Raw genomic sequence first — 144,179 nt, forward strand, 5'->3', positions numbered from 1 at the left:
TTAATCAGTTAACTGTCCAAAACTCAAAGAATTAATCCTGCAAGATTATTTAATTGAGCCTTTAGAGGAAAAATATATAGGGGTCACCACAAGCATACAGCCATTGCATTTCTGCTTTTTCCACCATTTGACTTTTGAGAGGTCATTTTTCTAGTCGTATTATGTATCATCTGAACACATAATTCTTTCCTAATGTGTTTCCTTAGGGCGCATATATATATTACATACACATACACAAGAGGAGACAAACTAGGAAAGAATTATGCGTTGGAATATTGCTGCCAGTCTAATATTAAGCCCACATAACCAAGGAAAAGCAGCCTTCAGTGAGCATTTAACTCCATCCTCGCTCCTTGTTGTTCTCTGCTAAGTGACATAGCAGATGTGCAAACGCAATTAACCACACTCGCATCTACACGGGTGAGCTAAGGACAGCAGTTCGTGTTTTTGCTGGCTTTGGGTGACAACGGGAACCCACAAACTTACCACCTTCCTTGGGGAGGTGGGGCGAGTTTTCATCTGAACACCCCCCCCCCAAAAAATGTAGATGCACACGTGGGGGGGGGGTGCGAGGAGGAGAGAGAGGAGAGGTCGTCACGTGAACAGCCAGCTTTCCCTTGATGACCCTCAGGATCCCGTGTTGGTCCTCCTCAGGATCGATCCAGTCCACGGCCGGCTTGCTCGCGATCTCCCAACTCCGTTTTCAGGAGAACCAAGCCGCTAGGTGACCTCTTGTGTTGGAGAAGCTGGTCGTAAACATTCATAGAAAAGGCGGGTGTGTGTGTGTGTGTGTGTGTTTAGGCTGAGCGATAGAAGTGGTCTCCACTAGAAAGAATTTGGCCAGGAGAGACGGATCGAGGTTTCGTAACATTGTGGAAGTTCCCGGAAAAACAAAAAAAACAACAAAACCGTACACATGCTCCGCGATCCGCCGCCCTCCTCTCCCTTCAGAAGAGTGCCCAGCTCGGCGAGAGTGGCCCGGCGACGCAACTCCCTGAGCGGAGGGAGAAGGAAAGTCGCCAGTGGCTCATGGCTGGCACCTTGCAGGGGAATCGAGGAGATGCAATCCCGCCTGCCTGCGTTAATTAGATAGTCGAATTAGCCGGCTCGAGCCCGGGTGCCATTTAGTCGTGGCTGAAGTTGTGCACGTGCTGCGTTTGCCCTGCATGGGTTCCTTTCAAAAGAAACAGAAACGATCTCCCAGCAAGGAGACTCTCTCAATGTTGGGTAAGGAGGGGGGGGGGGCAGCTTATCAAACTGGAACGCATCCAGTGCCGGATTTAAATATAAGCTAAAGAAGCTATAGCTTAGGGCCCCCCCAAAAAATTAAAGGAAAAAAAACACCTGGATGTACATTTCCAAAATATAAGATAAAAAACAAAACTTACATATTTTGTTATGTGCAAATGGCTTTAGATACCTGTTAGGTCCATAAATTACCATATAGCTCATATATTCAACACAAAAAAACCAGTGACAATTTGTTGTTGACAAAGGACAGCTGGACATATAAAGGGCCCCATTACCTTCAGCATCTTTAGGGCCTCATCAAACCTAAATCCGGCCCTGAACTCATCGTATCAATACAGTCTCTCGAGATATTATGTAAAACGCCGCACCGTTCAGGTCTTTCTCTCTCTCCCCCCCCCCATCCCCTTGGTGTTTGCAGCATAATTTTGTCCGCTCCTCTCCAGCTCCCGACGCGAAAAGCCGAAAGCGAGATCTCTCCTCTTCTTATTTTGAAAGGCGTTGGCAAAAGTTGTGTTCGAGCCGTTCCGTCGGAAGGGTTCTCTCTCTCTCTCTCTCTCTCTCTCTCCTCAGATCAAATTACAGAGTTCAAAGCAGTCAGCAATGATCTTCTTCGCGAGAGTTACCGAAGTCTGCTGCGTTTCCTGCCCTCCACCTGCCTCCTCAAGTCGCTAAAAAGTTTCCTTCGGTGGGGTTGACTGAGGTTCAGTTGCTCAATCAGCCTACATTTTTCGATCCCTTGTTAAACTTTCAGAGAGGAGCAGGAAAAGTACACAGGGGGGTTGTGGTGTGAGGGTGAAATGCGGTAGTAGTTGCTCTACATAGGGAGAACCGGGTTGCCTGAGGCGAGAGAGCGCCTTCTGCGATATATGGGGTTTCTCAGAACTGCTGCCCGGGACATCCTTGGGACTCGCTGGGGGGCCAGGCGGCTTCGGCGGGCCGCTGCCTGAGAGGACCCGGGGCTGTAGCGCCGGGCGGGAACTGGGTGCGTGGTGGGACTATGGCTTCCCCTCCCTCGATCTATCGGCCTCTTATTTATTTTCCCGGAGGGAGGATGGGAACTCGAGACTTCGGACTCCCCTCAGGGCAGTTTGATTGTGGATGAGCGGGAGGCGCTATTTACATACGGGCGGGGAGAAGCGGCCCAATGAGAAAGCGCCATGGGGACCGCTCTCCCAGACGGGCAAGCGCCAGGGCCAGTAGGCAGGAGGAGGAGGGGCTTCGCGGAGGGGACTCGCGGCCAACGCCGGTAGCTCATGTCATTCCCGGTCGGATAACGCAGCGGCAGCGGTAGAAGCAGCAGCAGAAGCTGGCGGCAGCGGCGGTGGCGAGGGCAGGTACCCGCGGCGTTGGCTGGCGCGCTTTTTTCGCTCCCTCGGAGGGAAGGAAGGGGCGCTGCTCTTGGGTTGGCGGGACCTCCAGCCCGGTCTCCCTCCGCTCAAGGGGCCGCCTCAGCCTCTCTCTCGGCCCCCGGCCCCTTCGGAGAGGCCCCTTTCGCCCTCCTTCCTGAGGGGAAATCTTCCGGGCAGCCCAGGCACTGGCTGCCACCATGGCGCGCCTCGCACACCCTCTCCCCGCAACCCCGTCACAACAGGCGCCGGCCGCTCACTTCCCCCGTAGGATCCTAGCCCTGTTTGTTCTTCTCCCCGCCACGACTTCCCCAGCCAGGCGTTGCCTCGGGAGACTTGGAAATCGAATTTCTCTCACTCGCCGCCGTTCTATCCCACCTCTTCTCTGGAAGACAACCCCCCCCCCCCAAAAAAACAGCCCCATTCTTACTAAAAGGGGGGGGGGAAGGAGGGGAGGAACAATGGCAGATGCTGCGTGTGTATTTTGGGGTCGGGAGGTGGAGGGGGCGATGGAAATAATGAAAGAAGTGGGAGCAGGGCGAGGGTGAAGACGCTTCTCGCCCCCAACACCACCACCACCACCACCACCGAGCAATCACTTCTTCGGATGCTGATGACAAGACACCTGGCATTTCCAACCCGGGTTTAGAGAGTGTTTTTTAAAAAATAAATACAAACGCTGCTGCCTCAGTCATTGCAGTGGAGCAGAACTGCGGAGAGAAAGTAGTGATGTTGTTATTAGCTCCCCCCCCCCCCGTTAGTGTCTCCTCTTCATTATGTAAGGAGGAGGTGGAGATGGAGTTGGGGGGAAGGAATTTAAGCTCTCATGTTACTTCCCTTTTTTCATACTATCGGAGACTTGGGTGATGGCTGATTTGGAGCTAGGCAACTGGACCTACTTAAAGATTTGAGAAAAGACCTTTGGAAGAAAAGCACCCTTTTGCTAAAGTGGTATGTTGGAAGTTTTGAGATAGAATCATAGAGTTGGAAGAGACTACAAGGGCCATCGAGTCCAACCCCCTGCCAAGAACTGATGTCTGGGTGTATTTTGTTGTTTCATGGGCTCCTGACTTCTTTGTTTTTGAGCTATAAGTGTAACTCAGAATAAATGAGCAGGGTTCTGTCTTTGGGAAATTGAGAATGAAAAGTTGACAAAGTTTATTTATTCCAAACAGCAGTATCTGTCCAAAGCTGCAATATATCATTTATTAGAGGGGCATTTCCCACTTGTATTTAAAAATGTTTATTTTTTAAACTTTTTGTCTAATCTTGCCTTTCGAAGCTTCGTGTAGATTCATCTCCAAAATGGTACAAAGGCTCCTTATATAGTGGAGGTAGAAACACCATCATATTCCCAACATTGTATACTTTACCAAAACAGTATTTGGAGTCTCCATAGAAATGCCCTAATGCATAAAAAGAGGGAGCCCTTAATCCACTAGAAAGTTTTAATGTCAAAATCCCATTGAAATTTCTAGCAAGAGGAAAACACTGTAGTATATGAGAGAGAGAGAGAGTACATTAGTCCTATTAAGGAGTTCCTAATCATTTTAGCCGGCCTGTGCAAGAGAACCACGCCAAAAATGGTTTCTGAAAAGGAAGAACAAACCTGTGGATTATTATTATTATTACAGTCAATATATGTGTGTATAATTTACTTTTCTGCCCCAAAGCCCCCAAAGTGGTAAACAACATGTTAAAACAAAATATTTAATAAAAGTACAATAAAATGAAATAATAAAGTCAACAAACAAAGCAATATACAACCGCAAAATCATGACATAGGAGGGCCATAGAGCATTTGCAAGCCAGAGGATTAAAGGATCCTCTTTCCAATCCTATAACACACATTTAGGTGGACAAAAGCCTGTACAAATTGTTAGAAATACTAAAATAAATTTACCCCTACTAGAAGAATTAAGGTTGCTCTCAACACTATTGTAATCCAGGCTGGATTATATTGGTCACAAATGGCAAAATGCTAAAAGTAAACTTCAGTAGCTAGTTTATTGCATTTATTTTTTATTTGATGAACATACTACTAATAAATAGGCACATGTATTGATAACAAGGGATTGTAAAAACTATGAAAGGTAAAACTGAAAGGCTATGTAATTTATCTTCTGATCTAAACATACAAGAATAAACTTCTGATTTGAATCCTTAGAAACATGTTTCATAGTGCCTTTCAAAGAGCAACATAAATTATTTTCAAAAAAAAGTATTCTAACGTCATGGATCCTTAGCATGCTAATTGATTGAGTTATTTTTGTGTGATCCATCATTTTACATTTTCACTTTATTCATGCTCCTTTTAGGAAGATGGAATTTAATGTAAAGTTTAACAGACATTTTGAGTTTAAAAAATTCATTATATAACCTCTTTCTGAGAAAAAGTGAAGATAGCCATGAGCCGTGTCTCATAGGAAAATTCTAAAATCTGTATTAGGGCAATGCCTTTATTAGGCCAAGGAAATTTCACAAAATAATGGTAAACAAGGCAATCTGTTGGAGAAATCTGTTTTTGGCTGTTTTAGCCATGGAATCTGCATATGGTCATGGTGTTAAGATGAAATTGCGGAGGAGGTAGCAGACATTCAAATGAGAGTATTTAGCTGCTATGCTGGCATCAGGTTGTACCGTGGCCTTCCAGGAACAAGAATAATAAAAATGGCTGATTCCCAACCTCTGAAAATACAAGAACTATTATTACCCAGGTCTACCCATCCTTAGGTTAAACATATTGGTAGGTAGAAAACAACTACCTGTTGACAGTGGTCAGATGTGCATCCTTCAGGAACCAATACTAAGTGAAGGATAAGAGCATGCATTTCAGTGTTTAAATTGCCAGGAATTTTTCTGTAGAATACAAAAGTATACTAGTTGTACTTTATGAAGAGTACTCGTTTCTATGCAGTTTGTTGTCAGTAACCTCTAAGTCAAAATATACTTGTGTCTAGAATTGGGGGATGGGGTGGGGGAGGAGATAAAGGCAGATTGGTGGCCAGGAGTTATGGATGAAAATCAATTCATCGTGGAATGATAAAGCACCTTTCCCCTTCACAGCTTCTGTGCTCTCAAGAGTGCCTTACAAAGTATAAGGGGACTCGAAAGAACTAAAGTTATTGTAAACTTGTTTTGTGGAAACTTCTCTGAGTGCTTTTTTATTCTAGCATAAGTGAGATGGAACAACTAATTCATTCATCTGTTTTGTTAGCAACCCAGTTGTTATTTTATTTGTTCCAGTCATATACCGTTTAATGGCTGAACCGTCTGAGTCACTATGGAGACACAGTTTATAGGATTGATTATGATTAAGAAATATGCAAGATGTATACAAGGCTGCAGCAACTGGTTTTATGCGAAGGCCTGGGATTTGGCTTACAACGAGTACATGTTCTTATACGTGGGTAGGCAAACTAAGGCCTGGGGGCCGGATCCGGCCCAATTGCCTTCTAAATCCGGCCCGCGGACGGTCCAGGGATCTGCATGTTTTTACACGAGTAGAATGTGTGCTTTTATTTAAAATGCATCTCTGGGCCCTTGATGCATTGTGGTTCTTCTAGGGAGGATCTCAGTAGGTCATCTTAGCTGGAATGAAAGAGAAACCAATGGAGCTGAGTGCTGCAGTTTTGAAGTAGTGAAAACTCAGAACTGTTGACCAGATTATTGTTTTTGGTATAGATAAAGGAGGCCCATTGCGTTAGGTAGACTGAAAACAATCTTGTGCATTTAACTGAAATTGTAAATATTGTACTTTCAGTGCTGTGCTGGTAAGAAACAGTTCCTTGGGCTCAGAAGGGGCAATAGGTGTGCCTCACTCTTGGTCTCCTACGCAACCATCTGATGCCTGTTTTTGATGGTTGGACTTAGCTCCCTGTTTGCCTAGGGGCAACTGCCACTACCTTGATACCTTGAGAGCCAGTGTGGTGTAGTGGTTAAGAGCGATAATTAAGACTTGTAATCTGGGGAACCAAGTTCGCGTCTCCGCTCCTCCACATGCAGCTGCTGGGTGACCTTGGGCTAGTCACATTTCTCTGAAGTCTCTCAGCCCCACTCACCTCACAGAGTGTTTGTTGTGGGGGAGGAAGGGAAAGGAGACTCCTTTGGAGCTGCTTTGAGACTCCTTCAGGTAGTGATAAAGTGGGGTATCAAATCCAAACTCTTCTTCTTCTTGATAAGTGCTCCTGTGGCCATCTGGTTCAGCCTAGGATTGTTCACAGCATTCCTCCAATATCAACCCTCTTTGCTTCTCTCCTACTCTTGTGCATTGAGTTTCCCTCTCTTCTGGGAAAGTTTTGATCCTTTCAATCTAGTTCTGCACAAATATATTTTAACTGAAATAATTTAGATTTATTTTCATATAAATCTGTTTAGAAACTAGACATAAGTAATCCATATTTTAAGTGTTGGCCAAGGAACAATACATTAAAAAAATAGAGCATCCTGTGGCACTTGAAGGCTAACAATTGTATTACAGTATAAGGTTTTGTGCAGCCGAACCACTTCATCAAACGCATGAAGTATAATCCTTCCTTGTTTGTCCGGCCCATAAAAGCTTATACCATACTACATTTGTTAGTGGTCAGGGTGCCATAAGACTCAGTGTCTTGCGGTAAAAACAAACATGGCCACCTTTATGTAATTAGATAATTATATATTTAACAAAAAAAGAGCTGTATTTGAAACATGACTTTCCTTTGGCCTTTTTGCTTTGAATCTGTTCTGAGGGCAACTCTGGAAATTTCCGTTCACCCCCATTCCTAAATATTTTGTGCTGGTGGCTCAGAATTAAAGTACTGTATTTCATCTTTGTACAGAGCTGGTGCTTTAAAATGTTATTCTGTTTCCTTAAACGTTATGAATGCATCCAATTATTTTGCAGAGCAATCCTATACAGTACTCATTGTATGTTAGAAGTGGAGATACGCCACTGCTATGCTAGCAGAAGAGCCACCATATCCAAGGTACGTTTAGCTGGGGGACACACACACAAGGATGCCATTAAAATGTTGGACATGCCAATAGTGCGGCCTTTATGTTCTTTGCAATCAGCATTTTGAAATACAGCACCAAAGGGGAGGAAGGAGAGCCCACACAACACAGTACCCACATAGCTTTGGCAGGGGACCTGCAGAGAGCACACATAGCTCTTGCTCAGGATCCACCCAGGGAGGGAAATACATTTTTTACAAGCAGCCAAAGGGAGGGTTGGTGTAAAGTTGCATTGTTGAAGGGGCTATAGTTGAAGAGGCTATAGTTGTGGAGTGAATTGTTGCATCCACAGCATACATTTAAGGCACATGCTCCCCCCAATCCTGGGAACGGTAGTTTGACTCTTACAGAGTTACAGTTCCCAGCATCCTTAACAAACTACTGTTTCAAGGATTCTTTGGGGGAAGCCACGTGCTATAAATGTATGGTGTGAACATGACCAGGGAATATAGGGTTCAGTGGTACCTCGGGTTACATACGCTTCAGGTTACATACACTTCAGGTTACAGACTCTGCTAACCCAGAAATAGTACCTCGGGTTAATAACTTTGCTTCAGGATGAGAACAGAAATCGTGCTCTGGCGGCGCGGTAGCAGTGGGAGGCCCCATTAGCTGAAGTGATGCTTCAGGTAAAGAACAGTTTCAGGTTAAGAACAGACCTCCGGAACGAATTAAGTTCTTAACCCGAAGGTACCACTGTATAGCATAATTGTGCTTCTTCCCTGTGCCATCCTTGCCTCACCCATAAGTCCATCCTATTCACGTGTTCTGTCAGCGTATCTGTTGTGGATGCTATAGTTGACACCAGTCCTGTGGATATAACTGGCCCCTGCTTGTCCTGTGTTAAAGAATACCTTACAATTTGTGCACCCTGAGGATGCAGACAGGCTCCTTGGAGAGGTGAGAGCCACCACTTGTGTATGGAATCCTTGCCCTCCATTCCACCTAAATATTAGGAAACTGTTTTGGTGCTAGACCAGTGTCTGGTGTCAGTGATGGACTGGATGAGGGTGAACAAATTGAAACTTAATCTAGACAAGACAGAACTTGTTCCTGGTTAGTTAAAAGGCACTTGTGCTGGATAGGGATTCATCCCTCCTGCCCCCCACCTGAAAACGTAGGTTTGCAGTTTGAGTATACTGCTGGATTCATCCCTGAACCTAGAACACCCAGGTTTGGGCGGTGGCCAGGAGTGCACAATTAAATTATTATTTTTATCTGTCATTGTGGAAACATATCTAGTGTTTGGCAAACATAGCTGGGATGCTGCCAAATTCTTTTGCACCTCAGCTGGTAAATCTTGAGCATGACTGCGCCCTGAAATGTTTTTCCTGACCCAACTGAAAGGATGTTTCTATTGAATCAAAATTGAAGCACTGTAATACAATTAGAATGCATGAGAATTATTGAGATTGGGAATGGTGAAATTGCAAGGATTCTTGCATTTCTTATTTTAAGAAGAAAGTTTCATTTTACTGTATTGAAAACTAATAAAATATTTTTGAGGGGAAGTGAGTTTCTACCTCATTACAGTTGAGAAAGTAATGGAAACATGGGTGAGTATATACTTCAGTAAAAACCTGACATGATTAAATAGATTATTTTTCTTAAAAAAAGAACTTTTAAAAGCCAGTAATAGCTTTAGGTGCTTTAGATGCTTAACTAATGGCAGCATCCAAATTCCGGTGTTTCTGTTCACTCCATCTGGTTAGAGTGAAAGAGCTGGGGTCCACTGTTTTTGGCAGCAGGTCTGCTCTTTTTGATCATGTATTCCTGTCTCACACTGTTGGGTGTGAATGGTTAGTTTTCACTGCAAAAATTACATCTTAAAAAACCCACAATATATACTCACACCTTTATGGGTATATGTGCACATAAGTAGCAAAGGGGCCTGATGGGAAAGGTTTGAAACTTGTATATAATCAAAATGAGAGGGAAAAGTCTTGATAGGAGAAGGCAGTCTAATGTTGTCAAGCTTCACAGATATATAGTTAAAAGGTACCAAAATAAGATTTAAAATGGCTAGAAAAAGAGTCTCAAAATTTTAGTGTAATTCTATGAGTTGTGGGAACTTCCCTTTTTTGTGGATAAATAAGTGAGGACAACAAATTTATAAAAGGAAGATACAGATTATAACCATAGCATTCAGGCAGGCATTTACTGTGATGTTAAAGGGCTTACTATTTTTTTTTTTCAACCAGTCAATATGCAATAAATTTATCTTATTTCAAGGTAGCATTTTTTCAAATCTTGAAAGCACAGTATCTTGTATAGCAGAGAATACGGTACTGTTGTTTTTCTATCTAACACAGCTATTGCAGTGAATCATAGTATCATACAATTGTAGAGTTGAAATGAACCCTGAGGGTCATCTAGTCCAACCTCCTGCTATGCAGGAATCGCAACTAGATCATGTTGCCACTCGAATATCATGGACATCTATTGGATACACCCTCCCATCAGTTGTCAAGAAAATAAACAACTACCTGAGAGGCAGCCCTGTTCAGGGAAGTTTTTAATGTTTCATGTATTTATCGTGATTTTAATATTCTGTTGGGAGCTGCCCAGAGTAAACCCAGCCAGATGGGCTGGGTATATTATTATTATTATTATTATTATTATTATTATTATTATTACACGGAAGCAGATTCTGTTACCAGATTCCAGAGCAGAATTCTACGTGGAATAGAATTCAGTTGCAACTTCAGCTGCTTCCTGTGACATGAGCTGCTGAAAAGTAGTCTATTCAAGCTTCCTAAAATGTAATAATGGATTTACTTGTGGCAATATAGAATTAAAAGTACAGTAATATAAAATGGCTATGTGCCAATTGTGCAATGTGGTAATATGTATTTTTTAAAAGATATACCAGCATATCTAGGGGCTCCTTCAGACTAGTGGTCTTCTGTAGGTGTATTCTGCAACATGCCATTGATGCAATAATAATGCATTAGTGTTGGGTTGTTGTTTTTTACTAAACCATCCACATCCTGCCTGGTCCTAAGATGCATATGGCACTGGGTTGTTGCCACCTGTAGGGGCACTATTGTGCTATAGTCAATCAAAACAGGACCAAAAAAACCCCACACAGAATATTTGTGGTATAAAAAGTTACGGAAATTCAGCAGAAAGCTACGGGACATGCACTGATTGGAAGCAAAGCGGTATGTCCACCCAAAAACTTCTGTAGGCATAAATGGTATTGAAAATGAGATAATTGCCTTGATATGAACACAAATCATAATGGATGCAGAATAAAATGATTTAAAAATGAAAATGAAAGGCTACATAGAGGGCCCACAGGCTAAGACCTATTGAACACAGAAAGCCTTACTGTGAACTCTCTTCTCTCTTCTCTTAGCACCCTCAGAGACCGACTAGGACTGCATTTTAATTGTACTGTTTGTGTGCTGTGCAGCTGTGTTGAAAGATATTCCAGAAAGCAATACTAGTGGCTGCTTCATACTTCTGCAGTTATTTTCTTCAGAAGTTCCTTGTTTGGTGTAGTATCATCTTTCTGTTAAAACTAACTTTTCTTGGTATGGGTTAAATTGGTAGATGGCTTGAGGTGTAGTATTATTTTAACGGTATGTCTATGTTTTTGTTTAATAATAATAATAATAAAAATAAATTTTATTTATATCCCGCCCTCCCCAGCCGGGCTCAGGGCGGCTAACAACAATAAAACAGTACAAAAGTACAGCACAAACAACACTCTAAAATAATTCATTATAAAATTAATTAATTCAAGCCACTGGCTTTAATATACTATTACATGTCTTAAGCTTTTAGGATACACAACATATGCATTTGAATCAATAAAAATATAAAGCACAATTGGGGAAAATGATATTGGTGAAAGTCCAAAGTATACAGGCCCTTTGCTGTTGATGCACAGGAGAACTTTGGAAGTGACTAGTTGCCTTAGATTTCCCCCAGAAAAATAAAGAAAATCTGCTTTCTAGCTATCATTTGGATTTCATCAACAGTAGGGAAACTGTTTTTATAAATGGCATTTAAAAAACCCCACATACGGTTGAGCTTCTAAGCAACATTTCTTCAAGGCTTCAACTCTGAGAGTCGTTATAAATCCCTGAAAACATGGTTAACAAAACAGTCAGAAATCAAATGGTATTGCTGAAGATAAAAAACACTATGTTAAAAAAAAGTGAATTTTAATGACAGGGTCTTAGGTGAGTCATTAAGGGGTGGTGAGACTGTTGCATTTACAGTTAGTATTGATATAGGTCCTACTGGTCTACTTTGTTCCTTTGATTAGAAGTGATAGGTTATTTGTAATATCACACAGCTCAGTGTGCATATAAAGGTGGATCAATATCTTTTAATAGACTATTGTTTAATCTATGCTTTAGTTTTCTAAGGGAGTTTATCTGAATCCACCAGCAGATCATGGAATGCTTGTGAATGGATTGCTAGGTTGCCAGTGTTGGGAACAAGGCAGTATAGAAGGAATCAGATGAGTTTCTTATTGGGAATCGTTTTTAAATACTAGAGGCCTGTAGCACAAGATTTGGCTAAGAAGTTACAGTCAACACGTGTAATCTGCAATTTTGTTGTCTCCCAGCTCATAGTCCCCCACCTTCTACCATTTCATATGCATATTGAAGCCTCCACTGTTAAACTAACTCCTTTTTAGTGAGAGATTTGTGAGTAGACAAAGAATGCTCTGAGCAACAACGGCAGGAATTGTGATTTCCTTTTCCACAGCAACTGAGCCTATACATTTATTTACTTAAAAGTAGGTATCATTGACTTAAATGAAATTTAGTAAGACTAGGCTTCTTTGAAATCAGTGATAATTGTTTCCTAGTAAAAATGTATAAACCTGAGCTATAAGTAGGTAGGGTGTGTGTGTGTGACATCTGGTGGCTACCCTGGGTACAGGGAAAAGCAGTGGTTCCTTTGCTCTGGAGAGGGAGAGTTAGGATAGCTCCCTAAATAAATAACACTTTACTCATAATTTATGCATCTGCATTAGAATGGTAGCTATACTCACACCATATAGGCAGGGATTCAGAGACCTTTGAATACCCACACAGTGCTTTTGCATATGTGGCACTTTTGTGCATTTGTTTAGGGTGGTTCTCCTATTGTGCTGCTCTGAAGGATCTCCCAGTATTTCAGGGTAGCATCTTTAGAGAAATGTGGAAAAGTCCCTCTGTGTGTCCTGCATAGTGTATGTGGCATTTTGTATTTTTATTTGCATTGTTCTCGGTGGGACTTGCTTCCGCATAAACAAACGCACACTGTTGGCCCTCCTGGGTGAACTAGTGTTCCTATTTCACGCCCTCTGTCTAAACTTGGCTCTGCAATTTGCTTAGTTATCAAATTGTGAATATTTATAACTTTGCATGTTAACCAGCTAGAATCATTTGTTTGCCATCTTATGGGAATACAACTAGTTCTGGAGATTCATTCAACAAGCACGATAAATGATTTTACCTGGCAAGCATGCATACAAACAAATCCATGTTTTTCTCCACTCCTTTGATACATTGTTGGTCCTAGGAATGAGAGGAAAAGTTCAGCAGTATTGTAATTATATTAATTGGCCCAGTCAACAAATGAATATATTCAGCTGTTTCAGCTTCCTAAGACTGAATGAAAAACAGAAATACTGGATTTTGAGAAGTTGTTTATTGATTCCACCCATTCTCTTTTGTTCAGCAACATGGAGCTTGTGGTTGCAATCATTTACATTTATTGTACATTTATTTCAAACCAAGCACCACTGAACACAGCAGAACTTGCTGCTGAGCATAGGATTCTCCTGTAAGGAATGCAGTTACAATAGAAGATAATAATGCTAATGACTGTGGAGATGAGAGGGAAGATAATGATCTGGTTTCAACTTGAATGAGATCAATCTGATGTTGGTTTAAAAGTGGGGTTTCAGTACAAATTGGAGAGGAAACATTATTATATGGCTTGATTCTATGAATATTTTCTTGGAGGTAATTATTACAGAAGAAAATCTGACTCACTTCCACAAAAATATACATAAGATTGTAGTCATAGAATGTCAGATCCTAATTAATGCAGAAACTTACAGTTCTAGGTCAAATCAGTCTTTTAGTGTGTAATAAAGAATGCTATCAGTATGATTAATTGTTTTCATATGAAACAATCTCCCTCCTTGCCTGCCATGTTACTTAAATGAATAATTGATACACAATCTCATTGTTGCATTCATGTTGAGAAATGTTGATTAAAACATAACTGGATTGGTCCATTAAAGCAACCCGATAGTGTTTGTTTTGTATTCCATAGGTTTTTGAACAATTGATACTGCCACTTGGGGGAGCTAGGACAGTTTAAAATTCCAAATTGTTTCTGAATCCCATTAAGCTTGATGAGAAAACAAGGAAAACTTGGGGGGGGGGAGCCATGTATTATTAAACATTTGTAGCAGTTTACAGCACCAAATATAATGTTCAAACTTGTAAAAATCTGGAAGTACAGATTGCTGTTGGCTAATTTTATTTTATGAAGGGGAAGCCCAGCTTCCGTAAAAATCTTGTTCAGAGAAGAGAGCAAGCAGCAAGCAGGTAAACTCTGCAATATTGTTACAAGAATAGTGTAGACCATTGTTAGGAAACGTTCCAAGAATAGGGTGGGTAAAGCCTTCCTTCTCCCCCTAAATTTCCATATCATAAATTAAAGTGTTTGCAACATACTGTACAGTGGAACCTCAGTTTTTGAACATGACCTATTCCAGAAGTCCGTTTGACTTCCGAAACATTTGAAAACCGAAAATCAAAGGGCTGTCAGCAAAGTGAATAGTGAAAATGGAAAAATGCACCATGGAAGCTGTTTGACTTCCAAGGCACGTTCGAAAACGGAAGCATTCACTTCTGGGTTTTTGGCGTTCGGCTTTCAAAACATTCAGCAGCTGAGACGTTTGAAAACCGAAGTTGCACTGTAGATAATATTACTGAACATACACAATTAATATATATAATTAAATACATGATTAGTAGATTTAATATATTTATTAAACAGATCAGAGCCATTCTTTTTTGAAAAGAATTGACCAGAAAGATCTGAAAACAATGAGGCTACTGGGCAGGAAAGAGAAGGGAGAGGGAGAAAGCAAGGGAATTCTTATTGTTATTCTATCTTTTGCACTCATAAGCAGAAGGGCTGAAGTCTGGGAAAATATAAACTATTCCCACCCTCTATTCTTTTTGCATGAAATGCACATCCTAACCTGCAGTTGTTGGAGTGGATATGGAATTATGGAAAACTCAGATTGCTAAAATGCAAATAAAATGGTGTCATCTAATAAGGACATCCTTAGGTGTTCATTCATATATCACATTTCCATGAATTGATCCAGATGCTGGGCCAGATCCCCAAATCCTCCATTCTCTGCAGGTCAACTTTGATTGGTCATAATGACATCTGGTGATTGAACTTTTACAGAGGGCAAAGGGGATTGCTGTAACTGCCCATCAACTGATGGGCTGCTATGATAACCACCTCTGAAGGGATGTTGCCATCCCCAGGACCGGTTTGGAGAGTTCATCTTCAACAGGGCTTGTACATTAGCACAAAACAGTTTGCATTAAAACTGCTTGCTAAAATGGGGAGGGGAGCTTCATATTAGCAAGCATTTTGCATGTGGCCATCAGGCAGTTGGTTTTCTCTGCTGCAGCTGCACCATCCAAGTCAACAGAGTGATTGACTAGGCCATATTACAAGCAACTTCAAGAGAACTGAAACAAGACCCTTCCTCTTCAAAGGTTCTGAACCCAGCACTCTGATACCATAGCATCTTTAGACCCGGTCCTCCAGATGCCCCTGTCATTCATTTAAAATATCACAATATTTCCATTTCCACCCTCTTTTAACTTTCCCTACTGTGCTATAATGCTAAAGGGCTCATGCTTAGGCTGGCTGCCCAAGCACTTTTTGCTGTATAGTATAGCAAAGGAAGGAGTATTTTGTAGAGTGGAAAAAATAATATCATTTTCTTTCCTCTCTCCTGCAGCTTCTTCACAGAGTGCAGGGAGATGAATTTTTAGCCTCATAAAGCACCTAATCCTAATCTCTCAACGTACTGTAGGCTCTGGAAACCACTGAAAATAGGTCGTTTTTGTGCCACTTCTGGGGGTTTTAAATTTTCTTTTAGTTTACTCATTTATATCCCCCCTCCTCACATTTCTGAGTGGTCCTATTTCACTGGCAAACTGATATGTACTGGACTACACAAGTACAGTAACTGGTCAAATAATAATTCACACCTACCAAAATATTTTGATCACAAAATTGTAAGTCAGCCCGCTGTATTCTTTATACACACTTAGTCATGCCTTCAGAATTGTGTAAGCCAGTCACCAAAGTCATGACTTGGTTCACCATCTGATTTCAAAATGGCACCCGGTACCCAATGGTCAATGAAGAACCCAGTCTTGTGAACCCTCCTGAGTTTGGTGATATCTGCCAAAAAATAGGTGAAGTCACACCATAATGATGTCTTAGTCCACCATCTTGATTCAAAGGGGCACCCAGTGTCCCAGTAGTGCCAGAATGTGCTGCCCCCACCTCTGGGACCCTTGTACCAAGTTTGGCAATAATGTCTCAAGATACGGCTGATCTGAAGCAAAAAACAGGCAAAGTCATACCAATGTCATATTTTGGTCCTCTATCTTGATTCAAAATGGCGGCCAGTGTCCCAACATCAATGAAAACTGCCATCCCACCTTGAGAATTCTCATGCCAAATTTGATGACAATATCTTGAGAGCTGACAATCTATAGACAGACAGACAATCCATTTCCCAAAATATATACCGTATTTTTCGCTCTATAAGACACACCAGACCACAAGACGCACCTAGTTTTTGGAGGAGGAAAACAAGAAAAAAATATTCTGAATCTCAGAAGCCAGAACAGCAAGAGGTATCGCTGCGCAGTGAAAGCAGCAATCCCTCTTGTTGTTCTGGCTTCTGGGATAGCTGTGCAGCCTGCATTCGCTCCATAACACACACACACACATTTCCCCTTACTTTTTAGGAGGGAAAAAGTGAGTCTTATAGAGCAAAAAATACGGTAATAGATCATATATTAAGAGTGGAGGTTCCCCCTGAAGCTGCCCTCCACCAGCTGTTTTTCTCATGACGTGGATGATGGTAACTATAGTGTAACAACATATTGAGGTCCATGGGTTAGCCATCACTATCTAGAGTTTATGCAGAAAGCAGGAGGCTGATGTTATAGTGGTTTGGTTGTTCATGTAGTACCTGCTAACTGTGGTGTTTGTGGATTCTGGTTGTGTGATAGTTGCAGGGAAGGGGGGAAGAATATTGTGGCATCCTGCTTACAGCAGAAACTGTCCACTTGTAAGAGTGTATACAAAAAGGGAGGAGCAACCCCCAATTTACTTTTCCAGTGGGTGAATGGTCCTTTATAGAAGCATATGAAAACCTCTAATAATGAAAATGATTGATTGGCGAGACCCAAGTTTTATTTCAAGACAATCTGTCATCCCTAACATCCAGATTCTGCTAATGGGTTTTGGCCTGTTGTTCTCCCTACTTCATCAATTTGTTGGGAAAATTGTTTCCTGTTGGTTATAAGCTGTAAAAATTAGCTTCATGCAGCTACATAACTCATGTATAGAACTATAGAAGGGGGCTGATTGCTCATTTGTTTTGTTCTCCCACTTTGTTACAGATGATCCCTAAACTTAATATGCCTGTATATTCTTTAAATCAATTTTGAAAACCTCTATAAAGTCTGTGACCCAACATCTGGAGGCCAGTCCACATTTAAAGTGTAGTTATAGACAAACAGTATTAACTGAAAATGAAATAATATACTGCTTAACTGAGGTGCACTAAGGAACTTTGGAAAAATCAAAACCTGCCCTACTAGAGAAGGTAGTATTTGAGAGAGTGTGAACAACTACCATGTCTGATTATTAACCAGGACACACAAATGCCAAAGCATCATATGTTATTGACCCAGAAAGAATTCTGTACCTTTTAGAGTTCTCTTTTTTAACCCAGATAAAGAAAAATGCATTTAGAAAGTGCTAAAGAGGAGAATTCTGTCATTTTTCTTCTTGCATATCTGTTGTTTCACAAATACAGCCAGCACATTAGCACAAGTAACTGAAAATATTGGCTCTCATTTAACAGTTTCCTCTCTCCAGATTGAGATGGCTGGTAATCAGTATACTGTAGCAAAACAAAGCACCCATCTGTGCTAATGTTCTTACAATTCAGAAAATATGCATTCATGACTAAACAGATTTTTGCAAGTCAGTCATACAAATTATTGAGCCTTTTCTTTTTCTAGAAAAAAAAATCCACCTAAGAATGTTATATATGCAACAGGAAGTCACAGACTTAGAATATTTTCTACATTATTCTATAATTTACTTTGATATTCAGCACCAATAATCCAAACATGCTTAGGACCTAATATCAAACAGGTGATGAGGAAGAGAAAAAATAGGAGAAAGTGGTGGCAGAAAAAGAGAAGAATGGCATTAAGAATGAGAAAAGAAGTCGGCTCACCCACCCTTGGTTCTGGTTCCAAGACCCTCACCAGAAAATAGTTTTTCCAGCCCTGTTGTAAACTTTGCCAAATAATATATTGTATCTTAAAAAGCAGAGACATCACCTTGCCAACAAAGGTCTGTATAGTTAAAGCTATGGTTTTCCCAGTAGTGATGTACGGAAGTGAGAGCTGGACCATAAAGAAGGCTGATCACCAAAGAATTGATGCTTTTGAATTATGGTGCTGGAGGAGACTCTTGAGAGTCCCATGGACTGCAAGAAGATCAAACCTATCCATTCTGAAGGAAATCAGCCCTCAGTGCTCACTGGAAGGACAGATTCTGAAGCTGAGGCTCCAATACTTTGGTCACCTCATGAGAAGAGAAGACTCCCTGGAAAAGACCCTGATGCTGGGAAAGATGGAGGGCACAAGGAGAAGGGGACAACAGAGGACGAGATGGTTGGACAGTGTTCTCGAAACTACAAGCATGAATTTGACCAAACTGCAGGAGGCAGTGGAAGACAGGAGTGCCTGGCGTGCTCTGGTCCATGCGGTCACGAAGAGTCGGACACGACTAAACAACAACAACAACACTTTCAAAATACACCTACCACCCTGCCCCTGGCATCTAAGAACCATGATGGGTAGCCATGAGATGCAGAGTATTCTTGGTGGTTATAGTCCGATTACAGAACTTTCTCCCCATCTGAGAGCTTAGCTGAGTATAGCGATAATATAGGGACATGCAAGTTTTTTTATTTTCATACTGCACCATCTGCTAACCTGCTGAACCCTTTCTACCATTTGCAATGAAGAATTAATCAAGACTCCTTTCATTAAGACAACCTGGGAATACCTAACTTCCTGATGTATGAATTTGTAGCAAATAAACTCATTCATTAACTTTAACACTTGGCACTGTGTACACATTTTGACATGCATGAAAATTATATCTGTGCAAGAAAATCTCATATGTGAGGCTGTCATCATAACTACTATTGCTCAGATACACTTGTTTCCATAAAACCATATTTTATTTTTGTATTTGTATTTTTGCACAAGGCACTCTGGATTCATGCTGCCCCTGGATTTATACTGCAGGGGAACCAAATGGGGTTTAATCTATTGACATCCTGAGATTTACCTATTTGGAGAGCATAATCCTGGCTCTAACAAAGATGCTTGCTATTACAAAATACACACCTTAAGCTTATCTCACTGGAACAAAAATAACATTAAGTAATATTGTGCTCTTCATGGCTGCCATTATTTTTTCCTGCAAGCTCAGCTGTGGTGTTCTGAAAAGAAAAATCTTTATTACTCTATTACCACATTAGTCAGTTATTTTGATACCTGACTCACTACCAAAGAAGGCACATTGTGTTCTTCCTGGAACCACTTCAAAATTAGAAACACACTAAAACAGCTCCAAACATCAATCCAAGGCATTCAAAGATCCTAATATTGAGTTTCTGGCCTTAAATTTTTAACATTTTAAATTGTGAAATCAGTTAAAAACATTTGTGGTTGCAGTTCCCAAATATATGTGTGTGTACACGCATGTGCACACACTTAAGTTTATTGTTTAAGTACGTTATAGCATTGCACTTTTTACATTTTGAGGTGGCTTATGATCAGCATTAAAAAACCAACAACTAGCTTCTTCTAAAAAACTATCTTATAGTTCATGTGTTATTCAGAATGTCAGGAAATATCTTGAAAAGAGTCACAATTAAATAAAGCTTTAACACATCAACATTCACTGGTAAAGTACAGTGGATTGTAATGAGCCTCAGTCTAGATAGAGGGAGTATAGATTTTAAAAAAATAAAAAATTCTGTACTCTTTCAAGCTTGTGTTAACTGTTGCTCAGAAACATATATGACAGAGCTAAAAGACAGTTTATAATAAATATAGTTCTATGTGCTGTCCATTCTTTCAGAATGCCTTTTCTTTCAGGTTGTATGTAATGCCTTTTGAACTGATGAATTTTCCTTCTGGCTATATTTTCAAAGGAAAGTTTCACAGTCATAATTACTTGAATGTCTGCTCTGTGTAAAATACTGCTTCCTAATTCTGTGTCATGCATTTCCTGATTACTTTGCTAGGAAACAGATTTTTAAAACTTAAGGTTGTGTCCTACAATCTTTATAAAGTTGTGTCCCTAAGCTTACTAACTCTTTTGTTATATCTAATGAGGTATCTACAGTAGGTTAGTTTGTTATATCTATTCAGCTCCTAAACCTGCTTCATCACCTTCCCACTAGCTTGGTTTATGGATGTCCAAATCTATGTCTGCACTGGCTATAGATTAGGGATTCTAACAGCACTCCAAAACTAGGCAGCAGGGCTGCAGAAAACCTGATCAAAGCCAACCAATTAATACTTCTGTTCCACGGATGAGGAACATGGAGGCTGAGAGAAAAGCTGTTGATTTTAGGCTATGGCAGACTAGGTGGTTTTTTTGCTTACTATTCTTATTATACTGGGAGTCACAAACATTTCTGATCTACCACAGATCATCCATACATCTACTAGTAGATTCTGATCTACCTTCTGCCTGTCTTCCTTGTAGGAGCTGTGTCCAGTTGAGAGTGTCCAGAGACATATACACTCTTAACCACACATGTCTGTTGAAGAATGCAAATACTGTATTTTAAGTTTGCGTGCTGAAGTTTGGTGGTGGTAGGGTGGAGAAGAATGGAAACAGTCTGGTTTGGTGTAATTCCAGTTGGTTGGCCATTTTGGTACAAACTGTGCTGTTACCATTAAACAATGAGTAGTTCAGAGCATAAGGTTTAGTTTTCTTATTGAGAAGAGCTAGTCTTGAGGTATAATACTAACCCTCTGATGTTGATGGCTGAAGGGGTTAATGTGTGTAGGCCTGAGACTAGTAGAGAAAATCACTGCTGGGGATGCTCTGCCACAGCAGATACGAAGGTATTGTCCATGGTTGCACCACCAGTAGTAGCTAACAGCCTCAAAATGGGGCATGTTATGGCAGGCATGGAGTGCTGGAGGCTTTCAATCCATGGGATTCCCCAAGGGACCCAATCCTTTGGCTACTCAGCTGTACCAGTCAGGTGAAAACCCACCATCACCTTTTGTGCTGGCAGGCGTGGGCAGTATGGGGTTAGAGCTACCACCTTGTTGTTCTTGGTTAGGAATTTGGATTGCTCAGACTCTCTTAAGAAATATTAAGTGGTATTTGACAATACATTGAAAAGTCATTTGGTATAGTGACAGAGTATGTGGTTGACTACGGTAATAAGAAGACTAGGCCTACTTATTGTGTTTATTACGTTTTATATCCTGCCTTTCCTTCAAGGAGCTCAAGGTAGCATACATGGTTCACTCCCATTTTGTCATCACAGCAACCCTGTGAGGTAGGTTAGGTTGAGAGAGCATAACTGGGCCAACTTCTTCTCACATATTCCATGTACAATGGAGAATATCTAAAACACAGATTAATGAATTTGATTGATTCATGTGTGTTATAATCTCCTACTTCATGAGTATTTGCCTCTGAATTATTCTGTTAGAATGTCCAGGGATTCCAATAAGGAGTTAAGTTTTATTACTCTATTTATACTGGCTCAGCTTTTATTATTTACAATGCTGACATAATAAATACCAGACTTTAAGGGTTTTTGGAACCCAAGTAGGACAGGTTATCATTCTTCGTTCATTGTTTCTATCTGTGTGTGTTTCTAAAGGTTGTGTCTGTGAAATGAGACCATGACAACTGATGAGGCTACAAAGAAGGAAGGAGATGTCCAGAAAGCAACTCTTGTTGAACAAGGCGAGGATATCACACCAAACAAAGACAGAGGAGTTCTGAAGGTGAGGCTTTGAAGAAGCTAATTAAATGTTCCTTTCTAGCTCCTGGACAAACACCAGTATCTTACTGTTCCCATTACAGCAATGCAGAGATTCTTATTCTGCTGTGAAAATATCCGCTTAACATAATACAATAAAACAAAAATTCTCAGTGTGTGATAAATCCATTGAATGGTGTAATTGGAGCAAATAATAAGTGCTTTACATTTATTTTGCAATTACCTCACCTTCATTTCATTTTATTTTATTCGTCACTTGACCCATTCCAAAGGCTTGTGAACAGAGGGGGAAAGAAAATCACAATATGTTAAAAATGTTTTTGAAAACCTTATGTAAGGAACAGTAGATTTGAAAGACCAGATCATAAAGGACTTCCAAAGCTTATCTCAAAGTCAAAAGAAACCTGGAGTCAAGGAGAAGGAATACAGATTAGGACCAACACCCATCCCTCTTTTAGGGGCCTTGGGCAATTAGGAAATAGTCTTATGAAGTGCCACTGATGTATCCCTCCCCACCACTGTAACAATTAGTTAATAATATTTGTCAGGTTCTGCCAGTTTTAAAACTCCATCTCTATTTTACCTTATTCTTGGCTATCAAAAACTGGTTGAAAATCTTAAGATACTCAGACTGGGTTTCCTGGAAAATTAAGTTTGGGGGCAGCCCTTGGAGGTCTAGATTGGCACCTGAATGGTAAATGTAAAAGGATGAGGAGGAGCTAGATGATTGGACATATTAAATGTTACAACTAAAAGGCTTGTCCTTAAGGAATCACAACCTACCTTACCTAGCCTGGAGTGGGTAAAGCTCTTTACCTCATTCTGCTATATGTGGTAGACTAGGCATCATCATATGATGAACAGAGATTTGGGTGTATAATGAAACTCTTCTAGATCTACTTTGTGTGGCCTTCTGTAATGTGTGCCACTGTCTACTGCGATTTTGTTTATCTTTATTGGCTCTCATATGGCTGATTGACCAACATATAATAACAGCTTTTGGTTGTATGAATCAACCCTGTATTTCTGGGTTAGAAAACAATGAAAACCAATAGATTGAGGTTCATCAAATACAACTGTGAATGGATTGAAAGTAGTATAATTTCTAGGAAGCGATCCATATACAATTCCTCATTTGCAATCTAGTGATAGATTTTCAGATATCCCTCATTCCCCGCATATGGATGTAGAGCGCAAATTTACAAATCAGTGTACTGAACTAACACGAAAAACTCTCTGGAATAGAGAGTATCTGAAGAAGTGTGCATGCACACGAAAGCTCATACCTAGAACTAACTTAGTTGGTCTTTAAGGTGCTACTGGAAGGAATTTTTTGTTTTGTCTCTGGAATAGGTTAGCTGATGCACATGAGCTCTTATTTCTGGTATCAATTTCTTTTTTCATATCTTCATTCTAGATTGTGAAGAGGCCAGGGAATAAGGATGAGTCTCCCATGATTGGAGATAAGGTTTATGTCCACTACAAAGGAAAGCTGGCCAATGGGAAAAAGTTTGATTCCAGCCGTGACAGGAATGAGCCATTTATCTTCAGCCTGGGCAAAGGTAAAGAATGGAAAAGGTGGAGAAAGGTAAAGAGAGCCTTAGGGATATAAAATGGGTTCTTGCCAATTAAATTACAGTTGGTTTATAATCCTGTTTTCAGAAAGACTGTGTGACTGAGAGCAAGCAGGGAAAGAGCTGAGTATTGGAAGATGTCTTGTTTTGCTATTACTTTTCAAACCTAATCACAGAGCAACAAAGGAAAAGAATCTCGTTGTTCAGCCTGCCATCTCAATGGCAGAAACCTGTGTGATCATATGAAGCTGCCTTCATTCTTCATATGAAGAGGTCATTAGCAGCACCTCTCCTAAGTCTCAGGCAACAGTCTTCTTTGGCACCTGCTACCAGAAAGGGCACCTCTAAATGTACTCATCAGTCCTACTATAGTTAATCCAAATAACTAGGAATCTGTTTAGTGGCAGAAAGAAAATAATAGATTAAAAGAGTGTAGTTACTACTCATTAAATTATAACTCTAGGGCTCTAGAGCAGTGGTTCCCAATTAGCTAAGTGGGCCCCTGTTTTTCAAAAGCCAAACTATGGACCCCCTTACTTCTGAAAAAATTGATAATGTATCTCTATGGTAGTATTTTTTATGTGAATGGTGCCACGGACCTCCTGGGTGGGTTACATGGACACCCTAGGATCCGCAGACCACTGCTCTAGGACAATCCTTTTTGATCATTAACAGAATGTTCACTTTTTGTTTCCCTTTACTGTTCTCTGGACACAGTCGCATTGAGAGTGTTGACATCTTTCTATTTCCTTTGATTTGTCAGAATGTAGTAAAACAAAGTATGTGTTAATCAGCACACAGTCGTTGTTAGTCTGTAGCATCAACAGCATGTTAAGGATTGTGGCATCTTAAAAACTAACATAGAATCACAGAATTGTAGAGTTGGGTGGTACCCCAAGGGTCATCTAGTCCAACTCCCTGCAATGCAGGAAAGAGATTTATTAGGGCAAATGTTTTCATGAAGTAGCACTAATAATTCACAAACCCTTTAGAGTCTTATGATTATTATTTAGAGGTTTTAAACTCCCAAGTTTGTCTTCTATACCTAAATTCAAACAAGAATGAGCATATTAATTGGCAGTTACTGTAAACTGGAAGAAATGCAAAAAAAAATTATTACGGGAGGAGTTGCCCCCTGAGAGTGTGCTCTACTCCTCAGCTGCAGTGTGTTCCACTGAGAGACATTTTCTATAATTATGCCCAGCTTTGTAGAATCCTTGCCTAACTGGTATATGAAATATTGAAGCTGAGAATCTTTCATCAGAAATGAGATAATTGCTTTCTGGCAAGCATTTAATGGTTTCCAAAAAGTATTGGTTTGCTTTACTTGCCTCTTTGCTTTTGCTTTTATAAGTTTTGTTATGCTTTTGGAGTTCTTTAGAATAAATGGATTACCAAAAATTAATAGCTACAGCTCCATAGACCCAGCAAGCTGTTCTTATGATATTTGTTCATATGGCCATGTTGGGAATTAACATGTGCTCCATGTTAATTGCTTTCCATTGGGATACGTTGATTTTTCTTTTGTCCCCAGCCTTGCTCTAGTTCTTAAATGATAGGTGCCTTGGCCAGAGATGGGAAACATTGAGGCCTGGGAGCCATATATAGCCTTCCAGCCCTCTCTGGACTCTGCCCAGGTCACACCCCACCCCAGACCCTACTTTATACTCTCCTTGAAAGTGTCCTTGAAATCTGATCATGCTTCTTGCTTGCCTGATTGGAAGGTAGAGAGGTGTGTAAGTGTGTGTAGAAACTAGCTTACCTTGCAAAGGTAAAATTCTCATTTGCTTTGGTCTTGCCCACTTTTGCCTCTGGCCCCACCTACCACTCCCATGTGCACCCTGGAAAGTTGCCTAGATGGCACCACAGCCCATGAGCTGAAAAATCTTCTCCACACATGCTTTCAATCATAAACTTTAAATGTGGTTTAAAAGTGAACATGCAGCCTGCTACTGCACAGTGTGAAAATCACAGCTATTTCACTCCTTCACCAGTCCTTCTGTAATGCCAAGGGCTAAACTGAACCCAAGCTTGATAATCTCTCTCTCTCTCTCTCTGAACAAACCTTGAACCTGGGTTCAGACATAATGCTAAGCACTCAGCAGCCATGGCAGGAGCAGAGAGGTGCAAAGCAGTCAGTTTTTGCACTGGGAATCAGCATGATGTGTGCTCACCTTTAAATCATAACCAAGGTTAAAAGTGACAAGTGAAGGCTGCTAGTGCTAAATGATGGTTTAACATTCCTTGTGTGATATTCTGGTTTGTTTTCAGATAACAGTGTACGTAAACAAAAATAATCTTCAACTTACTCGAGCAATTATCTGATGCAGAAGCAATAGAGACACACAGTTTAGTATCATGGATTTTGCATAACAGTTCGATTATTTGACTACTACACTGTACATGTCTAAATGATCACAAATTGTAAATGGTTTTTTAAAAAATGTGTCTGTGTCTTGCTTTGGTAAGCTTACTAACTGAAACTTTTTAATTGAAATTTCTTGTTATTAGGCCAGGTTATTAAGGCATGGGATATTGGGGTTGCCACCATGAAAAGGGGGGAGATCTGCCACTTGTTGTGTAAACCAGAATATGCATATGGTTCTGCTGGCAGTGTCCCAAAGATCCCCTCAAATGCAACACTCTTCTTTGAGGTAAGTGTATCTTTATTTGCTTATTTTATTTTGACTAAGTACATTGTTACCTAGTGAGTGTAATTTGCCAGTACAGAAATAGCAGATGTGCAGCACAATGTTTTATAGGCAGAAGTGAAGCAAACTAGCAATGACCATGAATCCATCCACTAAACTCCACGGTGTTGGGAGAGGCCCTGAATTAACTAGATAGGATATTGTCATGGGAATCTTCCGGTAAAGGCTAAAATGCAGTTGGGGACCACTTTGATTGATAGCCCAGGAAAAATACGTATACTTTTTTTTGGATCTAAATAAAGTGGGGTGCCACTGTTAATTCTGATAAGGCTAATCATCAGTCCATTGAAGGTGAAACTAAATTCAGGCAACTCTTCACCTCTTTCCCAGTAATCTCTCTGCCTCCCTATTTCTGCCCACCAGAATTGGAAGAGTTGGCAAGGATGCAGACAGAGGGGCTATAGCACACATTATGTGGAAACATGTTGAACCCCAATATCAACCAACCTACCTGTATTTGTTCTTTCAAAGAAAAACAGCTTCCAAGGGACACAAAACAAAAGGGAAGGGTACTTAATTATTTTGGTGCTTGCTGTTTCTCTACTTGAGCCCAGACATTTTGGACCCCATGGGGAGAAAAGCTGTTTAGGAGAGAATTTTAAGCTATGATTTGGAGGACAAGAATTGTGTTCTCTTTTTGCCTACTCAGAATCATCCCCTCCTGTCCCAAAATGGTGTGTGTGTATTTTTGAAGTTAATATTGTGGCCCTATTAGCTTTTTTGTGTGATATATAGCTAGCCCCAAAGCTTAGGGCTTGTGCAAACATTTTAAGGCACAATGCAAGCATTTTCACTCTTCTACCCTCTAACTACCCTACTCTTACTGCGGTAATGCTTGCTGTTCAAATGTAACAGCGGGGAGAACCTTGCTGACTGGAGAAAATCCTATGCTGTCACTGTTTTATAATGGGATATGCAGTTTGGAGAGTGAGTAGGCATAGGCTTCAAATGTTGGAAAATCAGCTTGGGGTAGAAAATGCAGATTTGAGGGAGAGTATTTGTTATCCAATTTTGTAACTCTTTAAAATTTTGTGGACATCATGATGGAATGGGAGGAGTTGTGATTCATGAATAAATTCATTAGCATTATGCAGTAGGGGCACATTAAGGCTCTGCAGGCTGTGGCAGAAGGTGAACAGAGGTAGACATTCTGGGTCAGCCTGACTCTCTGTTCTTAACATATGCGGTAATGACAAAGACTGGGTAAGCACTGAGTACTTTTTACTTTTTAGCCAGTGCTGGCTTGCCACTGTTCTCCACCTCATAGGAACTTAGTTTCTAAGAAGGAACCATCCTTCACTGCTTTTCCCAGCTCCTTCTTTCTTTCCAGAATACTACTAATAATAATACAGTGGTACCTCAGGTTAAGAACTTAATTCATTCTGGAGGTCCGTTCTTAACCTGAAACTGTTCTTAACCTGAGGTACCACTTTAGCTAATGGGGCTTCCCGCTGCCACTGCGCCGCCGGAGCACAATTTCTGTTCTCATCCTGAAGCAAAGTTTTTAACCCGAGGGTTAGCGGAGTCTGTAACCTGAATTGTCTATAACCTGAAGCATCTGTAACCTGAGGTACCACTGTAATTACTTTTCAAATACAGGTGGTAAAGATTCCTGAAAAAAGTGAACCCCACACAACTGTTTCCAAAAACCGTTTCCATTTCTCTGTATTTTGAAGCCAGAAAGTTGCATAGTAGCAAAGACAGAAAGCAGACATATGGGAGTTCAGTTGCCCACAGCAGGAGTCCTTGCCCCCACTCCTCCACAGCATTTGCCTTCCAATAATTATTTCCAAATTAACATATATATCCATATAAATGAACATATGCAACATTTTTGCCAATTGGTACCCTCTTGGTTTGCGCCCTGGATATTTGAGCACCTAGCAACCCTCCAGGGGGAGCAGCACAGTGATTTGCTCATATGCCTGCTGTGCCTGCAAGCTCTTAGTCACCTCAGAGTCATTGGAATACAGCCATACCTCGGGTTGAGAATGCTGCAGGTTGCGCGTTTTTGGGTTACGGATGTGCCAAACCCAGAAGTACTGGAACGAGTTACTTCTGGGTTTCGGTGCTTGCACATGTGCAGAAGCACTAAATTGCACTTTGCACATGCGCAGAAGTGTTGAATCACGTCACACGCATGCGCAGACACGGCGCTGCGAGTTGCGAATGTGCCTCCCATACAGATCATGTTCGCAACCCGAGGTCCCACTGTATATACAAACAAAACATCAAAACTGTGTCTTATAATTCTTTATAGAATGCAGTGTAGTAGACAGATTGCACCCTAAATCTGGGGGAAAGTTGTTTCCAGATTTCTACAATTTATGACTTTTTCTAGTGAGGCCTTATGCAGATAAGGTAGCATTTGCTATATTGTGGGACTTCACTAGCTTGCTTCTCTTTCTCGTTGTTTTGTCAAACTCTTTGTAGATTGGGCATATTTTGATCCCCACTCATTGGTTCTAAGAGCCGTAGTGCAGGGCTGGATTCACATGAGAACTCTGCTTGCAGTTGATGATTTTTTGTTGCTTATGGTAAATCTGTGTGATAAGGAGATGGCTATCCATGAGAAATATGGGAGCAGATGCTACGAATGGAGTGAATAATTCATATAGGCCTTTTGTCATGTGTAGGGTGGTAGTGGAAGCAGCTGACTAGAAGGATGGCCCATGTGAGTTAGCCCATAGATCCAGTGTTTGTGTGTGTTCCAACCCTTGTGGATTATCACACATTTGAAGTTTGGTCTTATTGTTGTTACATTATTTTCAGATTGAGCTGCTAGATTTCAAGGGAGAGGATTTATTTGAGAATGGAGGAATCATCCGCAGAATCAAACAGAAAGGTGAAGGATACTCCAATCCCAACGAAGGAGCTGCTGTACAAAGTGAGTGTTGGTTTGCATGCAGGACTGCAAGGATGTTCATGTCAGTTGTTTGGAGCATTTGAAATCTAGGGGTACTTTGCTATCTCTGTTCATTACCAGCTCTTATTCATAGAGACAGAAATATGTGAACCAACTGCCCTGGCAAACATCAGCTCCAAAACCTGTCCTTCCAACCTAATAATAATAATAGTAATAATAATAATACTTAGCTTTGTTTAGAGGATTCAAGTGTAATGTTTACAACAACCCTGTAAAGAAAATCAGTATTATTATTCCACTATACTGCAGATGAGCTGAGGCTGAGAGAGAGTAGCTTGTCAAAGGAGGCCTAATGAATCAAACCAGAGATTTTCTGATTTCACTGCTCAGTTGCTTAGCCACTGTGCTGAACCACCTTTCAACCATTAGTTTTTACTCCTGATCTCATGTGCCCAGATTCGTACAGCTACATTTCCCCATGTCACCCTATTTTCTAATATCTTCTTCTCAATTTTGCCTATTCCTTTTTTACCCTCCGCCAGGTACATTCTTGAAACCTGACCCTTTTCATCTTTCTCAGCTTAGTTATCAGCTTGAAGTAGCCACTTACTTCATGGGGTTCATCCCCTGATTCTTCAGAATTCCATGTTTCTTCTGTTCATGTCACAGCTGAAATTCAGTACAGATCAGAATGTGCACCTGCTTGCTGATGACCACGAAATGTTTCTTTTAAGGCTCTGACCTATTTAACAAAGACCCATCTAGGACTTTAAGCACTTTCAGTTACTTTCATCTGCCGGGGAACTGGCAGCTTCAGACAATTTGATTAACTCCATAGTTTTGCACACCCCATATTCTTGCAGGCTTTGATGAACATCTAATCTACCAAATATATGTTCCACATGAAGCTTCATTTTTCTCTCAGTTTACAAAAGCAATGGGGGTGTTGTTGTTTGAGAACGGTTCTTGTTTGAAAAGCTGAGTATTAACACTCAATAGGCTTTGAAAAACAGTTGTGTTTTTTCCAGTAGCACCTTAAAGACCAACTAAGTCAGTTCTTGGTATGAGCTTTCGTGTGCATGCACACTTCTTCAGATACACTGGCAGTGTATCTGAAGAAGTGTGCATGCACACGAAAGCTCATACCAAGAACTGACTTAGTTGGTCTTTAAGGTGCTACTGGAAGGAATTTGTTTTGTTTTGACTATGGCAGACCAACACGGCTACCTATCTGTAGTTGTGTTTTTGTTTTAGAATCTGTAACAAAGACCTTTCCTCTTCTGCTATCCAGTTCCTGCTTTCAGTTTAGAACACACCGGTTCTTTTTTCTTGGTAAATCCAACTGAATAAGCACCAGGACTACTGGGTTCTGAGGGTGTAGCCCAGGGGTAGGGAACCTGTGGCCCATCAAATGTCGCTGAACTACGGATCTTGTCATCCCTAATGACTGGCCATGCTAGCTGGGAGTAATGGAGTCCAACAACATCTGAAGAGCCACAGGTTCCTCACCCATGCCTTAATGGAAAATATTATAAAGTGAGGGCAGTTAGCTGCTGAGGGAAGGATTTGCTGGTAGGTCACCTGAGTTCTGAGTCATAGTAATCCTTTTTCTGTCATAAGGACCCCTGTGGTAATGACTGCAAACCATCCTTAAATTCTACAGCTGTAAATTTTTGGCTGCAGGATTTCTAACTGATAAACAGAAGAAAGCTGGAAGGTATAAAAACGGATAATCCAGGCTTTAGTGTCCTCATTTACAGTGTTCAGATCTTGAAGTTCAGTAGTAGGGCACATGCTAGGCAAGCAGAAGGCCTCGGGTTCAGTCCCTGGTATCTGCCGGTAGGGCTAGGAAAGCTCCTTCCTGAAACCTTGGAGAGCGGCTATCAATCATTGTCAGCAGCACAGAACTATATAAACCAGCAATCTTACCTGGAATAAGACAGCTTGCTGTTCTGGATGCATAATTGTAATGATAGTGCTTTGGGACACACCATACAGCATCCTTTATCAATCTCAAAACCATGCTTTGTATATGATTATGATTGCAATCTCACATAGGTTTTTCTTCTGAACTCATGTAAGGCATGTAGTGGCAGGCACATTTGTGATAGGTATCTAAAACCAGGTAGCATATTGTCAGTTTTATGTTGCCTCTGAATCTTTTCTATCCTTTGGGAATAAGGCTACCTATTCTTCCTCCCTCCCCACTTGGCTAAATCCCGGATGATTGAGGTTTACAGGAAATAGCTGTTGAAGTCTGTGGTTTATTTCAAGTTTAAAAACATGTCCAAAGGGGTTGTTGCAGGAACAGTAGGGTACTTTAGTGGAGTCTTCCAAGAAGCTTCTTTCTAGCAAGCTGGAAGTTCCCAAAGGCTCTCCCTCCCTTCCTCTTGGTTGGAACATTTGTGCCAGACCACAACTCCCACATGAGAAAAACAAACCAACGAAACTTCATTGGTAAGCTGCAGACACCTTTTTTAAGGTTGCTATTTGTATACTAATGAAGTACGTTTTACAGTTTATTATGCAACGAGTAATTTATCTGCCTAAGTAATACTTGCTTGTTGACACGGAATAAGAAAAGTTTTTGTAGTATGATCCGACGTGTGTGTACTCAAGTCCCACTGAGTTAGATTAGACTTCCTTGCAATAAAGTATGCCTACAGCAAAAGGCTTTTCAATTAGGATTTCAACTCCCAATGAGAATTCTGAGTAGTCATGTTCAGAACTGAACTGTAAATTTATTAGCAATTTGTTCTTTTCCTGATTAGTTTATTAATTCAGAAGTGTTTTCAGTATCATAGATTTAGTTGTGTGGTTCACGAAAATAACATGACTCTTAAACTAAAGCAGAGATATTAATTTAATGATTAAATTTATTCCCATTGAACAGCTGCTTTGTGAGAATCATGAAAATAAAGCCATCTGCAGCAGTCTTCAGAATACATGAAGTGTAACCCAGGGGAAATTGGGCACGTTAAGGGACAGTGATACCAAGTGCCCACCTTCCTGCCCCCAGTTGGTCCCCATATTGTCAGTAAAGCAGAAGTAGAGATGGGATGTTTTGAAGAAACTAAATTTATGTTTGCTACCTCTGTTTCTTGTTCTAGTAGATAAATGCCTCTGGATTGAGAGCCGCATTTCAGACTCATTGTCAGCTACTGTGAAGTGGAAATGTGCTGATAATTTGACTTGAATAGAGCAGGTTGGCAGAAAACCAGAAGAGTAGTTATGATTGCATTTAGAAGCCAAGCAGGTGGTAAAACCTCGGCAACTGTGCTTTAACTGATAGTGTTTCTGCTCAGTTTTAGTAAAACCCAATATTAACTTGGGAGCTGATACAAAGATTCCTGGCAATTATATTACTGCTATAATTAGAATGGGAGAATAGAATAGAATGCATGGAGCAGAACTGAAGCCTTTGAGCTGGATTTTTGTAGACAGTGTTATTAGCTTGACTGATGGGGCATAATTCACATCTCTGCTTCCTAAAACACAGGCTGCAGTTGAATATTTGCATTCCAAGTTGTGTTACAGCCCCTCTGCTGTTTTAATCAGAGTACAAATTGCTGTCAGTGCACAGAGTTCATGTGCCAGCCACATTCAGAACACAGTGTTCTGTGCTCTTCAAAACAAAATTGCTCTAGGCACTGAGAGAACAATAAGTTAGCTCAGCAGCTGAAGTGATGTTCCCTGGTCTGGCTAGAGTTTCTGACTGTGTAATCCAAGTGTAATTCTATCCAAATGATCTGCTTTAGGCAGCACTTAAGTAACTTTGATAATCAAGTTGTGGAGTTTTTCTGATATCATGTTTATACAATTCATATGAAATCACTTCCTCTAATAGTGAATGGGGGTTGTCCAAAGTGCCTATCAACTTGGAAGCAAAAGAAAAGCACCCTAAAATAAGGGACATGTTTCTGTACAGTTAGGGGGTTTCCTGGGTATGCAGAAGTATAAAAGTTTGCAAATCTAAACCCTCCAAAAATGGCTTAGTGAGGACTTTCGAGAACTGAGGACATAGAGATAGCAAAGTTCACACCGAATGAATCCCAAATACAGGAACTCAGGTTTTTTGCTGCTACTTTTTGCGCAGTGTATGATTGAGAGCAACTGAGAGAAAGAATATTAGTACAGTGTGTCAGTTAGGGATAATAGGGGTGGGAGGAGTTGAGGACAGGTTGAGAACCGTTGAGACATAGACCATGATCAGGCACATTGATCTCAGTGCAATAAATCATGATTTATTTGGGCGAAAATGAGCTGTGTGCCATGTGTTCCCTCCTTACTCTTTCCCTTGTGCACCCAGCTTTCACAAAGATTTCTTCCATTTCTTAAACTGAAATGATTTCCTGTATCATCAGCTGGGTAATGGTAGTTTAACAAACTCTGGAAGGAGCTTATTTGGCTGAAGACTGTTACTTTTGAACCCAGCCACAGATTTGACGATGTTGGTTGAAAAACAAAGGGAAACCTAGGAGGAGTTGATTGCATGGCTCTTTTCCACCCAATCACATCACCCATCTAAACTGAGCATCAGTTTGAGGAGGCCAAAGACTCCCATGTTGCTGGTGTAATTGGAATCCTTCCAAACACTCCCCAGCGACTTACCATAGGGAGCATACTTACACACTGCTGGGCAATATACTATATGTGAAAGAGTCATAAAAGAAGTCCTTAATCTCCAGAAATGCTCTTTTATAATGTTTAGTATTTATAAATCAGTTTTGCATTTTATAATTATATAATATTATATATCAGTTATATATTATATTATACTATAATGTATCATATGTTTATTACGGTATATTATTTTGGCTCAGTGACAGAACACATGTTTTACATGTGAAAGGTTCAGTGTTGGCATCCCCAGGATAGGGACAGGTGCATGCAGAGTTTGTCTGAGGCAGCTTAGCCTTCTGAAGTCTTGGGCAAGTGTACCTAGTTGCCCCCTACCCTCTGCATGCGCCTGAGTAGGGCTGCATTGAATTGCAGGGGGTTGGACTAGATGACCCTTTGGATCCCTTCCAACTCCACAATTCTATGATTCTATGGCTGGGAAAGACTCCTATCTGAAACCCCAGAGAGCTATTGCCATTCACCGTAGGTAATTGCTTCAAGAGCAGGGTCTCTTCAGTAGAAAGCAGGACAGAACTGAAGAGATTGCTACATAGGGAGAAAGTGAGGGATATACTTCTGTGCATGTCACTAGGACTGAGGTGAAGTTCACCCTTCAGAAATACCTGATATGATTTGTCTTTGTTCATGTGAATGAAGCTTATGATGGATGGTTGCAATACTGTTGCATTATGCCCTGCTGAGTTCTGGCATCTAGTTATCTTTTTGTTTCTGCGTGGTGTTCATGCTTGATGATCAGCAGACATCTAGAAATCTTGATGTTTGCTTTCTATGCAAATGGTGGTCAAGGGAGAGGGTTGTTCTGGTTTCTTTTTATTATTATTTACACGAGAAACTTATTTTTTGGTTGAACATACAGTGCTGGCTTAGGGGCGAGAAGGCCAAAGGTTTAGAAGCATTAGGCAAAGAGGTGGAAGTGTGCCAGGATTGAAATTGTTTCTTCACAGCCTGTGTTCTTTGATTTGCTGCTCTCCAGTAGAAACCTGAGTAGATAATACAGTTCCTGTAGCCCTGTGTGTGATGAATGACTAACCATCTACAACTTAATGAAATATTGCTCTAAATTCAGAGACTGGCCTGCTGTTCACAGGGCTGGTTTTCCAGCTATTATGAATGTTCTGGAAAGAGGCACTAACAGTGCTGATCTCTCAGCTGCCTGCCCTCCGACTTATTCAGTGCACCAAGTACAATGTGAGCATTCCATTCCAAGTACAGTTGAAAGGATGAACCTTGTTGTTCCTTGCTTTCTGGAGAAACTACAGAGATCTCTAGCTATCAGAAACACATAGCTATGTGAACCCTGACCATCAGCTGATTCACAGGGCTTTCATAGGTCCATGCATGAGACTTTACAGATGCCACCAATAAGCTCATGGTGGTGCCTGCAAACCTTCTTTAACTCAGCCATGTCTTTACCTGCCATCTTATATGGCATCTAGGGATAGGTTATCTCTGTTTCTCATTTTTCCAATCTTACATTCAGTTCTCCAGGTTTCTGTAATTATATTTTGAGATCAGCAGTTTCCTCTTTTAAGAAGAATAAAAGTTGGTATCTAGTGCAGCTTAGGTAATGATGTGAGTCTTCCATTCAAACTTTACCTATGTCACAAACTAACTAAATGGCTTTAGGAAAGCTGCTATCTCTATAACTGATATTATGAAAACTGGGCTGAGCTTCTGAAGCACTAACATATTTATGTGTAAGCATAGGAGATCATACCCATATGTACGTAACTTATACCAATAACTATTGGACAAAAATTATGGAGGGAAGTGTTCTGCAGCCCATATATAGGCAAAAGTGTCATTGACTTTTTAGAGAACTTTGACTTAAGTATGATTTTGAAAATGACTTATTTGAACAGAATTCCAGTGAAACAGCCCTGTGAGAAAAGGGAAACATGTTCAGGAAAATTCAGTTTCATTGATTTTCTCATTTTCTTTTTTGGTGGGGTTGCAGGAGCAGGAGGGAGAAGCAGGATGATGGTGAACCAATCATTCACCTTAAGAAACCAGGGTGCAAGGCCAGCAGTAACTGTTGAATAGCATTCCAGTGGGATCCCCCTCTGTTTCTGATTATATATTTTCAGAACATGAAGAGGGATGTGTGTGTTCATTTGCTGCAACAGACTAAGAGTCTTGTGGCACCTTAAAGATGAAGATGAAGAGTCTTGTGGCATAAACTTTCATGAAGTACTATCCCAAACTGGCTGGTATATATACACATTGTGGTTTGCTCCCCCCCCCCCCAATTTCATTCCCCTCTGCTGGTTTAGGAGAACACTTCATGCACCTGATGAAGTGGGCTCTGGGCTACGAACACCTATGCTGCAATAAATTTGTTCATCTTTAAGATGTGCCACAGAACTGTTTGTTGCATATCTTTCAAGTCAGTTCTTTTAATATCTGAGAGTGAATGTGTTATTTTACCTTGTTGTGTTCTAGCACTAAGTATCAAGTAGTTTTCCTTTAAAGAAAACTTTGTAGCTCTTATTGCATGTGGCTAGCAGATACAGCTATAACAATATTTGCACACTTTGCAATAATCAATCTTAGATTTACAAGTCAGCATGTCAAAACTCAATATCTGGATCCAGCAGAGCTGCTTAGAAACCAGGAAGCAGACTAACCATTATGTGTTACTTTGTCCTTGTTCCAGAAAGGCACAGTTAGTCCTTATGGGAACATAGTGTTTTTTACAGCACTTGTTCTTTCTTTCTTTCTTTCTTTCTTTCTTTCTTTCTTTCTTTCTTTCTTTCTTTCTTTCTTTCTTGGAGGCACTTATATATGCAAACAGATGTTCAGTCAGAATGTCCACATAGCTTTGTTAATCCAGGTAATATTTCTATTGTGCAGGTGTATTACTGTAATTTTACTATTTGACTTCGCACCACAATCTGGCCCAGTCACAAACAGGAAGTATAAAGATTTACAAATGGATTGCTGCACAGGGTCACAGAGGAAATTTTCCCTGCCAGCACTGGCGGAGGAAGAGGAGTGCGGGGGGGAGCGCACCGCCCCCGGCAGCGCGATCCTGGTAGGGTGCCATTGCAGCTCCCCCCCCCCCGCACACTGGGTGCCATGCCCCTGCAGGTGGCGTGGCATGCCCCTGCGGGCGGTGGCCCACGCCCCCGGGACACGTGCCAGCCCTGCCCCCGCCTGCTCTCCACACCGTGGTACCGGAGCATGAAGCTCCGCCAGTGCCATGCAGGTGCCCTTGTATAGCATTTTTATGCTGGAGCAGAGTGCCAGTAGCTTTTGCAACACTGTGTCCCAGTTTAAATACAAAAACACCAGTTGCAAGCTCAGTACTACATCAGGAGCCTACTGGCCAGTGCTAGGAGCTGTGATGTCTATGCAATGGCTCTGAAAACTGGGCCACAACATGACTAAACTAATTTATTTGTAGAAAAACTTTTACTAGACTCTGAAAACTTCAAAGACTATAGAAATCATCTGAAGTATTCAACTCTGTTGGCTAGAGGTTTCATTTTAGAAATGCATTTATATATTGATGTTTAATACATCACAGCAGTTTACAACAATATAAAGACATAAAACCAAACAATAAAATCAATGGAACAGAATAGAAAAATATTCAGCAGGCATTTAAAAGATGGCACAGAAGTCTCCTGGTGAATTTCTATTGCAGAGAGTCATGGGCAATGTGGCTTTGGGGTTTATTTTGGGGCCCAAATGCTGACAAAAATGTGTTTTAGCCATGAAATGCTTTAATGCCTGTCAAAATATTTGCAGTCAAACAGTGCTTCACAGTGCATTGTTGTTTTCTTTCTCATACAGTCCATCTGAAAGGATTCTGTGATGGCAGGATGTTTGATTGCAGAGATGTAGCATTCACGGTTGGAGAAGGAGAAGACCATGACATTCCCATTGGAATTGACAAAGCTCTGGAGAAGATGCAAAGGGGAGAAAATTGTATCCTACATATTGGAGCACAGTAAGAAACTTGAGATTTCTCCCGTCTCTCTCAATATTTTCAGTAGTTGGTGTGATAAAGCAGAGATGTGGAGCCACCCTCTGAATACAGGTGTTGCTGCAGCTTATCGAGCTGGTGCTTGAGCAGGGCAGCTGTGAGGTTGATGCTGTATGGATGTACTGACAGAGCCAATATTGTGCTCCTGTCAATGTTTTTACACAGCCACAACATCACCACCACCACACAGCTCTGTCCTGGTCCCATTCAGGTAAGCTGTAGCAGTGCTGGTTTTGGGAGGGCAACTCCACAGCTCTGCCTCACCATACTGACCACTACTGTCTGTCTCTTGCACATGCACACACTACATAGCTTCTACAGCATTCAGCTCTAATGTAAGCAAAGATGCATTTAGACATTATTTTTCCACAGGTTCTGTGGCTGTGGCTCCAGTGAGCCAGAGTGTTTTGATTGCTGGATATTGAACACACACAGTTACCCACAATGCAGAGCAGTCCTGTACAGTGGTGCCTCGCAAGACGAAATTAATCCGTTCCGCGAGTCTCTTCGTCTTGCGGTTTTTTCGTCTTGCAAAGCACGGCTATTACCGGCTTAGCGGTTTAGCGCGTTTAGCGGTTTAGCGGCTTAGCGGCTATTAGTGGCTTAGCGGCTTAGAAAAAGGGGAGGGGAGGGAAAAAACTCGCAAGAACTCGCAAGACGTTTCGTCTTGCGAAGCAAGCCCATAGGGAAATTCGTCTTGCGAAGCACCTCAAAAGACGGAAAACTCTTTCGTCTAGCGAGTTTTTCTTCTTGCGAGGCATTCGTCTTGCGGGGCACCACTGTAGTTTTTAAAAAATAAAATACTGCTGTTTGATCAGCTTTCCTTCAAAGTAAGGTTACCAGATTTTTTTCAATGAATCCGGGGACACTTTTCAACTTTAATGGATTTTGTATGGGGACTGATTTATAAATCCGGGGACTGTCCCCGGGAAATGGGGATGTCTGGTAACCTTATCTCAAAGCAGCTTCAATCTGAAAGGAAAACTTTACAGTTACCGTAAGCTCTGGTGTGTACATTTGAGTCAGCTATTGCACATGTGTAGACAATAGCTTTGTGAATAGGAGTTGCGGGATATAGGCAAGAAACCAAACAGGTAAAGTGCAATGGGTGGCGACATCACTGTCCCCTCTCAGGTATATACAACAACATACAAATGCAAATTGAAATGCAAGGGAGAAAATTACCTTGCTGTGCTTTAAGCTACTAACACATGCATATTCTGTGTTAACCTTTGTCGCAAATGAGGCGATTAAAATATGTTAAAGCAAACCAATTGTGCATGTAAAGTGTTTTTGTTAAATGATTTTCTATCGTAATACAGCTCTTGCAATTAATAGTGCCAGAACTACATTCTATTGCTAGCTAATAGTAGGAATCTTACATATGTCCTCTGAGGTATTATCTCTCTTAAAAAAATAAAGTAACATAATTCACATCTGGCAGATTTTAAGGGTTGGAGTAGAAAGAATTTAGGCAATAATTCCAAATATTATTATCTATTTACCCTTCTAAAGTTTAGTGTGATTATTGAAGATCCTAAGACATTTGTGAAAAATCTCATTACTGAAAAATAAATGCATGTTCCATTGAAGAAGGTATTAAAATTGAGTAGGAAGCAAGGTATATAATAGTATCTAATCTGAATACAAAGGAAGTAATGATAAGCCTAGTATAGTGTGTACAAGCTGTGTGTGTTGCCACAGATGAGTTACTTGGCCACTGGTTTCCTAGGCAACATCTGTTTTGTTTCCAGGGGCCGATGTGTAGCTACCCACTGTTATCTCCACGTGAGCGCAAATATTCAGAATGCTGAATTAAGTGCCTCATCCTATGCTGTTTTTGTTTAGTATTTTGTTTCCATGCTTTGTTTTAGATATGGATTTGGTGAAGCAGGGAAGCTTAAATTTGGCATAGGGCCAAATGCTGAACTTGTGTATGAAGTTACACTGAAAAGCTTTGAAAAGGTGAGAATGGGATTTTTTTTTGCAATTGTAAACAGCTATAATACACACACACACACACACACACGGCTGACATTTACCTACAATATCTCTTCTGCAATGAAAACATTTAGGATGTCCTGTTCTCTCTCCCCCTCCCTGCCCCTGCATGTTTGTGACAAAGCTTGGTAAGGCAGATACGTCAACTAAGGTCACAGTGTTCTTGTGAGTGTGTTTGTTTTATTGTTTTGGGTGGGGTCCAATACTTGTTCTGGGCTTGTTCCTTTTGTACTTCTTTTTTTTCCCTGGGCTGCAGACAAAAAAAATCATGTCCTGCCAAACAGCACTAAGAGGAGGGCAGGGCAGAATTGCCAAACAGGCTGTGCCCTCTTTGGGGTGCTGGAGAATGTACCCATCTCTGTACAGTATAGTAAAGGAACACGATGTACATAAGGTGGAGCTGTGCTTTTATAGTCTATACTGGGGAATGTTTGCAGGAGGAAGGCGTTGGTTTCTTCTCCACGCTTTCTACTCTTGAAAGATTTGTAGAGGTTTCTCACACTTTCATGACTTTTTCATCCTATCACACTTCCCAAGACAGTGTGATTTTTAGCAGAGCTATAATCATTTGTAAAGTGGGTCCCCAAGTTTAGGGCAGCATCCGCAGAATGCTATCTTCATTGAAGTGTCAGCCAGTACCTTTAATCTGGATTTCTCCTTACTGGGAAAAATCTGATAAATATATTATTATGCATCTGCAGTCATTGCTGGTGTGGAACCTGTTAAGTGCTTTTTGGGTGGGGGAATAATTTGGCACATGTGTGGTGATATTTCAGTGGGTAGCTTCCATTGCCACACTTCTGCTACCAGTTGCTCCCCACATGGAGGAGATTTGCACAAGCCTTGTAATAATCAAAACAAATGTGTAGTGCTGCTTAATGCTCTGAATGGAGGTGGGGAAATGTGTGTGCCAATCTTTCTTTGAATTAAGATGGTACCTCTCTCTTTGCCTTCTCCAACTAACATTCAATTTAAATGTAAAGCACCTGAGGATCTGTTCATGTTGCTGAGATGGAGAGGGGAATCTAGTCAGTCCTGAGTGTCATCTCACTATTTTTCCAATCCCCTCCAAGAGTCTCTTACAGCTGTAGGTAGAAGCCCTGCTGCACATAGCTATTGAAGATGATGGGTGGTGGGGAGGGGAAGGGAGGGGGGAAACAGCAGGAAGAGGCAAGCAGGAAGCCCCCCTCACCACTTCTTACTTCACCCACCATCACACTCTGATCCTGCACAAGACACTCTTCATTGAACACTCATCCTGGTTTGTAGGGAGGTTAGATGACATTGACTATTTATTGAGTATTCATTCTGATTTGTTTGTGAGGAGGATAGATGATGTCACATCAAACAAGAGTAATCACACACTTTCCAGTGCATGTTCCTGTCGCTTTTGGAGGGTTTGTTGTACAAGAGCTCCAAAACAAACTTATTTTTCTGGAATGTGATTGAATCCCACCTGAAAATAACAAGTCTGGAAGCATCATTACAGAGGTTTGGGAAAATGGCAAGAAGAGGTTCAGGAGACTCACCTTTGAGGTGAAGTTGCTCATTAGTTGGAGAAGAGTGGGAAAGAGGAATTACCTTAATTTATAGAAAACTTGGCACATGCCCTCCACACATTCAGAGCACTAAACATGCCTGGTTTGTTTCTATTATTACAGATACTGTGCAATTTTGCTAAATCAGAATTGTGCAAAACTAAAACTTTTTTTTAAGAGTAAAACAGTTGCTGTTTAATCCTGTAAACTTGCTGGGGAAAAGAAAGAGATTGAGAGGAGGGACAAAAAAACTCACCCAGCATATTTTCTACCGATCTCTGCCCAGTGGTCTGCATGACAAGCAGCAAAATAGCAATGAATATAGTGAGTGAAGCCCTCACATGCCAAATGTGTGTGAAGAATAAATGGATTGGAACAACCCATTTGCAAGACATAGCCTTAATTTCAGTGCCTTAAATATTTAGTTACTCTGAAACTTGCTCTTAATTTCTAAAGCCAGATGTAGCTTACCTAGTATCCTCTATAGCTTGATGGTAGAGCATGTGCTTTCTGTGCAGAAGACCCCAGATTCAATCCCCAACTGGGAGAGACTCCTGTTGGAATCCGGAGAGCCACTGCCTGTCAGTGTTGGTAATACTGAGTTAAATGGACACAATGACCTGACCCAGCATAAGGCAGCTTCCTGGGTTACCCTTTGTGTATAATACCCTCTGTTCCTTCCTACCCACTGATCCCATTGCTAACACTACTGCATTATGTGAAATAATATGTTCAAATAATGTCAAAGTTGGAAATAGTGAGATTCTGTGAAGTTTACCATGTCTCGGGGTCTGAAGACAATTTCTAAGAAAGAAGCAGGGTTTGTTGTCCTTATAATTACCTAATTATTGCTATACATGTTTGCTTTCAGGCCAAAGAATCCTGGGAGATGGACACCAAAGAGAAATTAGAGCAGGCTGGCATCGTCAAAGAGAAAGGGACTGTGTACTTCAAGGTCTGTGTCAACATGTCTAGAAATAGTAGCATCAATAATTGGAATTTCTTCTGATAAATGCCCTGTAGTTTAATTGCCAATGATGACATTTTCGGAAGCACTGTGACTCTCAAGCAACCCTAATGATGCCTCTTTTCCACCTCAGCTTCTTATTCCAAAGGTGGAATTGCCTGTAAGCTGGACTGACGCTGGGAGTGGAGATGGCATGAAATATATTGGCGGTGGTTTGGAGGGTTTCTGAAATATTCTTTCTAGGCACATGGTAGTCTTGGCAGAATGTGACAGCACCCAGACTATATGACACTACTGCTTGCCAATACTCTCCTGACTTCCACACTTTCGGTTCCCATTGAAACTGTTCCCATCTAGCCCTTTTGTATTGCTTCCTTCTTCTCATTCTGTTGCTGTTGAAATTATAACAAATTTCATAGTCAAATATATTTCACATTCATTACCATTCATAATCTGATCTTCTTTACCCCATGCTAGGAAGGCAAGTACCTACAGGCAATGATTCAATATGGGAAGATTGTATCCTGGTTAGAAATGGAATATGGCTTATCAGAAAGGGAATCTAAAGCTTCAGAATCGTTGTTGTTGGCAGCCTTCCTCAACCTCGCCATGTGCAACTTGAAGTTGCGGGAGTATACGAAAGCTATTGAGTATTGCAATAAGGTAAAGAGACATTTGGCCATGTGTGGTTTGGGAGGCCATTGGTGGTGGGTGGTGGTCATATCCTGCCCTATATCTCTTTCAAACAACCTTTGACCCTGATTCTTTTAACATATTAGAGACAGATGCCAAATTATCTTTTAAAAAGCTTGAAAAGGCAACAAACTACTATCTGATAGATTTAGAAATAGACCTTACTTTATAAATACTCCTGTGCTGATGGATTGTTGTGGCCATTGCCTGCAGAATACAACAGTTTTGTGGCATCTTGGAAGCAAAGTGCAAATATATGCAAAGAGTTAAGTTTAACAAATCCATTAGATGTTCAGTCCCTGTACTGTACCGTTTACACTGAGAGGAATGATTCCTCATTATGGCTGTGATTCTATACCCACTTACCTGAGAGCAAGCTACATTGAACTCGGTGACATTTATTTGTTTGTTTATTGACATTTGTAAAAAAAAAAAAAATGAGTGAAAGAAAGCACAAAGCAAAGGCAAATAAAAATGTAAAAAAAAGACAGGACATGTATAGGATTTCACTGTGAATATTCTGACTTCTCTACGATTTGTTCATGATCATTACAGGAGTAGGGCTGTCCTTTCTAGAATGTCCCTTTTGACTACAGAGAACACGAGTAGTAAACTGAGTTGGGAAGAACTGCATATGATCCTTAATGTATGATTCTTTAACTGAACACAATGCAGGCAACAACCATTTTGCGCATGTTCAAAGCATGCACGACCATGCACACATGCATCTCTGCAAACCCGGAAGTGGCAGGGAAAGCGGGTGGGGTGAACTTATATGCACCCCGACGTAGCATGCAATGACCCAGAACACAACCCCTGCACAAATTGGGGGTTGCTATTGCAAGAACTTTCTTAGGCAACACCTTCAGGTGTACATGTAATACATGAACTATGACAGCATCTCGAGGCAAATTTTTAGGGGTGCCATGAAACAGGGGCCTTTTCAGTTTTAATGTCAGTCACATAATAGCTACAATTTCCATAAGTTTATTCTTTAATACTGTCGTGTTGTTACAGCAGGGTTTATCTGCATTGCATACTGTTTTCCATCAGTTAAGCATGCATAGATATTATTTTAGAACGGACCACATTCTGGGTTTGGCTAGAAGTCTGCAGAATGGAACTGCTATTATGTGCTTTAGGTCTCTGAATGCAGCACACAGCTAGAATGAAGTGTTAAAAAATGAGCCAGAACATTTAAATTAGTAAAATAATTATACAAACTTAAGGCATGTGCTTACGGGTACAACTATAAATATCTGGGGTTTGTGAGTCATCATCTAAACATTGCCTGTAAGCTCTCTTTTGGGCCTCTGTTTGGAAGCTTTAAGCATAATATCCGTTTGCATTTAGTCACTGTATCATATTACTCTTTTTTGAATGTTCTATTTGTAGTTGAAGATGACTTGTCATCTACAACATACACATTTCCAACTAGTTTTGGAGACAAATCCATTTTGTAGATCAGTGGAGAGATTTCCACCATTTTAGTGCCAGGATGTTTGAGAAAATTACCTTGTTGGGTTTAAAATTCTATGCTTGATTCAATAATCAGTTACTGATGTAAAAATAAGAGCTTCAATAACTGAGGCACCATAGAAACATCTGATAAAAACATCTGGCATCTGGATTTGGATTTTTGATTAAGAAGTTCAAATGCCAAAAATTCAGGGTATGCAGCAGATATATAGTACGTGAGGTTTAATTGTTACTTCACTATTTTAAAAAAAAACAGCTTTTGTTACTAAAGTCAATAAATAAGCTGTATGTCTAGAAACTCAGCTTTGTCATTTTGATATGTCTAGTGTGGCTCCCAAGATTATTATGTAGAAGCACTTCAGCATGCGTTGACCATTTCCCCTGCCCCTTCCGCAGCTCTGCCCCCCACATGGTATGCCATTCTGCTGCAGGTTTTATTAGGGATGAAGTGCTGTATGTGGTGGTGGAGTAATTCTCTCTCCCCCACACTCACATGTGCACATAGAAATGCATCCTGTGCATGCACAGTAATCTTTGGATGACACCAGTTGGTCATATAAGAGACATTAAAATAAAAGGATATGCTTTGTACTGCTTGCATTTTAAGGGTTAAAGTCATTTTTCTAGAATATTACCTATTCCTGTGTCAGTGACTCATGTCCTTGCTCTTGAGCACTTAAAAGCCCTCTTTTTCATTGGACTTGGCAGAATCAGGCTTTTCTAGAAAACCATGTGACTGGGGAAAAAATGTTCCTCTTTTATTTTCCATAAATGGAAGTTGAGAATCTAGGTTATCCTGCCTCTATAAGGCAGTCCTGGTCACAGCTGTATGATTCTATATGCGGTTGTTGTTGTTTTTCTAATGTTGTCAACCTTAATTAAAACAAAAGCTGTAATAACACCTCAGCACAGGACTTTATGTCCAGCATACATACTCAGTTTTTTTTTAAAAAAATAATAATTATTTTTTGAAGTTGTGTTTTCTACAGATCAGTTTCATTTGTTCTGAGACATTAGTGTTGTGTGCACTGTTGGGTTGGAAAGAAAAGAGGAGGAGGGTGCATGGGGTGGGCAATGCTTCTATTCTTCTACTTAGTGTATGTGTGGGATTTTGTGTCAGTGTCACTTGTGTGGGTTCTCTTTCTATTCGCTTGTTGTATTTCCTTGGTGGTGAAAGAGGTTGGGGTGGCCTAGAGTGTGCGGTTGGTTGTCTTGGGTTGGCTGTAGTGAGGTTTGTTTATGTGTGTGAGGGGGGTGGGTTTTTTGGGTCAGGTTAGCCATGTTGAGCAGACATACTCAGTTGACACATTTTCTTTCTGTCCCACATCCTCTTCTTGAGTCCCGTTTTCCTCATTCTTGTTGTCTCTGTCTGTGGAATCATTTTAGCTATGTTAAATGTGTGGGTGTGTGTTTGCAGGCATTAGCACTGGACCAGCTCAACGAAAAGGGCTTGTACAGAAGAGGAGAAGCACGACTACTCATGAATGAATTTGAATTGGCAAAGTGTGACTTTGAGAGAGTGCTAGAAGTGAATCCACAAAACAAGGCAGCCAGGTCACAAATCACTGTGTGTCAGAAGAAGACAAAGGAGCACAATGAACGTGACCGAAAAATATATGCCAACATGTTCAAGAAATTCGCAGAGAGAGATGCAAAGGTTTGCACCATGCCAATATGGCCTCCTTCCAACCTCTGTCCAACTTTAACCATGCCAAAATACTGAGGGGGTGTGGTATATAATTATACAGAAATATTAACAATGCATTGGGTGGCATTCCACAAAGCTTTCTTGGCGTAGACCCAGTGAAATTAATGGACCTGACTTAGTCATGTTCATTAATTTCAGTGTGTCTACTCTGAATAAAACTTAGTGGAATACCACCCAGTATAGTTTCCACAGGTGGTGGTGGGTTCTTAGAATTCTCTTCTTGGGGGGAAATTAAGGTGGCTTGGCAGCACATGGAGGAGGTGGCTCAGAGTCTCAGGGACATCTTCCAGCATCCCACCACAGAGGGGTTTCCCCCCCTTTGTTTACAGAGGGGTATTCAGTCCTATGATGAATGCTCATTTGGGGCACAAAAAATGGCACAATTGAGGAGACGCTTAAGTCAGATTGTAGACACTCAGCCGTGAGCCCATAGTTGAATAATTTTCAGATTACCAATTCAGGTAGGTAGCCGTGTTGGTCTGACGCAGTCAAAATAAATAAGAAAATTTAAAAAAATTGTCCAGTAGCACCTTAGAGGCCAACTAAGTTTGTCTCTAAGGTGCTACTGGACAATTTTTTAATTTATTTCAGATTACCGTTCAGTGGCACCTTAACTATATAGCTCATCCAGGCTAATAGGCTTTGAAATTCTCTATTTCCTTATAGAGGTGCATGTGTGAAGCTTCTGAATCACAACCAACATCTATATGCATACAATATTGTAAGCTCCAGATGCATTTTCATTTTGTGACAAACAATTTTTATAATCTGAAAGTTTTCCAGAAACCCTTACAACTGCTAGCAAAGACTAATAATGAAATGAATGCATTCATCGTATTCCTTTTCTTATCTCTAGCAGTAGAGGTTTTTCTTGCTGTTCACCTCTGTGTATCAGAGATGGCTTCAGATAAAATCTAGAATGTTTTGTAAGCATTGAGGATTCACCTGCTTCTACCATTTCACAGTTCCTCGTACACTCAGAGTGGGGTTTAGGTAACAGGCAGTTTACAGAGGCATATCTTCCCGTCCCTTTCTACATTCATGTTGCAACTTCAGAGGTTGTTAGAGTTGTAGGTACCTGAAACATTCATTTCCCATGTTGAGTTTCATGTGCCCAACTTCATTTACAGCAATTAATGGAATGGTATTTCTAAAATACTGCTAGGAAGCAATTCCCTTTGCATATTTTTTTTTTTGGAGTTTAAAAGTTCTGAGAATCTTTGAATTTATGCTTTAAGAACTTCTGCTTTTACCTCCTCACTAATCTCCACATTGTGTGTTTGCTGTTGGTTACAGGAGGAGGCCAGTAAACCCCCAGGAGAGGGAGAAGAAAAGTCTTGCTCTGAAATTGGGCTTAAGGAGACAGTGACGGAAGGTGAAGAAGCAGAGGGCCACGTATGATTGTGCAGCAGAAAGACAATCCTTCTGAATTCTGCCTGCATTCAAACAGGTTTCTGAAGAACTCAGAATTCAACAGTGTTTATTGTAAAGGTTGTTACAGTAGGCGTTATTGTGGAAGCAAAAAGCCTATTCAGCAGCTTCACAAGAAACTATAAAATCACAGCCACTGCTGTGAGCATTCTCGGCAGTGGAACATGAGCAGAGCGACAGTATGGGACCACTCCAAGTGGAACAAATGGTTTTAACACACACAAACACACACACACACACACACGAGTCTTGGTTATAGAAGATTTTTACTGAGGTGGCTCAAAGAGAACTCAATCAGTTTGCATCAGTTCTAAAGGCAGTGAACAGGGTTCTATAAAATGAGTTAGCATTTAGGAGCTGTCAGCTGTATAATTTTGGCATTGCATTTGGTGTACTGTAGTAGCACCACATGGGTGTATGTTGTCTGTCTTAAACAAAAACAAAACAAAAGATGCAGCTGCTACCAACGCAAGGCATCCCTCTGGCCCTACTAGAACCATGTGGAAAGCAGTTTATGGCTTTGAAAGCCAGACTCCTGGGATCTTTTTCAGTCTGTCTTATATTTCCAATGGGTTTCTGTAGCACAAACTGGTTTCTCAGGGAGCTGAGCAGTCCAAATCTCACTATTATTTTTAAATGATTGTTTGCTGGAAAGGTCCCTGACCCATGGATGACTGAGCATGCCACCTTCAAGGCAAGAGTATCTTTTCTATCCCCACCCAATAAACTTCTGCAGGTAGAATGAAAGGTGCACCTGGACTGAGTCAGGAACTCCCTTCTCCCCACAACACCAGTTGCGTGAGGCCACATCTATATTCAAGTACTGTAGCCTGATTCCTTTTATGGATTTGTCTTGCAGATTTGTGGGAAAGGTATGCAGTGATAGACTTGGATTATGTGTTCAGTCCTTTTTTAGGGGCTTTATAGATACCTTTCCTGAGATTATAATACAGCGAGTAATGAAAATATTAAGGAAATTATTGCCATTAGTCCTATTAGCAATCCAGTTTTGTTTTCCCATCACAGTATAAGCATCTTAAGAAACAAAAATAATACTTTGGTTTTAAAATTCTGTGCTTGTTCTTGGGATTTCGATCTCAAATTCTTACTTGGATTTCTCCCCACAGAAGCTGTGCCACTGTCTTGTTTTTGTTTGCTTTATAAAGTGAAGAGGGTCCATTCTGCATCCAACCAATGGCTTTTTCGAAATGATTTTAGCTTAAAGCAGCGCAGCAAATGTTCACTGCAGATGAAGTATCATATCAATCTTCATTGTTTCTCAAAATACATAACAGCACTGAAACACAACTCCTAGAGAAAGATAATTGTACTCAAGTCCCACTGAAATTATGATGATTTTAAGTGCAAAAAAATGTTTCTGAGTTTGGGTCAGCAAGTTTACTGATCTGTAACGGAATGCAAACAAATCCACAGCATATACTGCTATAGCACCATTACAGACTAGGGCATTTTGCTTTCCTATATACCAGAATGACAACACTGCTATGTTTTTAAACAAACTTTTTTTAAAAAATGCTCTAATTTTAAAAAAGGGAATTAACAAATGTTTAACATATTTTCCTGTTAGTATCTGTTTTAAAAATGCATTTTCTTTTTTCCTATCTCTTCCTGGTCCTGCTGGAAGCATAGTTTTCTCCATCTCTCCTTTCTACTTCACTGTTTGGTTGTTTAAACAAGCTAAAACCTTATTGGTAACTTATTCAAATAAAACCAGCTATGGTATGGTGCCATTTCTCCTGGTGACATGAGGATGTCCCTAAACAGTCATTGAACAGGGAAAAAAGGCAGGTGTTCTCTTCTGATGGAGTTCAGCACTTGAAATTTGTGTGGTAGTTTCCTGCTGGTTATTCTGTCAACTTTAAAGGAAACTAAAACCCAGTCAACAGCCAATCCTTACCTGTAAATTGTTGTACATTTCTCTACGTAGTGAAAGTGGCTGAGCACTTTTCCATACCCAGATTTTGTTGTAGATTCATTTAGGTAGCCGTGTTGGTCTGATGCAGGAGAAATATATAAAAATAATAATAAAAAAAATAATAAAAAAATTGTCCAGTAGCACCTTAGAGACCAAATAAGTTTGTTCTTGGTATGAGTTTAAGTGTGCACGCACACTTCTTCAGATACACTGAAACAGAAGTCACCAGACTTTACTATATATAAAGGTCTGGTGACTTCTGTTTCAGTGTATCTGAAGAAGTGTGCATGCACACGAAATCTCATACCAAGAACAAACTTAGTTGGTCTCTAAGGTGCTACTGGACAATTTTTTAATTATTTTTATTATTACTATTTTACAAATTTTGTTGGTTTAGGATAGTGTGAGATGAAGGGATAAAATCGTACTAAACATTCACAGAATAGCAATTTGGCCGCATGACATAATGCTTATACAACAGTTTGCTGTATACCAAGCGTTTTGCATTTCTATACCAAATCTTAGGCTTAAACTCTGCTTACATGAACCAAATTGGCATAACAGGGAGCAAGTTCTGCAAGACTGCACGTCATCATTTTCATTTTTGTTTTCTATGATATTTACGTAAGCCACGTGGCTTATTGTGAAAGTCTTAAACTCGCCCATAAAAAACTAGAAAGAAAATAAAATCTGCCCTGGGGATGGGCTCTCAGTATGGGGTTTTTTCCCCAGATGATGTTGGTGATTTGCAGTGCTAGGAAGAGAGACCAAATTGGTAGCCTTGACCTTTTGCTCGTGACAAAATTTATCTGCCTCCAGTGATAAAACTGACTCAGTCCTCCATATGTTCTTGCTACAAATGCAAGAAAGGGCAAACAACTCAGTACAGTTTTTTGTTTGTTTGTTTTTAAAAAGTGAAATGGTACCAGGCACACATTTTATGTAGTTATAATTTCAGTTTTGCTATGACCATACAGGAAAGACTTTTCATCTAAAAGAGACCTGGCTTTGGTCCATAAAGGCCCCTCCCTAGTAGGCAGCAGCAGTAGAAGCTACTATGTTATGTCCTCCAAAGATAGAATTTCAGAATAAGGAGAATGATGGGCATGTAGTATTCAAAATATGTTCCAAGTTTTGTAGACTTCCATACTGTATTTTAAGTTCACTTTTGCACTCTCCTAAAACCTATGTCTGGGACAAGGTAGTCACTAAGCACAATCCTAACCATATCTACTCGGATGTTAGTCTTGTTAGATTCAATGGGATTTATTCCCAGGTAAATGATGTTAGAATTACAGCCTTAGTTTATCAGCCTCTGCCAGAATTCATTGTAGCCTTTCCCCCATTTTCTCTTGTGGCTGTGTCATGTGGTGAGCATTCCATAATTTCCTCAAGCAACCCTTTTCTTGGCTTAACTAATTCTTCCTCTTCTCACTACATCTTTGCTCAGTTACTCTTGTTTATCATCAAATTGCCCACTAATCATAGAACTTTGCTGAGGATGCCTGACAGTTTTATGTCTTGTGCCTGCTGTGGTTTGGAAACTTGAACCTCTAAAGGTGGATGTTCAAGCAATTTCCTGTTTTGCAATCCTGTAGATCTGTAGACTATTTTTAGTTTTATATCTGTTGGAACATCAAGATAACTGCATCTACCTCAGTATTAAGTGGCTATCATTTTGTTCTTGAACATAGCCATTTGATGTTCATTTCCATGCTCCAAACTAAATTGGCTCTTTTCTAAAATTCTATTCCACGCTGAACTAGAACCTCTGTTGTATTGTTCCAAGCTGTTTGCACTAGCCCAAACTCTGTAGTACCTAGATTAGGTTATGCTAAGGATATTCTTATAAAAGAAAAAGAAGTGACTTCTACGCCCTCTTTGGTATTTGGCATTGAAGTGGTAATTTTTTGCTTCATCAGAAAGAAAGGATCACACCCTATTATTAACAGCTGAATGCTTGTTGCCGGGTGAATCTAATTATCCTGTGCTATCAGAGGGTGGTGGCTCTCCTTGGCAGTAGGTTACTCCAAAAACCACCTTTTACCTGTTAGAATCACCTGCTGAGAAGAAAAAAAGCAGAATCAGTAGCAGACCACTTGCTAAAATGACTTCTTAATGTGCCAAAACATTACTGACCATGCACTGCCTTTTCTATTTTCTATGCTCCCTCTCTAGTTCTTGTGCCTGTATGGGGTGACTAACCAATTCAGGTGGCCTTTTTACTCTGCTAAGTCATAATTATGTATTCATTGTATCTGTGTTGTAACAGCGGACTAAAAAATCCAGTCACAGTTTGTATTAAGCCAGCTTCAAAATTTCACACCCACCATTTACAATATATTATTCTACTCAATGTCCACTTCAGATCCATCTGAAGTGCAGGCAATGCCAAATACTCAGATTCTTAATACTGTCTTATTTGAGGCACTTTTTCCTCTTTCTCTTTTGATCCAGAGCCATTTGTCCTGGCATCATGAAAACCTAGACATTTTGTAAATTTCACCGGTTTCCTCAAAGTCTTAATTCAACAGCCAGAATTAGTAACAAATTTAGCTTGACTCACTACCCCCTCTTGCTATTTTGTTTCGCTGCCATGATGCTCACACCCAGGGATACATAAATTTTGTGTGGTTACCACTGAGCCTGCCTGTTGCCCACTTGTGAAAAGGGGACAGGCTTGTGCCTGCAGTAATGATGGACTTGGTTTTCTGAGGAACTCAGAAGGAGTAAAAACTGTTTCTGAGCACCTCTGAACTCCAGTGTGACTTCAGAGATAAATACCTAGCACTCTGTCCCTTGGTGTCTGCAACTGCTAAGGTTAAAAGTTATGGGTAGGATTCAGCCCATGAGATCTGCCAGCAGAAGCCCATCCTAGTGTAGCAGGCCTTTCCCACTCTCCTCCCCTGTGCCTCCCCAAATTGGCTTTAGGGGCAGGTCAGGAGAACCCTCAGAACAGTGTATGGAGAGAAGGGGGCAGATTGTTCATGCTTGGAATGATCTGCTTAGCATTGCATTTAATTCCTCCCTTTGCTTGCCACAGGCAAGTTCATTTGTGGACCCATAACTGTGTTGCTATTTGTTTTCTGGTAGTGTAAAATTTTGGATGCAACACAATTCCTCCGAGTCAGCAAAGTTTCTGCATTCTGCATGGAATTTCTTTTCTGGCTAGAATGACCTTGCAGCTCCTAGTTAAGAAATCAGTACCTGAAAGAACAAGCAGGTTGGTAATCATCCCAGTGGGTTAAATGTGTCTTGCACCTTAATAGTTTGAAAGTTTTTCTTCAAATAAAACACAAAAAACAGAAGATGACAAGACACAGCTGTATTGATGTATTACTGGTAGCTGGAAAATGAAGCACTGTAGCCAGCTATTTTACCAGAGGTCTCATGTTACAACGATAGTATACAAGGGATTTCTGACCCTCTGTTAACTTTCTGGCCCACTACATATCCTGAAAACTTTGGAACAGGGAGAGCCAAGTTACCTAGAAGGTTTAAAAGGGTGGGTTAGATGGATGTACAGATGGTGTGAATGGCTATTAGCTAGAATAACTAGCTGGAAATTTCCATGATCATAGATAAGGTGCCTCTAAATTAACAGAGGTTGGAGAAAAACAACAGAGAAAAGTCATCGCCACCATGCCGTTCCTGTGATCCTTCCATCAGTATCTACCTGGTCACTATGGGGAATAGAAATAAATGAACTTTTATTTAATCCTTTAAGGCAATTTTCATAACCTTGTGACTTTGCTTTGCATATATAAAAATGTGCTTCCTGCCCAGGATTCTATGTGTTGTGTTGTACAGGTAGGGCTTCTCTTGTCCGCTCTATTGAGGAGAATCAGAAAGCCCACTCCAAGCATGTGTGCAGCAAAGAATTGTGCTCAGAGAGGAGCAACACTCAGAGAAACTATGTTGTAAACTCTGAAAATTATTTAAGGATTCAGAATGCATACTTGTGAGCAGGGCTGGCCCACCTTTTTGCCTGAGGTGGAACATCAAGTACCCACACCCCCAAAAAGTTGAGGTGCATACACGAGGCAGGCAGGTTATTTTGGCATTTGAGGCAGAAAATCCCACAAATGTTTATCGGCTGGAATAAAATGGCAACTTTTGCAACACCCAGAAACTTCTGCCTGAGGCAGCCACTTTGCTTAATGGTTGGTGGCATGTGAGACCATTCATTCATTCATTCATTCATTCATTCATATATATAATACAAGGTTAATGCAAGTGTTGGGGAAACTGTATAAAGCAGCCATCTAAATTACTAAGGGGGAAGGTGTCCATCCCCTCCCAGCTCACATGCAACTGGTGTTTTAGTAACATAATGCACAGAACAAACTATAGGAGCTGAAGTTGTGTGGTTTTTTGGGGGGGGGGTACAGTTTAATAGAGAGTTGGAGTTACGCCCATGCAACCCTTACAGCTTGGGTCTCTGGTATGCAAAGAGCTATGATACAGAGCCTACAGGCCTTGTGTGCTGTTTCTTCCCAAAGTACTATGAACTTTAATACCAGGAAATAAAGCTGCATGCTTGGTGCCGAAAGGGACAGCACAGAACTATGGAAGCTATTGGCAGGAGCAGTTAGCTGCCATAGTACTTGCCCAGGGGAAATGGTTAGTTGCCCCTTGTGAACAGGTAAATATCAAACTACAGGACGGGTGTAAAAAATACACAGGTGGTTGCATGAGTGCAGTGGGCATATGTGTTGGGAAGCCAGGTTGTCTGCGCATGCGATAGTGTTCTGATGTGTTGTATTTGTACTACTAATTTACCGCACTTTAAATTTGGGCATCTCGCACAACCCTGGTCCATACTCTCTTTACTAGGCCACATTGGTTTTCACCCCCCACAGTGAAATAGCACATGCTACTTTTTAATGCAGCTTTTCTAACCTGAATGCATATCTCCCCGTCAAGGGGGAAAATAACATGAAGTGGCCTTGAAAGAGAGAGGCGACTGAGAATTTCAATTACCATTTACAGGAAAAAATGCAGAGCAAGCCACCTACCTCTCCAGGCCAGAGACTCTGTACCTCCCTTCTTCAGGAGAATAAATGCCTTGCTCCATTGATACAAGGGCAGGGCTACTAAATAGCATTTTACAAGTTGCTTTCAGTCCAGCTTCAGCACTTTAGAGGAACAGAGGAAGGGAAAGATACCTTATTCTGAAGTGTCCTCAAAGCCTGTTGCAAATGCAACAGAAGCCCCAGACACCATGGCCTTAAGGTGAAATTCATTCACTGTCTTTTCTCTCTTCATTCAGACCTGAAGCTACAGGTTTTTCAGAGTCCATTTATTTCTCACCAATTGGATTTGAGGTATTGCTACTCAGGCAGACATCTGAATCCTCTCTCTTCCATGCTGCTGGAGGCAAAATAAGTCTATAGCCACAAGTGATATCTATTTCCTCTTTTTCAGTAACTGGAACAAAGGAGCACAGCTGCAGCATTAAATCTGTGGAAGGGTTCAGTTTTCATGCGTTTTGAGGGTGAAGGCATATAACATTTTTAGAGTAGAGAGGCCATATTCAATTTAAACATATATTTTCCTCTTTAGGGCAAATGTTTAAAAACCAGTTCCATAAAACCGCAGTGTTAGATTTGAAGCAAAGAAAAGCCAGCTGCGTTGTGCAGATTGGCAAGTGCCGGTGGCCTGATCATTGCACATATGTGCACATCAATCCTCACAGCAGTTTTGCATCTTTCTTGCATGTTTACATTTTTAATAAATTGAGGAAGAATGACTAAATGTATATGTGCCACTTTAAAATAAAAATGCATAGTGTACCTGAAGCAGAATGAGAGGGTCAAAACTGATGATCAAGACTTCACCCTCTATTTCTTATATATACTTGGAGTCCAGTAATATTGCAAATCCCTGTGTAATGCGCACATAATAGCTAGAAACTAGAAGTCATTCAGTAAAAAAAGAAAAAAGCCACCTGTTTCCGGCTTTCACCCACCTTTATTTTCTTTTCTGCACAGTGAAAAAGAGTCATAAACAAGCTCTCTCCGCCAGTTGGGCATCACACAAAATAATTGTTTTCCAATGTACACATACAACAGAAGCTGTTCCGAATCTCATTGTTGGCATTGCCTGTTTTGTTTTCTTTCCAGTACCAGGGTCTAGTTATTAGAAGAAAATGCCTCCAGTGCAATTTAAAGTGGCAAAGGGTGGTGTGGCAGAACTACCGTATGTCTCTCACTAAAACATAGCAGAGCAATGTAATACAGTTTCTAATGTGGCACGACTCTGCTGAGTGGAAGGTAATGAATGAGAACAATTTTTATTAAATGGAGTAGAAAGGCAATTACATACTGCTTAAGATCGCACACTGCTGGGGTGGGGCAGAGGTGGGTTGTCCCAAGGGTGCCCTAATGGTCTTCATATCCTTGGAGAGTGGGGCCTTCTCAGAACACCTCTTACAGAAACTTAAAGCACTTATCAGTGTTGGGGAAACTGTTTTACCCCTACTTGTGTCAAAAACATGAAATAAAATCTGACCTTTTTTCCACCATATTGTGGTTTGCTGTTTTCCATATTTCTTTTCTACACTTATAATAAGAAGCTACTGACTTGAAGTAACTTCATTCTGAGTGTCTGGAGGCGGTTGGAGGATTGAATCCTGACAAGACAGAAGTACTGTTCTTGGGAGATGGGGCGGGTGGGTGTGGGGGACTCCCTGGTCCTGAACGTGGCAACTGTGCCCCTGAAGGACCAGGTGCGTAGCCTGGGAGTCATTCTGGACTCACAGCTGTCCATGGAGGCACAGGTCAATTCTGTGTCCAGGGCAGCTGTCTACCAGCTCCACCTGGTACGCAGGCTGAGACCCTACCTGCCCGCAGACTGTCTCACCAGAGTAGTTTCATGCTCTGGTTATCTACCGCTTGGACTACTGCAATGCACGCTACGTGGGGCTACCTTTGAAGGTGATCCGGAAGTGGCCGCCAAGACCACATAACACCGGTCCTGAAAGACCTACATTGGCTCCCAGTACATTTCTGGGCACAATCCAAAGTGTTGGTGCTGACCTTTAAAGCCCTAAACGGCCTCTGTCCAGTATACCTGAAGGAGCGTCTCCACCCCTATTGTTCTGCCCAGACACTGAGGTCCATCGCTAAGGGCCTTCTGGCAGTTCCCTCACGGTGAAAAGCCAAGTTATAAGGAGCCAGGCAGAGGGCCTTCTTGGTAGTGGCGCCTGCCCTGTGGAATGCCCTCCCATCAGATGTCAAAGAAATAAACAACTATCCAACTTTTAGAAGACATCTGAAGGCAGCCCTGTTTAGGGAAGCTTTTAATACTGGATGAATCATTGTATTTTAATATTCTGCTTGAAGTGACTGGGGAAACCCAGCCAGATGGGCAGGGTATAAATATATATATATATATATATGCAGGTTTTGGTGTCCTCGGGTGTCTTCCCGTGTAAAAGTTGGGGTGTCTAGGCGACGTTTCGACGAGGTCTCACTCGTCATCTTCAGGCTGGTGCTTTCGGCTTCTTGTTACTGGAACAGAGCTCTGTTCCAGTAACAAGAAGCCGAAAGCACCAGCCTGAAGATGACGAGTGAGACCTCGTCGAAACGTCGCCTAGACACCCCAACTTTTACACGGGAAGACACCCGAGGACACCAAAACCTGCATTCCTGTACCCGTGAAAATCTACGAAAGCATATATATATATATATATATATATATATATATATATATATATATATATATTATTTATTACACTCTGTGCTGTAGAGTGGAGAGTACTGCATGACCAATGTACAGCAGGATCCTATGAATGTTTGGAAGTCCCACTGAGATAAATTTCTTATTATTTACAACAGCCGATGTAACAAAACAAAAAAAGGGAGAAGTCGATGGAATAAATTGCTACAACACACAGGAATAAGAATGTGAGGACTAACTGGACACAGGTAACAATATCGTTATGAGTATAAATGTCACATTGTAGAGACGATTATTTCAAGAAGAATGGAGATTCTGGCTGCCAAGTTGGGGTTATAGTAGAGTCTGGAGCCCATCTAGTTCAGGTCGCCAAACTATGTCCATTGTGTAAATAGGCAACCACAGATCATATGCCACAGGCAGAGCTTTTATATAGCGATGCTTTTCAATTATGTCCGTTGTCAAGTGCACAGTAATCAAATACGATCCAGCCTATTGGCCACCCAATTCCCTTTGAGTTGTACTCTCGACACAGCTCATGCCCAAGGTGATGGAAGAGCAGCACTGGTCCACAGAATCATCTTGCACTTGAAGTGGGTTTCCATGGCATTACATTGAGATTCATTGTAAAACCAACACTGCCTGCAGTATTTAGAAATGGATCTGGTTTCAGTCCTGCATTACAATACAAACAAGAGAGGTAGATGTTTGTGTATGAGAGACAGACTGACAAGAGAGAATACATCATTAAGGCATTCGCAGCCCATTAGCTAGATAGAGAAAAACTGTTGCTGTGCCAGTCAAGACTGTGAGATCTTTTATTAGATTCCCTTTTTTTAAAAAAGCAACTGCCATTCAAATGTGGTCAGAACTGAAAATGAAGTAAATGGATACTGCAAATTCATGATGTGGTTCTTGTTGCCTTGGAAAGCCCAAGCCCAATGTCACCTTCTCCCTTTGCACAATCCTGTTAGACATCTTCCCCTGCATTATATCCAGCCGCCATAAAACAGGATTTGGGGGATATTTTCTCAACATCAAAAGCAGGAATATGGTATGCAAGAGCCTGTAAGCTGAAGTGCAAAGAGTGGTCCCTTTCTTGAATGGTCCCCCAAACTAAGGACTCAGCCTCTAAAGATTAAGGGGGGGGGGAATGTAAATGGAATAGTCAAGTCATGGTGTGGCAGGAGAGGAATTGTTTTGCTAATCTACGCAGCTATAGTTACTCAACAGTGTGGGAATGAATCACATTTTCAAGCTGCATGCCTAAGGCATTGCTTCTGCTAATAGACACATTAGTCTGATGTAGGTATGCGGAACCTTTGACCCTTCGGGTGTTGCTGAGCTACAATTTCCATCCCTGGCCATTGACCATGCTTGCTGGGACTGGTGGAAATTGTGGTTCAACAACATCTGGAAAGTCAAAATTTCCGTATACCTGGTCTAAGGTCCCAGGGTGTTGTCTGAAGATAGTTAAGTTACATTTCTATACCAGCCTTCATCCAAAGATCACAGGGTGGTTTGCAATATAAAAACACAAAAACATATAGCATGATAACAAACAAAAATCATAAACATCCCTTCCCTCCCCCCCACAGTTTTAAAGGCCATAGATTGTTTAAATAGCCAAAGGCCTGGGAGAAATGTTTTTGCCTGACACCTGAAGATAGGTAACAAAGGTGTCAAGTGAGTCTACCTGGGGAGAATATTCCACAAGCAGGGAGCCACTGCAAAAAAGGCCTGTTCTTGTGCTGCTGCCCTCCAGATGTCTCATGGAAGGAGGCACACAAAGAAGGGTCTCACATGATGATCACAGGCCCCAGGTTGGTTCACATGGGGAGAGGCAGTCCTTGAGGTATTGTGATCTGGAGTCACTTAAGATATATGTGGAAACCCAAGGGAACCAGACCTGGCTGCACTGTCAATGGAGCTTCCTAGTCCTCAGGTAGGTGTTGTGTGAAGGAAGTGTCCACCCGAAACATTAAGGCAGCACATGGGCCAAGTTCAGAATGAAATTGTAAGTATAACATTGTTCTAAGCTGGAAGGACAGAAAACGACTGCTCTGCCATTGTACAGAAGGGACTTTGGTTCTTCAGCTTTTCCCCCTCACCTCTGCCCACACACCACCAAATTCCTTGTAGGCAGCTGAAGTTGATGGTAGTAAACTGCCACCTAGTGGGATAAAGATGCAACTATTTGTAAAAAAAGACCAAAAGCTGGCTGCTGTAAATTAATTCCATGGAAGGAGAGAAGTTGGAAGATGCATGTAACTATATCTCAGTATCTTCACCAAGATTCAGAGGGAGGTGATGAGAACAAGGCTGTGAATCACAGTTGTGATAAATGGTTCGTGCAGATGGGGCACTGCTCCGCCAATCTCCGTCTGTCAGTTCTGTGCCCAGATTTCTTCTAAAGCTTGGGAGTGGAGTGGCACTCTGTATATGCTTAGATTCCAACTCCCAACAGCCCCAGCCATCGTGGCCCAAGTCAAGGATTATGAGAGCTGCAGTTCAGCAACATCTAGAAGGCCACAAGTTCCACATACTTGCCCCAGAGAATCCTGGGAATAGTAGTTTGGGGATATGGTTGGGAGGGAAGGCGCTCTCTCTCTCTCTCTCTCTCTCTCTCTCTCTCTCACACACACACACACACACACACCACATTCCCTCACAAAGCTCCATCATGGGCTTGCCTTGGGAGAAGTGACTGAAACTAGTTTAACTCTCTGGTATCTATCTATCCTAGAATGATAGAGTTTGAAACCATTTGTTTTCAGTAACAAGCACTGTGATATCTATCCCACTGATAGGAAATACATATATATTTTTGTCATAAACTTTCTCGCTGTACTAGGTTAACTATGGATATGTTCACATTTTCACCCTAGAGTATACTGAAGTCAGTCATCCCCGTCCCCCTGTCCCCCGTTGTGCTTTGAAACCCCTCGCCTTAAAATGGATCGAAATCTCCGTTCGATTGAGCCACTCCTCCGAGTCTCCGGAATCTCCTCTGATGGTGATTAACGACCTAGGCCTTTGATGAGGCTTCAGGCACATCCCCATTACTCAGGGTATCCAAACAGCAGCAGAAGGAGCCGAAATATGTGCCACATCACTACATTTTATTGCTAACTACGCAGGACAGAAAAGAATATGCATCTGCTCTCTGTAAAAAGCAGAGAACAACTGGAACAAAGAAACAGGAAACCAATAACATCAACATCCGTCTCCCATCTCCCGTGAGACTTCCAACAGTCTGGATTGTAAACAGAGTCTTGTGACTCCAAGCACTGCACAGTGGCATAACAGAAACCTAACAAAATGTTGGTGAACTACGGGGTTCTCCATTGCTCTGATTCATTTCAATATGTGTTCATGCCAGGGGGCTTTTATAGGGCAGTACTCTTCTTAGCCCATTTGTAGTTCTCCAATTCCAACAAAACACTTCTTTCTTTGAAACAGTTTCATGCTTCTTACACACACACCCCTTTTGGAAGACTCGGTGGGTGGGGTTTTACCAGAGCTCTTCCTCCATCTGCAGTCAAATTATCCGGTGATGCTGGAGGTTGAGGGAATTCCACTGTAAGGAGCAACTTTCTCTTGTCTGGTTGAGTCATCTGGCTTTATGATGCACTGACTCCATGCCTGACATGCTGTCATCTGGATTGTGTGAGAGCTGATGTGTGGAAGATCTGGCCTTCATAGCACAGAGTTAGGCAATGTTTTCCAAATCCTGTGAACTGGAATGGAAAACACCCTGGTGGTATTTGATAAATAACACACAGCAGTATTTAGCATTTGACAGCTGACAGTTTTTTGAGATTTCACAAGAGAACCTTATGAAAATAAGGAGATGTCAAGTCCGATGCATTTGAACTATAAGGTACAAATTCCATTTGCAAAATATGAAATTGGCATTCTGTGTTTCTCATTTATAATTTGGGAGAAAATGGCAATTTGGGGGAGTATTAATACTTGTGAGTGTTTGTTTCGGCTCTATCCATCATCTTCAAAACTGGGGTAAGCTTGTTGAGCGGAGAGTCTGTTTATTACCTAGCTATACTAGAGCAGCAGGTCAGGATGGAGTTAATGTGTCAGGAAGTTGCAGCACACTCTATAGCCCTTGTTGGTCAGACTGCATCTCTCCTAAGGCGATCAGGGCTGAAATCTTGCACTGGAGAGGCTGAGCACAGCTCTGCTGAAGCTCTCAGAATAGCTCCCCTAATCTCCAGATGGAGCCACTTCAGCAGAAATGCTTCATCATATAAAGTACACTCTCACCATCACTGAAGAGTCTAAAACAGAGAGGTTTGAAAAGAATATAGGGAAAGGTTCTAGTCTTCCTTGGGAAGAGAGCCTAGCAAGCAGATTTCCTTTTCAGTTGGGACACATGGCTATTAAGTCTGTTTTCTGCTAGGCAAATATAAACAGAGGCTGCTTTCGCATGAGGATCTTCAGTGCTGCTGAGGAACAGCATTTCTACAACTGACTGTACATTCCATTAGAATGCCATTTATTGTATTGTATTGTATCATGTTGTATTTATTTATAGAATTTATACCCCACCTTGTTCTCCAAGGAGATCAAGGTGGTGTGCATGGTCCTCCCCCTCCTAATTAAATTCCCACAACAACCCTGTGAGGTAGGTTTGGCTAAGAGGCAGTGACTGGCCCAAGTTTCATGACCAAGTGGGGATTTTAACCCTGGTCTCCCAGGCCCTAGTCCAACACTCTAACCTGGTAAATGGTGGAGACAGGGAGAAACGTTTGGTTTCAAGACTTATTCAATCTTATATAAATAGATAAGAGGCTCTGTAGATGATTTATGAAAAGCATGGGAAACAGACTGAAGCATACAAACTGAAGAATAGTTCTAGGCAGGTATGGGGAAGCTTGCCTGGCATCTTCGCTACATATCTTGAGGTGTCAGGCAAAAACATTCCTCTTCTCCCAGGCTTTGGCTAATAAAGCAATCTATGGCATTTCAAATTCCGATCTACATCTGTTTTGGCCAGTAGTAGAGAATCTTATTCACTGTCCTATGTACTGAATTACCTGAAATTTCATATGCTTTCATTTGGACATTTCCCCTGCCCCCATTTGTTTTATTTTCATGACTTCAGATATTGTGGATCTAACTCCAGGGTCAGCCCCCCCCCCCGCATCAGACTCTTCCTCCATTTGCATCCTGGGCTACGTATGCACTATGCATTTAAAGCACATGACACCCCCCAAATAATCCTGGGAACTGTAGCTTACCCCCTCACAGAGCTACAATTCCCAGCACCCTTAACTAAAGTTCCCAGGATTCTTTGGGGGGAAAGTCATATGTCTTAAACGTATGGTGTGTATACAGTTTTGCTATGGAGAGATGCAACTGAAAAGCTGTCCTAGGCTGTGAACGGGGGGCGGGTGGGGGGGCGGGGAGACTCTGGCACACAGGCATGCAAAGTTCCATCCTGGATCTATGGTTTCACACATTTTGCACCAGTCCTTGGCAAGGCAGACACAGTGTTGCATAGTTACAATAATCTTCCCATGGCCCTGTTTAAATGAATTACAGTGACAGATGTTCCATTCTACAGATCTCCCAGGAGGCCTGGCTGGCAGTCCGTCAGCCCCTGAAATCCTATTACCTAGTTTGAAGAAATAAAAAAGTTAATCATCTCCTTTGCTTCCCAACTCCCTCTCATCACCTGCTTCACGGAGGCATCGCTAACTTCTCTCTCAGTTGTCCAAGAAGCCCATGCTGAAGTTATATGCCGCTGCACAGTGTATATAAATCAAGGATTTAATTTCAAACTGTGGGGGGAGATAGTCAGAACGAAGTGCTAGAGCTGCCTTGCAAGGACAGGGCAATGGGAAAGGCAAAGGGGAGCACCCACAGGCCGGCTGCATTGAAGTCTTCCATTTGATTTTCACAGCAAACAGCTTCTTGTACAGATTTCTTTGATCAAGGCAGCACCGGGGAAGGAAAGAGGAAGGAGCCATCTTTCCACAGGTCTGCAAGAGAAGTGGCTTTGAATCCCAGGTCTGCATTCCTGCTCTCTCCTGGACCAAGGACCTCTGAAATAAATTAGAGAGACTGGCTGCTAGCAATGCCCCTTCAGTCAGACATCCTCCGTGAGGTGTGGACATCAGATGGGTAAGTACAAGGACCCTCCACCCTTAGGTGTGGGTAGATAGTCGCTAGGGACGACTCCTAGCAACCTGAGCAGGAAGTGAGAAGGGGCCCTATTTTATCAGGTCCTTCAGTGCAGGCTTCAGGGTCTTTATTTTGTGGGGGTGGGCGGGTAGGCTTAAGTAAGATGCTCCCACTCATCCCTGCTCTCAAGTGGGCTCACCACCTCCTCCGCCTCTGCACCGTCACTGCCATGCATTTGCTTGGCTTCTTCCACTGGGCTCCATCCACACAATTCCCCAGAGGGCAAGTGCAAGGCTAGTGGAGGATATTGCTCAGTCACTGCTTGCATGCTCAGAGGTCATGGGAGAACAGGCAAGGGCAGAAAGAAGGAGAAGGAAGAGCAGGGTTGGGAGGTTTCAGGGATTAGCTGTGAGTCCCTTTCAGGGCCATGAACCTCAGCAGGCGCCCAGTGAATGTCCCACGGTCCTTCTGACCTCACCATGGTAGGCATGGTGGGGAAGCTCTTAGTGCAGGGTGATATATTCTGTTCTAGGGCAGACAAAGAAGATCATAATTTTTTTAAAAAAAATTAATCTGCTGGAGGGGAGGAAGAACACACATATTTTCTGTATGCTGGACACCTTCACTGGGAACACAATCAGCTTTCTGGCACATTGGGACCAAGTGGGTTAGATGTCCTATGGTAGTCACATGGAAATGTTGCATCAATCTCTGGCCTGAATATAAATCTAATGAACAAAAACCGCTTTAAGCTTTTGTGTTTGAAAACATTCTTAGCTCTTAGGCTTGAATTGTAATGAGATTTTAGAAATACGATATTATTATCCTTGCCGAAGAAGAGTTAGGCAAATTAAGAAAAATGAAATGTGGATCTAATTAATTGAGTCATTTGTTTTGATCTTAGGTTATACAAAGCAATGATCTCTGTAAAGGAAAAATTTAGCATTGTACATTATAGTTTATTGAATTTTACATTAAATTATGTTGTGGAATATGTTGTACTTTAAAGAGGCGTAATCTGAATCCTGGAATACTGTTCATTAGGGGAGGGGGTTGATTTATACTTTAATCAGTATTTCTTCCATCATACAGTTTGGTATGAAATATATATGCATCACCAAGTGTTCCCCTCCTGCAGCTTAAATTCCATTTAATTTATAGGTATTAAGGGAATATAGCAGAACCAAAACAAAAACGAAAGTTCATCCCAGTGTTCTGTTCTTTGAATTGCAAGGCCCTGCCCCTTTGGCTCTCATTGGATCCAGTTAATGTTATTATTTTATTAATTTATTAATCCCCTTTCATGTGAGTCTCATGGCAATTTATAAATGCACCATAAAAACAATTAAAAGTACTATTCAAAACAGTGCAGAAATATAGCTAACAATAGGCTCTGGCAACCAAAATCCAACTAAAAGATAGGCTACTGCTTATAAGTTATTTGGGACAGTTGGAGATTTGTCTCTAATTTTTAGGAGTTACATGCATCTATCAAATATCAAATAACTCAAAGAGCCATTCAGAATGATATTGCATTTATTGGTACTTCCCAGCTGTCTTTGTTACATGTCCATTAAATACCAAGGCTATTGCATGGAGAAATATCTAACCTACCTTTAGGCCATAGCAATACTCAGAGGACATTTACTAAGCTGAGTCATGAAACAATGTAATGTAGGGTTTTGGATGGGTTTTACAGAAAAACTGCACCCACCCCTGCACCAGAAAGTGTCAAATTTGTGGTGTGCAATATAATGAAAGCTAACCACATTCTATGCTGTTCTGACATCTTCACAAAACTCCAAGAAATTGTCTTGAAATGATTCTATATTAAATTTAATGTTGGGGTACATGACAAAATATTACTTTTTTATTGAATAGTGCAGATATGTAAATAGCTAAAAAGCTGACTGGGCAACGGTCAGCACCAAAAAATTGGGTATATTGTGAAGGGGGTAACTTTTAAATACGCAGTGGTGGTAAGAGAGTGAGGAAGACCCTGGTGGGGGTCTCATCTCAACCATGAACCCATCTAGTCACTCAGGCAAGGCACAAGTTCTCAGCCTGAACCTCCCCCTGCCACCATCTGCTAATCTACCTAGAGCAAACATGGGGAACCTGTGACCCTCCAGAAGTTTAGCAGTATTTATCAGTAAATCCCACTACAACTCCCATCATCCACATGCTTGCTGGTGCAGATGGATGTTCACCAACATCCAGAGGGCCACAGGTTCCCCATCCCAGACCTACAGGGCTGATGTAAGGATTTGGACAAGTCAATGGATGTGAAGCTCTTTAGAGCATGATATAAATGCAAAGTATTATTGGTGTGATGGGTTTCGACCCCATCCTAGAAATCTCTATTTTTACTGGCATTTGTTGTGATTCACAGGGATGCCCACCAACAACAAGGTGTGGTGGCCCAAGCAAGGGGAGGTCAGAGGTTTATGGTTTAAAAGGTGCCAGCACCTTGGAGGGAGTCCAAGGTGTGGGTTCAGGACCATGGAGAGTACTCATGCAGCTGAAGCCAAAGATCCAAGTTGCCTTAGCAAAGTCCTGGATTTATAATGAGGCTAGGTCATCATTAACAGGATGCCCCATCCACTGAGGGCTGCCTTCCAGCTAGCTATAGGGCAACTGCCTTCTGCTCCAGCTATTGGCTTGTTTGGGGTAATGAGGTTTCTATGGTGGGCATCTCTCTTCAGAGCTCTCTTGACATCCCAAGGAGTCAGACCACTAGCCATCATAGTCCAGTGACAGAAGTGGCTCCTCCAGGAAGCTCCACATTGGACAGCCTAGGAACTAGAACTATCTCCTATTCAGAGCTGCAATTACACTGTCTTTGAGGAATTGTGTTGGAGAGCCATCATATCAGTCATGTGGAAAATACAAAAAAACTTGTGGGCATGAGTAGCACTGATTCCACAATAAAATCCCTTCTGGAAGCACCCGTGAATTTCTGGAAGCACCCTAGATAAGCTATAATGCCACCTGCTGACACGAGAAAGGATCACACATAGTTTCTGGGCACCATGGCTGTGCTCAGGCTCATTTAATTATTGGAGGATATAATGACATGGCTAGGAATTCCTCCATAAATATGTTCAGGTAATAACCTAAAGTAAGTCTGCCTAATGCCTTATATTTGCTTTCCCTGTCTTCCTCTCCATCTTCCCTCAGTGCAAGTGAGGAACCTGGGAGCCCTCAGCAGCAGAGACTTAATAAGCAGGTAGGAAAATTTGTCCCAACCACCCTTATTACCTGGTTTCTTTTCTAGGCTGCAATGTGTCTGTCTAAGCTCTGGCTTCTCTTTGGGGCTCCTATTACAGCAGGGGCTAATGTTAGTTGTTTGAGCCGGTGTGCGAGATCCTGTCCATGTCTAGCAATGAACTGAAGTGATGCTACATTTCTTCTGAGCAACTGATGATTTTGAAAAATAATAATTGAGAAAGGTGGTTGCTACATAATACACCCTTGTGCAAATAAATTGAAACAAACAATGAATTTAGTATTTTATTGTACAAAACTCACATATATGTACATTAGTAATGGATATAACCTCTGATATTTTTAAGCAGCATTTGAACATGGTTTGGTATGGAGTCTGCTAGTTTCGAAGAGTCACTGTTGATTTTCGGATCCTTGTACCACACTTGAATCAGCACCTGAATGAGCTTCTCCATAGTCGTACAGTCTACAGCAAGGAGGTGACTTTTGCATATAGTCCATAAATTCTCAATGGGATTTACGTCCGGGGAATTCCCTGGCCAATCAAGTACCTGTATTTGCTGCTCTGGCATGAATTTCTTCACCACTTTTGATGTGTGACAGGGGACTAGGTCCTGCTGCAATATCCCAGTATCGTCAGGGATATCTTTTCCAGCTCTGAAATAACTCTCTTTAGTAGAACCTCAATATATTGTGGCGAGTGCATCATTCCTTCTATTGGCTGCAGGCTTCTGACACCATAATGATCAACTGACTTTTCGTGTTCATTTTGAGTACAGGATTACGAGTAAGATAGAAAATATGCTTTGTTTCAATTAATTTGCACAAGGGTGTAGCAAAGGTGAGGTCCCTGGACCTAATTATTACCATGAAGCTGGACAAAGGTGCAGGAAATTTCTGCAGCTCATGCTTCAAGAGGGTATATGGTGCAAGAAATGCTTCAAAGCATATCTCAGTGAAGACTGGTTTATCTCAAAAACATCATTTTGAATGTGCTTGAAGAATGTGGGTCCAGTGGGGTCACAGTAACCAAGCCCAAACCTTTGTTTCTTACATTTGTCCTGCACACTTCCTCCAAAAGAGCTTGGGGCAACAGATACACAGGAGGTTGTCCTATTTTATCATTACAACAGCCCTGTGAGCCTTATGCTGAGGGATAGTTGCTAGCTCAAGGACATTCGGTAATCTTCATGGCTAAAGTGGACATTTGAACCCACCTCTCTCCAGTACAGATCTCTATTCATTACCCCCCAGTGACTCCACTGTAGAATCATCTAGTCCAGGTCAGATCTTGGACCATGTCCTGTTTCCTCCTTGCTTAGGTATAGGGTTGGATGAGCCAGTCTGAGCCAATGAAATAATTTGTTTACCAATAGTGTGGCACAAGAAGACCATGGGTGTCTCCAGGCGCTAGGTTGCAGTTTTGCATTAGCACCTATTTCAAAATGCTTCTTGTGCAAGATACATGACTTCCCGTTTGTTCAATCATATATATAGCCCTCGATAAATGGGATTAGATGCAGGGCACCTAATCTGATCCATCTGCTTCTTCCTCTGCACCGTAGCTCTGAGTGACCTCAATCTCAGAAGAACAGAGTTGTTGTTACAGGCTATTTATGAGCACCTTTTGGCTCGCAATACTCGTTCTATACTGCCAGTGTTTCATAGGTAAACACAGCCATATTTGTCATGGTCTTCTTACTCTCTGTGTGAGACGGTATACTGGTGAGCTGTCCACTGATGCCTCAAATGCAATATATTGTTCAATACACCCACATTTAGGCACATGTATGTATATGCATCTGACTGTACAGATTAGTTGAGGTCTAGTGTCGTTTTAATCCTTCCCCCTAATTCTGATGTATGGGCAGTGAGTGCCATTGTTTATGTAGCTAGAATGTGACCACTCATACTAAAAAAGGAAGGTATCAACAGGCTTGGAAGTGGGGGAATCAAGGTTTGCAGAAGGACTGGTTTTTAAAAAAATCCAATAGGGGGAGTGATACACAAAACAGCCCAATGAGGACTGAGCATGCTCAGTGGCCATGGAATGCTGACTGATTCCTGGACCAGGAAGCAAAATACTGAGTGGGAAAGGAACATAGAGGAGGGAGAAAGGTTGTTTTCTGCTGCTCCAGAGAAGCGGACACGGAGCAATGGTTCCAAACTACAAGAAAGAAGATTCCACCTAAACATTAGGAAGCACTTCCTGACATTAAGAGCTGTTCGACAGTGGAATTTGCTGCCAAGGAATGTGGTGGAGTCTCCTTCTTTGGAGGTCTTTAAGCAGAGGCTTGACAACCATATGTCAGGAGTGCTCTGATGGTGTTTCCTGCTTGGCAGGGGGTTGGACTCGATGGCCCTTGTGGTCTCTTCCAACTCTATGATTCTATGATTTAACTCTATGATTCTATGATTAAGGATACATATTGTGTGTCTGCAGCTTATGGCCTTTCTGGAAGCCAATATGAAAGTTTAAAGCTGCTGAGGCTCTAAGATGATTCTTTTAAATAAGAGGCAGCTGAAAATACTGAGACACACAAGCCTTTAGTTGACATAAGGAAAAAAGGTGGGACATATTATTCTCCACTCGCGTCCAACTTGTGCCTTCCTTTTATTACACAGCAAGCGGGAGCTGCAACAAAATGTTGCAACGTGGAGTGTTCCTGTCAAGGACATTATACACACACACACACACACACACACACACACACACACACACACGGGGGGGGTCCATTCCTTACAAAAGGTCTTCTAGTATCATTCTTTGTCTAATGGTCAGTGTTCTGTACAATGCAAATCCCCATAGGGCTTTAGTTACCTAAGCACTTCCATAAGCAGATGAGGTGGCCAGTTCAGGCAGAGTTAAACATCTTCCAACATTTAAAGGAAATGTGAAAATGCTCCCAAGGTAGACTGAAGGAATGGATCACTATACACAAGCACTCGTTAAGCCCCTTAGAAAGAAAATACTGAACAATGCAATCCCTCCCTAGTGGGTTTAAAACATTTATTTTCTTTACATATTTTACTTACATATACTAGCTACAGTCCAATTTTAAAAAATAAATGAATACAATAAAAATGAGTAAATATGCTTCCCCTCAGCCTGCTGGGACAGGATTGCTCCTAGAATATTGTATTTGGAAGGAAGTCACTCTCCCCGTTAATGCAACACAGAGAGGGAAATTATGACCCTTCAGCTGTTGAGTAAGAAGCTCATATTGTAACAATGCTGAGATAAATTATATCTACATATGCCAAGAGTTCTCCATATTGGAGTGCAATATTTTCTCAGTAGCAGTATTCCTTTTTTAACCTGACCAAGTTAATAAACATCTTCTTATTTGTTTCCCTCTTTGCCATCAATTGGGGACCTGGTTGGTAAGTTGTGTTATTCTTGTTATTATTACTGTTGTTATTTTTATTGGGGTGCTTTGAATATAACCTTCTATCGTATGTCAGTCTTCTGCTATATATTTTGTTTGCTCTGCATTTGGGCACCTCTTAAGATAACTCAACAAAATTTGGCATCATGGTACCTGAGAGCACATTTTTATCTACGTTTGGATACAATTAGATTCCATTTTGAATCAAGATGGTGAGCTAAATCTTTCAAAACTGCACTCATTATTTTTTTTAATTATTAGGATTCCCAAGCAGTGCCGGGTACAAGGCTGTAGTACTTAATAAACTGTTTTTTTTTAAAAAAAACACATAAATAACCCTTATAATGAGAAAAAACAAAACAAATTCCTTCCAGTAGCACCTTAAAGACCAACTAAGTCAGTTCTTGGTATGAGCTTTCGTGTGCATGCACACTTCTTCAGATACACTGAAACAGAAGTTTCCAGACCCTTCTATATAGTGAGAAGGTGGGGAGGGGTATTACTCAGAAGGGTGGTGGGAATGGGTGATTGGCAGATTGGCAGATAGCTGTGATGAGCCTGTTGACGACTCTTAACGACTGCAATAGGTCTTACAGCAGTCGTTAAGAGTCGTCAACAGGCTCATCACAGCTATCTGCCAATCACCCATTCCCACCACCCTTCTGAGTAATACCCCTCCCCACCTTCTCACTATATAGAAGGGTCTGGAAACTTCTGTTTCAGTGTATCTGAAGAAGTGTGCATGCACACGAAAGCTCATACCAAGAACTGACTTAGTTGGTCTTTAAGGTGCTACTGGAAGGAATTTGTTTTGTTTTGACTATGGCAGACCAACACGGCTACCTATCTGTAACCTTATAATGAGATTAGTGTTGTATGAACTCTGCTTGTCAAGTTTAAGAAGGCATATTTTATTGCAATTTAAGCTTTTCTCTGCACAAGAAGAAGGTCAAGGTTTTATCCACCACCACTGCAAAATAGAAGTCTTCAGTAGATTATTTTTGTGTAGGTGAGGAGACACTACAGATGTTACCTCTGTGAGGAACATTCCAGCACAGCTTCTGCCTTAAATTAGTAACATGGTTCTGCTCTTGCTATGTTGTTTATATGTGAGAAGCTGAGGTAAATGTTCTCATGTTTTCTCTCTCCCTTCAACTTCACATTCTGTCAACTGGAAGTACTGTTACCGAAAACTGGATGTCAAATGTTAACCATGAATCTTGGCTATTGAATATTCAGTGGATATTTTACTTCAGAAGTGACAGTAGAGTATTTAGGCAGCAATCCTATGCTCACTTCCTTTGGGAGCAAGCCCTGTTGGATTCAATAACTTCTAAATAAACAAGTATACTAATGTGATGTTAGTGAAGTAACTTCCCTCAAAACTCTAATAACCATTACCTCAGAGAGGTGATATGTTGGTTTATTATTGTTTTTGAAGTGGTGATGTCCCCGTAAAAAGCCTAACACAGAAGGACTGGGCATTAGCACAGCAAGATGTCTAAGAATGCAGTCACACCAGTTGCTAATGGTGGTATTAAAAAAAATCCTTCATGAAGATTAGCCACCATATCTTTTTGAGTCAAATAGTTCTTCAGCATTTCCACAGTGAGCCATTCCTACTTTTCTGCACCACTTATAAATCAGTACCTTACTTCCTTCTACAAAAACATTGTCGTGGTGCTGCCATTTCAGTATTTCAGGAAACTAGTAGCTGGTTCATATGGTTCTTTGTGTCTCTTCAACTGACAATAACATGTCATGGGTTGACTAGGTTCAGAGGTCTCCTTATACTGCATTCAGACACACTGGCACAACAACTGCACTCCTCCCAGCTGCCTGGATATCATGACTTAAGTACACACCAGTGGGTTGCTGTTTTTAGTTGCAATTTTGTTAAAACTCCCAACAACCATTACCTCAGAGAGGTGTTGTATGTACTGGCAGCTGGATAGAGGACACCACACCAACAACTGGAGCATATGGCAATATTGACTTTAACCTTGCAGTTTTCTGGGAAATCCCCACATGCTATTTCAGCATACGCATTTGCATTTTCTGCAACATATTTAGAGAGCAATACACATTCATCACCCAATGGCAAAAATTCCAGATGACTCAACAGAGCTGAGTAGCACCTTTCCTTATTCACTTTTTTACCACTACATAAACCAGAGGGTTTAGTTTCTCCATAGGTATCAGTGAGCCACCTAGTGGTGCTAATTGTGATGCAGCCTAAAATAATTGAGATGGGTGTATTTGACTCTGCCCTATTCATCATTGTTCAGTAGCTGTGTGGTTTCGTCACATTTTCGTTGGTTGCTTGGTTGTGAAATTTAAAACGTGCCCAGTAGTATTGGGGTGATAGGAGCAAATTTGTTAACTACAATTATTTTAAAAAATCATTGACTTGAGATAAATGCAAAACAAAGTATTGTTTTCTTTTTTAAAGTCTCCCCCCCCCCCTTTTCTCTTCAGTTTAAATTATTATTACTATTTATTGAATTTATATACCACCCTATACCCGGGGGTCTCAGGGCAGTTCACAGAATAAAATCAAGATATAAAACCACAAAATACCTAATAAAAATAAAAACAGCAACCCAATACCCCCCCCCAATAACATTTTAAAAGGGCATAGGATGTAAATCAGATCAATCAAAGGCCTGGTTAAAAATAATGTTTTTGCCTGGCGCCTAAAGGTGTATAATGAAGGCACCAGGCGAACTTCCCTGGGGAGAGCATTCCACAGACGGGGAGCCACTTCTAGCCTTGATGGTTATAAGACACCTCACCATGATAATGTGCTTATGGTTTATTCCCTATTTAAAACAAACAAAAACAACAAAAAACACCCAGAAGCCACATAAAAAAGACCCTAAATCTCTTTTCGTTTTTACCAATCTTATCATTCTAAAGGCATGATTCATGAGTTTTAAGCATGTGGGATTGGCAGGAGCGGACTGGTTTTGCATATTGGCCACATGGGGCTTGTCTGTTTATTCTGACACACACCCAGTTACTATCCTGGTGCCTACAAGGCCCTCCTCAACTAAGGGCTGTGTGTCTCATCTACTCCTCCCTGCATTGTTCAGTTCTGAGTAGATCTGAGTTACTACATCTTTTTGCGCTTTGCAAATATGAGAGTGCTTTGTTTACTTGACGGTTTTGATTCAGGGCCAACTCAACTCGCTTGCTTTTGTAAGCATGTTGCATATGCACACATATTGTGTGGTTGGTTCATGTTCTCACCAGCAGATGCCAAGCTGGAGAAGGGGAAAAAATCCGCACCCAATATAAATTAACCAGCTTAACCATTTTGCTTATTTTCCCTTTCCATTAGCATTTTCACCTTGGGATTATTTCAATAGCAAAGACTCAAAATGTAAATTGAGTGGCAAGAAAGACATTAAGTTCAGGAATATGTTAAGGTAGTCACTTATTGCTGAATGGGTGCAGGGGGAGAGGAACAAGATTTGCATTAAAATAGCATGTGCTTATTCGTATATACAGATTCAATTTTAGAAATAATTACTGTAATTTAACTAGAAATGCAGTACATCTCACTACAGTGGGGAAAGACCTGGTGATCTGTGCCCTTTGTTGGCCTACTCTATTGATGGGCAACTTCAAAGCCCCTGCTCTCTCTTATTGTGGGCCTTTCCTTTTTAAAAAAAATGTTGGACTTGGCCCAGATAGCTCGTAAAATGAAAAAGGTGGACAGTCCCTTAGGAAGGATACTTACTTAGGAAGATGAAGGAATAATAGTCCTGGAGATGTGCATGACCACGGGGAGTCATGCTCAGCCTTCTTTTGGCTTATAAATCAGTGCTGCCCATATGAATCACCTGAATGTGAGAGTGTTTCCCCACACTCTGTCATCAGTTTACTTTGCTGCACAATTTTCTTTCCATTGTAGCCTAATATCAGGGCAGAGAAGAGCGGTGGGAATAGTAATGCTCTTGGTCCCTCTTTGCTCCCAACATACACAGCCCTCATCCTTTTTATTGGACCGTGGTGGTTGGTGCCCATTCACTCTGTTTTGGATTAGTGGTTCAATCAGGGCAGGACTTTGAGGCTGATGTCCAGGTCCCCAAATGCAGCAGGGCTAGCTTACCACATTTGGAAAGAAGGGCATGCTACTGTCATCTAAAGATGGAGCCTCCACATAAGTCTAAAATTACTAAACTATGCCACTCTCTCCTGAGTTTACAGGACCTTGGAATTCTTCTCTGTTGCAGAGCTTAGGGCAACAAGATGGTAAAGATTTCAACACACCTGTCAGGTGAACCTAAAAACATGAGCAGAGCCAGTTGGATGAGGCCAATGGCCCATCTAGTCCAACACCTTGTTCTCATGGTAACCATCAGGGCTTGCTTCCTTCTCTCAAAACTGGGGCCCCTTCCTAACAAGAATGGGGCACAAGTTTATCAAAACAAGATACAGTGAACTGTTTATGGGCTTGCTGTGTAGGCTTTGGACTACCATTTCCCCAAAAGCCCAAAGCCATTTCCCCAAAGCCTCCCAACCTACTATCAGAGAACAAGCCAGCACGTCACCAGGCTACTCTCAGCAGTTGTCTGGAAGAGGGTCATTTGGGGGGTCATTTCAGGAGAGAGATGTTCCATTAGTTTTCACAACCCATGTCCCCTCATGCAGCCTCATCTGCTGGATCAGAAGCCAAAGAAGAAACGGCAGGAGGCTACTTCACTGGAGGCCAAGCCAAAAAAGACCAGAGTGAAAAGGCAGGAGGAATCAAGCCCCGCGGAAGAGCCAAGTGCCCCCCGACCAGGTAAGGGACACAACCAATGTTCCAGGAATTGTGGTATATTAGCACAGGAAGCTGCCATATGGTGATCCAGACCACTTGTTCCCATATCTCCAAGGCCTCCCCCAAGAGTCTTTCCCAACCATGCTACCAGTTATGAAACCCTATGCATGCAAAGCCTATGATCTAATACTGAGCAATGGGCTCTCCCCTTTTCAGGTACCTCCCCACAGGATATCCTGCACCCCACAGCCAAACCAGAAGTATGGCAGTGTCATCTCAAGCACTGGTCCACAAACAAGTTTCATGCCAGCCCTACTGCTGTCTCCATCAGCCAGCAGGCACACAGGGGCTGGCTGAGGTGGCAGCAGTTTTCATGGCTGGGTTGTGAAAGGTGATTTAGGCTGCAGCCCTAATTCCAGCCACTGCCCAGAGGGGCTTATGATGGTGCCACATCTACAACCTTGTCATTCATAGTGGCTGGGGCAGAAGCTAATGCTTTTCCCTCCGTGTGTTTGTTTTTTCACTATTTGCTGATGAGGAGGCCAGAAGTAAACCCCACCGGAAAACAAAGGAGCTGGGGAGAAGTGCTTTTCAGGAAGGAAAGACTGGATTGGGATGAGCTTAGTTTCCTCCTCCCACTCGCTCCTACAGTACTTTAAATACCCATTTTGTAGGAATTTGGCATGAGCCCACTTATGCCATGCTCCTGGAGCACCTTTCCTCCTTACTTTCTCGGCATGGTCCACATTTTAAAACTCCATGTACAAACACCCCTTTTTTTTCCTGCTCTGGAGCTTTCCCTACGAAAACCCACTCTTTAAAACTGAATCGGAGCAAAATCGGTGGAAAGCCCGAATAGCTGTTTGCTCTGGTTTAGCCAGTTTTCAAAGAGAAAGCTCCCAAAGAAAAGAAAGGGTGCTCAGACACAGAGCTTTAAAGTGGAAACCTGTGCCTGGAAAGAGCAGGGATAAGCCCTCAGTTTGGCCCTTGCCCTGATGTTGCAGCCATAGTGCAGTCACAGTGTCCTAATCTGCTTCATCCAGGAGAGGGCAGAAACACCACAGGCAGGCAGCTCAGCCAGAAGGACATTGTACACAGCCCCACACCACTGGCTCCTGTGAAATCATCCTTTTACCACATGTAGCCAAAGCTTCCTGGTATTCCTTCTCCTCAAATGAGAGCACAGGGCAAACTCTGTTCTCACACAGGTAAGGTGTTTGCCACTCTCCCAATGGCCCAGCTGTGAGAGCGCTTGTTCCCAAAACACCAGTTCTGTGAGTTACTTGGGGCTCCTCCAGATGACCTCTTTATTGCATCAATCATCCTGATTTGCTTGCACAAAGCTTACATGGAGGTTCGATTACAACTGCTCTTTAATGAGCGTTGATTGGTATTCATCCTGATATGCTTGAAGCATGTTTTTCTGTCTTCTTTGATAGTTGTTCATGCATTCTGTCACTTTCCAAACTACAACAGGTCTGATGCTGTTTAAAAGTGGGTTTGTTGTGCTAGGGAGACAGGGCGCTTTAAATCCAGTTCCCCAGTATGTGTGTGAATGCCTCCTGCAGAATACTGACAGTCTTGGACAAAACAAAATAAAAAAATTCCTTCCAGTAGCACCTTAAAGACCAACTGAGTTAGTTCTAGGTATGAGCTTTCGTGTGCATGCACACTTCTTCAGATACACTGAAACAGAAGTCACCGGACCTTTCTATATAGTGAGAAGGTGGGGAGGGGTATTACTCAGAAGGGTGGTGGGAATGGGTGATTGGCAGATAGCTGCGATGAGCCTGTTGACGACTCTTAACGACTGCAATAGGTCTAACAGGAAAAAGCAAGGGGTGAGAAGGTGAAAAATGGCTTTGTCATGTATAATGAGATAAGAATCCAATGTCTTTATTCAAACCAGGTCTCTCCATAGTTTTAAGTTTGGTGATAAGTTGCAATTCAGCAGCTTCTCTTTCCAGTCTATTTCTGAAATTCCTTTGTAATAGAACAGCTACTTTGAGATTCTTTGTGATACTTTGAGATACTTCTACAGCAAACCTTTTTAGAACTAAAATACCCAGCAGATGAAGTTAGACAACAGATCAACAGAGCCAGACTGATACCCAGAGAGAACTTGCTGCAAGACAGACCCAAAAAAGAAAATAACAGAACACCTCTAGTCATCACATACAGCTCCCAAGTTAAAACAGTACAACGCATCATCAGAGATCTACAACCTCTCCTGGACAATGACAGTTCTCTTTCTCAAGCTCTGGGAGGAAGACCTTTCATTGCCTCCAGACAGCCCCCCAATCTTAAACAACTCCTAACCCACAATAATACTATAACCAGACTTAACACGGACACTGGCACCAGAGCCTGCAATAAACCCAGATGCCAACTTTGCTGCCACATACACCCGGACAACACCATTACTGGCCCCAACAACATCACACATACCATCTCGGGACTATTTAATTGCTCATCGTCTAACATTGTGTATGCCATAAAATGCCAACAGTGTCCTTCAGCTCTCTATATTGGACAAACAGGCCAGACCTTACGCCAAAGAATAAATGGACATAAATCCGACATCAGGAACCACAAGACAGAAAAACCAGTAGGAGAACACTTCAATCTCCCAGGACATTCTATACAAGATCTCAAAGTAGCTGTTCTATTACAAAGGAATTTCAGAAATAGACTGGAAAGAGAAGCTGCTGAATTGCAACTTATCACCAAACTTAAAACTATGGAGAGACCTGGTTTGAATAAAGACATTGGATTCTTATCTCATTATACATGACAAAGCCATTTTTCACCTTCTCACCCCTTGCTTTTTCCTGTTAGACCTATTGCAGTCGTTAAGAGTCGTCAACAGGCTCATCGCAGCTATCTGCCAATCACCCATTCCCACCACCCTTCTGAGTAATACCCCTCCCCACCTTCTCACTATATAGAAAGGTCCGGTGACTTCTGTTTCAGTGTATCTGAAGAAGTGTGCATGCACACGAAAGCTCATACCTAGAACTAACTCAGTTGGTCTTTAAGGTGCTACTGGAAGGAATTTTTTTATTTTGTTTTGACCATGGCAGACCAACACGGCTACCTATCTGTAACTGACAGTCTTGGAGGCACCCTTGCACTTTATAAAATGTGCAGCCTCACGAATCCTAAGACTGGCTTTCAGACAGGCCATTTTCACATCACTGCACCCCTCCCCCTCATAGAAACACAGGAAACTACCTTGTACCGAACCAGACACTTGGTCCATAAAGCTCAATATTGTCTACACAGATAGGCAGAGGTTCTCTGGGATGTCAGTCAGGGAATCTTTCCTGCAGATGCTGGAAATGAAATCTAGATCCTTCTGCATGTAAAACTGATGTTCTACCACTGAGCTACAGCCTCCCTCCCTCCTGTTATCTGCCATTGTATGCACACCCCTAGTGCTCTTTTCTCATCCATCCTGACTCCGGTGCCTTTTGTCAGAAGATATCTGACTCTGGTGTCTTCTGTCATAAGCTGCTGTCAGAAAAGTGAGAAAGAAAAAGGAAGAGAAGCCAGAAGAAGAAGGTGAGAAGGACCCACCTGCCAAAAGCACCAAAGAGCCCAGGAAGAAGAAGGAAGCTGCCTCTTCTCATCTCGTTGTGACCAAGGCATCAAAAAAGAAACAAGGTATGGTGCTCCCCATTCTGTGCTCCAGCCAGTGTTTTGAGCAGCAGCGGCTCCATTTCCCTGCCTCTAATTTCCAGCTCTTGAATGTTTTTCTTCAAGAGATTTGAGGGGTGAGTATGTAAAGGGCAGAGGCTGTTATGCTAAAAGTCTCCCAGAGCAGAAATGCACATGTCAAAGTTTCAGTTTTTCAGTGTGGCTGCCCATTTGTCATTAAAAGTGTGCACTTCATTTGCTCATCCATTGTTATGGTAAAAAAAATAATGAATGGGAAATTGTGTGAATGGAAATGAAATGAGCATTCATTCATTCATTCATTCATGGGAGCCGTTTTTCTTAAATTGTTCTGCATCAAAGAAATAGGCTAGGACACTATGTACAGTTCACAGAAAGGTCACAGAGACATCTGTTCTGAAGCAGAAGAGGCAGAGGTGCACTTATTGATAAAATGAATAGTTAATGAAACATAATTAGTATTAATCCATAAGCAACTTGCCAGTCCTCTTTCCACCACCACCACCACCTTCCTCCTTGAAACCTCTTGGAATCTCCACCTCCTCCTTTGGGTTACTATTACAGGGACGTAGGTTATAACAACAATGATTGTTTATGCAGCGTCAAAGTCCTCAGCTCCAAAACTAAAGGTATACATCAAGGTGCAATGCGACTGGGTTCTGTTCATAATAACATTTGCTGTATCAATTGATGTGGTTGTTTCCTCTCACTTCCCTTCCTTAACTGCTATGTGTCCAAATTTCAAACTTCTAGAGGACTCTGATGAAGAAGATGATGATGATGATGATGAAGAGGAGGAAGATGATGTAGAAAGCGAAGATCCTCCAAAAAAACCCAAAAGGAAGATCCACAAAGATGTTCCCTCTGCCGGCATTAAGGAAAGGAAGCCCAAAAGTAAAGGTCAGTGGCTTTTAGTGGCCATTTTTAAGCCATAGATACTGGTTGAAGAGTTACTTCTTATTCCTCAGGAGCCCCTGGAAACCGTAATTCTGTGAGGAAGACCAGGAATCTGTCTCACAGTAGACATCCAGATGCCTGTGGGAAACCCATAAACAGGATTCAAGCATAAGAGCGCTCTCTCCTCCTTTGGTTTCTAGTAACTGGTATTCAGAAGCATCACTGCCTCCAACTGTGCAGGCAGAGCATAGCCATCATGGCAAGTAGCCATCAATAGCCCTCTCCTCCATGAATGTGTCTACTTTTCTTTTAAAGCCATCAAGCTTGGTGGCCATCATTGCCTCCTGTGGGAGAGCGTTACACACACACACACACACACACACACACGGCACATGACTTTTATGTCCTGCAGGAAATATGGTTAAGGAAAGGCATTTGAGGGTGAGCTACAATTGAGACTCATATGTTTTGCAATCACCCCCCTTTCTCATCCTATAGCCATCCTTTTCCCCCTTTCCTTGCTATCTGCTCATCACCCATATGTTTAGATTGAAGCCAGGCTCCATCAACCACCTCCTACTGCCCCTGAACTATTTCCATTCCAGCTGGTCATTGCAAGAAATACCATTTATCTTAAAATAATTTGTGCCCAAGTTTGCTTTTTTCTTCTTCCCTCCTTGTGCCTTTCTCCTTTTGTCTCATGACTTTTAGATTATAACCCTACAGGCAGGGAGTGTCTTGTCTTAATTGATTGATTCAGCCTTTTTTGCTCATAGCAGGCACAAGAGCACTAAATGAATAAAAACTCTTACCTTTCTTCAGCAATGTTTCTCCATTTTTATTGTTTCCATTATTTGAGTCTCATTGACTTCTGCTGCACTGCATCTTCCAGGATCAGGCCTGCACTTTAAAGCTTTGCGTTCAAGAGGAGCTGTTGTTATTGTTGTCCCAGCGCTTTCTCCAGGGAAACCTGCATTTCACCACTGAATCAGAGCAAGTGTCCATCTATAGAAAACCCAATTGTCATTTGCCCCGATTCAGCGGTAAAATGTGGGTTTTCCTGGGGAAAGCGCCAAGACAACAAACAAACAAACAACACTGCTCAGACATTCAGCTTTGAAGCTCAAATCTTTGCCTAGAAACGTGGCAGAAATTGAAGCCTGGAGGAGCCCCTGCTGTATCTTCCTCCGCCCCATCTGCCCCAATCCATCTCCCTTGACTGTTCTCTCTTCAGCCACTTTCCAGTCGCTGTCTTCTCCAACCTCTTGATGAAACCCTTTATTAATCATTTCCCCCTTGGACAGGAGACAAAGCTGAAGCTGATGTCAAGACAAGAACTGTCAAGACGCTGAAGAAGGAACCAGTGTCTGTCTTCCAAGTCAATGGGGACAAGAAGGAGAAAAAAGTTAGAAAGAAAGGTGAAACCCGCCCCCCTGCACTGAGATCTGCTTTGTGGTTCCCCCAGCTCCACCCTCTGCAGGATTCCCTTTAGCTGTTGGTGACCGTACATTTAAAGCAGGATTATACCACTTTAGACAGTCATGGGTTCCCTCCAGGAATTTTAGGAGCTGTAGTTTGTTAAGGGTGCTGAGAGTTGTTATTCCTCTCAAATAATTTGGGTCTCCCAGGGCAAAACTGCATAGTGGTTTGGGGGAAGTGGGGGGGGGAGGGAAAGCTTCTGGAGAGGACCTTCCCCTAGCACTTCTCTGCTCTAGATGGTACGCTACTGAGGTGGTTTTTCCAGGCCCCCCATCACCACCACCACAAAGGCTAAAGGGCTCTTGTTATAAGGTGTTTGTGTAACATCAAGTTTGAACTTCCAAGGTTCCAGAGGAAGGATGATAAAAGTCCCACCCCACCTTCCTTAGGATTACATAACACTTGCATGCCCTGAGGGGGTGGCAGAAGATCCAAAAGACCAGATCAAAGAGCTTGTATCATCAGAGAGAACTCTCTGTTCTGTATTTTGTAGCATTTGCATTTTAAATTGTAAACTACCTTAAGGTGCTTTGGCAAAAATAAATGAAATGAAATGAAAAAGGACGTTTATAAATGGGTCAAGCAAGCATTCTGTGCTATATTGTCCCCCCCCCTCTAAACGTTAAGTTTACATGGATGCCATGGTGCCATGCAAAGATAAATGAACTAGGGAAGGAACCAAAATGTTTATTTAGAGCTGTGTAGTGAAAACCCAAACAATTCTGGTAGCCTCTTAAAGAAGGCTTAAAGAAGCTTATGCCAACCTGATTCCCTCCAGATTCTCTGGACTACAACTCCCAGGAGCTCCAGCCAGCATGGACATGGTAGCTGGGGTTGATAGGAGAGACTCCTCCACCCCCCATGCGAGTCTAAGTATGTATTTTTGTTCCTAGTTTGAGGCATGAGAAGTCTCCAAAACTTTGAGCGAGGAAGCAACCAAGCTCCATTATTTAGAATGAAGGTGTAGAATTATTCTATTGCCAATGCTTATATTTTGCAAATACGATGTTAAGAAACACTCTTCTGCTAATCAGCACTTCCTGAGGGTTTGGGGGGAGACCCGGGGATATCCATTAGGCGAGGGGTCAGCAAACCTTTTTTGGAGGGGGCTGGTTCCCCAGTTCCCCAGACCTTGTGTGCACACATGGCAGAGAGGACTCTCTCTCCTCCTCCCTCCCCTCGCCCCGCCTACCTATGGTGCTGCCAGTGCAAGTGCAGGCTGGCTCCAGAGAGGTGCTGCCCTGCGCTCTGCCAACCGTGGCTCCTGTGACTGCCCTTGCTTTCGGGCCACTCGCCCCTCCGCCGCTGCCAGCCTCTGCCACTTGCAAGGACAGGCACAGGAGCCGTGGTTGGCAGGGCGCAGAGCAGCGCCTCTCCAGAGCCAGCAAGCCCTTTCGGAGAGGCGCTGTGCTGTGCTCTGCCAACCACGGCTCCTGTGCCTTCCCTTGTGAGTGGCAGAGGCTGGTGGCAGTGGCGGTGGGACGAGCAGCCCAAATGGCTGGCTGGCTCCGGAGAGGCACTGCCCAAAATGGTGCTCAGCCAGCTCAGCCCAGGCCCCTTCCTCCTCTATGCAGGGTGGGGAGAAGCCAGGGGGGAGGAGGCACCGCAGTGTGTGAGAGGGAGAGGGGGAAATGGTGCCCCCAAAAAATGGCGGTGCAGAAAAAAAATAACAAAAAGAATTTAACGAACAGAATCCACATGATCCACAGACCGTCCATGGGCCAGATCCTGAGGGCAATTGGGCTAGATCCGGCCTGCATACCATGGTTTGCTGACCCCTGCATTAGGATATAGCAAGATATCATTACCAAAAATAAAATACAGCCTGATTCCTTTCTACAATTTAAAAACCTTGTTCTTCACAACACTAGATCTGAAAGATAGTGAGACAGAAGGTGATTCAGATTCTAGCACCAAGCCAACAAAAACTGAAAAAAAGAAGAGCACAGCTTCCATGTTTCAGGCGGGGGCAGAAGGCGCCAAGGAGAAGAAAACTAAAAAGAAAGGTAGGTGCAGCATCAGCCCCTTGCAAACAGTGAGCAGGGTAAGGAGATGGAGCAAGAAGGTGCATTCGGTTAAGACTGAAACACAGTCATTGCAGCTGGTCCAGCAATTTTAGCTAATGCAGAATGCTGCTGCCCCACTGTTGACATGCTCAGACAATAACAATAACAATAACAATAACAATAACAATAACAATAACAATAACAATAACAATAACAATAACAACTGTTACTGTTACTGCTACTGCTACTGCTACTGTAGCCTGACTTTGGTTGATGCAATTGTGTTCATTAATTTGTTACACCCCCAGAAATAAGCAGAGTTGTCTTACAGTTTATCTTGTATCCATTACTGGTTCCTGTTCTAAAAGGAAATTTGCTAATTGCTTAGGGGACTTCATAAAATGTATGGAGCCCCACCCCCCATTTCACAGATTGAATACAGAAAAGTCCAAGTCATCAGGATGCTAGACTAGAGAACAGGATGCTGAACTAGATGGGTCTCCAGCCTGCTCCACCAGGACTCTGACAAAGGCCAGTCTGCATACTCACTGGGTGGCCACTAAGCAGAGTGTTCTTTTTTTTCTGCAGCTCTTCCCAAAGCCACTGAAAATGAAAGTGAGGATGAGCCCACAGAAGCAGTAGCTCAAAAGAACACCAACAAGAAAGGAAAAACAAAGAAATCCAAGAAGGTAGATAGCTGGGAATGCTCTTAGGGGGCATGTGAGGGATTCAAAATCCTCTTTGAAAGAAGGTGCTTTGTGAAAGTCAGAGCAGTTTCTTTAGCGAAGTCATTTCTTGTGGGGGAGGGACTACAAATCTTTACCAAAAGCAGGAATGAAGCTATGGTGTATTATTAACAGTGCTAGCCACCTCTGTGCATTGAAACAAAGGCACTGTACAGGCACACTGTCCACTTCCCCAGCTTGTCTTCCTCAGTTTTCTTTATATAGGACCAGCTTCCAGAATAGACAATTAAATTACAGCTGGGGAAGCAAATTTCCAGCCCAGGTTGCAACCCTGTTCACCTTTCCTGCCATCTGGCTTTTCTCTATGACATTCCTGATCTGAGAAGCCAACCATGGATTCCCTGATGGGGAGGGCATGTGATTTCAGAGAGTGTGCCAGTCTCAGTTCCCACAGAGACCAGCCACTGTTGCCCCTGACACCTCCTTCCCAGGGCAACCTGGCCCTTTGTCCCAGGATGCTCTGCTCAGAGAATCAGGGGGGTCACACTTGAGCTTTTTAAGCAAGTGGAATTTAGGTAGCAGGAGATCTACTGCAACAGACCGCGGGGCAGGGAAACTAGCCAACCAAGCAACCAGGATAGACATGGTTGGGGATGAGGCCATATATGTGATGATGATGATGATGATGATGATGATGATGATGATGAAGAAGAAACAGAAACACAGCAGGTGACTAGTAGAGGTCATGCTGGAAAGCCTGGGGCAGAACAATGTCCTTGAAACAAACCTCCCTTCTCTTTCTTGGTGCTGGACTGTAGAAGGAAGAGAGACCGCCTTCCCCAGTTATTGAAGTGGACAATCTGGAGGAATTTGTGCTACAGCCAGCTCCGCAAGGAGTGACCATCAAGTGTCGGGTCACTCGAGACAAGAAGGGGATGGACCGGGGCCTCTATCCTACATACTACCTTCATTTGGATAATGACAAAAAGGTGAGTTGCTCAGTGGGAGTGTTGCCTTTTGTGCAGAAACAGAGATGGCCCTGCAGCAAAGCCACTTAGAAGGATGGGTAAAAAGGGCTGATGAATATATCCCTCTTGGCAGAGATCCTTTGTCAACTTCTTTTCCAAGGGCCAAATTAATGCATGCATTAATTGCAAAACATGCGCACTCTCTCTTTTGTTATGTATGTAGAAGCTGCTGGGGAAGCCTGAGCGGCCTCAGAGCCATAGGGAAAGGAGAAAGGAAATTCAACACACACTCTCCCAGTACAGTGGTACCTCGGTTTAAGTACTTAATTCGTTTGGGAGGTCCGTTCTTAACCTGAAACTGTTCATAACCTGATGCACCACTTTAGCGAATGGGGCCTCCCGCTGCCGCCGCACGATTTGTGTTCTCATCCTGAAGCAAAGTTCTTAACCCGAGGTAATATTTCTGGGTTAGCGGAGTCTGTAACCTGAAGTGTATGTAACCTGAAGCGTATGTAACCTGAGGTACCACTGTACAGTCTCAAGGCTGCTCAAGTTTTCCCTTGCTTGGAGAGGCACACACAGCGATCTCTTCTCACAAGTGCAGCTGTACATAGGGGAGGAAATGAATCAAACCACTCTTGAGATAAAAAGCTTTAAGCTGATTTCCATTCCTATCTACAGAATGCACACAACTCTGGAAACGGGAGCCTCTGCCCAATTTGTCTCTGGCAAACCAATATGCGCTCACTGCTGCTGTGGCTCTTTGGCTTCTCTTATTTCTCTAATTGTGAAACGGAGCTATTTCACAATTTTAAAGACTCTTAACAAGAGGAAACCAGTAATTAAACCCCCTCCACCCCTTGTGCACGGAACAGAAACTGCCTAATGAAGGGGGTAATTTATCACTAAAGCTGAAGCAACTAGAGATGGAAGAGGCAAGAAGGATGCTTCTAACTAAAGACTCAGGAGATGTTTGTCAAATGGGACTTACTTTTATGAAAACTTCATAGGAGGGTCATGGGGATGGGCGCTGCCAGATAACACAGTTCTGTACTAAATACCCTGTGGCACAACCACCTTAATTCATTTCCCATCTGTGGAAAAGTAATGCCTCAGCAGCCCTAAAGGCATGTAGCGTGGAAGCTACCTGAGGACTTAAAATAAATAAATAAATAAATAAATAAATAAATAAATAAATGTGGAGCTTGGGATTTTTGTATGCATTACAGACAGAAACTGCAGCAGCCATTACTTCCACCTGTCTCTTGCAGGTCTTCCTACTTGCTGGTCGCAAGCGCAAAAAGAGCAAGACCTCTAACTATCTGATTTCCATGGATCCCACTGACTTGTCTCGGGATGGAGAGAACTTCATTGGAAAGCTGAGGTTAGGCTTGACATCAAGATGTGGTTCAGACATTCTGCAGGGAGCAATGCCATCACACAAAATAGGGTTCCCTTTAAATACAGGAAGGCTGATTAAAAACAAGCTGGCTTTTGTGTCTGGGAAAGATTCATTTCTGATGGGTTCCGAATTTCTGCCTAGTTGGGGCACATTTACACAGAAGGGAGCCAATGAGATAGCCTTTTATTTATGGCCCTCCAGATGTTTCCAGACTACAATTCCCATCATCCCTGAGCATTGGCCATGCTAGCTGGGGCTGACGGGAGTTGGAGTCCAACAACATAAAAAAGGGTCTCAAATTCCCCATCTCTGTGATAGATGGCTTGCTTTATGCATTCTGTTGCTGCAAGGTGCCACGAACTGGGATTTCCTTGCTTGGAATTACTCCAAAAGCAACTCTAATTATTAAGGAGGGATCTCTCCACACTACAATATTTTGTTGCAGGTCCCACTGGTTATTACTATTATTGTGTATAGGTAAAGGCAAAGGGACCCCTGACCATTAGGTCCAGTCGTGGCCGACTCTGGGGTTGCAGCGCTCATCTCGCTTTATTGGCCGAGGGAGCCAGCGTACAGCTTCCGGGTCATGTGGCCAGCATGACTAAGCCGCTTCTGGTGAACCAGAGCAGCGCACGGAAGCGCTGTTTACCTTCCCGCCGGAGCGGTACCTATTTATCTACTTGCACTTTTGACGGGCTTTCGAACTGCTAGGTTGGCAGGAGCAGGGACCGAACAACGGGAGCTCACCCCGTCACAGGGATTCGAACCACCGACCTTCTGATCCACAAGTCCTAGGCTCTGTGGTTTAACCCACAGCGTCACCCGCGTCCCTCATTATTGTGTATACAGCACCATAAATGTGCGTGGCAGTTTACAGTGTTGCATGGCTAAAGTCCCACATTTTAAGTGCTACTTTAGCTTATTTGGGCAGCCCATACTGACTTCCCAAGTAGCAGGACTCTGATTGCAAACAAGCTTATATGTGAGGGTAGGGTAGGGTAGTCTTTGCATATTTACATTGCAGATGGTGATCACAGGTAAATAAAAAATGTCCAGAATACGGGAAGTTGCTTTATGCAGAGTCAGACCATTGGTCCATCTAGATTAAGTGATCAAGAAGTCTTTGCCAGCCCTGCCTGGAGATGCTGGGGACTGAACCTGGGATCTTTGGCATGCAAAACCTGAGCTTGCCACCAAGTTACAGCCTCTCCCTTAAAGTGTGGCCTCTCTTTCCCCTGGTGCGGAGATTTGTCAATAATTACACCCCTAGCCCAGCAAGCCAGACGCACCCTGTTATCAGATCTGGTATCAAGATTGTCCCTCGGGGCAGGGCAGAAGTGGTTTAGCCGGTTCTATCCAGAGGAGAGACATGTCGCAATTTAATAGGCCTGGGCATTTGGAAATACTGAAGATGCCCTGATTGAGTGACCTTTCCATTCCCTCCTTATCCCATCCCACTCCCATATTCCCTCCCTCTCTTACACACACACACATATAGACTATACCCACATTGATGCACAGTATACCTAGTTAACTCAATGTTACGGTGTTTATTTTAACAGAAAAGGGGTAATTGTGCAAAGTGGCTCCTTGACTCTGAAACCCTCCTCTGCTTTGCCTGATTGCTGTTGTGGTTTTTTGTTTTGCGCTTAGATCCAATTTGATGGGCACTCGGTTTTCGGTGTTTGATAATGGCGTGAATCCTGACAGAGCAAATTCGGATTGGTCAAATGTGCGCCAGGAGCTTGCAGCTGTTGTTTATGTAAGGAACCACATTGTGCCACTCCATCTTTTCTAGCCATAATCTCCTGGGCAGCTGCTTGCAGTGGCTAGAACAGGGGTCAGCAACCTTTATCAGCTGTGGGCCTCAGACCATGTGGTGGGCCAGACTATATTTTGAAAAAAAATATGAACAAATTCCTATGCCCCACAAATAACCCACAGATGCATTTAAAATAAAAGGACACATTCTACTCGTGTAAAAACACGCTGATTCCCGGATCGTCCGTTGGCCAGATTGAGAAGGCGATTGGGCCGCATCCAGCCCCCGGGCCTTAGGTTGCCTACCCCTGGGCTAGAATATGCTTGTGAGTATCTTTCCCAAGGGAGGCTTGAGAACTCTTTGTCTGCTGTAAAAACTGTTCCCGAGTGGAACAGAGTCTTAATGCCGACCAGTTAGTGTTACCCAATGCAGGTAAAATCTGCAGGGTCTACATTGCATGGAGTGGCTGGGGATAATTCAAGGCTGGGGGTGGAGTTATGCTTGTCATACGCTGATGCCTTTTCAAATCTAACCTAGATGTTTCCAAGGCATGTGTTACATTAGCCAAGTCTCTGTCCAATCCGCTTACTTTTTAAACCACCCTGCCATATTTCAGTCCAGCCAAGGGTGGTCCCTTATCCTCTGGGAACCAAAAGGGTATCTACATTCACAGACAGGTAAAGCAAATGCTGCAGCTGGCACAAGCTACACCCGACTCCATTTTTGCGGACATGGATGCTCCAGGGCTTCTCTCAAGGCTCATGCCCTTATAAGAATGGTAGTTGGTTAGGAGTTGCTTGGAATTATAACTCTGATAGGGTTAAACTGCACTACCCAGAATTCTTAGAGCGGAAATAATAAGCAATAGTGTTTACCTAACAGAACAATCATGCTTGCCATCTCCAGATGCAAGCACCTTCATATCATCAATATCTCCTCCATTCTCTAGGCTAGGGACAGGCAGAAGATAGATCCTGGCCCTGAAAACAAATTATTGAGCTGAGCAGCATGTGCTCAGAGGCACCCTGTTCTTTAATTCTAAATGTATTTCTTCTCTCCTGAGCCACTATTTTGCATCTGACTCTGCTTGGTGGACCTTGGGTCTTTATTATAATTTAAGTACTTTTTATTAGTCCCCCCCCCCAGATATACAAATAGTTCTCAGCTAGAGTGTATTGCCAAACAGCCATTCTTCTCCATACACAAAATAAACTGTGAAGCATATAATAAAAACATTCTTTAAACAAACAACACAAAACCTTGGGGGGTTTATTTGAGAGAAAAAAGGTAGATCCCACATGCTGACAATTGATCATCACTGGTCACTGATCATCACCACATGCTGACAACTGATCATCACTCTTGCCAGGCTAAGAAGGCAGAGAAAGGAAGGGTTTTGTGTTGTTGTTTTTTTAAAAAATCAGTGGTATCTAACTTCTTTTCATGTTATAGCAATGTTATTTTTATGTGTTGGGAGGATGCAACACTATCATGGCAAAGCTGTAGCACAAGCTTGAGACTGACAAGATAGCTGCTTTAAGCTGTTACGAATCAGATAGTTTGGGGGATTATAAACAAATTAATCATGTTTTGAGGATATATGACTGTGATTGAGTTATAAGCATTCTGGGGTTTCTGTTTCAGGAGACAAATGTATTAGGGTTCAAGGGACCTCGAAAAATGACAGTGATTATCCCTGGAATGAATTCAGACAATGAGAGGGTGCCAATCCGACCCCGAAATGTAAGTTACCAACATGATAAGCATCTACGACACAATCCTAGAGGCAATCTGTGGAAAGGGAGATAGGAGATTTTGATGCCTAAGTGCCAGAATTGTGGTCTCCAGCCAGCCTGGCACCACCAATGGAACAATAAAAAGGGCCCCCAGGGCCAGAGGGGGCAGGGATCTCCATTCAAAAAAATATGTGCAACTAAAATTAGGAGGGGCAGAAGACCTTGGAAGGATTGGCAGGTGTCTCTCAGTGCTGTGTACACACTTGGGGTAGAGTACACCTAACAAGTCCCCTCAGTGCAAACCGTGTGAGGTCTTCCACTGTCACAAAGGGGGCTTTCCCCCTCTGTCCTCTCCCTGCAGGCCCTCCCCCCAATTGGCTCAGAGGCGTCGGAAGAATCCTCAGAACAGGGGAAGGAAAAGGGGTCATTCCGTCTAGCAAGTTGATATCCTTGCACTGATGGGATGCTCACCATAGCATGACACCCTTAATATACTGGAACCTTAGTATCCTATCATGATAGGATGTTCCTAGTGCTACCCAATCACTGTTTTGCTATTTTAAGTTACAAGTGGAATTGCAAGTGATTTTCCACATTCAGAGTCCTGCACCTTTGTTTTGGTGGCCTTGAGGAAGCTGCGATAGGTGGGTCCATTTGCATCTCAGCCCACATTCAGTATAAGTGTTGCAGTGGGTGCCATTTATGACCCTGATTTTATTTTATTTTACAGTGGTACCTCGGGTTAAGTACTTAATTCATTTTGGAGGTCCATTCTTAACCTGAAACTGTACTTAACCTGAAGCACCACTTTAGCTAATGGGGCCTCCTGCTGCTGCACAATTTCTGTTCTCATCCTGAAGCAAAGTTCTTAACCCGAGGTAATATTTCTGGGTTAGCGGAGTCTGTAACCTGAAGCGTATGTAATCCGAGGTACCACCGTATTTCTTAATCAGTCCTCTCATTCCCACATTAAAAAAAAAAATGATAGTGAGGTATAACACTATACTGTAATACTATACAAGGTCCCTTATCTCTGGGAACCAGAAAGGTATATCCACAGACAGATAAACCAAATGCTGCAGCTCGCACTGAAGCGTGTTTGGAAATGATTTAATTTTGTGCTTTTCTCACATTTCTTGCCAGGATAATGATGGGCTGCTCATCAGATGGCAGAACAGGATAATGGACAACTTAATCGAACTGCATAACAAAGCCCCAGTGTGGAATGACGAGACCCAGTCTTATGTGCTCAACTTCCATGGCAGAGTTACTCATGCCTCCGTCAAGAACTTCCAGATTGTCCACAGCAATGACGGTAAGTCCTATGGAATTCTCTTGGCCCGTAAGAGTGAAGGCAGACCTCAAAGAATCACAAAGGTCATCTAGTCCCCTGAAATGCAGGAATCTTTTACCCAACGTGGGGCTTGAACCCACAACCCTGAGATTCTCATGCTCTACCGATGGAGCAATCCTACATTGTGCTAACTTAGGAGGTCAACCAGGATTGGCTCTGGAATTATTGCTACTCTAGGCAATAAAGTGTGTGGAGAAAGGTAGTCCTTGTATTATACTCTCCATTTCAACAAACAGCTTGTAATCTGAAGAGAGATGGGGCAGAAAGGAAAGGTATAATGACAGCATCATTATATTACCTATGTTGGGGTTTGCTTTTCTCTCACATTTATGCTTTGCAAATAAATTGCTTGGGATACTGGTTCATTGTTAACAATAGTTATAGAACCAATCAGATTTGGAGACAAGGCATGCAGAAAGCTGGATAAGCAGATGCTTTTAACTCAGATGCTAGCTGAGTGTCAAAGCAGACTTGAAATTGTGTCTGCTGTATGAGGGCTGTGTGGTCACACAATGGCTTCAAAAGGACTGTTTGCCACACATAATGGCATGCTCAGGTGACCGCTTCATGTCTGAACCACACATCTGTGGCATAGGAGCCACTTGAAACTGCAACTGTGTGAAACCAACACTCAGGAGAAGGTTCAGATGAGAGAGAGTTTTATGGTGGCATGTTGACAATCTCTGTGATTGCATGGGAAGCTCTTTCCCATGAATGACTTGTCACATGGAGTTGCCTATGTGCAATTGGTTGTGTTTCCCCCCCAAATGCCAACCATGTCACAGAGTACGTGTGTGGACCAGGACTGACCTAAAAAGAAAAGGCAGCAGAGTTTGGAAATAAGTTGTCTGAGTTGTTGTGTAATTTAGGCCAGAGGAAACCAGAATGTCCACTTTCCAGATACAAGGATATCTGACCTATCTGCTGTGAGAAGAACCTTCCTGAAGCCTGTACTCTGTAATCACAATTTGGGAATGTGTTAAGTTTTACAACCAGACCTGAACGAGCCACCAAACTCTCTAAGGAGTTTGCCTAAATGTAGACAGGAAGCGAGGCATGCACAAATCATCCACGAGAGGGAGCATGACAGTCGGAAGACAGGAATAATAAGGGTTTGGGTTCCTTGCTAAGCCCCTTGGAACTGCTGAATGACTTGGAGCCAAGCTTTCGTCTGGTTTTGTCTCTAAGTTGTTTGAGGTTGGAATTCTTCCTGGGTACGCTTCAAACTTTTGAGTGTTAATTTATGAGACACTCGTAAACTCTGATGCGTACACAAGGTGTTCCTGATAGTCATCCAGTTTCTGATGGGGCTAATCCAAAATGGCCAATAACGGGTACCACTTGGGCACTAATTGCCAAATTGATATGTAGCCTCCAACTCAAAAGAACTGTTCTGGCATTTCCAATTAGTCATGAAATACCTTGGGGTACAAGATGCCAAGGTCTGCATTGATTTCACTCAAGAGGCATGTGCAAATAGTGTTAAGACTTCTTTATGTAATAAAGATCTAAAGGGTGTTTTTCGAATCACAGTGTTGATATTTTGAGTTAGCATATTCTATAGGCAGAACAAGGGGTTCCAGGATCCCTTATGCCTTTGATGCTGATTTGGGTCACTTACATAGCTCATAATATAAGTTTTCCTATGCCTCTATGAACACCCTCTAAGGATAACAGCAAATACACAATCATTAATCCAAGGGTGATTAAGCTAAGAGCCCCTGATCTTGCCAAGGGCTGCCAACTAGTTTTCAAGCTCCGATTCATCCTTGAACGTGCAATTCATTTAGGGGTTGCTAAATGAGATAATATGGGATGCATTTACTAAATAAGATCAAAATTAAGACTGGGATCGACTTTGATAATCTCTGGTAATATGGTGCCTTGAGCAAGACCAAAATTTGGTGCCCACAAATGAATCTTAATAATAATAATAATTTTATTATTTGTACCCTGCGCACCTGACTGGGTTGCCCAAGCCACTTTGGGAGGCTTCTCAATTTTGTGCCCCCTCGGCTGGGTGCCCTGTGTGGGGGATCACAAGGTCAAATTGGAAGAAATGTTATTCATGAAATGAGCAGTTGTGTGAACGGCTTTTAAAAAGTAAGTAGCAGGACTGAGGTATCTTAATTCTGATCAGGACCCTGGCAGGGGGTGATAGGCACTGGGGCTTAGCCTTGACTGGGACCACACTAGGCTAAAGCCTCCCTACCACCAGGGTCAACATCTAGACCCCACCCTCCTAGCGTTCCTATTCCATTCTTAAAAGCTATTCCCACAACTGCTACTTGTGTCTCACTTAATTTGGCCCACATTATATCCTCCTAAGGAGAGTATACAGGTGGACCACGTTGGAAACCATAGCCCAAGCTTTGTGGTCAACAAGCTCAAAAGTCTCTCCAGTATGTATCCAACATGCTGAAATCAGCTGCAAACTTGAGAGTTTATGCAAGCAGGATCCACAGTCTTTAAAAATCTGATGGGGTGTGCACATTGCTGTGTGACTATAAGAATCTGGGCCTAAGCCTTTTGTGGTGTGTGTGTGTGTGTGTGTGTGTGTGTGTGTGTGTGTGCACGCGCACACACACACACACACACACACACATGTGCATGCTTTGATCTTGTGCTGGTTGATGCTCAAAGAAGCAACTCTTGATACAAAAAGAGGACAAAACGTTGACACTTCCATCCCCCTTGTGAGTGCTGGGGCTGTGAGCACCCTGCAGAATTCACATGAGAGCAACAAACATAGGCAGCCAAGCAATTTCGCCGAGTGTATGACTTGTCTGCTTGTCACCTGTCCAGCCCAATCAGGGGATGTTACTGTCTCGGGTGTAGGATTACAGGACAGAAAGAACCTGCTCAGGGCCCCAGTTATTTTTACAGATTTCTTGTTGCTCTCACTGGTAACAAAGGGAGTCATGACCGAAGCAGTGAGTCAGAGAGACCTCTAGAATGCCACAAATGTCTTGGTTAGGAATTCTGGTGAGGGGGCAGGTCTCTAGGGGGGAGGCAGCACATATTGGGTCTTGTGCTCTGTCCACCCAGCTGGAAAAAAGAAATGTACTTACTTGGTAGCTCTGTTGAAGAAGCAGCAGGCATTCATTGCCCAGCAGGTGGCCAGTCAACTCCTGAACTCTGCTGTTCTCTTCCCTGTCCCATCCTGTTCTTTTCTCCTTAGCATTTGAATAGGAGGGTCCGGAATAAAAAGGTTTTGTTCAGCTCCATGTGAGCCATACTCCCTTAGCACTGGAAATAGAGATATAAGCCATATGGTAGAAAACCTGTTCTCTTCAGGCATTCTCTGGGAAGTCACCTCTGGTGACGACATCTTAGGAACATCCAACTTCCTTTCAAATGTCTGGAGGCAGCTATGCCAAGATAATAACATCAAAAGGTTCTGGTCAAGATAGAAATGCTACAAGGTGGGGTTTTTTTTGGGGGGGGAGCATGAAAGTTTGGCAGCTCTGGAAATGGGCTTTTCTCCAGAACCCCATTCTTCTTATGACAGTGGGCCAGTGGTGAAGAGTCTTTTTCAACTGGAAGGCACAGAGGACCAGAAGTTGTCATTACTCATTTTGGGGTGGGGGCTATGGCATTGTAGCAGAGCCTATTTTTGGTCCATCTGCTGAAATGATGGTGTGTTCACCTCTTTTCCTACAGTGGACTACATCGTCTTGCAGTTTGGCCGCGTAGCTGATGATACTTTCACCCTGGACTACAACTACCCACTGTGTGCTGTGCAAGCTTTTGCCATCGCCCTATCCAGCTTCGATGGGAAGCTGGCTTGCGAGTAGCACATCATGGCCAGGTTGTCCTGAGTCTGGGCCAGAGAGGCGGAATCAAAACAAAGCCCCTTCTATCTGGACTGTATGCTGCGGACAAGAATTTGTCTGATGATATAAAGCAAATGAGATAGTGTGAACAGAAAGAACAGCTTAACTGGTATTGCTGAATGTTTCCAACATGCAACTGGGTGAAGAAGAAGAGGAAGAACTTACAGAATCAATAAGCATGAGCACGTATTCACAGAGTAGGTTTAGATGGCAACACCATATGCACACACATGTCCTTGGCATTTGCCTTGTAAAAGAAAAAGTGCTCAAGTCCCAGCAAAACAGCTGCTTTACGCTGCAGTGTTCTGGAAGGTCCATAACTCTAGGACGCTACAAAACAAAACAGAGGAAAAATAGTCTCTGTTAAGTTACTTACTGCCAAGGGATTTGGAACCAGCTAATGGTCTCAGGCTATCAAATAGTCACTTCCTGTGTATATATATACTTAACAGTCAAGACTAGCCATTGTTTGGTTCTTTGAATCCCAGGGGAATTTTACTTCTTTAGATTATTGGTGGTGTGGTGGGTTCTCTTTGATAATTTATAATTTACATGTGGAAGTTTTACATGGATGCTGGGGTTTCTTTTCTCTCCACTGATAACCATCAATAAAAGAGTAAGTGGTGGGACAAGCTCCAATTTCTTGACATTTAAAAAATCATGGTCTGCCTAGCTACTAATCTAAATTAGTTAGATGTAAATGTATAAGTTGCTTTTGGGGTATTTATTCGATTTGGATTTGTATACAGTGGTACCTCAGATTAAGTACTTAATTCGTTCCGGAGGTCCGTTCTTAACCTGAAACTGTTCTTAACCTGAAGCACCACTTTAGCTAATGGGGCCTCCCGTTGCTGCCACGCCACCGCCGCTCGATTTCTGTTCTCATCCTGAAGCAAAGTTCTTAACCCGAAGCATTATATCTGGGTTAGCGGAGTCTGTAACCTGAAGCGTATGTAACCTGAAGCGTATGTAACCCAAGGTACCACTGTTATTTGTAACTCTGGCGTCTAACAGCTTACTTTCAGTACTGCTGTGGGATTGTTGGGTGAGCTGGGCAACCTCTCAAAACCAGTGGCGACCAGTGCCCATTGAGACTAGTGAGATGGAATGCAGGTAGCCAAAACAGTAGGTAGAGCCTAGCCAATGGCAGGCAGAGCCAGCTAATTCTAGTATAGTCCCCATCCTCCTTCCTGCTAAGCAGGGGTGTTATCTATGTGAAGCCATGGGAGCTGAAGGGGCAGGGCCCACCAAAGTTCTGTGCAGAAGACAGAATCAGGATTCAAGGTGACCTTGGTGAACTGGGCCCAAACAAACAAAATGAATTTCAATAGGGACAAATGTAAGATTCTATACTTGTCAGCTGCACAAATATAAGATGGGGGACACCTGGCTTGCCAGCAGTACATGTGAAAAGGATCTAGCTTAACATGCTTAACATGAGCCAATAGTGTGATGCAGCAACAGCAGCAAAAAAAAAAAGTGCTAAAGCTATTCTAGGTGCATCAACAGTGTACTGCTCAAGAGAAATAATTGTCCTGCTCTATTCTGCCTTGGTCAGACCATACCTAGAGTACTGTGTCCAGTTCTGGGCACCACAATTTAAGAAGGATATTGGCAAGCTGGAATGTGTGCAGAGGAGGGCAACCAAGATGATCAAGGGTCTGAAAACCAAGCCTTATGAAGAACAGTTGAGGGAGTTCAGTATGTTTAGCTTGGAAAAGAAGAGACTGAGAGGAGATACAATAGCTATCTTCAAATATCTAAATGGCTGTCACATAAAAGACACAGCAAGCTTGTTTTATCCTGCTCTGGAGGATAGTTCCCAAACCAATGGATTCCAGTTACAAGACAGGAGATTCCAACTAAACATCAGGAAGAACTTTCTGGCGATAAGAGCTGTTTGGCAGTGGAACGGATGCCCTCAGAAGGTGGGGGACTTTCCTTCATTAGAGGTATTTAAGCAGAGGTTGGATGGCCATCTGTCATGAATGCTTTAGTTGAGATCCCTGCCCTGGAGAGGGTTGGACTAGATGAACCTTGGGGTCCCCTCCAATACTACAATTCTATTATTGATTCTACCAGAGGACAAAGCCACACTCCTTGTATGCTAAAGATAATTCTGCTGGTAATAAAAAAAAAGGCAATTGCTGCATTTTACAGTGCACCAAAAACAAAGTACAGATCCGTCCTCTAAAAGCTTACAGTCCAACTTACTGAGGACTTCCGGAGGCGGCGCGAAGGGTAATGGCTGCCCTTTCCTAACCGGGAAGGGAGCTCCGTCCGAGAAAGGGTCGTCCGCTACGGCGAAAGCGGAGACCCACAACGGAAACCCGCAGGTGGCAGAAGCCTGCGGTCTTGGGACCCGGCGGGCGCCAGTAGCGGCCCCCAAAACGTTGAAGGAACCCCGTAAGGGGCTCCGGATCGCGGAGGAGGCTGCGGCGCTGAGGGTCGTTCCGCAATCGGCGGAGTGAAGCCGCGTAGCTGTTGCCAGTGAGCGCTGACCTTTCTTCCTGAAATTCTTGCTTTGAAAACAACAACCCGTGAGTAAATAATTGACTGTATGCAATTTGGAACCTTAAAGCTTTAAATTTGGCTGAAAGCGGAGTGACGAAAAACAGGAAGTCCGTCTTCCGCTCCTGTTGAACTTGAACGCAAAGAGCTGGAGGAGTGGAGGCAAAGAGAGACTTTTTAAACTATTTGATCTGAGCACCCATTGAACTTTATTTTAAGTGGAATAACAATTTCATGCACTGGACTTTATGAATTTTAGCTGCATGGGGATATCTTTCTTCTTTTGGAGCTACATTTTAACTAAAAACCCCAGGAGCTGGAGCTGCCTGAGAAACTGAGCTGTCAGTTTGCAGTTTGCATGGATACTTTGAATCTGAACTTTGAAACAATCTGAGAGAGTCTGAACTTGCTACTTTGAGGCATTTGGACTACTAGTTTGCACCATCTGAAACACTGTTGCTGTATTAAACCCTAACTCTGCTGGAAATTTTTTTTTATTGAAGGTTCTTGGACTTAGAAATCTGACTTTATTTTAACTGAAATTGATCTCTTCCTTGAAATATTTTAAACTCCCCCTAGAGGACTTGGGATTTATAGCAGTGACTTCTATTTTACTTTCCTTTTCCCGGCCCTCTGTTGACTGTTACCATCTGGGCCGCTGCTTTCTCATGGGAACAACTCAGCTTGACCTTGACTATTAGATAACTTTGGAATGAGTGGTGCAAGAAGGAGAGGAAGAACTAAACAAACAACTTTGACAACTTTAACCGCAGCCTCACAGGCACGTAGATCATCTGTGCCTACTTTGCCTTCTGAGGAGGTAGCTGCCTCTCTGCCACGGGCAGGGGAGGGAGAAACTGAGGAATTACAATTTGAAGATATGGCCTCAGGGGCAAGCACTACTATTTTAGAGAAAATTTTCGAAAAATTAGAATCTCTGGACAAGAAAGTAGAATCTTTGGACAAGAAGGCCGATGAGCAAACATATAAAATTGACCAGAACACTCAATGTTTAAATAAACTATCTGGACAAGTTGCACAGAATACTCAAGCAATTGGAGAATTGAAGGACGCTGCAGGGGAAAATCGGAAATTGGCTGAAGATACCAGCCAAAAACTTGAAAATTTAGAACAAGAGGTAAGACCACTCTGCAAACAAGTAGGTGAACACCAGACCTATCTATCTATGATTGAACTGCGGAACTGGGAGAGCAATTTAAGGATAAGAGCAATACCAGAAGTGGAAGAAGGCAACCTAGCTGAGTTTTTGACCAAAGAATTCTCCAAATTTTGGAGTCTAGAGGAAAAGGATTTTAAAATTGTTTCAGCTTTTAGGCTCGGAAGACTTATAAAGAAAGAGAAGCCCAGAGACTGCTTGATAACATTGAGGTCAAAGGAGGAAAGGGACAAGATTCTGGGCCTACACTACGGAAAGTCACTGGACATTTTGGATAAAAGAATTGAGATCTACAAGGATATCCCTAAACAACTGTTAGATCTTAGATCTAACTATCTGGAGTTGACAAGATTACTAAGGAAGAATTCAATCATCTTTAGGTGGGAATTTCCTCAAGGACTATCTTTTACCTTTAGAGGGAAGAAGATCAAAATCAGAACATTGGAAGATAGAGATAAATTTCTGAACGTATACGGAGAGGACCTTCACAAAGGAATTGACCAACTTCCAGGGCCTGAAACACCAGAGGCAACTGCACCCTTGGACCCTGAAGATCCTTTGAACAAGGTACCACCCCTTGAAAAATAACCAGATTTATTCAGGATGTCTCTGCAACTTTTGAGTTGGAATATTAATGGCTGTAACATCCCGGAAAAAAGGAGGAAAATTTTTCATATATTAAAAAAAGAACAACTGGACATTATCTGCTTACAAGAAACACATGTGACTAGGCTCCATAGAAAGGTGTTAATAAACAAAAGACTTGGCCAAGAATTTATATCTTCGGACAGAGTAAAGAAGCGAGGAGTGGTGATATATGCAAAAGAGAGCCTGTCACCTAAATTTTTATTTAAAGATGAACATGGAAGAATATTAGCAATTGAGATACAACATCAAGGAGAAAAGATCCTGATATTAGGAATTTATGCACCAAATGACGGGAAATCGGAATTTTACAAGAAGTTGCATGAGATTATGCTGGACTATCTGGACTACAACAACATCATTATGATGGGAGATATGAATGGGGTCGTATCGACTAACATGGATAAGTCACAAAATCAAAATGTTACAAAAGACGGCAGACTACCAAAGACCTTTTTTGAAATGACTGACAATATGGACTGGATTGACATTTGGAGAGTTAAGAACCCCCTGGGAAGAGAGGGAACATTCTTCTCTGAAGCCCAGCTGACTTGGACAAGAATCGACCAAATATGGATAACTAGAGGTCTGGCACCCAAGGTTAGAAAAGTGGAAATCTGCCCAAAGACCTGCTCCGACCATAACGCGCTGAAGATGGATATGACACTCTTGCCAACCGGCTCCTTTAGATGGAAGATGAATGATAGCTTATTTAGAGACCAGGAGATTATTAAGAAGGCCCAAAAAACTCTGAAGGATTATTTTGAAATAAATATGAACACTACGGTGGAAAAAAGAACTATCTGGGACGCAAGCAAAGCTGTGATGAGGGGGTTCTTGATACAACAGAACGCCGTAAAGAAAAGGACACAAAATGAAAGGAAAGATAAGATCTTGCAGAAAATTAAAGAATTGGAGAAGAAATTAAGATCAAACCCGAAGTCACAGCCGATTCTGAGAGAAATTAAACTATACCAAGCACATTATTCCAAATTGATAAACCAAGAAATAGAATGGAAGATTAAATTAATGAAACAAAAAACTTTTGAATCGGCGAATAAATGTGGGAAACTGCTTGCTTGGCAGTTGAAGAAGAGACAGAAATTAAACACAGTTACAAACCTAGAAATTGAAGGAAGAAACATTCAGAACCCCATGGAAATTAGAAAGTGCTTCCAGAGATACTTCAAAAAACTATACACTCAAGGGCCGCAAGATGAGGTTGAGATTAAACAATTTTTGGAAAGAAATGGACTAACAAAGTTGTCACAAAAAAACAGAGTAATCCTGAATAACAAAATAACACAACAAGAGATTGAACAAGCTATTCAGAACATGCAACTGGGCAAATCTCCAGGGCCAGATGGCTTGACCTCCAAGTATTACAAGACATTAAAAGATTATTTGATCCAACCAATGATGGAGGTCTGCAATGAAATTATGGAAGGGAAGAAGGCGCCGGAATCATGGAAGGAAGCTTTTATCACATTGATACCAAAATCTGAAACTGAAAAGACACAACTCAAAAACTATCGTCCCATTTCCCTTCTGAATGTGGATTACAAAATATTTGCAGACATTTTGGCAAGTAGACTTAAAAGAGTTCTTAATGAAGTAATTCATAAAGACCAGGCAGGCTTTCTCCCAGGTAGACATATGTTTGCTAACACTAGAAACATTATTGACATTTTGGAACTTTTGCAAACAGACATAAATACAAAAGCAGTGTTAATTTTTATAGATGCGGAGAAGGCCTTTGATAATATTTCTTGGAAATTCATGAAGGGAAATTTGAAAGAAATGGGAGTGGGACGGGGGTTTGAGAATGGGATTGATGCAATATATTCAGAACAAAAGGCCAAACTGATAGTTAACAATGTGGTTACAGAAGAGTTCAAAATTGAAAAAGGAACACGACAAGGCTGCCCGATTTCCCCTTTGTTATTTATCTCGGTTCTGGAGGTGCTCTTGAATATGATTAGAGGGGACCGGTTGGTGGAAGGGATTCAGGTCGGAGCGAAACAATACAAACTTAAAGCTTTTGCAGATGACCTAGTTTTGACCCTGCAGGAGCCAGAATCTAGTACGAAAAGAGTATTACAATTGATACAGGACTTTGGTCGGGTGGCGGGATTTAAATTAAACAAACAGAAAACCAAAGTGTTGGGAAAAAACTTGACAGACACAGAGTCAGAACGGTTTCAGAGAGAAACAGAATTAACTATGGTTAAAAAGGTAAAGTACCTAGGGGTAAACATAACAGCAAAAAACCTGAGTCTATTCAAGGATAACTATGAAAAATGTTGGTCTGAAATTAAGAGAGACTTGGATAGTTGGACAAAATTGAAGCTTTCTTTGTTAGGCCGAATTGCTGCTATTAAGATGAATGTATTGCCAAAAATGCTGTTTTTGTTTCAAACATTACAGATTGTGGACAAAACGGAGTGCTTCCGGAAGTGGCAGAAAGATATATCTAGATTTGTCTGGCAGGGCAAAAAGCCCAGAATTAAGTTTAAGATATTAACAGATGCGAAAGAAAGAGGGGGCTTTGCCCTGCCAGACTTAAAGTTGTACTATGAAGCCGCAGCTTTTTGCTGGCTAAAAGACTGGCTACTTCTCGAAGACACTGACGTGTTGGATCTGGAAGGTTTTAACAATGCTTTTGGTTGGCATGCATATTTATGGTATGACAAAGTTAAGATCAATAAGGCCTTTAAGAACCATATTGTCAGGAAAGCAGTGTTTAATGTCTGGACAAAATATAAAGACTTATTGGAAAATAAATCTCCAAGGTGGCTTTCACCTCTGGAAGCCAAGGCCCGAAAAAGACCCAATATGGAGGCCAAATGGCCAAAATATTGGGAAATATTAGAAAAAGATGGAGACAATTGGAAATTGCAGAGTTTGGAGAAAATGAAGGATAAGGTGCGAGACTGGTTACATTATGCTCAGATTAAAGAAGTTTTTAAAAATGACAAAAAGTTAGGGTTCCAGGTGGAGAAATCGCAGTTAGAAACAGAATTGTTAGAACCAAAGACCAAGGTATTATCTAGAATGTATAACTTGCTGCTAAAGTGGAATACACAAGACGAAATGGTTAAATCGGCTATGATAAAATGGGCACAGGATATTGGACATAACATTATGTTTGAGGACTGGGAAAGGTTGTGGACCACTGGGCTGAACTTCACCGCATGTAATGCTCTGAAGGAAAATGTTATGAAAATGATATATAGATGGTACATGACCCCAGTTAAACTTGCCAAAATATACCATTCGTCTGATAATAAATGTTGGAAATGTAAAGAAAATGAAGGAACATTCTTTCACCTCTGGTGGACATGCCCTAAGGTGAAGGTCTTCTGGGAAATGATATATAATGAGCTGAAAAAGGTATTTAAGTATACCTTCACAAAGAAACCAGAGGCCTTTCTTCTGGGCATTGTCGGCCAGAAGGTGTTAAAGAAGGATCGAACATTTTTCATGTATGCAACAACGGCAGCAAGGATTCTCATCGCAAAAAACTGGAAAACTCAAGATCTACCCACACTGGAAGAGTGGCAGATGCAGCTGATGGACTATATGCAACTGGCCGAGATGACTGGCAGAATCCGTGATCTGGGAGAAGAGAAGTTGGAGGAAGACTGGGAGAAATTCAAGATGTATTTACAAAAACATTGTAATTTGGTTGAATGTTAAGAAGGATGCTAGATTATAAAAAACTGGTCACCACTAAACTAGATTTAAATTTGATGATAAGTGAGACTAAAGAAAATATAAAACTTTTTGGAAGAAGCGCTAGATTATATGTGTGAGTGGACATGAGATTGTAAACAAGTTGATAATTTGTTTGGAAAATTTTTTTTAACGATGTAAATGGGAGCGGGAGACGTGAGGGAGCCCAAAGAAGTGATGAAATTGTTGTGAAAGAAGTAAGATTGTTTATTATGTTTTATATTTAAAAACCTTAATAAATATTTATTAAAAAAAAAAAAACTTACGATGGGAAGCCAAGGGTAACAAGGGAATAATGCTAATAAATGCTGTTAAACATACTTAGGCTTCTTTTTACTTAAGACAAAAGTCGATTCTAATAGACCATTTTAAAAAACATTTCCCCTGATTTGTTTGCAGAAAGATTAGGCCGTGTTGACTATTTAATTAGCATTTATTCTCATTTGTGTTTGGGAAGGTTAAATGACACTGCATCAAAACAAGTGTTATCTATACTCCCCAATGCTTTTCCCCATCACTTTCTTTAGAGAAAAATGTCTGATCTTTTGAGGAAATGGGTTTATTGCACAAGGCCTCCCAATCAACTATAATTGTGCAGCTTGAATTTGCCTGGATCCCATCTGAAAACAGCGATAGTTTGGAAACTTTACTGGTGCACAAACTGGTGTGTAGAGTAGAAGCTGGGGTGTGGAAGTGGGAAACCATCCCCAAATACCTTTCTAGACCGTGAAAAATAATTTCTCCATCCTCATCACTCAGGAGTAATGTGCACAAAGGAATTTTTACTAAGGAGGAGAGCACTAACTTCCCAGTGTTGTCCCCATATAAACTTTATAAATAAATGGAAATTTTAGGAGAGGGATTTTTAAAAAGTGCAAGTGTTGTCTATGATAAAGCACCTATGTAGGTAAACCTAATTTCCCAACGGGTAACCCAAATTAGCCCTATTGTATCTAGAGGCCCCCTCTGTTGGCTGTGTATAAGCAGTTTCCTTTTGTCTTCCTCTTGAATCAGAATTTCTCGAGTTCAACTTATTCTGTACAGCCTGATTGCTTTTTCTTTAGGTTTACATCATCTTACCTGCTTTACACTCTTAGATTATGTCAGACTAGACACATTATAGAAAGGTTAAGAGTCCAGTGGAGGAAAACAACATACAGATAGCTGTGCTGTAGGCGCAGCGGGGTCCCTCCCCCCTCACTATCTGTCTTCCTATTTTCCAGCATGGTTGGGAAAGTGCTAATCCTGGAGTTGCTTAGCTATTGTAAATTATTACAACACTGGATCCATATTAAAGATGGAGGGGGAGGGGGAAAGATGTCAGAAACCTTCAAGGCTCTGCCTGCTAGGTGTCTTCCTTTTGGCAATTAATAAGACTAACAATAACAATTAATTACAGCTCACTTGTACAAAACATCTTTCAACCTTCCTTCCACACCTACTTGGATGACTCATCATGGCTTAGAAGACATCTGCCATCCCACAATTAACACCACACAAAGGTATAAGGACAGGAAGGAAAGGCTCTCACTCTATCCAACTGAAACCCAGAAAAAAATAAGGCTTGAAGGTACTTAAACCACTCCAGCATCCTAACCAAATTGAAGCACATCCATTCATAAATTAAACCATCACAGGAACCCCCATGAGGACATGTATCCTCCCAGCAACTTCTGGAAAAAAATAATCAAAGCCCTCATCGATACTCTTGCAAAGTGTCGCAAAGTGACTCACAAAGAAGAGCACCACACCTTCTGAGTCACTGCCACCAAGCACTTCCTGCAACTGTTTGGCCTTCCCACTGATGCTTTCTTCCCTTGATGGCTGCCTCCTCCAACCAAGAAACGCCTCGGCCTAATCCTGCTTAGCTTCCCTCGGAAATATAGCCTCAACAGGGGCAAAACAATTGGCACACTCTCATTTCTGAATGCCTCCCCAAACAACAGGATGGATCAGAAGAAATTGTTTTTCTAGCAACCCACTCCACCATGCACCTGATCACAGAACCACCATCTCTGGCTACCTCCTGCTTCTCATTTGCAATATAGATGGGAATTTCTCAACTCCCAGCAGCCTAAGGCCACTGTTGCCAGAAGCCAGTGGATAAATCTGCATGACAAAACAGGCAAGAAGGGCAAGGAGACCCTTATCCTTGGATGACATGAACTGACCCTGAGAGATGTACACACACAGTTTGTTCTTCTGTAGTGTCTTCTACCCCTGAATTTATAAGCAGCCACCAAAGGATAGGCTTTGTTTATGAAAAGAGGAACCGAAGTGGGAGGTGAGGGTATGTAAGAAAGGAGGTAGCAGTCTCCTACTTTTGCAAGGAAAAGTGACAGGAACCTTTTACTGTCATTCGGTGTTCATAGCTTCTGGTTGTACGGTAGAGCTATATTGGTCTGTCCAAGAGTCTGTGCCAGTGCCCTTCCTCTTCTCAGTATCTGACTCTTGCAACTTCCTGCTATTCTCCTGCTGCTTCCTACATGGCAGGAATTAAGGCAGAATGAAACACAGAGTGCCTCATGAGTTAGCCAGGAATATGTCAAGCAAGAGGAGTTGGACAGGGATGTCAACAAGTAGGACAATCATTGTCAAGCACCACGCTCACTGTTAGGTCTGTTCAGTGCATTTAATAGTCGTAGCGGTAGTAGTAGCAGTAGCAGTAATAGCAGCAGCAGCAGTGGTAGTAGTGCTCACTGTTACATCTGACAAGTGCATTTAGTAGTAGTAGCAGCAGCAGTATTTGTGATGGTAGTGCTAGTATTTATAGCCCTCTCTTCATTGAATATTTCAGTTCCACAGCAGGGAACAATGAAATTACACCCACCCACAGCAGAATCCATAAAAACAGGTCCAATAAATATCATAAACGGATTAATGACTCTATCATAAAACAAACAAAAGTGAACAGCAGTAAGGATGATTAGAATGTTCAATTTAACCAAATACCTCTGTAAAGAAAACTGGACATTCAACTGATTAAAATAACGAAATGGTTTTCGCATGAGTTCCTACCCATCTCTCACTGGGGCAGCATTTAGACTGGGAAATAAACCCAAGATATTGCATCCCTGGGTAATTCTTCAAGAAGGGAAACCGTAAGATGTATGCACTGTATTACCCAGTGAAATTACTGACTTAAAGAGGAAAGCTTAGGAAACAAAAATGAAATCTGGTTCTTCTGGCTTCTACCTTAGTTAGCACCACTTCATACTCTGCAATGATTGGAAATCTGGCATAGACATTTCTGTGTGTTCTTATTAAAATGAATATGTATAATATGCAAGAAGTGATTATCAACAACTGGGTCCAGTTTTGTAGATACTCTATTCTATTCTATTCTATTCTATTCTATTCTATTCTATTCTATTCTACCATCTAAAGCAAGAACAAGGAATCCATAATCCTCCAGCTTCCATTATCTCTGACCATTGGTCATGCTGGCTGGGGCCGATGGGAGTAGAGCTTCAACAACATTGGAGGGCCACAGGTTCTTCACCTAAAGCACTGTTTCCCAATTCTCTGTAATATAAGAAAACATGTATCATGTCAGCTTCACAAATGCTTTGAGGTTGTTTCCATGCAGCATAATTATCTTAAATTTGAAAGGATGGTGACTGGGCACTGACTAACTGATGTGATTAATGTTTTTATCTCAATCAAAGCCAACTCAAGTCTTGCACGTTTTCATCGCCTCCAGAGGTTTCACACATTTACATTTACACTTCTCAAGCTGGAGAGCAAACAACCAAGCTTGCAAGCAATTTCAACTTTGGGTTGCTTTACACAACATAAATTCCATATATGTATAACATATGTACTTGCATAGTTGACAGTTTCACTGTTTGGGCAAGTGGCACAAAGTCCCAACTGGTGACCTATTCAAGTGACATGTACACATAGTATAATAGCACATCCCCAACATGCTACACATTTGACGGATGGAATTGATATATGTGTAGGAAATTAAATAAGGCTCAAAATAACTTGAAGAAAATGCAATGACAAACTTTAATTCCATGTTTTGTTATTGAAAATAATCATTATCGTTTAAATTCACACCTGACTTTATGAATGTATTTTAAAACACTTCAAATCTGCTTAATATCTTAAAATATTGAAGTGATATACAAAACTAGAACTTTAACAAAATAAAAAGGTGTTATAAAAAAAGAAATTAGGAAGTTGTTGCATTATCCCACTCCCAGAACCTGTCTCTGTGGACATGAAATGTACAGGAATAGGATGCCTGGGTGGTGTTTCTGGATCAGTGAGAAACAGATGAGTCCTGGTACTGTCACCAGAAGGCCTGTTATTACAACACTTTCAGCCCACTCTTTCTGCATAAGGTTGAGTTAATGGCAGGCTAATGGCTTTTGGGTTTAACCCAACTAACTAAGACTTGTTCATTGCTGTTTTTGCTAACAGCCTAATCCATTTCATTCTCTCTCTCTCTCTCTCTCTCTCTCTCTCTCTCTCACACACACACACACACACACACACATTTTCACATGTGCAGCTTCAACCAGTGTTTGTTTGTTTGTTTTTCAAGGAAATAAATACTAAGGGGTTTTAGATAAATCCCCTCATATGTGACGGAGCTACCGAGCTCCTTAGGCTAGCTCTGGCCATCCCTACTGACCCCACTGGCCATGCTTCCTGCTAACTGCAGTGTGGGAAGGAATCCTATGTCATACCCTCCAACATCCGGGTGATCCAAATTGGGACGCTTTTTTTTTTTTTTTTTGCCATTATTGAAATGGAGACATCTTGGCAGGACTGGTCTGAAGCAGAGGAGGAAAATGGGGAAGTGCCAGAACTGGACTCTGAGAAGGGGCTCAGTGTGCTGTGGGACAATTGACTCAGATCCCAGGGAGGAGCTGAGCAGACTGTCATGGAAGAAGCCCACTTTGGTGTTATTGGATATCCCATGTGCTGTATCACAGAAAACTGACATGACTCCTGAGAGGTAGAGGAAGGAAAGGGAATGCAGGACAGCAAAGAGAACAAATTGCAGAAGGAAAATTTGGGGAGGGGGGTACAGCAAAACCAGAAAGCAATGAGAAGAGTGTGCAGGCACACATTGGAGGAGGAGGTGGTGGCCAACAAGCATAGGAGTTGGACGTGCCACCGCCTCACCTTGCCTCATGGGCCCTATGCCCTTTTGATGAAGGGTGAACTTATAAATGTTATCGATCAACCAAGACTGAAAAATGAGAAAACCCAAATGTTGTTTTAAAATGATTTTGTGTTGATATTGCTACCTAGGGTTCCAGTACACTGATGTGAAACTCATGGCCTTCCATATGCTGCTGAATGAGTTTCCATCAAGCCCAGCCAGCTTGGCCCAAAGGTCAAGGATGATGGGAGTTATAGTCCAACCCATGCCTGAAGGGCCATAGTTCCCCTTCTCTGTTACAGTCCATTCTGTTCATGCCTCTTCTTTATTTCAGCCATTCATACACCACTTAATTACCATATAGAAGGGTCTGGAAACTTCTGTTTCAGTGTATCTGAAGAAGTGTGCATGCACACGAAAGCTCATACCAAGAATTGACTTAGTTGGTCTTTAAGGTGCTACTGGAAGGAATTTGTTTTGTTTTGACTATGGCAGACCAACACGGCTACCTATCTGTAACTTAATTACCATGGTTTTTAAGTGGCGGACAAGAAGTCCTGTACAATAACCCTTCACAGTAACAACAGCTCTGACCTAATTTCTTTTGACCTTGTTGTGTCTACATCTCACACCTTACCACGCCCTCTCCTTCGCCCACTCATTGCTGCCTTGCCATCCCTATTTTTGCAAGGGCCTCAAAGGCACTGGCTTCCAAGTTCTCTTTCCTTTCCCTATTTCCCATGAGGAATGTGAGGGATGGAGAACCTGTGCCCCCCCCCAGCTGTTGATAGACTTCAGCTCCTATCACACCCAGCCAGCATGGCAAGACTATGGGGTAGACATCAGCAAAAAGAGGGGCCAGAGGGCCTATATACACAGTTGGGCTGGCTTACCCAGCTGAAGTAAGGGAGGTAATACGCATCACCTTCTAATGCACCTCCATTTGACTATGGGAATCCAGAATAAAAAAACACCTAACTGGTTGTTACTCTTTTGTTGCATGTGATTTTGAGGTCTTCCCTCAAGCTAGCACTTCTCTTTCTGGGCGATTTGCATTTCCTAGGCATTCAAAGCATACTAATTTGCACTTGGGAAAATAGGCGATCCTTTCCCAAACAGTGCAGCAGTTGTGTGCAATTGTGACTGCTGTTTAGAATGTAATCTCCCATTCCAAAGGAGCACCTAATGGATCCTGCCTGTTATATGAAGGGTGATCATGATTGACACAACTCCCCCACCCTGGCCTGTGTCATTTGGGGTCATTTTATTTATTGCTTTAGGGGCCAAGAACTCCCCATTCCAGGAACATAAATCTAACCGTAAAAACAACAACTGGTGTATGCAACACACCTTCCCCCCCCCCAGCAGTGCTCTGCTGTTGCATGAACTTCTTCACATTTAGTGTCCTTAAGGCTGTAATACTTCTGCCTCTTCTGAGCCAGAGCACACATTTGCCCTATTAAAATAAAAAAGAGGAGGAATTCGCAATTGTCTTTGAAAATGGACTTAAACTGCACAGGGATAGCATATACTGACTGATCAACCTGACGAGTCCTCAGTCCCTAATTTTTACCCTGAATCACATAACGATAATAGCAAACTAGAGGGAAAAGAGCAGAGAAATAGCTATTGCTGCCTCCTCCCAGCGTCATTCGACTCTTTCTTTCTTTTTCTTTCCCCTAACCTCTCCGGTTTTCCCTGCCTGCCAGCACTTAGCCTTGCTGTTTCTTCCCCCTCAACTTCTGTATTCCTGATCACACAGACCTTTGCAGCTTTTAGCCTTGCTCATTCCAGCCCTGAAGGACTGTCCCCAAACACATGAAAGACCACCTCTTTCCCTACAGACCATCTCATCTGCTAACAACAACCAACAACCCTCTTGGTTGTTCCACTGCCCTCAGAAGCTCTGGGGGCGGGGGGGGGGGTGGCCTGGGAGACATCTGGCGCCTTCACTATATACGGTAGCTTTTGGCGAATACTGAAGATGCACCTCTTTACCCTGGCTTTGGGCATTAATTGATTAGAAAGGTGATTAGGGCATTTTGAACTGACTGCATCATTTATAACAGATCACAGTAAAATGATATAGTTGGAAACAGCTGCAGAGAGACTTAGAAATAACTAATCTCAACCTTTTTTAATAGGGAGAGGGATCCTTTACTGGCATTACATCATGAATTTTGTCTCTGTGAATTTAAAGGCATTTTACATCCAGTAAAGATTTTTTGAAAGAAATTGTTTTGAACTATTCAGGGGAAAGTACTTATTTCTAGACTTCCGGGTTAGCGCCATCGACTAATGGCGGATTCCCTCCGAGCTCCGCAGGATCGGGTCTTGTCCGCGCCGGTGACGCGGGGACCCTTAAAAATCACAGGCGCTGATGCCTGTGAGCGTGGTGACTCGGCGGGCACTATTTGCGCCCCCCCAAACCGCAAAGGAGCCTTTTTAAAGGCTCCGGAACGGGGACGGGGTACGGCGTGGTGCTGTGAGTAGATTGCTCCTTCTGCGGAGCGAAGCCACATGCCATTGTCGGAGAAGCGCTGACTTTTTCCTTGGAACATTTGGACTCAAAAATAAGAACCCGTGAGTAAATATGGAATTTGGAATTTAAAGAAATTTCTGCTGAATTAGGAACGAGTGGGGAAGGGTCAAAAAGGAATTCGCCCCCCCTCTTTGTAAATATTTTAAAGCAAAGAGCTTGCTACTTAAGGTCGAGAGAATTCTCTCTTTTTTTTAAAAAAAAAAAGCCTTTAACCTTCATGGCTTGACACTACAGAATTTTACCGGAGGATAAACGTAATGTTAGGAGCTAAAGTTCACCCCCCCGAACCCGGGGGCGTCCCGTGAGAGAGCCTGCTGAGGAAGTATTGAAGAATTTGACAGCTGTCAAATTAGCTGTCAAAAGGAAAGGAAAAAGGGAACTTTGTCTTTGTTGCATCTGCTGGCTATATTTGTTGCAATTTCTTGAAAATAAGGGAGAGTTGATACAAACTAACTTGTTTACTGGATTTAAACTGAAAGACATTAAAGAACCAAAATCCCCCTTGCGGGGGGTAGGGACATTACAAGAATGACTGAAGGAAGTAAAAATCAGACTGAACTTAATAAAATACTGGTTCTCCTGGGAAAGTTACAAGACCAGACCGATGTTTTGACTACAAGCGTGAACACTCTGGTCCTGGCAGTAAATAACATTGCTGAAACTGACAGGGAGTGGAAGCAAGAAGTTTACACAAATGAACAACAAGAGAAATCTGAGAGCCATGAGATTATGGAAGAGACACATGTTGTTTTTGAAGAAAAGGAAGGAGGAGTGGTAACTTTGCAGATGTCAAGGGAGAGTTACAATTCGGGGTCTGACATGCAGACAACAAAGGAGAATAAAAATTCGAGGTGGAAAGTTTGGACTGAGCTGGAAATTGTAAATCTGAGAGTGGAGCACCTCATAAGCACTAATTTTAAAAATGAAGGGTCAACTGGAAAAAACATGGATCTTGTTGGGTCAGAGCCCCTCCGAGCCTTGGGGCTTAACCTAAAGGACTATCCAAGAGGCCGGCAGAGAGGAACTGAGGATGACTTGAGAGCCTCGGACGTGAGATCTCCAGGCTAAATAGTATTGATTGATGAACATTTATTGGGGACCAAAACCGGGAAAGGGAGGGGGTGGAGTTTGGTAATCCAAAGGGTACATAACTATTAATTACTTTGTTTTAACTTGTTTTGTTATTTGTATGGAAGCTGGGAAAGCCGTGGAAGGGAAAAATTGATCGACTTTAAGAAATATGTTAAAGAATAAGAAATGATGTATAAGATGTTTAAGATTAGATAAGTTAAAATTGGTTTTTAGAACGGTCAAAATGAAATGAAAATAAGGTATGCAAAAGTAATTTAATGGAAGAAAGAGGAAAGGTAAAACAACAGTATGTAAAAATTATTAAGTGAAGGTTGAGAAATAAGTAATAAGGATTTGCGGGATTAATAACTTGAATGGGAATACAAGAAGGGGAGGAGTGAGGAGGTCTGAGCAAGAAGTTATATGAAAATAAGTAACGGAAATTTTATCTGTTTTTAACTGTCTTTTTTTAAGTTTTTTGTACTTTTTCTTTTTTTCCCTTTTTTTGTGTCTATGTTTATTATTGAAAATTCTAATAAATATTCATTAAAAAAAAGAAAGTACTTATTTCTATGGAGCTGTAGTTATTTTTTGCCTAGGATATAGCAGCTATATGGAAATATTATTTATAGCATTATTAATACAGCTCTTTTATTTTATAATTTGGAAATGAAAACAGCTGATCCTGAAAATGTAAGGGGAAAAAGAGAAGCAGCCATTAAGCAAAATGGATCTCTGAAAAGAGTGTTGACCCAAAGCAACATCAAAACCTGCACCTGAAATGTGCCTTTAACCATGCAGTCCTCAGGAATAAATACTCAGTGGATCATATTCCAAAATTAAATGGGTAATGGTAAGGTAAGAAAGAGATAAAGGACTGCTGGACGGTCAAAGGCGACTATGGGGTTGCGGCGCTCATCTTGCTTTGAGGCCGATCAAGCCAGCATTTGTTCACAGACAGCTTTCCGGGTCATGTGGCCAGCATGACTAAACCGCTTCTGGCACAACAGAACACCATAACGGAAACCAGAGCGCAAGAAAACACTGTTTACCTTCCCACCTCAGCGATACCTATTTATCTACTTACATTGGCATGCTTTTGAACTGCTAGGTTGGCAGGAGCTGTGACAGAGCAACGGGAGCTCACCCCATCACAGGGATTTGAACTGCCAACCTTCCAATCAGCAAGCCCAAGAGGCTCAGTGGTTTAGACCACAGTGCCACCCATGTCCTAAATGGGTAATGGGTTGAAGTCTAAAAGGAGATGATCCATGAGGCACAAGGGCCTGGAACAGACAACTTTTTAAAGCCTCTATCTAACCAGTGATTGTTACTAATGGGGTGTTCACACACAACACCCTCCCATGCAATCATCACATGCATGAAAGGCAGAGGAATGTACATGCTGGCCATGCCCCCCCATCCCACTGTAATCAGTGGCTTCACATTTGGTGTTAGTGTGAAGGACCCCAGGTGCAAACAGAACTACCTGCATGAAGGAGCCCTTATATATGCATGCGTATTAGAACTGCACGTGCAGCTGCCATGGGTCTGGACCAGTTAGTATGGCAGTGTGGCATGACCAGTGGGTGTGATCCTGCTGTCCCTCATGTGGGGTGCTAAGTGAGCACACCTTAGATCATTGTAGAAGTTCCACATGTTGATTGTCCATCCTTTATCCTTAATCTATTACCCATCAGTGTCACTAAGGTGACTCTTAACTAGGGGAAGGCCTCCGAACCGGTAGGAGATGGTGAAAATGCCCGATATAAATCTCTGTTTGTGATCTCTGCCCCTGAAGAGGTCCGAGTAGCATTGCAAGGAAGGATCCTGTTCCAAGAGCTAGAAACAACAACACACAAGCAAAAGAGACACCTCTCCGAGCAAACTGAATTTCAAAAGTGGAGGATAAGCAGAGATGTTTTATTATTATTTTTGTATGTTGGAAGCCGGCCCAAGTGGTTGAGGCAACCCAGTCAGATGGGAAGGGATATAAATAGTAGAATTATTATTATTATTATTGACTAGAACACCCATATTTTCATCGGAGAACTGTTGGAGGGTATGCAAGGGTATGGAGCAGGTGGGAAGAATACCAGTACTAGTTGCTTGCCTTTCCTTCTGCCTCCACAAATAAAAGGACTTGTAGGGGAAAGACAAATTGTTTTTGTTTATAAAAGTAGGTCGTTCAGGGGAAGCGGTCTGCAATATTCCCGAGGGAGGCATCCAGGTTCGTCAGCTATGGCCTTCCATGGAATTCATCGATGGGCTTTATGAAGCGATGTGTCAAGGAAGTGGGGGGATGCATTGGCTAGATGTATTTCGGGCTGAGGGTCTGGAAAGGAGAACGGGCAGAGGTGTGCAAGGAGAGCGCAGGATACTCTGGGACACTTGAGGGTGGAAAGAGGGACGGTCACGGGCTGGGACGTAATGAGAAACACGGACAAAAAAAGCAAAGTGGCGACACCTCTTTTTCGTGCTCAAATGCAGTACTTCAAAAGCGACTTTTCCAAGCGCGACTGTTCTTCAGAATCCTAAAACGCCCCATTCAACCGATTGCATTTGCACGTGTGCCGCAAATTCCGCATCGCTTCCTAAGCCTCTGCGTTTTATAACCCGCGTTTTTTCGCTCGTTTGAAAAAAAGGCCGGGCGGCCGCTGAAGCAGGAGCGCGCGCGTGAGGAGATTTTGTTTCCCCCTCCACCCCACCCCATGTCGGATCCGTTTCCTACAGCCCGCCCCTTGGCGAAGAGAGGAAGAAAATAAGATTTGAAAAGTCTGACCGACTTCCTCTATTGCCGACTGCGGCTTGGTCGGTTTGCAATCGAGCGGTTCCGAAGGATCGGCGTCCTTTGCGCCCCGTGACCCCTAGGAGTCGCTGCAGCGGGAGGCTCGGCAGAGGAGCCGCCATGGCCGGCGGGAAGCGAAAAGGCCGCTCCTCCGCCCTTGACGTCAGCAGCTGAGCGCTGAGGCTGAGATTTCAGGGCAGGAGGGGCTGCTGGTCGGAGATCCGGCAACGCGCCTCCTCCAGCGGAGGGCGACTCCCAGTGCAGCCGGGCCTCCGCCTCCGCCCGCCCCCGACGCAGGCGGGCGGGCGGGCGGGTCGCTTAGCCCCCCTGCGCCCTCCTTGCCCGGGGCTAAAGGGGAGACGAGGCGGTCGCCACCCGCCCAACCTGTTCGCAGACAGGTTCTGCCTGCCCAGGACGACCTCCGCGCTCAGGCGTTCCTCTGGGCTGCGCCTGGGAGAGGGGGCAGGCAGGCGCCCCCACAACTGCAGCTCATCCCTTCTGGAAAATAAAAAAAAATCCTTCCAGTAGCACCTTAAAGACCAACTAAGTTAGTTCTAGGTATGAGCTTCCGTGTGCATGCACACTTCTTCAGATACACTGAAACAGAAGTCACCAGACCCTTCTAAATAGTGGGAAGGTGGGGAGGGGTATTACTCAGAAGGGTGGTGGGAATGGGTGATTGGCACTTTTCCCCTTCTGGAAAAGTTGCTGTTAGTTACCCCAAAGAGACCATTCATCCCACGGCTTCCTCTCACGCAAGAGTAAAAAAACCACACCAAAACCCAGTTCTCCAAACCTGCAGCCTCCAAATCCCATGCAATGCTAACAAGGAAAACAAACTCGCCTTGGAGTGCTGCGCAAATGCGCCTGTTGCTACATTCAAAAGTAGGCCTGGATCTCTCTCCCGTTTTTTAAAAAGCACATTTTAGAGCCAAGCCTCCCTGCAAGGAAGTCGGTCCTGAGTGTGTATAGTGTACCTCGCTCGCTCTCCACTCCCCACCCCGCCGTCCCGCATCCCAACAGCCCACTAAGGCTGTTTAAGTATCAGTCCGAAGGGTCACACGCTGAACTTCCTAGTGAAAGCGGGATTTGAACCTGGAGCTTCGCGGCTGAAGTCAAACGCTCGGTCTCAAGCCATGCATTACTCCCTCAAGGGAAGGAAGATAACTCTTTGGGGCCCCATTCAACATTTGACCACGAAGTCCACTCCGCCTTATGTACCCACCGGACATGATTCCCCCTTGCAAACAGACTCCCCCCCCCCTTTATTAGAAGAAGGTGGTTGGCCCTAATGATCCAGCCTTTTCCAGTAAACGCATCCAGTTTCCTTCCAGCCTCCCTCCCGTCCTGCCTCCGGCAGAAAAAACTCCCCCCCACCACCACCCGAGAAAGCGAAGGCGCGGGGTGGGGGGACGACCCTCTTCCTCAGGTCTCCTCCCCCCAGAGATGGTCGCGGAAGGAGGAGGCTGTCCATCGGCGAGAAGGGCGGGGGCTGGCGGCTCCTGCTCTCCTTCCTTCCCTCCCTCCTTCTTTCTCTCCCTTTCCAAGTTTCTGCTCCTCCCTCCTTCGCACAAACTTTCCCGTCGCTCTTGCTCGGCGCCCGGCTAGAGCTCCTTTCGGTGCGCGGCGGATTCCTCACCCAGCCAGCCAGCCGCGCCTCCCCCCTCTTCCTGCTGCCCTGTCACCTTCTCCCCCCCCCCTCACCCAAACGATCCAGAGCCTCAAGCGGCTGCACCGGCGGGACCACCACCCACCCTTCCCCGGACGGAGCACGGAGTAAGTAAGCAAGCAAGCGGGCGGACGGGCGAGCGCTCCCATCCCGGCCTTGGAAACTCTCCGGGAGAGGAAGGAGAGGATTCGTCTCTGTTGCGCCCCCTTTTTCCACACAGATGTCCCGAGCTGCGGGGGGAGTTTCACCGCCCCCTGCCCCTTCCCATATTTATCCACCCCCAGACCCAAACCTCGACCCCCCCTTTCTCCCGCCCATGGAATTGGTCACGCTAGGAAGAGAAAAGTTGAAGGGGGGGAGCCCATTTTCTTTCTACCCCATTGCCCCCCCCCCGGGTTTCAGCCATGCCTTGTTGCGGTTTTCCTCTGGGAAAGAACATTGTATCCACCACTTTATGTCTATGGAGCCTGTCTTGGGCAGCTACTCTTTCCTTGGGGACAAGTTTCCCTGCTCTCAGGGCTCGCTTGGCTGGGAGCTCCAAACCTTTTAAAAGAAAAAGGAAAAACAACAAATCCTACACTGTCCTTTTGGGGGTACACTCAGAGATGCCTGACGTCGAGTCATGGTTCCTGCTCCGTTTCAAGTTTTGAAGTCCGTGGCCTGTAACAGAGCTGGATTAATTTCCTCCTTATATATAGTTATGCTTTGTCCGTCCCAGTTGGTTGTAATCAGAGCCTGTCCGTCTGCCAAAAGGGCTTTCGTGTGTATGATCCAGACTGTATATTGATAACTAGAATAGAGTATATATCTCTGTATCAAAATAGATTATATAATCTTTCTGGTCTCTCGGGCATCACAGTGTTGCTCTTACGGACGTTGTGAGTTTTTAAAAATCTTATAAAATTCATATTATTTATTAACATCCAAGAGGAAGTCTTTTGAAGCAGGATTTGTTCTCCAGTGTGCCTGTATCTATCGCCAGCTTGAACCTAGGCCATAGGGCCACTGTGTTGACAACTCATGGATTGCACAAACACATTTCCTCAATTAATTACCTTTGTGTGTGTTATGTGCGTAATGCTGTGTTTCTCACTCGTTGGTCATGTGCGTAAAAACAAATGCTTTGGTAGATTCATTGTATGTGTAGATTTATGTTGTATTGCGGAAAGTTACATTTGGAAGTTTATAGTACTGATGTGTGTGTGTGTGAGAGAGAGAGAGAGAGAGAGAGAGAAGGGGAGGGTGGGGAGAAGGACGAGCAATTTAATTGGGGAGCGGGGAAGGGAGAGGATATGACAACTGTGTTAATATTGAAAACCCAAGATGGGATGGGCTTGACCAGTGTGTTAAATATCCACTCTATATCAGTCATAACAGGGGATCCAGTTCTGACTGATTAGTTCTGGGCAGCTGACCTACAGTGTTAATGGTTTAACAAAGAAATAGGGAAGCTGTGAGATCAGAGGGCAAAGAACTAAAAAGAGAGGTCTCTTGAGGGTTTCCTATTGTCTGTCATAATCCATGGTATTTTGGTTGCTGCACCAGGGCAGGCGGACTGTGTCAGGCCCTTTCTCCCTTCCATTTAATAGTTTTCTCAATGGCTGCAATGTTTTGGAGGCTGCCGCTTGCCTGTTCTTTGTAGAGTTCTTATGGATGTGCAGGGGAACATTAACGAGGGAAACTGGAGAGTTTCCCTGTGATATACGTAGCCTCCTTTGAATAAGGCAAAGCATTATTGAGGAGCTCTTGTATATGGGACTTCTAAGAGGGAGGCACTTTGTACTCCAGGCCACTTTCTGGTGGTGAGGCCTTGCAGGCAGGTTGCTGTTTGGTCATGGCTCTGCAGGGCTGGATGTATGGTTGGTCCTGCAGGCCTAGACATGCAAGAGCTTACACTGTTCAAGGGAATAGCTATCTCGAAAACAGCACCTGGGTTGCACTGTATGCTACTGCATGAAATATAACCTCCCAAATAAAGACATGCTGCTTTGGGGACATTGTTCCAACATTGTCTTTTAAGCTGTCTAAGCTGTGAAGTTTGTGCCATGATGAAACATAAAGATAATAGGGCTTTTACTTGCTTTTAGGTATGGGGTAGGCGCTTACCTGTCCTGGGAAACTGAGGCAAGGGATTGTGGGCAAGGTTTCAACTTTCCCATGGTGATTGTGAGCAAGACATACAGCCACGTATAATTGCGTGTACCCCAATTTCCTCATAAATCAGTGCAAATTTCCTATGGGTGTACTCAAACAGTATACACACTTATCTGGGAGTAAGCCCCACTGAAAACAACAGGAATTTCTTCTGAATAAACGTATTTAGGATTATGCTGTAATATATTGATTTGAGTGAGTGCTTAATAATTGCAATCACAGTTCCAGCGGATATCCTCCAAATGTTTACTAGTAAACTCAGAGTGATATATTTCATTTCCAGAAAGCCATTAGGCTGCTGTGTTGTTCTAGAAATATTATGGTTTATTATTATGTATTTGTATTATGGAAGCAGAAAAGAGCTATTCTGAGTTTTTACTGGATATCACCCACCCCAAACCTCCTAAGAACAAGCTTGAAGTTCCCTCCCTTTTGTTTCAAAGTAATTACATTTAGCACCAACAACTGCTGTGTTCTGCCTTTGTAGCCCTGCTCTTTAACCTTAGAAGTGTTTGTATATTAACATGCAAGGCAAGATGGTGATTATTGGGTCATTTATAGCTTCTCCATACTTTCTTATTTATATAAGGCTGTAGGTCTAGTCATAAAAGGTCAGTCGGAGATTTCATAATGATATGCATGCCTGTGGGTCTCTGTGCCTCCAGAAATGTTCTCTTTATGGAGGGTTAACACTGGTGTTGAAACTACGTATGTGTCGTGGGGATCTGAAATCCACTGACTTCCCACATTAGCAAGTTTCAAATCCAATTTGAACCTGAAGAAGTGACTGTAAATCTTACTAAACTTAAGCCCAAACTTCCTACGTTTTGGTAAGAAAACAAACTTTTCAAGCTGTGAAATTCTTGGATGTGAAACCATAATTTCACTACACCATTTTAATTTTGCAGACATATTGGCTTTCATATTATAAGATTTATAGCTTTGGTTAGAAAGTTTTTACATTACTCAACACATGATTAAAAGTATTGCTTAAACTTGGAAGTTAAAACGCATTAAAATGCTACTGTAGACAAGTTGCTGTATATTTTGATAGGCGATAGTTGGTGTTTGGTAGTTTACATGCCCGCTGCACCATTTAAAACTTATTTCCACTTTATTAATATTCCAGTTACAGAAAGGGAGTCAAATAGCTGCTAGCTTTAATATTTTTCAAAGGCAGAATACTTATTGTCTCTCTCCTGCAGAAGAGCAACAAGCTGTAAACCAAAGTACAAATCTTAGTTACAGCTTGCGGTTTGTCTACAGTGAGACAAACCATGAGTCTCCGTTCAGACAATGTGCTAAGCCAAATCATGACTTAGTTTACACAGTGCATCAGAGGAGGAGGAGGAGCAAAGCGACTGGTTTCTTTGGCAGCCTACATGCTCATGCTAAACCTACTTCCAGGCAGACGTAGGGTTTTGGTCTTAAGCATCCCCAAATGTAAGAGCACAACCATTTTAAACTGCCAGGGACAGTGTGATTTTTGCCTAGAAGTCTGACTTCAAATTGAGCTAGAAGTACTGTAATGGCAATTGTCACAATCTGATACATTTTGTGAAACAAGTTTGACAGCTCTTGGTCTAGTTTCCTTGTGAGACCTGTGCTTGTCTTATAGAAACCACCAGTCCTATTGAAAGTAACTGACCATCCCTAATTGCACTTTCAGTAGAGAGCAGAGACTGGATGTGCCAAGGATCTGGAGTCTTCTCCCCTACTTTTGCTGTGTTTGGGAATATAGACATGTCAGATGAGAGCTTTCCCCCTTGCTGTTATCTGGCTTGCTTCATATGAGCAAACTCTTGAGTGGGATGCATGTTGAATTGATCCAACTTGGATGTGATTCATAGAGTGCTGGTTACTAGGTCCTTTCACAGTCTCATTGTAATAACACAGGTCAGAAAAGGCCATCTGCAGATTTGTTCTTCAATGTCTATAATATGAAATACTTGGTGTTCCTTTGTGGCAGGGGTTTGTGGACCTGTGACTCTGCAGGTGTGTGTTTGTTTATAAAAATATTTATAGATCACTATTTCATTAAAAAAAAATATCAATGTGGTTTACAATAAAAAATATTTAAGACCAGAAAGTATTTTCTTTAATCATACTACTAGCCTGAGATTTGGGACCATTATGGCTCCCCTCGCCCGCAGCATACAATTACCAAATGTATATTCCATATTTTAGGTGCATCCTTCATATAATCTAATTCCATGTGTATCTGTGTTACCTTGGACCAGAAGAAATGCTGAGTTCACTGAACCTTAATCGGGGATGCTGAACAGTGATAGGCCTAGATATCGGAGGCAGGTATAGGGCTACCAATGGACTAGGCAAAAACTAGTATTTATTTGCTATATAGGCAAAGTGTAAGGGTAGGCTTCAATAAAAATTAAACAAGAGATTGCCCTCATATTCTGCTTGCGGACTTCCCACAGACATTTGATTGACCACTGTGAAATCAGGGTGCTAGTCTAGATGGGCCTTTGGTCTGATCCAGCAAAGTTCTTCTTATGATTTGCAGACATTAACAGGTGACACTTTTCATAGCACGGAGATAAGCACGTTGCTTGCTCATGTCTACAAGCCATATTACACAAGAGCCAGGACCAGTGAAAAGGTGTGCAACCTTTTCCTGTAATTGACTGGCATGTATTATGTGTATTATGCAAAAAAAAATATCGTAATACATTTTTAATTGAATAATTCCAATAAAAATAATGTGTTTTGAAAAGTGGCTAACCTTAGGCAAGTAAGGCCATTTAATCTGCAGTCTGAATAGTTAATTTCCTCTAGAAACACCATCATTTGACGCAGGTGAGTACATTTGGAAGAATTCGGTTTATGCTTGAGAATGCACCAAGGATGGGGAACTTTTTTGAGCCAGCTTTGACAGTTCATCTATCAACCTCTTGATTGGCCCATAGCCTGGACATTCTTCATGCCTGGTCTACATTGACTGGTAGCAGCTCTCCAGGATTTCAAACAGGGGGTCCGCCAGCCTTACTTGGAGATGCCAGGGATTGAATTTGGGACCTGCTGCATACAACACGGGATGCGGGTGGCGCTGTGGGTTAAACCACAGAGCCTAGGACTTGCTGATCAGAAGGTCAGTGGTTCCAATCCCTGCGACGGGGTGAGCTCCCGTTGCTCGGTCCATGCTCCTGCCAACCTAGCAGTTCGAAAGCACGTCAAAGTGCAAGTAGATGAATAGGTACCACTCCGGTGGGAAGGTAAACGGCGTCTCCGTGCGCTGCTCTGGTTCGCCAGAAGTGGCTTAGTCATGCTGGCCACATGACCCGGAAGCTGCACGCCGGCTCCCTCGGCCAATAAAGCGAGATGAGCGCCGCAACCCCAGAGTCAGTCATGACTGGACCTAATGGTCAGGGGTCCCTTTACCTTTACTTTTACATACAACACAGATACTCTGTCACTGAGCTGTGGCCTGTGGTGCTAGGAGCACTCTAGTTTTCTAACTCTGTTGAGTGGGGACAAAGACATTTGACTCTTTTTCCTGTCAAAATGATTGAATGCACTCACACATGTCCTCTACCTTCTGCAGTAATGGACCGTGGTGTAACTGTCAGGATTTTGGAGGGGCGTTAGAAGAACCCTTCTGCATCAGCCCAAAGGCCTTTATAGTCCAGCATTTTGTTCCCACTGTGGCCAACCAGATGCCTATGGGAAACCCACAAGCAGTTCCTGCATGCACTCAAGATGGTCAGCCTTATAATTTAACACTCACCTCGTTACCCATGGCAAGCCATTGTTGCCCTTAAGTTAAAAAAAGAAAACGCTCCCAAGGCAGCTGAGAACCGCAACAATAAACAATATTAAGAGCAAAATAACCCCTGCTAGGCTTAATTTGGCATGTGCACCAGAGGTTCCCTATGTCTGCAGTATGATGCACAATCTTATACAGCCTTGTGCTATCAAATGAGGGGCACTGTAGGATGAGAGAAATTAGATATACATGATGAAATATGTATATTTGCGATGGGTAAGTCTGATGATATTGCCTCCTAATGGTGCAACACTGGGCAACAGAATAAATGTCATGAGTAAATGTTGTGCAGGGATGTAGTATGAAGGAAAATAAATTACTGTTGTTGCTATCTGGAGATCCCAGCCTCTTCAACCAAAATGTATAGGTTTGTTTGTTTGTTCATTGTTTGTTTGTTACTACTACTACTTCTACTTTATTATTTCTACCCAGCCCATTTGGCTGGGTTTCCCCAGCCACTCTGGGTGGCTTACAGCATATATAAAAACATAATAAAACATCAAATGTTAAAAACTTCCCGATACGGGGTTGCCTTCAGATGTCTTCTAAAATTTGTGTAGTTCTTTATCTCCTTGACATCTGAAAGGAGGGCGTTCCACAGGGAAGGCGCTGCTTCTGAGAAGGTCCTACCTTATGACATTTGTATGCTATCCAGTAAGACAAAGTTCTGCACAACATCAAATGATTAAGTAAAAAACCACTTTAATACAAAGGAAAACACGAAACCATTAAAGGGCAGAAACTACATAAATACAACTGAACAGAACTCATCACCCCCATCTTCAGATTAGAAATGGGTTAAAAAAATAGATCCAGATTACCAAAGTTACGTAAAAGGTCCGGGTGAACATAAAGGCCTACAACTGGTGGTGAAAATACCACAAATCTGGTGCTAAAAAAGCTTCCCTGGGAAGATTCTGTAATTAGAGATAGATAAAACTTTTATTCTTTATACCTCACCCATCTGGCTGGGTTGCCTCAGCCCCTCTGGGCTGGAAAAAGGCCCTCTCTCTGGTGATTGCAGGTCTCACTTCATTTGCCATTGGCACCTGGATTAGACCTTTTGAAGTTTTGGTGGATGTGTATGGGAGGTGATGGTCTTACAGTTAGCCTGGTCCCAAGGTGTTGGGGGCTTTGAAGGTAAAAGCCAGCACTTTAAATTGGACTCAGAAGCTGACAAGGGGCCAGTTTAGCTGACAAGGCACAAGTGTAATCCAGTCCCTGTTAATGATTTTGCGGCCATGTTCTGGACGAACTGCATTTTTAAAGACAGCACTGTGTTGCAATAACTTATGAACAGGGTTACAAGAGTATGGGTAATTTTGGCCAAGTGATCTCCCTCCAGGTACGATCACAGTTGGATATAAACAGAAACTGCTGAGATCACTGGAGCCTCTAATGGCCATGTTGGATTAATAAGTACCTACAGACTATGAGCCTGATCCTTTGGGAAGAGTGCGACTCCATCTAGAGCAAGCTGAACACCATTCACCTGGGTGGATGAACCACCAGCCAACGATACCTCCATCTTGTCTGGATCAAGTTGACCTTCATCCAGTCCATTACCATGCTTAAACACTAGTTCTGGACAACCACAGCCCTACCTGTCTGATGAGAAGTAGAGATAAAGCTGGGTATCAGCAGTGTATGGGTGACGCTTCAGACAAGATCTCCTGATGACCACTCCTAGTAGCTTTGCGTAGATGTTAAACATTATGGGAGGACAAATTGAACTCTGTGGAACCCCAGCACCCTCCAGTGAAAATAATTAAGGCAAAATATTGAAAGTGAATTTTTGACTCCTCTCTTTTTTTTAAAAAAAGCACTGAATTAAGACTAGGATTTTCATGAACACCTGGCAGTAATCTAAATCCACCCCCATACAAGTCGTTGGTGAAGTTCAGCTAGGTGATGTCAGTGCTAAGATATTTAGATTTTCCTCCTTTGGGTGATATGAACAGGATGCTCTACTGGGTCCTGTTTTTAATCCAGATCTCCAGAATACATATCTACTTACTGCCACATTGGGCCACAAATACTGCTTGTATGTGACACAGGTCTTTATAACTTTAGGTCTCTGCCGAAACATGCTAGAACATGATTAAAACACTTTAAAATGTTATATAATAATATTAATAATAATAATAGAAAAACTCCAATAACAACAAGGGCTGAAACACTTAGTTGATTTATGGGTTAATCAGTTAACATAATTTAATTGATTCAGAAGGTGTCTTAAATTACTTGGGCAGCACCTATATATACACCGTAGATATAGCAAATGTTTTCAGGAGGTATGCCCCATATGACACATGTTGCAACATGTGTACGTAATCTAAAAACAGGGCTATTGTGTTCTTATGCAAAGTTAAGCAGGTCAAATCCATCTATAAAGATTCCTCTAGTTGTGTGATATTGCTTGTAAGATATTAATGGCAGGCGGGAACATACTAGGCAGTGTTTGTGTTTGCCTGTGCATAGATCAGTCTTCCCCATCCTGGTATCTTCCAGATGTTTTGGCATACAACTCCCATCAACCCTTACCATTAACCTTGGTAAGGGAAGTTGCAGCCCAAAACAACCAGGGTTGTTTGGAGGGCATCAGGTTGGGCAAGTCGGTCCTAGACAATGGACTAGTCTGCATATAACACAAACCATAATTTAGTGTTGTGAGAACGAGCCTTCCCCAGGGCTCATGCACCCCCCTCTAAAGAGGAGTTTGGAAGCTTTCATTTCTGTTTTAGATTAACTGCAGCTTCCTGCATTGTCTAAACCTGCAAAAACGGTGGTTATCTTAACAATGGTGAGTTGAAACAAGCCCACTTCTAACCATAACTTATGTAGCTGGCTTCTTTTTACTACTCATACTACTCTCACAGCAGTTTAGGGTTCAGACAAGACATTAAACTGCTGTTAATGTGAAACAGAAAAGAAGAGGGAGTGTGAGAACTTCAGACAAAGCTTCTTTTTGTGTCTGAATGCAACCATTGATGTTAACCATTTTGCCACCCGTGGTAGAAGGAATATTTTGTTTTAAACTTGCTTATATGGATTTTACCATATGGTGTTCTGCATTTTTAAATTGTAAATCACTTTGATATTCATCATTGCAATGCTTTAAATGAGGTGAATGTCATGTAACACAACTACCATGTTTGTATCATCCAACACTAAGAGACTAGCATGCAATTTTAAAAATGATGATATTGCAATCCATTCCTTGTTGTCAATCTGATTAAACTTTCTGAGGTTGAAAATATTTCCCCAAGCTCAAGGGACCCAGTTGTTATTTCCATAAATTTACCCCCTCCAAGAAAAAACAAGTTTTGATACCAACCCTCACATGTTTCTAGTGGTGTATTTAAACATCCGCCTGGTAGCCATAGGTGACAAAGAGCTGCAGACATGCACGTGAGCATGGATGGATGGAAGATGGATGGAGCGTGTCATCCCTCTGTGACCAGCACAGAAACCTAAGAGGAGTACTCATGGAGCACCCACATAGAAGTGCGCTCCTGTTGCAGGCGGGACAGAGCCCTTAATGGCTTAATCCCTCCTCGGCAAGCCTCCAGCCTCTATTTAATTTGGAGAAAGGCTCCATAGCTCAAGTCTGAGGTTCATTCTCCGGCATCTACAGGAATGTCTGGGGAAGACTTCTGCCCGAAGCCATGATGATCTGCTGCTAGTCACTATGCACAACACTGAACTAGATGGATCAGTGGGTCTGATTTGGTGTAAGGCAGCTTCCTGGTTTGCTTCCTAATTCTGACCGCTAGTGTTGAGAGGTATTTCAATAAAGCCATAAGGCGGCTGCAAAGCATTGATGTTTTTTTTAAAATAAAAAATGGGTATTGTCAGCATGTGTCATCACTTCATTTTTCAGCCTCCTTCCCCCAAACCTTTTATTGAATAGAGGGAATATAAAGGGAATATGATACTGGTACATGGGAAATATTAATGCCTACCTTTTCCATGGGGTGAACTCTGTACTTGCATTCCACCTTCAAGCTTATGAAAACTTTTGTTACTCCCAGGATTACTTTTCTTCAAAGCTTGTAATAAGTTTTATTCACATTCTTACAACTATTGGGTGAGGCACGATGTCGCGGTGTAACTGCTCTTTGCATTAAGTTTTATTAACTGTAGAATAGTAAATTCATAATTTCTATCAATTTGATAGATTTTACAAAAGTATTTCTGGGTGCCTTACAGTTGTGGTGTATCTGTTTGTGTGGGGAGGGGGGTGAGGCACCTCAGGCTTGCGCCATCCGTTTGAATGAACTGATCCTCATATGAAATGAGGATATAATATAAATGGTGTGTGTGTTTCTGCTTGATGCAGAGCGACTGGGCTGCATATGCTTTGGAAATGCACCTTCTGTTTGGTTGGTTTTTTATCCTCAGCACTTGACACAGTACCTTCTAAAGGAGTTACTTGCTCTTTCGTTTCTGGCATAGGACTTGTGGACTTTCTGGCATAGGACTCCTGCAGTGACATCCCCAAGGACTTCTGAGGCTTGCTGCCTCATTGCAGAGGAAACTACCTAGGAGGAGCAGGGATAGAGGTGTTAAAACAGGCTTGGTTCTCATTAGAATTCTCATATTTAGGACTGGACAATCTGCAGTGGAAATAGAGGAGGAGACCACCCTAGTTTAGCCTCTTCCATCCCATCGCTAAACAAACTCAAAAACAATCTCCTTCTGCCCAGCCCAAAACAGCTCCACTGGCCTCTGCCTGAGGAGCGAGATGCCTACGAGCAGCTTCCCATTGCACCTGTGAACTCCCCATTGGCAGTAGCCCACAGAAAATCCTAAATTGGGGCATTCTAGGGGTACGGAGGGGTTGACTCAGGATCCACTGTTGTCACTTGACAGTATTGGGATTTACCTGAGTGTGATTGCTACAGAGTCTATAAAGCAGGCCTTGCCTGCCCTTTCCCCACCTTCTGCTACAGCTGCCATGAGCGCTCGGGCCATGGATTCGGCAGTGGAGACGCTGTTCTGCCCTGCCCTGCTGCTGTCTGGCTCAGTTTGGATTGCTCTGCCATGTAGCATCTCTTAATATCTTCAGAGATTTCCAGTCACCCATCAATTAACAGTGTTCTTTATGCGTGTTATAACAGAAGCATAGGAAATATGCTTCTGATATAACACGACAGGAAATGGCCAGCCCCTAAAATGTGCATGTAAGAATGAATGTGTGTGTAGAGTATATTTGTGTGTGCATATGAGCATACAGTGATACCTTGGTTCTTGAACATAATCTGTTCCGGAAGTCCGTTTGACTCCTGGAACTGTTCAAAAACCAAGGCGTAACTTCCAATTGGCTGCAGGAGCTTCCTGCACTCACTCAGAAGCCGCGTTGGAAGTTTGGCTTCCGAAAAACGTTAGCAAACCGGAACACCTGCTTCCGGGTTTGCGGTGTTTGGGATCTGATTTGTTTGGCTACTAAGCCGTTTGAGATCCAAGGTACGACTGTAAATGGTGGGTGCTTGGTATGTGAAGTGGTGAGTGGGGTGTGTGTGACCCTGCCCATTACCATCTCTGATCCTGTCCACATTTCCCATAACCACTTTTATTTTGGACCCGTCCACCTTTGGCATGCAGCTCTTGGAAGGCTGGCCACGAAGGAACGTGACTCTTTGTTTGACATCAGTTCCACACTCCTGCTATAAGCTATAGAAAGTGACACTAGAGTAACGTCTCTCCTCTGGCATCCAGATTTGATTTGGAATCTCTCCATTTTACACTGCAAGAGTGGAAAAGCACAATGTATCTGCATGCAAGTGAATGAAGCAGTGTGTGCATTCAGCTGAGTGCTGACTTTAGGTTGGGAGAAGGCTGAGGAGGTGGTAGAGGTGGCAATGTAATTAAATTTACTGTTACTGCCTCCGAGGTATATTTTGTACAGGACAGTGTCTGCTGTGCTGTTTGAACATGAATGTGTGCCAATTTAGACACATTTAGATATCAAATGAAGTTTATTGTGTATCTTATGCAGGTGTTCTGCTGTTTGTATGCATCAGGGTAACTTGCATGTACCGTGCAATAATTATTTTGGAAATCTGGATGATCGTCATCCATTTGATCTTTCTTTGTGAAATTAGCAGCTATCAATCCCATCCCTTGTCTAAAATCATAGTGCAGGATAGTTGTAAGTCTCCCAGCAATCTTCAGCTTGGGGATATTACCAGTGGTCTACATTGCAGGATTGTCATAAGCCACTACGTTTGTTCTCTCCTCCAACCGGTCCGCAATATTGATGCTTGGAACTACATCATGGAAATGCCATTCATCAATTGGCCTCAAATACATGGGTGACGGGGCTGCACTTCATTGCAAGGTTGCTGTAAGCCACCTCTCACAGTCTTGAGGAAACACACCCCTCCCATCACTAAGGCCTCATTCTCTACAATACAGGGGTATCAACGCTAGATAGTTTCTGTGTTCCTTCTTGATGCAGGACACATTGTTAAGGTCTTCAACAAGAATTGAATTTGAATTGGAAGATCTGAGTTTGAAAGAAGCTTTAGCTTCTGGTTTTTGGAGGTGGTGTGAGTGCAATGCTGCCAAATCGCTGCAAAAATGCAATTCTGAATTTCACTGTGGTCTCAAGTGAGCCCCTGTTGTTTTTATTACTCTAGTGAGAAGTAGCCATGGTGTCAAAAGTAAGCAGGGAAAGCTGGCTTTCTGACCACACCTCTTAATGGGGAACTTGTGCTCTTTCACATATTGTTGGACTCCCAACTCCCAGCATGGAAATGGAGGGAGTTGTAGTCCAATAACACATGGGCACCCTTACCCCAATAGTTGTGGTATTGTTTGTTGCCTTAATCAATTCTCCATCAAGATAGGCTCATGGGTTAATATCTGCCTACTTATTTAATTTTTCAGTCTTTCAATCATCCAGTGCCAGAGAGTAATGGTTCGTAAAATCAGTTCAATATATAAGCAGGTTTGACAGTCCGCTGCATCTTTTGATCCATTGGCTTCAGCTGGTTCCCATGTCTATGTAGTTTGCAGCTGATTGGAAGAGGCCAAGCTAAGAATTGGTCTCTGTGCTGTAAATGTGCTTATGTTCCTAATAGAAGGTGCCATGTCAGAGGAGCCAATTTATGGACTACTGTAACATGAACAATTTTAAGTTTTTAGTAAGGAGTCCTCGTTTGATTACTGTGCATACATTCTAGAATTACCCCTGAAGTTCAGAGCATCTTTACCTATTGTGTTTTTTTAACACCATGATAATATTATTCTAGGATTTTATTTTAATGGCATGCGTATATTTTTGTGTCACGCTTCACATGCCATGATAAACTCTGGTTGCCCTACACAGTTACATTTGTAGGAATAGTGTGATATATGAAGGAATACTCATTTAACAGATGGAAATTATTTCTGGCTAACATCCAGGTCTGCTTTGGTAGCGAGTCCAAGTGTTGTGGTAGTGGGTTAATGAAAAGTCACAATTCAGTTTTATATATTCCTTGTCTGAGTTCTACTGAACCCTTGGGCAATTTATTTGTAATTTTGCCACTCCCCCCCCCCCCCCAGTCGCTTAGCTCTAATAAGCTGCTTTTTCATAAACTGGTTGTTCTTCAGATACATTCCCTAAACTGTTTTAGTGCAGCTGCTTCTCAATAGCTTGGCACAGGGTTAACATTTTTATTGATCACATTGTAGATATTGAGGATCTCTGTCCAACCTAGAGTTTTCAGTCTGCGGTACATGTGTTTGAGCATGTTTTCAGGAGCCAAACACATATACCATACTTTTCTCAGTTACAAACCATAAAAATGTCCTCTAAGTAGTCAATTACCTGCAGTAAATAACTTTTGTTGCCTTACAGTAGTTATTTGGTGAGTATACCATTGGCTGTATGGATGTAGAATAACATGTATGCACAATCAACTGGCTTCAGTGATCTTTGATAGTGTGTTTTAGGTTTCTGATGGTCTGACCCACTCTTCACCTGAGTCTTTCTTTGCTTAAAACTAGGGCTTTTTTCAGCAGGAACTCACTGGAACTCAGTTCCAGCACCTTGCAGGTGGGGTGCCATTGCCATTATAAGAGAACAAGGGAAACGTTCATTGTGAGTTCCGGCACCTCTTTTTCTAGAAAAATAGCACTGCTTAAAACCATTCTTTGTTCAATGTCTATATTTTGTTGCGTCTCATATTTCTTTATTTGGCTACAAAGTAGTTTTGAAATGTAAGCAGTGGGTGGTTTTTGTTTTTGTTTTGGTATAGAAAAGTTTTGCATATAATCAGTTTATTTTGCTGAATATGGGCACTTGTCAGTAAAAACTCTGATCGAATACCTACAGTTTCAGGGCCCAAATAGTTCAGTCTTGGTGCAGAGCTGCTCATGGGCATAGCCAGGATTTAGTTTTGGGGGCAGGCTGGGGCAGAACTGAGTTATGTGCCACAAAATTGGTCAGTTAGTTGTACAGACAAACATCGGATCCCAAACATCTCCGTTTTGGAGCGTTTTGGCTCCTGAACGTCAAAACCCTGGAAGTAAATGCTCCGGTTTTTGAACATTTTTCGGAAGCCAAACGTCCGACGCGGCTTCTGCTTGAGTGCAGGAATCTCCTGCAACCACTCGGAAGCCACGCCTCGGTTGTCGAGCATTTCGGAAGCCAAATGGGCTTCCGAAACAGATTACATTCAACAACCAAGGTTTCACTGTATTTTTATTTATTTACTTAATTGGGGAGGGGGGATGTGGTGGTAGCTGCCCCCTGCTGGCTATGCCCATGGAGCAGCTTCGTGAGTGTCATGAATTGTTTGAACATTTTAAAGAGCAAGCACAAATACAGAAACCCAGTCAATCAATTCTTAACTCTTAAGGAAAATGTGCACCCATTTCTCTTCCTCTTCTTTCCCCCTTAAAAGGTAAAGGTAAAGGGACCCCTGACCATTAGGTCCAGTCGTGACTGACTCTGGGGTTGCGGCGCTCATCTTGCTTTATTGGCCGAGGGAACTGGCGTACAGCTTCCGGGTCATGTGGCCAGCATGACTAAGCCCCTTCTGGCAAACCAGAGCAGCACACGGAAACGCCGTTTACCTTCCCGCCGGAGCAGTACCTATTTATCTACTTGCACTTTGATGTGATTTTGAACTGCTAGGTTGGCAGGAGCATGGACCGAGCAACGGTAGCTCACCCCGTCGTGGGGATTGGAACCGCCGACCGTCTGATCGGCAAGCCCTAGGCTCAGTGGTTTAGACCATAGCGCCACCCGCGTCCCTTCCCCCTTAGCGGAGAGTTAATGTTGCTATTCTTTGGTAGTTCTTGGAGATGAGACCACATGTAATTGTAGAGTGCGAAGGGACCCTAAGAGTCATCTAGTGCATGGGTAGGCAAACTAAGACCTGGGGGCTGGATCCGGCCCAATCGCCTTCTCAATCCGGCCCACGGACGGTCCAGGAATCAGCAGGAATCAGCGTGTTTTTACATGAGTAGAATGTGTCCTTTTGTTTAAAATGCGTCTCTGGGTTATTTGTGGGGCATAGGAATTCATTCATATATATTTTTTCAAAATGTAGTCTGGCCCCCCACAAGGTCTGAGGGACAGTTGACCGGCCCCTGCTGAAAAAGTTTACTGACCCCTGATCTAGTCCAACCCCCTCCAATGCAGCAACATGCAGGTGGCTTATATAGAGATCAAATCTTGGCGTTATCAGCACCATTCTCTAGCCCAGGCACCCCCAAACTCAGCCCTCCAGATATTTTGGGACTACAATTCCCATCATCCCTCACCACTGGTCCTGTTAGCTAGGGATGATGGGAGTTGTAGTCCAAAAAAACACCTAGAGGACCGAGTTTGGGCATGCCTGCTCTAGCCAACCGAGCTAACTGCCATCATAGGCATTAAGGCAAGGGCCTGTGGCCTGTACTGTATTCTAGGGGTGGGAAATCTCCATATGTCAGACTCTCAGCTCTCCTTCAGCTCTAGCCAGATTGGCCAATGGTCAGGGATGATGGAAGTTGTAGTCCAGCTACATCAGGTAGGCCACTGGTTCCCTACTCCTGCTCTGCTGTACTTTGTTTTGTTACACAGAAGCACTAATAGATCTGAACAGGAGCAAGAGTTTGGAGGTCATAGGGAATAAGTCGGTGAAAATGTGCACCAATGTGTGGCAACTGTGAGAAATGTGAATTCCCCGTTGGGATTACAAATGGACCACGCTTGGAATACTGTGTACAGTTCTCGTCACCTTTCAGAATAGGACAACTAAAACGAACAAGGGGCTAGAGCCACTTTAAAAGTTACGAAATTGTAGAGGAGTGGGGGGAAATTTCCGCGAATTTTTGAAAACAGTTGTGTACAGTTGAAAACACTGGCCAACCGCATAATATATATTGAAGTGATGTAAGATAGGAAAATAGAATTAGATGGATATACCAAAATATACAGGAATGGTAGATAAGTTAAATGAACACTGGAAGGGGCGGGAGGGAAGTGAATGAATGTATGGTGCTCAATTTGAAATGTAAAATTTGAAAAGTTAATCAAAATTTGAAACTGCAAAAAGAAAAGTTACAACTTTGTGATATTTGGGTAGAACCCAGGGGCCAGACAATAAAACTGAATGTTGGAAGATTTAGGACAGACACATGGAGGTACCACAAAGTAGTTAAAGCCTGAAATTCTCTCCCCAAAGATATAGTGGTGGCACTATATAGAGTTCTGTTTTGTGTTTTTTTGGTCAAAGTTGTTGAGCTTTTCGGCAGGCTTTTTTTTTTTTTTTAAAGAGAGCTCTACTTGCCATACATATGGGTTTTCATGGACATTTTGCTGATTCAGCAAAAATCTGTCCGGACGCCTTTTTTGGCCCGAATCCCGGCCTTTTTTTTTTTTTAAAGAAAAACAACAACCCGGACTTATGGCAGCCCTAGGTGGCACAAACTTGGGTGGCTTTAAAAGAGGATCAGACAAATTCATGGAGAATAAGGCTATACAAAATGGTTTCTAGCCATGAAGGCTGTGTTCTGCCTCCACTGGAAATCACAAGTGGGGCATGTGCTGTAGAATTCGGGTCCTTCTTGTGGGCTTCCTATACACATATGGTTGACCATTGTGAGAAAAGGATGCCTTTGGTCTGACCTGGCAGAACTGCTCTTATACTAACACGACACAATTAGCATGAGTAGATCCTCTGAATATTGACTAGCACATTTTTATCTTGTGTGAGCATCCTGTTTTGAACTGGGTGTTTTGTTCTAGTTGATCTTACTTGGAAGTAGGAGGGGGTTAAGAGAAGCTGAAATAAACCAATTTTATTTTTCAAGGCCGTTTCTTACCTTGTATTTCTCTGCTTCAGTACTAAGGCACACTGAGTCCAGTGAGGCTTTCTCACATACATGGAAATGAGACTGCAGCCTTAATCTGTATGATATAATCCAGATACTGTTTGTTAGTTCTCTGTACTTCAGTTTGTTTCATAAATCCGCAGCAGCACTCTTATTTGGGAAGTGCCGTGAATTCTATAAGTTTGGGGAAAGCTTTGAGATATGTTATTGTTGCTTGATGACTGTCTCCTCCCATCTCCTCCTAAATTAGATCCAGCTGTTCATAATAGTCACTAACTTCCAGAGAAGATGCTCAGAGTTCACAGGCAGAGAATGACTTCCAGTTAGTGGAGGATGGGTGGTATTTTGCGTGCCAGCTCATCTAACCACTTCTCCCCACCTCCCAGAAGCAGGAAAGGCATAAGAATCAAATAAACTAGAAATCTCAAAAGGGGCCAACTCCTTCACAGAACCACTGTGGGTGGCAGAATCAGACCCAAAAGTAATTTAGCGTTGTGTTATCACACATGCAAAGACCAAAAGGCTTGGGTTGATCTCAAATCAGGGAAGCATCCATAGGAGAAAGTGTTGTCATAATGGGTGACTTAATGAGTAAATGTGTGTTCCAGTCACAGCAAAAAAGTAAAATTACCCTAATTGATTGTACTCCAGAATTGCTGATAAAGGAACCGATCAGAGGAGAGACAACCTTGGTCTTAATTCTAAGTGGTGCTCAGAGTAAATGTTGCTGTCATGGGATAAGAGAAATCAGGTTCTCTGGATCAGTTGCTGTTAAAGAACAAGAAAAAAAGTAGGAATAAATGGGCACTTTTTACCATGAAAGGTTATAAGTTCCCCAAGGAACTGTTTTAGGACTGATGCTTGTTAACTTGTTCATAAACTACCTAAAGTTACTTTAGGGGTCAGTAAAGAGGATCTGTACCCCCATCAATGAAGTCCATTCCAATCTCCTTAGGCCATTAAGAATTCTCAATTATTCAGCCTCAGTTACTTCACCCATACCTGACCCCCCACTATTGTGAGATTCTGGGTATCACTGGAGATATTGGGACAACTGGCATCCACTTGATTGCATCTAACTCCATGTTTCCTCATGGCCTCACCCAGTGGCTTCTTATAGATTTTGGACAGGCTATTATATTGGTAATCTCAGGACCATCTGAAAAGGATATGCTATGAATGTCTAAAGAATGTTCCAATTGCTGCCCCCTTTTAGAAGCATAAACTTAGCATTGCAGAAATATACAGATAGCTATTTAAGTCAGTCTGTTTAGTGTCTGAACTGAGTTTGTATTGCGAAAGAGTATGTGACTTTTTTATGAATTTCCTTCCCGTGTCCAGGAGACACATCAAGCTTCATGGGCATTTAGTTGCGCAGTGAAGTGTTTGATATGAAAGGTGCTGGATAGAACTTATGCATTTGCCCAGGACACCCAAGGATGATTTCTTGCATATGAAATGTGCATTACATGATATGCACCTGCATATTTGGATTAATTATGGCATAGCTGAGGTTCTGTGAAAGCGTTAGCAGAATGTGTGACATGGGAAATTTCATGCAATCTGCATAGATAGATAAACCACCTCGTTTTGCTGAGACTATGTGAATGGAGAAAGGTGTCTTTTGAAGTGGAGTTTGCTGTTAGCTTTCCTATTCCATAGGAATTTGCTAGTTTGTGCCCAGTTTCTTTATACTTCATACAGAATGGGCTTATGAAGATCCATTGGCTCAGTGTTCTGTCTGATTTTGGTACCCTCAGGCTTGGTCATGAAGCTTGGATGGAAGCCTGCAAAAACATGCCTCTCTAAGTGTTGCTCTATACTAAGGGGAAATTAGCCTAATTAAGGCTGCAATCTTAACCCCACTTACCTGGAAGCACGCCCCCATTGAATTCAACAGGGCTGGCCTCTTAGTTAGGGTTGCACTTCAGTTGATCTCCTTGAACCTGAGTCCTAAACTGATTTAAGGGTCTTCATAGGCTCTACTCTGAGTTTGTTGACTGTTGTGAGGGTGCCAATGTGGTGCATTATGGGACAAGAGTCTGAGGTTAGCTTTAAAAGACTTTAACATGTTGTAAACACCCTTTCTTTTAGATGAGGGTAGTTAATAAATGGTTAAAAGCTGAACTTTCTCCCTTTCCCACAGGATTGTGAACTCTCATTTAGATTGGTGGTTGAGAGGACAATTTAGGTGAAATTATTCAGTGTTAACAATGGTATGTAGCAATTTTGAACATCTTCCTGTAACAAAATAATGGAATGACGTGTGAAAGGCAAACTTTAGAAAGCTGGAGTAGCAGTTTTAATCCATGGATGTGATTGCTGTGCCAGAAACAGAGAGCTGGTATTCATTCTGAATTAATTTCGTGATTAATTCCCACCCACCTCCAGCGTAACTTTGGCAGTATGCACCAGCTGTCCACAGAGGATTTTCAGTTAAGGATCATCACTCTTAGGAGAAGCGTTGCCACCTCTTTTTAAAAGGGGGAGCTTGGCTCCCTGGAAGACGTTATAGCTTCTTTTAAATGTACTGAATTTTTTTTAATGGATGGGTGAAAAAAACCCAACGGGTGGGTATATTGCAATGTTGGCCCCATATAATTGGATTTTACTCCCACAGGAGGTATGTATATAATCCCACACTTTGGTGGCTTTTAAAAATTGTTTCATGTTTTTAGTTCTTACGTTTTTCATTAAATTGCTGGTTTTGTTAACAACTTTTTTTGTTTGATATCTAATATTTATTAATTTCTTTAAGCCTCTCTGTGAGGAATTCACCCTAAAAGGCCTGATATCAATACAGGCAACCTTCGATTTGCATTAGGGTTGCTTTCATGCCACCCCATGTCAACAGAGCATGCATGAGCCCACCCCATTATGTCCCTGCTCTGCCCTCTTCCGGGTCCAAAACGACCTGCACATCGGCGGTCACACGTCAGTCGGTCCCCACCTGTACATAAACAATAACATCAACTCTGTAGCAACCCTGCTTAGAAACCCTGCTTAGAAACCAGAACATCCATGGATCTGCCCGTGCTCCTTACAAGAATAGTATAAGCCATGGCACGTCTAGAGCTTTGCTTTGCATATACATGCAGAACAAACTTGACTTACATCCTGATCCTCTTGCGTGTTTACTCATAACTAAAACCACACTTGGCTGAATGGGGCTTAAGTTAACCACAATGCTTCTCATCAGTAGCCCTGGTGACTTCTAAGATGGATTACCGCAGTGCACTCCATGCGGGGCTTCACTTGTGCTGGATTTGGAAGCCGCAGCTAGTGCAGGATGCTGCAGCACTGCTACTGAAAGGAGTGAGACCCTGCCAACATATTACACCTCTGCTCAGAGATCTGTAGAGGATGCCAATTTGCTGCCAGGCCAAATTGTTACTAGTATATGAAGCCCTTAACAGCTTGAGACCTGCAAGATCACCCTACCCCATATGGGCGCACTCCATTGCTTCAATCTGCAGAACTGGCTTGTTACAGCCACCACGGAATACTTGTTCCTCAATTGTAGGAAATCTGTTTTTTAATGTGATGGCACCTGCACTTTGGAACCCCTTGTCTATTAACATCAGGCAGGAGCCTTTGCTGTATCCTTTCCAGCACAGCAGCTGCTTAAAACATTTTTGTTTAGGAAAGCTTATTCTAGAAGAGTTACTAATGTGCTGTTCTGTTTTCAGTTTGTTGTTTATTTTAATTAGCTTTTGAAGGTTTTTAAATACCTGTTTTTATCTATCTTTTATTGGTAATGTTGCTGTCTTGTTTTCGTAAACTGCTTTGAGGTTTTATTAAAATTAAGTGGTATATACATTCCGTTTCATAAATAAATGGAAGTCTCATTGCTATCAATTGGACAGACTTCCAAATAACTATGTATGGGCTGCAGCTGCCAGTTTAGGGTTTTTAAGTGTGTGTTTGGTGAGGGTGAATGGTTTGTAACAGCAACAGCAGCAACAAAAGGCTGGGAAGGATTGTGGTTTTGTGCCACTTTAGGGTTACATAAAATGGTGAGTGTCAAGGGGAGACTAGGTTTACCACTTCAAGCTAAATAGTTTGTGTTGTTTGTAAATGGTGGTTGCCCTGCCTAACAAAATCCACTGAAGTTTACCAATTGACTATAAGGAGATTAAAACTTGTGTAATACCCAAGAGGCCATATTACATGTTAGACAGAGTTCTGTGGAGCTATAAACCAAGCATTGTCTCCATAAGCTGCTTTTCTGCACATAGGAAAAGATACGGGGACCTCGATGGTGCAAATTTGAGAGGTAAAGTAGCCAGCAGGGAAAGAGTTAAATACAGCGGTACCTCGGGTTAAGTACTTAATTCATTCCAGAGGTCCATTCTTAACCTGAAACTGTTCTTAACCTGAAGCACCACTTTAGCTAATGGGGCCTCCAGCTGCCGCCGCGCCACCGGAGCATGATTTCTGTTCTCATCCTGAAGCAAAGTTCTTAACCCGAGGTACTATGTCTGGGTTAGCAGAGTCTGTAACCTGAAGCGTATGTAACCTGTAGCGTATGTAACCCGAGGTACCACTGTACCTCCTTGCCCCACCTGTTCTCCTGATTGCAACTGCTGCTTTTCCTGCTTGAACAGGAAAAAGCAAGTGAAAAATTATGTGAAACTTAAGGCAATACGTGGCTTGATCCTAACAAGCATATCTATATCTACTGTCTGAATGGGGAAAACTCTAGCAATATTATTAAGAGCATGATCCCTCTTGTTTCTGCCTTACTCCAGTTAGTTTGTTGTTGTGAATATTACCTATACAGAGGCCCCCTCTGGACCAGATTATCTGGTTCTGTATGAAGGGACCCAATGCATGCCTCTCATCACAATAGCCTGCTTCTGTAGAATAGGCTGGTAATTAAATTGAAGAGTGATATTAGGAAACCTGCATCCTTGGAGGAGGATGCTAGATCTCTAAAGGGGTGAGTGTTTGTGTGTGCATGCACTTGTGCTTTGGAAGACTTTCAAATGTCCGAGACATCTAGGATGCAGAATCCTGCGTGGAGTTATGCATTCTGAGTTCCTTTAAAGTCAATGGGCTTAAGCACATTTTACAGGGTGCAGGATTTCAATGGCCTGAAATGTCACCGACTTTCAATAGGTATATGATGGCATCCTGTCATTGGAACCTCTTGCAGACAGATGCCAATGCTAGAAATAGCTGATACAGGCCAACTTTTTAAACTTAAATGCTAAATAGGATGCATTAGTGCCTGTGTGACTCTCCCGTGTTCGGTTTTCCAGTATCTAGTAGGGTTTGTAGAAATAACTAAATCAGTTTATTTTCCTAGCTTATTCTTCATATAAGCAGGTCATTCCTGTCTTCAATAAAAATTAACATAGTTGTAGTTGTTATGAGTGTGGACTGGGAAGTCCCATGTCTGAGTTGCACTCACTAGGTAGCCTTTGGTGAGACGCGTTTTCCTCTTATCTCTACAGCATGGGGATAATACTGTTGGCCTACCTTACAGGATTGGTTTAAGCACAACAGCAAATTTATGTGAAACACACTGAACAGTCAAAACACACTTTACAGATATGTATAATATTTGTTGTCTGTTCTTTATTTGTAAGTGTCATAAAACAACAACAGCACATCAATAACAGAGAAATACACAAAATTAGACAGATTGGGCAAACCCCTAACAAAAGGAAAAAGGAAAGCATGGAGGGTCAAACCAGTCTCCTGGGGCAGGGAGTTCCAAGGCTGTGCCTGCCAGCTGTGCCTTGGATAGGGATGTCAAACACAAGAGACTTTCCCCCCCAGATGTCCACAGTGAGTGGGAAGGATTGAAGACAGTCTTTATCGGCATCTTGCCTTCAAAGCGTTTGGCCACTTTCAAGGCAGAAACCAGAGCTTTGAATTGGACCCGGAAATAAATCAGCAACCAGTGCACATAATGTAAAAAGAGGCACTACATTTAAACTTATATTTACTTTGGCCTTACAGCTTCACATGTTTTAGATATTATAATTAATATATCCCTGATGGTTCCTCGATAAGAGGCTAGTCTTTGTGTGAGAGTTGCCACCCAAATTGTAGTGTCCTCAAGAAAAGTGTATGGTGCACATAAAGATCCTAAAAGACTGTCTCGTCCGTTATATAAGCACATCACTGAGTGTCCACAGAAGAGGGTCTCCTGCAGATACAATATTATCACAACATCCATTCTGTACAGGGCCGTTAGAGTGGTGACACCTCACCTTTGGAACTCCCTTCCACTTTGAATTGGAACAGGCATAGTCTCTATTGTCTTCTTAGCACCTATTGAAGACCTTTCTTTTTCAAGAAACCTTTTAAGGGGAGATTTTTATCCCAGTGCTGAAAATGTTATTATGTGTGTTATTTATCGCTGGTGGTTTTTATTATTAATCGCCTTGGAATGTTTCATGGGAAGTGACTAATAAATGAAAATAAATAAATCCACATTCTTCTCCAGGAAACAGAGCATTATGTGCTGGTTTATATATATATTTATGCAAATCATTTAGATTAGCATAGCTTATTTTGTGTAATTACCCTGTGCTAATAATGGGGAAGGTTAGGGAGCTGGGCTGGGCACCAAAACACTGCCTCTTCCCCGTTGGAAACTAATGCATACTCTTCAGTTTTCAGTCTAACACTGAATACAGTGGTACCTCGGGTTACATACACTTCAGGTTACATACGCTTCAGGCTACAGACTCCGCTAACCCAGGAATAGTACATTGGGTTAAGAACTTTGCTTCAGGATGAGAACAGAAATCGTGCTCCGGTGGCACGGCGGCAGCTGGAGGCCCCATTAGCTAAAGTGGTGCTTCAGGTTAAGAACAGTTTCAGGTTAAGAACGGACCTCCGGGACGAATTAAGTATGTAACCCGAGGTACCACTGTACTCAGAATTAGAGTGCACCAGCTTGCAGCTCTGCTTCTAAAGTACCTAAGTATACCCCTTTGCCAGTTGGAATAAAGTTGACAAAAAAAGAAGTTGACCCTGTGGTAACCCACAAGAAAGCTTATAAAAACTTAAGTGAAGCCTGTTGAATCAGGCCAATGGCCCATCTAGTCCAGCATCTTGATCTCAACCAGGTGCCCATGAGAAAAACCTGCAAACAGGACATGGCATTCTGCATCTGATGGTGAAGGTAGAACACAGTTGTAGTGGCTTGTATTATTTGGATGTTAGCAATACACCATAGATTTGAATATTTTCATGCAGAAAATCACAATTGTCCTAAACTTTTTCCCCCTCATTCCTGCCCCCTGCAAGCCTTTAGAACTCTAGAATTCTATGGCTTCCATGTGCTTCTTGAATATATCCAAACCTTCCCTCCATTAAGCATTTAGACATGCCCCATGTCTCACAGGGAGAGAGGCAGGAGTAAGTGACTGCGGATCCTTTAACTGACCCACTTCAGAAGCAGAAATGTGCTCTTCCCCACTCCCACCTGCTCCTGGATGGCTACAGGAGAAAGACATGTGTTTTAAGAGCTTGAGCAACATATTTGGCTGGGTGCCCAACATTTGAATGTTCTCATGTTTCCACCTCCCACGGGCTCTTACCTGGTCAGCTGCTCTGGGCAGGAGTAAACTTAAAAGATGCTAAAGCAAGTTCTGTGTTTGCTACTATAATCCCTCATTCCATGTAGTAGAAAAGGAAGCGGCCACAATACTTGACAGGGAAAGGGGCAGCATCCTTCTTGCTTTTGCCTTGTTCCTTGGTCTTCCCTTATCTCAAACCAGTTGCAGGGAGTCACCCCCAGATGATCCATTTCATCTTGGTCGGTAGCTGACAGGCGGAAATAATTCAGCTTATTGTCAAAGCAGAATATGGTGGGATTGAAAGCCTTTTTTCATACTGGGTCTCTCTCCAGGCTGACGCTACTTCGCAGTCCTTCTAAGACTGCCAACTGATGCCGTGGTGTCCCTTGCGGCTTCCCAGCCACGTGGCCTCTTGCGGTTTCTTATTTGGATTGCTTCCTGAGCTTTGTGCCAGGCCGGAAAGAACAGGAAGTGATAGAGGAAAGAGAAATTAATCAGGGTTTCTCACAGGGGAGCAAGGGGCTGGGCAAACTGAAGGATGCTGCAGGCTTCACCTTTGCTCCTCAGTAGGATTGTTCCATCCAAGATCTGTATACAGTGGTGGAAGACAAAAACCCTTGATGGATTCAATGAGTTGTAAATAACACTTGATGAACAACTTTCACTTCCTCTTAGAACATTGCCTTTACTTCTGTAGTCAACAAGGGTGTCTGGTCTGCTTAGTGGTACTGGTACGGTTTCCAGATTCTGCAGGGATCTGAATTAACCTGAGGACTGTAAAGCTCTGAATTCCTTGGTGTGTCCAGTTTAGATCTGATATCTATCTGGCACACAGCATGGATCCATATGATTGAAATGTTAGGAAAGAAATCTCCCATAGTGGTCTCTGCTGCTTTTAATTTTTATTTATTTTAAGTGCAGCTACCCCCATTCCCTATAAACATCAGGCCAGACTTTGGTTAACCTCCTCCTAAAAGTATGAACTTCAGATGGGTATATCTGGATGCTGTCTCTTTCCATGGGACAAAGAGAAGTTGGCAGTAGTTCCTTCACTAGAATTTACAAGAAGATGCAATGAGAGGAGTAAAAAAAACCTGCTTGTGGATCACTGCTTGTTCTCAAATTGCTTTGCAACAAGTCATTAAACTTTGGAGCTAACTCACTGGGTAGGAAGCTCTGGCTCCTCCACCAGCAAACAGACCACCAGTTAAGTAAGATGTATTTATTATTCACAGGGCCAGCCCTAATGTACAAGCAGCCCAGAGGGTCACCTGAAGTAACAGCATGTTTTAAGGTGTAAATAAAAATATGGGGGGGCGGGGGGAGAGAAACCTCAGAATTCCTGGGGAGGAAGGTTTGTATAACTGAACAGCAGACTGAACAGCTCTTTTCTTTGACTTTTATTTTGGAACACCAGTGTCAACTTAGAGTTACAACATGATTAAAGAGAGAAAATAAAACAGAAGTAAATTTAATTAACAACAACTGTTAAAAGAACTTGTTAGTTTTTAAAGGCAGTTGTACTAAATAGGCAGCAGGCTTCATGGAGCATTTGACTGTGGCCACATAATGCGTGGTCAACTGACAGTATATTACCAATCCATTCACTGGCATGCCAATTCCACAAAGGGGGGAAGTTGTAGCCCCTTGTAGCATTCCGTTAACTGAGTCTCCTCTTTTTCCATACTCTGAATCTATGGCGTGTGGACAACATATGGCTATATAATTATACGTAGGACTGTGGCATAAAAAGAAACATGGGCTGGTGCATGTTTTGGACAATGGTGTAGAAACAGTCCTTAGTGAGTACAAGAGAAAAGATTATAAGCAGCAAAATATGGGCTACACAAGGTCCTGTCCTGTGCAGTTGAATGAGCAGCACTGAGAATCATTATTTCTAACAGATGCGGCTGGAGTGCTAAACCCATAACTAGATTGACTTACCTGAACTGGCTGAGAGGCCTTGCTGCTCGGTCATGTTTCAGGCTTGGAGGGCACCAGAGTGCAAGACTTAAAAGTTGTGGTTTTATATATTTCCAGTTTCTTTTGGGGACAGATGGCATTTGCAGTTTTCAAGCAACTATTATTCTGTAATTCTTAAAGGAATCAATAAATGATGCTTAATCCTTTTGAGTTGCATGTTGGTCAGGGGTGATACACAATCCCAGTGGATAACTCTTAATTATTCAGTATCCTTACATCTTTGAGAGGAGACATCCATTAGAACTCTGTGTCTGCCATGAGTCTGGTGCTCTTCATTTATTTGATTATAATTAATAGCGTATGAGTGTTCTTATACCGTTTGGCATGTGGGAGGGGTCAACATTTTAAGTGATCTCGATATGCTGAGGAAATGACATGTGAACAAAATATACAAGTAATGAAGGCAGAGGCTAGTGGGTGTTTGTAGCTTTTTTTGGAGTAAATTTTGCCTTTTGATTTGGGGGCAAGGCTAGAGTTTATAAATATGAAACATATATGTAGAGACAGAGCAAAAGAAACCCCCTCAAATTCAAAGAATTAAAAGCTACCTTGTGCTAAAACAGCAATCTTCATTGTGTGGCATGATTTGGACTATGCAGATTTGGAGAGCCACTGGTTATTGTTTGCTTTTGTTTATCATGAAATTTATTCTGCTACCCAGGCAGTCGTTAAGGTGCCTAACATTAGTGCTTTTCTCAAAATATTTTGAGGTAGAAGATGACAATTAGTGACATTGGGTAGACTACAGTGGTACTTAATGCGTTCCGGAGGTCCGTTCTTAACCAGAAATTATTCTTAACCTGAAGCACCACTTTAGCTAATGGGGCCTGCTGCTGCTGCCGCGCCGCTGGAGCACGATTCCTGTTCTCATCCTGAAACAAAGTTCTTAACCTGAGGTACTATTTCTGGGTTAGCGGAGTCTGTAAGCTGAAGCGTCTGTAACCTGAAGCATATGTAACCCGAGCTACCACTGTACTACAAAAATTACTCTGTGGTATGATGTTTTAAGGAAGCTGCAGACAAATTGGAGAAGATTCAGAGCATGTAAAGAAAGGTTGAGAGAATAGATGTTCTCATCTTGAAGAAGTGGCAAGTAGAAAATAAATAATATTTGTAGCCTATATGGATTTCAAATATTTTCATAAGCAGGTGAAGCAGAGTTGTTAACCTTTCCAGTTTGTTTTTTTGTGGGTGGCAGGGAGGGCGAAAATTAGTTAATGATAAGAGCAGAGCAGGTTGCCTAAGGAAGCCAAGGGAGGAGCTTTTTCAGACTGGCACTGGTACGTCTTAGATCTAGTGAGTCCTGTATCCATGCAATTTGTGTATGGATCTCTGAAGCACATTCCAGCACTAACCACCTGACTCTTGTAGAATGTGCTGTGGTTGCTTATGTCAATTGAAGCACTGGGGAAGTCATGAAAGCTTGTACAATTTTTGGTTGTTCTTCAGTTCTGTACAGAGGTCAGGTAACAGCTTAATGGCACAAGCAGCTTGTAGATGATCTGGTCTGTACTTGAGAGTGAGTCATTGCAAAATAAGGCAGCTACAAAGACACTGTGGAGGCAGTTTTGTGGTCTGAGGGTTGATTCCAGAAAGTGAATCTGATAAAGTCTTGATCAGTGATAT

The 144,179-nt window shown here is 42.4% G+C and overlaps 3 protein-coding genes across 13 annotated transcripts in view; all 3 read left to right on the forward strand.

Moving 5' to 3' along the window:
- The first annotated feature begins 2,447 nt into the window (after positions 1-2,447).
- Positions 2,448-52,814, forward strand: FKBP5 (FKBP prolyl isomerase 5). 4 transcript variants are annotated; one of them, XM_081866628.1, is made up of 11 exons: positions 2,448-2,585; positions 21,838-21,964; positions 23,378-23,522; positions 26,046-26,188; positions 29,018-29,132; positions 37,551-37,707; positions 39,618-39,708; positions 42,154-42,237; positions 42,727-42,912; positions 45,839-46,078; positions 47,426-52,814. In XM_081866628.1, the coding sequence occupies exons 2-11, from the start codon at positions 21,860-21,862 to the stop codon at positions 47,528-47,530; spliced, it is 1,371 nt and encodes a 456-aa protein (XP_081722754.1). In that variant the 5' UTR covers positions 2,448-2,585; positions 21,838-21,859; the 3' UTR covers positions 47,531-52,814. The 4 variants fall into 4 exon arrangements, with proteins under 4 accessions (XP_081722754.1, XP_081722755.1, XP_081722756.1 ...); XM_081866629.1 differs by lacking the exon at positions 2,448-2,585 and adding an exon at positions 3,438-3,548; XM_081866630.1 differs by lacking the exon at positions 2,448-2,585 and adding an exon at positions 21,448-21,507.
- Positions 52,815-57,349: 4,535 nt separating this feature from the next.
- TULP1 (TUB like protein 1) lies at positions 57,350-95,112 on the forward strand. Of its 3 annotated transcripts, XM_081866618.1 has the most exons (15): positions 57,350-57,427; positions 63,103-63,323; positions 66,504-66,552; positions 74,600-74,732; positions 78,225-78,377; positions 79,143-79,289; positions 80,591-80,704; positions 82,637-82,771; positions 83,360-83,460; positions 84,276-84,446; positions 85,697-85,809; positions 87,481-87,589; positions 89,234-89,332; positions 90,469-90,640; positions 94,343-95,112. In XM_081866618.1, exons 2-15 carry the CDS (start codon positions 63,277-63,279, stop codon positions 94,474-94,476), a joined length of 1,677 nt encoding a protein of 558 aa, XP_081722744.1. In that variant the 5' UTR covers positions 57,350-57,427; positions 63,103-63,276; the 3' UTR covers positions 94,477-95,112. The 3 variants fall into 3 exon arrangements, with proteins under 3 accessions (XP_081722744.1, XP_081722743.1, XP_081722745.1); XM_081866617.1 differs by lacking the exon at positions 57,350-57,427 and having other exon boundaries at positions 62,784-63,323; XM_081866619.1 differs by lacking the exon at positions 57,350-57,427 and having other exon boundaries at positions 62,784-63,323; positions 74,618-74,732.
- Positions 95,113-115,585: 20,473 nt separating this feature from the next.
- TEAD3 (TEA domain transcription factor 3) overlaps positions 115,586-144,179 on the forward strand; it is a 90,466-nt gene continuing 61,872 nt past the window's right edge. For 2 of the 6 annotated variants that reach the window (XM_081866633.1, XM_081866635.1), the window contains exon 1: positions 115,588-115,882. The gene's annotated coding sequence lies outside the window, so the exon portion shown is untranslated. Of the gene's footprint in view, positions 115,883-144,179 lie in introns of all 6 variants that reach the window. The other 4 variants (XM_081866634.1, XM_081866637.1, XM_081866632.1 and 1 more) reach the window with 3 other exon arrangements.

This window comes from Podarcis erhardii, assembly GCF_964252035.2.
Source record: "Podarcis erhardii genome assembly, chromosome: 6".
Classification (NCBI taxonomy): Eukaryota; Metazoa; Chordata; class Lepidosauria; order Squamata; family Lacertidae; genus Podarcis; species Podarcis erhardii.

What these genes read in the sequence shown, in the direction of transcription:
- FKBP5 (XM_081866628.1), top strand. Translation starts at nt 21,860, where the DNA reads ATGACAACTGATGAGGCTACAAAGAAGGAAGGAGATGTCCAGAAAGCA. An exon ending in ATGCAACACTCTTCTTTGAG is followed by an intron (nt 26,189 to 29,017) that starts GTAAGTGTATCT and finishes CATTATTTTCAG; the next exon opens with ATTGAGCTGCTAGATTTCAA. An exon ending in ATCCTACATATTGGAGCACA is followed by an intron (nt 37,708 to 39,617) that starts GTAAGAAACTTG and finishes GCTTTGTTTTAG; the next exon opens with ATATGGATTTGGTGAAGCAG.
- TULP1 (XM_081866618.1), top strand. Translation starts at nt 63,277, where the DNA reads ATGCCCCTTCAGTCAGACATCCTCCGTGAGGTGTGGACATCAGATGG. An exon ending in AGCAGAGACTTAATAAGCAG is followed by an intron (nt 66,553 to 74,599) that starts GTAGGAAAATTT and finishes CCCCTCATGCAG; the next exon opens with CCTCATCTGCTGGATCAGAA. An exon ending in GAAGAAAACTAAAAAGAAAG is followed by an intron (nt 82,772 to 83,359) that starts GTAGGTGCAGCA and finishes TTTTTTCTGCAG; the next exon opens with CTCTTCCCAAAGCCACTGAA.